Source organism: Tachysurus vachellii, chromosome 1, assembly GCF_030014155.1.
Source record: "Tachysurus vachellii isolate PV-2020 chromosome 1, HZAU_Pvac_v1, whole genome shotgun sequence".
Lineage (NCBI taxonomy): Eukaryota > Metazoa > Chordata > Actinopteri > Siluriformes > Bagridae > Tachysurus > Tachysurus vachellii.
Genome location: NC_083460.1, coordinates 8200568 through 8344746, shown reverse-complemented (window position 1 = coordinate 8344746; position 144179 = coordinate 8200568). Strand labels below are relative to the sequence as shown.

General features: G+C 38.0%; 5 protein-coding genes and 1 pseudogene across 7 annotated transcripts in view; 5 read left to right on the top strand and 1 right to left on the bottom strand.

Moving 5' to 3' along the window:
• The window catches only part of sema6ba (sema domain, transmembrane domain (TM), and cytoplasmic domain, (semaphorin) 6Ba), a 132845-nt gene extending 106963 nt beyond the window's left edge, over window positions 1–25882 (top strand). Inside the window, exons 11-17 of the mRNA XM_060871121.1 lie at window positions 3231–3362; window positions 5468–5617; window positions 9094–9273; window positions 12194–12334; window positions 14000–14077; window positions 14167–14225; window positions 24993–25882. Coding sequence (XP_060727104.1) covers window positions 3231–3362; window positions 5468–5617; window positions 9094–9273; window positions 12194–12334; window positions 14000–14077; window positions 14167–14225; window positions 24993–25882 — 1630 coding nt within the window. The remainder of the gene's footprint in view (window positions 1–3230; window positions 3363–5467; window positions 5618–9093; window positions 9274–12193; window positions 12335–13999; window positions 14078–14166; window positions 14226–24992) is intronic.
• An 8513-nt stretch (window positions 25883–34395) lies between these two features.
• Window positions 34396–38459, bottom strand: gpr35b (G-protein coupled receptor 35 b). The gene is made up of 2 exons (XM_060871107.1): window positions 38304–38459; window positions 34396–36495 (listed from the first exon to the last, which is right to left on the bottom strand). The coding sequence occupies exon 2, from the start codon at window positions 36490–36492 to the stop codon at window positions 35617–35619; it is 876 nt and encodes a 291-aa protein (XP_060727090.1). The 5' UTR covers window positions 36493–36495; window positions 38304–38459; the 3' UTR covers window positions 34396–35616.
• A 19318-nt stretch (window positions 38460–57777) lies between these two features.
• On the top strand, window positions 57778–84411 carry rorcb (RAR-related orphan receptor C b). The gene is made up of 10 exons (XM_060871096.1): window positions 57778–58094; window positions 71116–71201; window positions 71379–71520; window positions 71953–72399; window positions 74129–74250; window positions 76480–76612; window positions 77340–77447; window positions 77833–77943; window positions 78869–78981; window positions 79666–84411. The coding sequence occupies exons 1-10, from the start codon at window positions 58088–58090 to the stop codon at window positions 79825–79827; spliced, it is 1431 nt and encodes a 476-aa protein (XP_060727079.1). The 5' UTR covers window positions 57778–58087; the 3' UTR covers window positions 79828–84411.
• Window positions 84412–85199: 788 nt separating this feature from the next.
• Window positions 85200–105824, top strand: LOC132846381 (endophilin-A2-like). Its single transcript, XM_060871082.1, has 10 exons — window positions 85200–85390; window positions 92554–92622; window positions 93447–93519; window positions 93920–94063; window positions 94636–94769; window positions 94970–95128; window positions 101101–101204; window positions 101778–101905; window positions 102132–102176; window positions 102663–105824. Exons 1-10 carry the CDS (start codon window positions 85346–85348, stop codon window positions 102854–102856), a joined length of 1095 nt encoding a protein of 364 aa, XP_060727065.1. The 5' UTR covers window positions 85200–85345; the 3' UTR covers window positions 102857–105824.
• A 4764-nt stretch (window positions 105825–110588) lies between these two features.
• Window positions 110589–121550, top strand: stap2a (signal transducing adaptor family member 2a). 3 transcript variants are annotated; one of them, XM_060871057.1, is made up of 11 exons: window positions 110589–110789; window positions 113127–113198; window positions 113498–113617; window positions 114711–114767; window positions 118358–118509; window positions 119274–119405; window positions 119615–119684; window positions 119787–119889; window positions 120099–120191; window positions 120300–120437; window positions 120837–121550. In XM_060871057.1, exons 1-11 carry the CDS (start codon window positions 110688–110690, stop codon window positions 120890–120892), a joined length of 1095 nt encoding a protein of 364 aa, XP_060727040.1. In that variant the 5' UTR covers window positions 110589–110687; the 3' UTR covers window positions 120893–121550. The 3 variants fall into 3 exon arrangements, with proteins under 3 accessions (XP_060727040.1, XP_060727022.1, XP_060727032.1); XM_060871039.1 differs by having other exon boundaries at window positions 120834–121550; XM_060871049.1 differs by having other exon boundaries at window positions 110590–110789; window positions 120303–120437; window positions 120834–121550.
• Window positions 121551–123048: 1498 nt separating this feature from the next.
• Window positions 123049–135838, top strand: LOC132846373 (semaphorin-4E-like; annotated as a pseudogene).
• The last annotated feature ends 8341 nt before the right edge of the window (window positions 135839–144179 follow it).

The following is a 144179-nucleotide window of genomic DNA, read 5'->3' as shown; positions in this document are numbered from 1 at the left end:
TGAATCAAATTGTGTCATTTGATCAATATTTATTTACTTGGGTTATTATTATATTAATAGACATAATATTTCTTATGGAAAATTGGAAATCGTAAAATGTCAAACTTTAAAAGATGTTTGCAAATGCCATGTATGCAAATGAATCATTAGGTATCTATCATTGGTCACTGGTTCATTTCAGTGAATATTTCAGTGGTTGTTTATCTATCTATCTATCTATCTATCTATCTATCTATCTATCTATCTATCTATCTATCTATCTATCTATCTATCTATCTACAGTATCTATAATATTTTAAACATAAACAGAGAGAAAGCAAAGAGAGGAAAAAACCTCAAAGTTCAAATACATTTCTCCAGCCAGATCATTACAAAGTTGTAGTTCATCAAATCCTGACAGTTCATTGGCCAGTTTGGAGCTGCAGCTGATGGTTCCTAACGGCTTATCGGCTGAGCTGGCGTTCTGAAAAACAGCCGTTCTGTACAAAAAGTGCATGTTTGGGAAGATCGAAAAGGAGTAAAGTCAGTAACGATTAACATGAATACACTTTGAACTTGTTTGTCATCTTTGCATGGCCTACATTTCTGCCAGAGTGCAATTTAGTCAATACCTACAAGAGATGCTGTCGGAGGTTTTCAGTGTTACTGCTATTACTGGGGATGTAGTAGCCTAGTGGTTAAGGTGTTGGATTACTAATCGGAAGGTTGTGAGTACAAATGACATGTCCACCAAACTGCCACTGCTGGGCCCCTGAGCAAGGCACTTAACCCTCAATTGCTCAGGTGTAGAAAAAATTTGATAAAAATGTAACTTGCTCTGGATAAAGGTGTATGCTGGAAATGAAAATGCTGTATTTGTTTGCTCTAAGACCTATTTCTGATCACCTTGCTCATCCTCCTTTTTACTTATATTGTGTTCTGAATTGTGTAAGTAACAATTGGTGATTGGTGTAAAGTGGTCTTAGTATTCGGTTTTGCATAATGGCAACATCCTGGGGTCATCAGCTCTGTTCCAAATGATTATCTGTGACGCTTAGTCCTACTCCTGTAGCTTATCCTGCCTTTAACTTTTCTACCTTCCTGATCTTTCTATGAATTATTTCACACTCTTTGAAGAGTTGTTTAAATGACTGCCCTTAGGGGCATTCCCTTGAAATGCTTAATTGTTCTGTGTAATTGTCTGGCTCTTTGTCTTCCTGTTCAGTGAAGTGAACCAGATGAGGTAGGGGAAAAATGCATGAAGAGGTAACTAAGCAAGGCAGATCACAATAAGTGGATCCTGTCATAATACATGCACTTTGACATTCATCAGTTCAGTCTTCATACGCACCGGATGATATCTAATCAGGAGAGTGCGAGTAGGAACCATTGAGTGTGACTGATTTGGAACAGAGCCCTTTGTGAGATTTGGCAGTTGGATTGAGTCCCTGGTCCATCGTTGGCACAGTGACATCCTGCCAGCGGGTCCAGTTTCAGGTGGCAGGCGCCAGGCAGCCATGTCTAGCCCCCTTTTTTTGACATAGCGCAGATCCGGACTAATCCAGCCTAATAATTGATCACATCAGATCATAGCTTCTGACTTTTCACAAAGCAGACAATGTGGTGCATCTCCTGTCATCTTCTCAGTCTCTCACCCTTCTTTTACTTCTTATTTTCCTTCTCGTCTGTCTGTCCGTTCTGATATTTTCCTGTCTGCTACACTCTTCTAGACTGACTCTTGTACTCTTGGCTTGTCATTTACCTGTTTCTGTTCCTCTCTTTCTTTCTAAGGGAGAGTGATGTCTGTCTAGTGCTAGTAAAATATACTTTTACCTGCAGCAGATCGAATATCAGGTCGTCTGTGACATTATTCTAGTGATAGTGGATTTATAGCTTTTTTGTTCAACAGCATACTCTTTGCTTGTAACTCACTGTCCAGGTGCTCAAAATAAGAAACTTGAAAACTGTCATAAGCATATTATATATAATGTATGAACATATTTCCACACATTAACTCTTTTGGAATATACAGGCTTGGAAATGTGATACAAATGAGGTCATGAATTCCCCAGAGCAGATGCTGGCTTTGCTGCAGTGGTGTGTTGAAAGATCTGTTGTGTATGTCTGTCTGTGTGTGTATGTGTTGGCGTGGGGGGGTTAGTTGGTCTGGTCTGGACCACATGGCGAACACCTGGACCCTCAATCAGGTCCCAAGCCTTCCATATATCCCTCAGCTATCAATCTGGAAAACATGTATATCAAGTACTCCACATCTCTGTTCATTTATCATTTATGTAATAAAAAATGATTTAAATATGTACCATTTGTATGGATTTATAGTTAGTATTCCTTAGCAGTGCCAATACAGTTGGCACATATATTTATAAAGTAGCTCCATTATGAATGATTCTTTGTTCCACAGGAAAATGTGTCTGTTTTATTTTATATCATCTTTTCTATGAAGGGTGTCAATAATTCTATAATACGGATATATTATTAATTATTTAATAGGGTTGTAACTAATAAACAGGAAGCACTAAACAGGGAGCACAGAAAGCTTCATAGCACATCTGTTCGAAGCTAAGGATGTACATCATATCGGGACTGCGGGATGCTGATGTAGGATGCAACAAATAAACCCACTGTGAAGCAAAATTAAAATACAATCGGACCCTTACACACTTCCAGTGAGACCAATTATGAAATCGACTGTTGTAGCTGAGTTTGTAGAACTGTTTGTAGAACTGGCAGAACCACATTTTGCACACCAGGATGACATTTCTATCTTTCTACTGTTTAAAAAAAATTACACCATGTACATTTCAGGTTCAAATCCAAGTAGCACTACAGATATGACTATCTGAAACTGTAAACATTATATACATTGAGGCATTGCATTACACTACTACTGTTTATCTAGTCATTACTGGCAGTGATTCAGTTCAGGGTTATTATGTGTATTATGTGTATAATCACTTCATAATGACATAATGTGAATAGTTGCTTATATTATTATATTATAGCGGTGCAAAATGTATTTAGTCCCAAATCCTTTTCAAATGGCTTTTGTAAAGACCTAATAATGACTTATAATGACTTAAGATCTAGTCAGCAAGGTTCAAAAAAACCCAGAAGACTGTTAGAGTATTTTGCCCATGTTTGTTGTGAGCAATTACAGCGGTGCATGTAGGGTGTCGATCAGATCACTCAGCACATCCTGACCACAGCTGCTTCTGTTTGCTGTTTCCCAGCATCCCTGGCTCAGCGGTGTGCGCGTTCGACATGCAGCAGCTGGCACGTGTGTTTGAAGGGAGGTTCAAGGAACAGAAGACTCCAGAATCAATCTGGACTCCTGTTCCGGAGGAGCTGGTGCCCAAGCCCAGGTAACACGACAGAGCCTTTTCTCTTAATACGCAATGTCTTCTGTTTTAACACACAACCTACATCAGTGGTATAGCACAGAATGAAGAGCATGCAAGACCAATAGGTGAATGCATTTTTAAAGCACATATAACATAGTGGAATTTGGTGAAATATGTAGGGAAGGAAACAAGACAAAACATGCTGTCATAAAAAATAATTCCCTTAAGGGTGTGATGTGGCACGGGGTGCAAGCTGAGGTAATATAACAGCATGGTCTGGAGTGGGTTATTCTGCTTATACCACACTGATTTGACAACAATTATTTTAAATTACATTTATCAAATGAATATGTCTGAGTCTTTCTCTGTCTTACACACTAAATTACTTTGTTAAAAATGTTATTTACTATTAGTCAGAGGCATGTGGAGCTACCACTGTACATGTGTACATGTACATGTGTATGTGGAGTTACTACAAAAACAAATAACATCAGATCTAGAGCATTAATATAAACCTATGTTCATATTATTAGTGCACACCTTCTGACTAAACGGATTCAAACATATTGACATGCTGTGGTATAATAGACAATACCATGCAGCGATAAAACAGTATGGAAAATGCATTGTTTTATAGCTTTACAGCCTGATATTACTATTAGGGATGTTTATTAATACAGACTTGTAAATCAGTTTATTGTTAACTTTTAGTCATTTATCAGAAGAATGTAGAAATAAAGTTTCACTAGATTTAAGGAGTTTCTGATGCTTAGGCTTGCCAAGGTCAGACCTTTGAAGAAATACAAAGAAAACCTCCTTGTTTATGGTACAGTTAATAGTTAAACCCTAGCACAGCATTTATTAAGGATATTTTTTCATTCTGATTTAAGCATATTCCTAAATTCAATTAAACTTTCCTAAATGAACTTAGGAGTACAAAATCTAATATAAAACATAAAAATTTGGTTCAGTGAGAGTTTTCTAGCCATGTGTCCTAATTGGCTACTAGCAAGCAAAGCTAACTTACCAATTATATACAGAAAAAAAAACTATAAATAGGTTACAAAAAAATCCACAAAAGTAAAAGAAAGTTGTATGAGTATTTTGAAAAACCTCTGCGAGAATCAGTGCTTCCTCAGTATTGGGTCTAAAACATTTATGAACCTCTTCTTTAAAGATCAGTGCAGCTAGTATAGTTGTGCATCTGGATGAAGATGCAAATTTTGTCTTTGAGATCATCACAGTTAAACTCAAAAACTTTGCATCTCACTGAAAGAAACCAGTGAAAGCAGTGAAACTACCCTGTTTGGGCCTATTGGCTCGGACGTAACATCAGGCAATTTTTGTGTGCTTGGTGTTTCACTTAGTATAATTATAAGGACACATTTTGCACTCTAGACAAAGATGTATAAATATTCTTTCTCTCTTAACACACAGTTCACATCAGTGATACAGAAATTGGAGAGCACTCAGGGTCTAAGTGATCAAAGTCGTCTCTAAATGCTCACAGCACAAGCAATTTTGGTGAAACAGTCAGCAGTCTAGAGCAGGTCATGCACTAAATATGTTGGCAAATCAGGCCATTAGTCCAATTACTCCTTTACCATTTGGGTTTCTGCTTCATTTCCAGATGACCAGATACAATAATATAATATTCCACTGAATTGTTTTCTGAATCTGTTTTGAGTGTAATTGCATGCTTTCACATGACAAAGATCTGTAGCAGGAATATTCTGTTCAAATCATACAGCACGGGGTAATTCTTTACTTATACAGTATATAGATATTTAAACTAACATGAGGATCATTCTGGTCCAACTTACCTTCTTAAATGCAAGTAAATCAATACCCTTAAACTGAGAATATGCTTCAGAGGCTGAAACTAAAAAAAAAATAAACTATGGCAATGTTAAATGTTTTGTCAGACAATTTGCTAAACTGCTTTGTTTGGCTGAATGAAATATTTGTTGGGTCAACATACTACAAGTTGGGTCCACAAGTTAATACATATGATTATCTGTAGTGTAGATTAAATGCTTAATTCTGTTATTCTGTTGTCCTCAAACAAGTAGGTCTTTCTGTATTCAAAATTGTGTAAAAATCCTTCCTTGTGTTTGATTGTGTAGGCCTGGGGGTTGTGCTGGTCAGGGCTCCAGGTTCAGCTCCTCTACCGCTTTCCCTGATGAAGTTTTAAACTTCATTAAGACCCATCCACTTATGGATGAAGCCGTCCCTCTGCTGGGACACAGACCCTGGATAGTTAAAACTATGGTCAGGTAAGTGACTGCTTTTCATGGAAAATAGCCACCAAGTTTTCAGAATTTTTGCTCATATCCATATTCATGTCTTCTGATTTGGGGAAAATGCTAATATGAAGGGTAGGAATTAGAGTCAAGGACAGTTGGGTGAAGGAAAATAAACCACACTCACCAACAGTTTTGTTTCGTCTCTATGTTTGTATGTTAGAGCTTGAAAATGGTAATATGAAGGTCACATATAAAATGCCTCTCTTGAGGTAAAGTATGGTTAGAGATTCAAAACTGTGGGCAGCTGGCCTGGTCTTACTCATGCAGGCATGATGAAACCCTTCATGCATATAGCCTGACTAACAATGTAAGAGTGTAGATGAAATTGTAAATCAGTGCTGGAAAATGCTGCCAAGTGCAATTTGACAGCTATTTGCCTCTGGACTCTGAGTGCCGTGGAAAGTAGAAGAGAAAGTCTTTTTTTTTCTTTCTTTCTTTCAAAAAAAAAAAGAAAAGTACTTCATTTAGCCAAGTCAACTGAATTTTGATTGAAATGTTCTCAGGGGTGGAAATGTTATAATGCCTTTCATGAATAACAATGTTGTCCTTATTTGGCATTATAATGCATGATTTTGATGTGTATAAAAATGATTGTGACCTTAAAATTATAGCAAAACCCACTTCGTTTACTGTGCTCCACCATCAATGTATGAGTTTCAACCTGTTCATCTTTTGCTTTAGAGAAACAGCATCGATGGCTATTTTGTGCATTTCGGAAAACATTAGTTTTAAAAAATTATTTGTTTATCCACATCAAAATCCAGCTGTTCAGACTTTTAGATTTAAATGAATTAACCATAACATTAAGACCACTGACAGGTGAAGTGAATAACATTGATTATCTCGTTACAATAGAACCTATTATGCTCTCATTGAAAATAAATTGTCCCCAGTTGTTTTGACACCTGTATGTGTGAACACCCCTTTAAATCCTCCATATCACAAATTCCATGGAATAGCCCCATGGTTAAAATTGAATTATGCTAATTTGTTTCTTGTGATAATATAGCTAAGGGCTACTTTTAGTAGTCCCTTGTTATTAAATGTGTTCATGGTACCATGTGACACATTTTCCTTATCACGTTAAAAGGTTATTGTTGATACTCGTTCCATCTGGCTGCCTCGATGAAATATTCATGTTCATACTGTTTAGAGTCATTACCAGAAATTGCACCGTTGGTGTTGTTTTATTGTATGTTGTTTTACCATTTTTCTTCTTTGTGTACACACATTATCTGTGAACAGTGTCTCAGTGTTTCAAATGATCTCAAAATTACACATATTCGCAAATCCACATAAATTACAAGCAGAGTGAAACATTGGCTCCATGAACATTAGCACTCTCCTCAAAATGAAATATTCACATTGTAATAACACATTTAGCATCTAAATTTTAACAACACTTGTTTTTTACACTGCATAGATTAATTGAAAGCACTGCTGTCACAGTGTGTACAGTATAGTGTATATGCATTAACTATAGACATGCAATTAATCATTTATTAATATGTTTATTTACTTTTACAGAATTACATTATACAGATGGGGAAATGGGAGATATATAAGTATGGCTGTAAAAAAAATATGAATGAATGAATGAATGAATGAATGAATGAATGAATGGAAATTAATCATGAAATAGGTCCATGAATAAAGCTAGAAACATTGTAAGAACTTTTGTCTCAATTGTATTCAGAGAGGAAACATCACATGCAATGTTCTCTAATAGTGTTGGGAAAATCTGTATCGCTTAAGTTGTGGTTGATTATATGATGGCAGCAAATGTAACTGGGATTTCATTAGAGACTGAGAGTTGTCTTTAATGTAAAAGGGCACTTATTTCATTCCCTCTCCTCTCTCTCTATATCTAACACAAGCTCTGTTCTATTTTCTTCCTTCCCGTCTGTTTCCTCCATCAAGTCTCCACTGTACAGCAGGGTTTCATCACTGTTTTCATTTCCATTTTCACATCATATTGTCTATAGAAAATGACATTTTGGATTCATTTGTCTCACTCAGTAGAGGAAGACACATGTAGAGAAATGGAAGGAGAGTTTATCCTGAAATTTATGTTTGACCCTAAGTTCAGACTAACAAGCAACAGGTCACATGTGTTTGTGTGTAGCGATTACTACTGTTGTTGGTTTTGGATGCGAATTGCCTTATTTTTTATTTTGTTTTGTTTTGTTTTTCTATTGTTTTGTTTTATTTTTCTACACTATTATTAGCTGTATACTATATAAACTCACCTAAATAACTCATTTACCTGTAAATTAGTTGCCACATGCTAAGATACACACTAATTCATTTGCACCAACATTTACTACAAGGTTGTACATGACAGATTGAATATGAAACCATAAAGATGAAACTATATAGGGTATAGGTTTTTCTTTCTTTTTCCTGCAATTTAAACAGTCAATTGGCTCTATCTGCAAATAGGAACTAAAATTTGAAAATTGAGTCGCTTTTTCACTCGTTGTTGATGCTAAAAACATAGCTCTGTATCTTACCTACACTTGGGAAATGAATGGCCTCTTGTTGTTTCGTTGTTCATTGGTGTGAACATCGGGTAGATACATGTTTTCAAATGCAACTTGCACTTCTGGGGTGTCAAAAGTGCCAAAATGGGTAAGAATTTGTTAGCAAAGTGATGGAAGCAAAAACTCTACCACAGGCAGAGAAATGTATAAGAAATTACTTTGGAAGAACTGTAGGAATGGCTTATAGAATAGACAGGTGAACTTTAGTTATAAATAAAAGTGTACCCCTATAAATACAACAGCATGTGAGCCATTGTGAGAATTTATAAGGGCAATGCTGTAATTTGTCTATATTTATTGATAAAACGAGTCAGGTAAATAAAACTCAACTATGGGCTATTGATCAGAATGCCTTGATTTCAAATCCCACCACTGTTACGATGCAAACAATTACTGTACAATGCTTTATATATATATATATATATATATATATATATATATATATATATATATATATATATATATATATATATATATATATTTATATATTTATATATATATATTTATAAAGCATTGTACAGTAATTGTTTGCAATTGTAGATGTATATATGTGTGTGTATGTATATATATAAAAGACAGTTTTCTGTAATGTCAGTGAGACTGATATAACTTTCACATACATCACAGTTTGTTTTCATTTTTTGGGGTGAAATTAAAGCAATTTGCTTAAAACTCCAAGCTAGTGTACTTGTACAGTTTTCTAGCTTGGCTGTCCTTGTCATCATTTGTAATTTTCTTTCAGCACATAATGTTGTGTCATAACCATTGTTCTTATTTAAGTTTTTAGTTCACACTTTGAGCAAAAATAAAAATCAATTATGTAACTGTCTGTTTGCCTACATTGTATGTCGTTATTACATAAATCCTATTTATGCTTTATTTAACCATTCGTCTTCATCCCAGGTACCAGCTGAACACCATGGTGGTGGACACAGAGGCAGGACCACATAGGAACCGCACTGTAGTGTTCCTCGGGTCCACCAGGGGCACTGTTCTGAAATTTCTCATTACACCTGGTAGAGACAACCCTTATTCCAGCACCAATATCTTTCTGGAGGAATTAGAGGGATATAATCCTGAGAGGTAACAAAAAATGTCATTGTGAAAGTTTGCGCCAAGAAGAAATGTATCATGTATTTTGGTGTTACAGTTAATTCCTGATACTGATACAGTGTGATACCGACTTCTTATCTGTAGACATTTAAATGAATATTACTGTGTTTGCTTTGGGTAGGTGTTTGTGGAGGTTTATATGTAGGTAGGGTATTAATATAGATGTTCTTATGGATCAGTGTTTATACTGTATTGTATTGTATGTAGTGAATTAAGACTACACATTCGGTTGGTGATTCTGTTTCCAATCAGTCCGATTATTAATATTTCGAATCAGTTTGGGATGCAACTGAATACATTACAGTCCATTATTGAGAATGAATTCCTTTACAGATACGGTTACACGTACAGATATGAAAAGAAGTTCTACTCTTGTTAATATCATCTGACAGTGGTTTGTTCTACCATCCTGGTATAAATACAGCCTTACAGAGCTCCAGTTCATATTTCTATACAAACTGACCTGACACTCACTTAAGAAATGTGCTTTAATTTAAAGAGCCACTTTTTCATATAACCCATTCAGACCACACACAGAATACGGGACAGAATATATCTGGCTTTTGACGTTGTTATTAGGATGAAAATCTTCCTGGGAAATCACAAGGGTTATAATGCACTGAAGCTAAAAGGTCGCCATTTTGACAAGCACCATGACTGTGTGCCTGTTTTGTATTAGATTTAAGTAATGTGTCTAGTGAACTTTTCTATGCTGGAACGTAATAAACCCGAAAAATGTATATTTCTATGATTTGCATAAGACAAGTTTAAAGAGATGGAATCGTTACACCTCGTTGTGTAGGATTTACATTTAATTAAAAAGTCACTTTTAGTGTACACAACATCCAGATACAGATACAGATCTTTGGGGCACAAATCAGATGTAGTTACATGTACAGCTTCATACCTTGTGTTTAGACATGTTGTGTTTTGTTATGTCTACGGTGTGATAAATGTTTTGGGGAGGTTTATATAGGTATGATTATATGATCTGTTCAGTAATTGGTTGTTTTCATAGACACCACTGTGGAACAAAACCACAAAAGGCTTTTCAAATATAATTGTAGCTACAAAGTCCATTTTCTAATGTGTTCACAGTGACTGAATGTGTCTGTAATTCTCATGGACCTTATTGTTATTAGTGTTTGTTATCAGACATTATGAATATCATTTGTCGTTCAACTGTTTGTAACCAATATTTGTGTACTAGCACATTGTGCTTAGCTGTCGCTCTGTTCTTCCTCTTATCATGTAACTCAATGCACTACACTTAGCATGAGGAACTGTATTAGGATATTTGCATCATTTGTTTTATTTGTTTAATAGTTTTAGACACAATATGTGGAAATTTATCTACAAATGATGTATAACACACTGATACCAAGCGATAGACTCATTGTGGAGCGAAATGTAGTACTTCAAAAGCTCTTCACAGTCAATTTAGTCACAAATGAAGAGCAGACCAAATAAAAACGTCAGCCAAAACAAAAGAGGTAACACATTCAAAGAGCTTTCACAGGTGTGTGTATGTGTGTATGTGTGTGTGCGTGTGTGTGCGTGAGCATGTGATAGACGAAAACATAGCTGCTGTTTGAAGATGAAAGGCTGTACCTGTTTCTCCATATCACCTTCAGAGAAATAAATAGGCTTGCAAACATCCCAGTATTTACCCTTCTGCAACAACTGGTGTAAATATTAACTGATTCTTACAGGTTACAATGTAAACAGGTTACATATCACAATGTTAACAATGTTAACGTACCACAAATTATTCGTCTTAAGCTATTTTACTTAATTTGTAAAATGTACAACCACACAAGAAATAACCATTTGTGTTTAGTATAAATGTTAACTTTTAGTTGTGTACTCTGCTTTGTGTGTTTGTGAATGCTATAGGTGTTTGGGGTAGGTTTTATAATGAGGTTAATGAATATTTTATAGGTGTTTGGTTTGTGTACCGGTGTATGAATGATTTGATTATGCATTTATGAGTATTAATAGGTGTTTGGCTTGGTCGCTGGTTTGAAAATCTTTCTGTAGGTCTTCAGGAGTGTAAATAAATTCAGTGTTCAACATATTTTGCAGTATTTTAATTGTAAAATATATTCCACAGGACACCTCAGTATAGATTTATAGTATGAAAAAAAATCCCACTCGTCAAATATTAGATTCATGGTTTATTCTAAAGGTGATAATGATAGTGTGGCTATTTATTAAAGCGTCTTTCTTCTATTAACTAGAAGAAAATGTATGTTAAACCTGGTGTTAAACACAAATTTCAGCAATAATAAATACGGGCATAAGGTAGTATTTTTACCATATTTTGTCTGATCCTGGGCTTACATTCTGTGTGGAGTTTTGCTGGTAGGCGGACTGGCTGGGCTAAATTTCCCATAGGTGTTAATAAGTGTGTGCGCACATGTGTGTGAATGGGGTATGGAGATTGACTGCTATCCCATGAGGGCTTAACTCTCCCACTTTGTGCCCAGTGTTCCTGGAATATAATCTAGGCCCACCACAGCTCTGACAGGAAAAGCCCTTAATGCAGATGAATGAATAAGTGTTTAGGAATATATGTGTGTGTGTGTGTGTGTATATATATAATATATATATATATATATATATATATATATATATATATATATATATATATATATATATATACATATAAATATGTAATATTATATGTGTATATATATGTGTGTATATATATGTGTGTATATATATATATATATATATATATATATATATATAAAATTTTAATCAGAGTTGGTGACTGTATTAAGTTTTAGAGTTCATAAGCACTTTTGTAAAATAGTTAGTTCATGTGTGATTATGTTTTTAAGTACATCTTTTTTATCAGTGTTAACTGTTTCTGTGGTGTGTTCAGGTGCGGCGATGATTCTGTCCAGGCACGCCAGCCGTTGTCTCTCACTCTGGACAGACAGAGTCATTCTCTTTTGTTAGCTTTCCACTCATGTGTGGTAAGGCTGCCTGTAGCTCGCTGCCAACTGCATTCCCGCTGTATGAAGTGAGTATGCACACACAAACACACTGCCTTTTTCTTCTCTTTCTCTCTATCACACACAGACACACACACGCCCTCACCTTTCATTTTTAATGTTCCAATTTTTCAATGTTCCACTGTTCCACCAAAATAGCTTTTGCTTTATCAGCGTCTGTTATCCTAGATCTGACCCCCATCACACTCGCGCACACACACACACAGATACACACACACACTTTTTCTGGCATGTCCCTGCATGCTAGCTTTGGCACAGGCCTGAACTAGTGTATTTGATCCACATTATTAATAAGTTCCATGCTGGTTAATCGCCTTTTAGCCCCTGTCTCACTGGTATTTTTGCACAGCATGTTAAGAAATTCCAAATCCCATCACAATTCTTTATGTTGTAATTAAATACACAGACACATCTGCACACACAAACATGTATTGTATCTAGCGCTATATTTAGATGTGGCTGTAATTCACCTTGCGGTAAAGCATTGACCTGTAGTGTGTGTTTGTGTGTGTGGGCATGGCATGTTTTGACCTTGTGGGGACATTTGGCTGGTCCCCACAAAACAAACACTACAGTTTTTGTAATTAAGCTCTTATGTTAAAAAAAATAAAAAAAATTCTAAAAATTGCATTAATGATTAGGTCGATAGAACCTACCCACAAGAGATGTATGGTATATAAAAATATTTTCTGAAAAAATGTTCATATCTTACGTGTGCTTCTGAGTTTGTGTAAATTTACACATAAAACTAACTAATGCAAACTTCTACTTAACTGGCTTCAAACCATATAATTTTCACTTTTCTAGACACTCAGAGCAACTTGCACAGCAACATACAGGAGGTTTTGGAATTGTTATCAAAAACATCCTCATCCTAGTTCACTAGGAAAGAATTAAAGAATATGAAATATAGTCAAACAAAAATTCTGTCAGCTGTAACTAAATAAATTATGGCATAAAAAGAGATGAAGAGCTGCTGTTTGCGCATAGCCATAAACCTTAAACAAATGTCTCAACTAAAGTAAGATTTAGCACATGTCAGGATGAAAGCTGGTAACATAATCTAAGCAACACTTTTAGCATGTCAGCCATGACACTTAAAACTACTTTAAAATAGCAGTTTACCTGTGTGATGTGCTTGGTGTGCATGATCACTTGCGTACTGCATAGGTTTTTTTTCTCCTTTATTGTCATGGCCTCGCTTCATTTAGACCTGATTCATTTTGTCTTTATATTTCGATGCTGTTATAAATAGTTGCTAGCTATTTATTGTCATAGAAGTGAGTGAAAAAAATTTCACTTATTTCTGCCTTTCTGTCTTATCTTTCATTGTAGTATTCGTTTGGTCTCCCAGGTGTTTTTTATGGAGCTTTGTGGGCTTCACTACAAGTAAATGAGCTGTGTCAGGAACAAAACTTGTACTTTATGGGTACTTACGCATAAAGATCTTACACAAACATTTCTGCACAATCTTTGCTGAAAGATTGATCTATGAGGCCCATGGCTAGTAAGACGAGTGTGTGTGTGTGTGCCAGTTCTCACATTTCTCAGTGACATTTGTCTGTGTCGCATTCAGTTTTTATAATGTCATGTTTGCAAATGATTTCTTATGCATTAGAATAGAGTTTATACAGGAGTTGTGTGTCTGTGTGTCTGTGCATGTGTGTGTGTAGAAACTGTATCTCATCTAGAGATCCTTACTGTGGCTGGACCAGAGGAAGCACTTGTTCTCTCCTCAGACCTGGTACCAGGTGAGATTCATCATATCATATCACAAGTTGTCATCATGATTTCAGTCCTTGTTTAATATCTGTTTTTCTTTCTATCTGTTTTTATATAGACTCCCATTTGTGCAGGATGTTGAGTATGGGAACACCACACATCTTGGAGACTGTGAGGGTGAGTTGTTTCAGCTTATCATAGTATTACACATGGCTGCATGATTCTGACAGTAGTTTAAACCAAAGATGTGCTTGTTGTGCATGTTCAAATAATTTGTTTTTGTAGTAACAACTCGTTTGTTGTGGTAACAACTCATCAATTTGTTTCTGTAATAACAACCCACAGCGGAGGCTAAGCGTAATAAACACAATGTCATTTAATGACGTTAAGACACGGAATTGTGGTGCTTTCTGTAAGGAGATGGTTGTTTAACGTCTATGGAAGGAGTCTTCAGTGTCAGTGTTCTATAACAGTCTGCCACAGGAGAGTCTTTAGGATCTTCTTTTTCTTGCTAACATGACAAGCTGTTTTTTTAATGCATCTTATTATCTTCAAGAAAGAGAAAAAAGGAAGCCTGTTAAGGGACCTCTTTATAGCTGTTGTGAAAACGGGAGCTAACTTGTTTACTTTTCTCACAGACTCACAGACTTTCTCACGACATTAACTGTAACTACAAAATGGATAAAATGTATTATGTGTCACCTTTGAAAATATATGAGATATATAAAAATGAGTTGCACTCAACACGCTACCACGTCATTGATTATTTTTCTCTAATTGCATCATGCTTTCAACATTTAACTCTGCCACCAAACTAGCAGAACATACTGTATGTAGGTCATATGATTTTCCATCATATGCAAACAAACACACAAACCCCTGTTCATCCTGTACACCCTTTTGTTAGATGAAGCTGCTCTGCACAAGCTTTTTTTTAACCACTGACAGCAGTCTGCAGCAAGATGGATTAACCACTCTCAGGGGAAGAGAAAGAAACTGAGAGAGAGTTTAAACAGAGAGAGACAGAAAGTGACAGATTCAAAGTGTATGAGAGTGAATGTTAAGCTACAGAGTAAAAGTTTAGGAACATTTATGTGACGCATCACAGAAAGAAAAGCTTGAAGTAGTTTTAATTGAGTTCAGTAAACAATCAGGCTGCTAAAATGAATTTTACTTTTTGAATTAAAATGTAATATAATGCAACGTTATATAAGCTTAAAAGTTCAAATTCAAATGTTTTAAATCTAATTTTTACTCGTTTCTACAAATCTCGACAGATATCAAATGAAATGTTCTACTGTTCATCACATCTATTATTATGCTATACAGTATGCATTGAGCTTATATAAGCTAGTAAGTGTGTGTTTTGCATCGAAATCCAGTATAATTTAGTTAAAGATGCTGGATTTTATGGTGATGGCGGGAAATGTAAAATCCAGTTTAATATCAACAAAGACAAACATCACCGCATGGAAGAAAAATAGGAAAATTGAATCAAAAATTATGATATTGCCTCTGAACAATCTTCTTTGCTTATGAAAATGACAATTGTCTACATTATGATCGTAGACATAACAAGGATATTACACGATTTTGGTGGGGTAGCAACAGAAAACGGGAGCACTGCCAACAGCAAAGGCAGAATACTGCAAAGCCCAGCAGATTGTTCTTATATAAGTTTTCTTCTCAACTTTTGCTGTCATGGCATAGTGATGGATTAAACCAGCTGCTCTTTTAGAAGGCATGCATGCTCGATGGCTCGTATTCAAAACCCAGTGATCTTTAATTTAAAAAAAAATTAAAAGACTATTGAAGCACATAAAGCAATGATGCCTTAAAGGAATCAAACATCCCAGTTTACTGTAACCCTCTATGATCAGCCCGCAGCCACCCCAGATCTGCACATTTTAGTTAACAGAGGAGCTATTGAACATAAGTTCTGAGTAAACAAATAGGTTTTCAAACTTTTTTAAAGGTTTTTAAGATTTATTTTAATAGGATTTTTTAGTTGTGTTGTCCTGTACTTGTTCTGGTTTGTGGTTCTTTGTGTTTTGGATTATCCCTGCCACTGTTGTTTGCTGACTTCATGTCCTCTGCTTGTTTCCTATTCTAATTTTGAATTATATTTTGGATTAATCTGCCTGCCCTGTAACATGATTAAATCCGTCTCTACTTGACTCCTGAGGCTGTGTTGTAAAGTTGTTCTAGCTGTGGGAGAAGGGAGAGTGTAGAAAACTGGAAATCGCTCTATTTATATAACCATTGCTGTGGTTTTAATTATTTTAGGGACTAATAAAGTACCTGCACGTTTTAATTAAAGCAGGGTGTAGTGTGTCCAAACTGAGGGTGATAAAAATAATAATTTTCCAAAATATTAGCAATGCTTGGTGTGCTCAGTGGTTTATGGTTAGCACATTTGCCTCACACTTCACACCACTGTCCAGTGTATACAAAGTCCACATGTTTTCCCCATGCCCTAAGGGTTTCCTCCAGGTACTCTGGTTTACTTCATTAGTCTAAATAAATGCATTGTAGACTGATTGACATCTCTAAATTGTCTGTAGCGTGAGTATGAGTGTGCAGTTGTGCACTGTTATTTGGCAACCCATCCCGGATGTCCCCTGCGTTGTGTCGTGAGTCCCCTGGGATAGGCTCCAGGTTTCCCATGATACTGTGTAGGATATGCAGTTCTGAAAATGGGTGGATGAATAAATTAAGAATGTGTTATAGCTAGAACATATGAATGGTGTTGCCATGGCAATATTTACATACTTCTGATTAATGTTTAATGTGGTAATGTGGTAATGTGGGGATGTGGTAGCTCAGTGGTTAAGGTGTTGGGCTACTGATCGGAAGGTCATGGGTTCAAACCCCAGGTCCACCAAGCTGCCACTGCTGGGCCCCTGAGCAAGGCCCTTATCCCTCAGTTGTTCAGTTGTAAGTCACTCTGGATAAGAGTCTGCTAAATGCCGTAAATGTAATGTAAATGTTTACTTCCTGCAACAAAAGATGGACCAAAAATTCTTCAATGACAATTTAAATAAAGCATAAATGGATTGCAGCATACAGTAATAACATTCAGAACTGGTTCATTTAAACTCACTATCGTTAGTGGTATATCTGAACACATGAGAGAAGTAAGGATGATTTATATATTATTTAGAATGAACAGATTTAATTTAAAGAAAGGGCATCTTGCTGAGAATAGAGTTATGTGAATCAGGAGTGGAAACTTTTTATTGTAGGCTAAAGAGAGTAGTCAGATATGAGCAAGCAGAATAACAGTTTCAGAGCTACATTTAACACATCATGCTGACAGTGCTGGCACTTCTACCTTCTACTGACTTCTGGTTTAGAGTTTAAATTTGAATATAGATTAATATTTAGAGCACTACTGTTTTGTTACACATTAATATGCACCACAGACATTGTCTTCAGTCTTCAGTAAGGAAGAAACAGAATGCATATAAAGCCTAAATTCCCATTCAAATGTGCTTTCTCAAAGCTTCTCTCTGTCAGACCTTGTACGGGTTCCAAAAGTGTGAATTCCAAATCCGTCCCAGCTTTCCGAATTGTCTCAGCATTCCGAGATGAGTTCTCAAAGTGGAACAGAACAGCAGCAGGGTTTCCTATCCAGAGCTTTGAGGGCACTTGAGCAGAAGGGCGTAACTGGTTATCATGGTAGTCCTGCCGAGGTGATTATAGAGCTGAGGAAATCTTCTCAGCAGTTGGAGCAACTCCTGTGAAGAAAAAGAGACAGAATATCAAAGAAATGTTTCTACTTTATTCTTGGAGAAAAAAAAATAGAATAAAATAAAATAGAAGCTTCTTTTACAGTATTGTTTCAAGTTGGTGTTTTAAGTTGAAATAAATGCAGAAAAAGTGCCTACAGGAAAGGGAATTGGTTAGAAAACATGAACAAGCCATATTTGCTACTGTGGTTTTAATTATTCCAGGGACTAATAAAAAACCTACATCTTCTGATGTAGTGGATCATGAAAAATCAAACTTTTCGCAGATCATGTGGGTGAGAAGGTTTTTTTCTGCTAGTGTTTATTTGCAAATTTCTTTGGTAGATGGAATTTTCCAACATATTAGCAATGCATTATAGTTGCAAAACATTTATGTTGTTGCCATGGCAACAATGACATGCTGTTGACATGACGTTTAGTTGCTGCATCAAGAGAAAATATCAAATACATTAGAAAGTAACGTTAAAAACAAACATATCATAGAATTCACATAGAAATACATTTTTTTCTGAATGGGAGTCACAAAAGCGTTAAAGAATACAATTATGAACAACCATCAACCACTGTTGAAGAGATTATTTGAAGTGCTCATGTCGTTATTTACCACTAGGACATGTTGTGTGGATTTAGTGATTTTGAAGCCATAAATATAGGACATGAAACATAAGAATGAAGCAAAAACAAATATCAACTGTATGCAAGTCTCACATTTGATGCCCAGTTTGCAGATTTAGTGTTTAATACAAACAGTGTCAAAAGAAATGAAAAGTTAATGGAGCAGGTTATTAAGGCCATACACTATAGTTCCATTATAACTATTCTATAATGGTTGCTGTCTTAGACAAAACCATAAATGTGGATTAACTGGGAGTGTTTGTGTTTTTTAATCAGTTGTGTTGCCTTTATATACAAAAGGGAGAGTGATAAACAAGGAGCAGTCTCTGTGCTTATGAGCTCCCTTCTTTAGAAGTACTTATTTAGATCTCTTATTTCAAATTGATTTTAAAATCTGGCTATTGGTTTTTAAAGCTCTTAAAAGCAGAGCAGATTCATATAGCTCTCAGTGCCAGACAGCTTATGTTCCAAATCAAGTTTTACGTTCATAAATGCTGGCTTTCTGAATATCCCAAAGTTAAACAAAGCAGAAAAATTCTTTATTTATTTTACTACTTGCAGCATTTTACACCACTGCAAAAAAAATGACATCTTAGCCAACGGTAATATCTTGAAACCAGTCAAACGTATCTAGTATTTCTTAAGATTATAAAGTATAAGATTATAATATAAACCTATTAAGCCTATTTCTATACATATTTTATTTATTTATTAAAGCTTTACACTTTCTTGTTCTATTGGCAGATTAATTTGCTAATTTGCATTCATTTCTAGCAAATGATCTACCAAAAGAATAGGAAAATGCAAAACGTATAATTTGTGAAAAATAAATAAATAAAAATGAAATAAAATATGCTAAAAGTTTTATGATAATAAAAATAGTAGCTACATTTGTCTAGATTTAAGATATTACCACTAGCTGTCACTTCTTGCGGTTTTTGCATTCTTTCGCAGTTTGATTTCTTAATTATTCAAACACTAGTTTATTATAGTTTGTTACATTATTCTCAAATCTGCTTGATCAGTAGGTGTTGATAAATTGCTGGGGACAGTTTTCTGATAGTAGTTTGAGCTGCAAGGTTTATATTAATGTGTGATTTTAATACATTATCATTTCTGTAACTTATGCAGGAACCTGTATGACAGATGCTCCATATAAACAGATTAAAAATGTGTGTAATTGTTGATACGCTGTAAATTTCTGCGAGGTGATGGTTATTTGGAATGAGTCACAGACGGTTATTGATTAGCATGTTAGCGTGTCGTTACCCTCAGGATTCCGGGTTTCCTCCTGATACTCTGGTTTTCTCCCCCAGTCTAATGACGTGTAGCTGATCAGTAAATTTTCTCTAGTGGAAGGAGTTAGCGCTTTATAAATGGTAAAAAGTTTCTTATAAAGTTTCCAAAATAGTCTTAAGGATAGAATCCTTTACAGTTTATCAGTAACACAACAATGCCTTATTAACCTCATGACAGAGAAAATAAAGGCTGATGGTAAAGGCAGAAAAGTTTGTAACTTATAAGTGATAACAGAAGCTTGTTTCATGGACTTTCCACGACCTTGGGCCTCATTTGTCAAAATGGATGACAGCAGAATTTACACGAGGATGGTGGTATTCATGAAAAAAAAAGACATTCGTCTCCTACAAGTGTCAGGGATCAGCCCGGGCTTTTGACCATGTGCTATTGTTGTTGTTGTTGTCACGTGTCTGCCCCACCTTCGTTCACTCCTCCCTGTCTCCACACCTAATTGTGTGTCATTGTTATATGTATTTAAGTGAGCCGCGTTGCCGATTGCAGCGCGGAATCATTGGTTACGTTTAGTCAAGGTTAGGTCTCGTCATTTGTATTGGTTTAGTTCTCGTCTTTTTCTGTGTTGTCTTTATTATTTATTAAACCACATTCATTTGAAGCTATCCTGTGTACGGGTCTGTCTCCTTCCTTCCCTGGATGTGACAACAAGAGAGTTTGTGTAAATTTACATATGTGCAGACACACTCAAATGACAGTCTTTATATTGTTTAAATAACAGGAGTTACTGTTACATATGGACCAGACTGTTCATTTAAGCAGATTCGTTATATCAATATCACACATTAATGTAATGACCTTTTACAAAATGTGTTGTTTGAAATGAATAATTTAAAATAAGCAATTAAAAAGACATTTAATAATAATTCTAGCTATTCAGTTATGACCAAACACACTTTGCTACACTTTGCACAGAGTTAGCATGTGGAAGCTGACTCGCTGCAGTGGCTGAGCTGCATTATTGGAATATGTAGTACTCAGAGTACTCTGTGCCCTTTCACCATATAGTCTTCATTTGTTTCTATCATCTCTCTCAGAGCTTTTATGGGGTTTTGTGGGTTTCACTAAATGCTGATCATATGTGGAAGAAATGCAACAAAACGTTTGGAATTCTGCCAGGAATTTATACTTTGGCAAAGTAAAGACTATAAGATGATTCCCATTAAAAAATAACTATAAATGAACTCAAACGTATGACATAACCTTCTAATATTAAATGAAATACAATGTTTCCATCAAACAAATTACTGGTGTTTTTATTGGAAAATGTTTTATGCTACCAATTTTATTCAGTTTATTTCATTTTTCACTGATTGCAAATGTAAATAAATAGAGTATGTTTGATTAGGAAAGAAATAAGCTGTTCATTGTGAACACACACCAAGTCTGGGATTTGAAAAGCAAACCAATAAAGTACAAGTTAACAACATTAAACGTTTAACACAAGATATTGATTGCTGGCTAACTGTAGCATTGAACAAATTCATTTCATTTTCTTTCCTTGCATTTTTTTTCTTTCTAAACTTCTTAATTTTATCAGACAGCTGTACCTTAGACAGGAATAGAAATAATAGACCAATATTGCACTAAAATAATATTAGATCTAAAACTTCATTGCTCATAAAGTGAAAGAAGTTGGGGAAAAAATTATTTTTAAAAATCTAATACATTTTCTCCAGAAGTCATTTTCATTTTAAAAGTAGAAAATATAATTTGTACAGCATGTGTTATTACTTTAAGAGGGCCTAGTGTTGTTAAGGCCTAAAGCGATTGTGTCTGCATAATGGTAGGAGCGTATCTGTTAAAACTGAGAAGCGTTTTGTACTTCATAATAAATCTTGACACTGTCAATGAAAAGGACAAGCAACAAACAATATCTTACATGAAAATGAAAGATTTATCTTAAACACCTTCTAGCAAGTGAAAAATAACCCATTTTTCACGGGAGTCCAAACGTAAGCAAAGCTGGAGGCGTACAAATGCACATCATCCTTGCTTCCGTCCTGGAGTCTCCGACAGCTAAAGAAATGTTGCGGCCTAAAAATGGTCACCTCTCTGTCTTCACAGCCTGATTTATGAGGACGATGTGGAGTCTGTACTGCCATTAAAGCGTCATAATGTAGAAGATACAGTGGAGTCTCAGTCCGTAGAGCTTTCCTTATGGCCTCCGCACATCAAAGAGCACCCTCACTTCAAAGAGACGCCGTGTCCGTGACCTCGAACGTGGGCTGAGGACCGAGATGTAATTCTCTCGAGTGTGGTTCTTGATGCTGTCTGATGTTGAAAAAGTAGGGGGGTTAGACTTTAAGAACAGATGCAGCAACAGAGTTTTCAGTTTCCACTACTGACTGTGTTATCAAAAGCAAAGGTGTCTTTACAGCTTTCAAACTTCTTTACCTCTTTTGTTCGTTTTGTCACAGGGTGAAAAAAAAACAACTCTTTGAGGTTCTTGAAAACGCGTGTCCTTTCATCCTTAGATAACCAAGTGACGTCCTACAGAGAGCGGCGTTAAAAGCGAATTCTGAGCTAAAAAAAACTGAGCTAGAGAGAGAGGTGTAGAAGGAAAGATTGACAATAGGAACAGCTGAGTGAGTTTTATGTAATACCCTGTTGTCTCTTAGTGTGCTTCAGATGCTCCCTAAAGAGCTATATTGTGAAGTGAGGACTCTGACTGAGGTGAAGAGGAAGGTGATGATGGTTGAAGGTACTTGAGAGTGGTGAGAGACAGCAACAAAGAGACAGGCGTGTGAAGAGATAATATACACCCTGAATCATACAAAGATATCTCACTACTGTTGAATGAAAGTGTTTATTTGTGGCCGACTGGAGTTAATTTAGAGTTCATTCAACAGCGGGAATGTTTCTTTGCACCATTTTACATGCCTGCTATTGTTCATATACGCATCTTTCCTCCATCCTATCCATTTTGTAGACTGCACTGTGTGGGTGTCAGTGTGAACTTTCATTGAACTAACTTTGTGACAATTTTCTCTCACACAGTGGCTATATTTCATATATTCCTCACAAAATACCATTTCTTGAAGGTTTATTGGTATTACGTGTTCTCTGAATCGATAGCAGGTGAATACTGCGGCAGGGCAGAAGTCAAAAGCCATCGGCAGACGGGATGTGTGATAATGGGATTCAGAATAAAAACTCGCCTTCTATAGCTTCTCATTTCTAAGGCCGTCAGCCCAGAGAACCCACACACACGCACACGCACTTGAGGTATAGCAGAAGCAGGGCTGAGCAATGGGAGGAGAAGAGATAAGAGATAGGGGGATTGAGAAAATGGTGGCGAAAATCAAGGACATCCCACAGGACGACAGAGAGGAGAGATTACAGGAAATGCCAGAGCGAGAGAGAGAGTAAGGGAGGGCAAGGACAGAGGAAATGAAAAAGAATCTGGAATCTATAAACATAATTTTAAAGCTACCATATTATATTTCAGGGTATTGCCGCAGTATTGTAAACATATGCGCAAGTGCCAATCTTTTCTATTCGTTTTCAAATATTTCGGAGAAAGATGAGGGCTGTTTTCTTCAGCACACAAGAATGGAAAGAATTCTGAGTATTTAGCTGCAGACCATTTAACAATTTAAGATCCAACACGTATTTTCCAAAGCTCTAATCCACACAGTAACGCATTCTCCCCTCGACTGCACTGACATGTTCTTGTCTCTATATGGCTGATCACTTGAATAGAAATTTCAAGTCACTTGATGGATGGAGTTTGCATTGCCGGCTGTCTTAATAAAGCGGTGTGATTGCTAAGTCAATAGTTCTCATGGTTGATTGCTTTTTAATTGGTAATCTTCTAAAGGTTAAGTAAGTCGGCATTTTGCTGAAGCTCCACTAATGCTGGCATTTTCATAAAATCCGCAAAACTCACACTTACCTCTCTCTAAACTTTATGAAAATAATGCTTACGGATACTGCCGTATTTTTCCAGATTCTAGTTTCTAAGGAACGGTGTTATTGTTATGTAACATATTGATACAGGTCGGATCAGAGTTTTCAGAGAAAAGATGTTTACACTGTTCTAACAAATTGATGAGTTTGAATTTCTTGTTCTCTTTAACCTTCATGTTCTTTTATCCTTAGCAGTGAATTTGCAGCTATTCTCTTGAATTAATAGTACAACAATTCAGGTTCAAGATTTATAATGTAGCTCAGATTAAAGTTCTCAGCTGACAGGAACAGAATCTGATGTAGTTTTCCTCTTTTGTAACACCCAGTATGCTCAAGATTAGGTTAGATGTGTGTATTGAGACGCTTTTCTGCTAACTGCAGTTGTAATTTGAGTTAGTTCTGCTTTTAGGGCTTATTTGAGTTACTGTTTCCTTCCTGTTTGATTACGCCAGTCTGGTTATTCTTCTCACCTCTCAAGATGTTTCTGCTTCAGAACTGTTTTTTTTCACACTCTATAGACTGTTGTGTGCGAACATCCGAAGAGATCAAGCATTTTCGGAAATACTCACATCAAACCAACAACCGTGTCACCGATAGCTTCATGATTTTATGCATTGCACTGCTAGCATGTGTTTGTCTGACCGCACATGTACATGAATAAATAGATTATAAATGTTTCTAATAAATTATGTATATTACTTATGTACACTTTGATTTAAACTTTGTTTCTGTTTACATGCAAAGATTTAGAACTAAATAGGAAGAATTTAAATTGATTTTTATATTTAATGCAGATTGATCTTATTATATATATAATCTAAATATATAAATACAATCTAAATGTAACTGAAAATTATGCATGTGAGCCAAATTTGGTGTTCACATTACTATAACAAAAGAAGAACAAGTCATGAACGACCAGTTTAAATGTCAGTGTCAGAAAAATAACAAAGAATTTGCAGATTACTGCCAGAATTCTGCCAGTACTGCCAGTATTCCCAGAAGTGATTACTTCAATATTACCTCCCTCAAATATTGCAAAATAAATTGTTATAACATCCCGTAAACTTTGTTCTCTCACAAGATAATGTGCATGGCAATTATTCTTCTATTTAACGGATTATTAAACAGATTATCCACCTTTGTTTAATCGATTCCAGTCTAGTAATCTATTCCAATTTTGATGTATAATGATGTTATTTATCAGTTGAATTATTCACAGAATTGTCATGTTGCATTTAAAAGTGGGTAATGTCCATGAAAACACAGAAAAACGGATGTATTCATGCGTTATGCTGGTCTTAGAAAAAAAAAAAAGAAAAAAGTTTAATGCAGTTGTTTCCTGTTTCTACAGGTCTGCTGCATGAGAGTTTCACAGATGAGCCTGAGAGCCTGGTGACTCTGAACCTGCTGGTAGTGGCAGCTGTTTCAGCGTTCTCCACTGGGGCGGCACTCTCAGGCTTGGCAGTGTGTTGGATTATGAGCCAGAAGCACCGTCATTGCTCTAGAAGCGAATCCTCGTCATCGGGCACCCAGCGGAAAAGCGAAAAAGAGCGCAGCATGCTGGGGCCAAGCACCAGTGGCTCTGTGCTGAGCGTGACAGATCGACCTCGTCCTCAAGGGGAAACACTCTTTGTTATGCCCAACGGCTGGACGAAGGCAGGGGATCTGGACCCGGGATTGCTGCCTACACCTGAGCAGACTCCACTGCAGCAGAAACGCCCAGCACCATCTCTCCGCCTCTCTGACTCAGGCTCCGGCTGGGACCAGAGCCAGACCTTCCTGAATTCGGTAGCTACCCAGTGTCCTCCGCCACCACCCTCAGCCATCTTCCTCAGCTCTAAGCTTCTAAGCGACAGGCGGCACGATGATGTCATCGAGCGCCAGCGCTATGTTTCTCTCTCCAAGTACCGTGAGCATGGAACACGCCCGGGTACACTGCTGCGCAAATCAGCGGGCGACTACAACTATCCAATGACGCCTCAAGACTCCCCGGATAGGAGGCGCGTGGTGTCTGCGCCCAGCACGCAGATGGAGTACACCGGCGAGGCTTTGCGCTGGACCCATGAGAATTACGTCTTCCATGCCGTCCCGGCCCCAGGACACCGCTACGCTGCAGGCACAGGCCATCCGCCTAGCCTTGCACGCACTGTCCTGCACGGCTCTCGTGGCCTCATGGACCTGGCGGATTTCAGCCACCTGCTGGGCAAGGGAGGCAACGAGCGTGCTCCTTCAGGCCAGTGAGGAAAACGGAAAAGATCTGTGAAAAAGAAGGAAGTGGTGAAGGAGAAAATGTGCAGAGCATTAAAGCTTCAGAGCTACTGCAGTGCCAGCAGGATCTGGCCAACATCATTCTGTTTTTCTCCATTTTTCTTGCCATCTCTCTTGCCCTTCTGTTTCCAAGCTTCTTTCCGATATTGTCTGGATTTCACTGTCATGCTATGATCAATCACTGGAAATTGAAATGGCCTCCACTCTGCCTCATAGCTGAAGGTTCTGCAGAAGACTACAAGCTAACACGCACAAACACACACGAACACACACACACTTTCTCAGTCCACCCTCGCAGTCTTAGTGTGTGCCTTAACACACACCGCAGGTCCTTCATCAGAAGCAAGAGTACAGCAACAAACTGCAGCATTTGTGACTGCAGCAGCACTAATGACGTCCATATCTATTCCCCGGCACTCTCTCTCTTTCTCTCTAACTCACACACTCTCTCTCTCTCTCTCTCTCTCTCTCTCTCTCTCTCTCTCTCTCTCTCGCTCATCATTTAGAGAATGTGCTGGCGTGTTCTCGTTCACTGGGGATTTCTGAGCTGCTGGTTGTAATAAAACATTTTCAGCAAGGGTCGACAGAGACAGCGCGGAGGCATCGATTCCCACTGCAGTCTAGCCGTGGCGTATACCTCAGCCTATCCCATTTTCTTTGTTTTTTATAAATTACTTTTTGTTTTACAGTGTTGAGCTCACTTAAGTAGCATCGTCACTCCTGACCTACGAAGCAGTGCCACATGTCAGCAGTATTCACGCTGGCAGGACATATACAATAAGACAGGAACGGTACATCTCCTTGACTGCACATGCTTGTTGTCAGAGCGGAAAAATAAGGGAGGCAGGATGAGCACGTTTCATCCACTAACTCAGATTTTCTGTGAGCAATGCTACGGAGGGACAGAGAGTGAAAGAGAGAAAGAGAGCAAGGGATACAGAGCCAGATGACACAAAGAGAGTGGTAAAAAAATGGAATCAATTCTTCTCAAGCAGAGGAAAGAATGAAGTTAACGAGGTGTTTGAACTCCTAAATGTTTTACGTTTGTTTGTTTGTTTGTTTGTTTGTTTTTGTGTGTGTGTATGTGTGTGTGTGTGTACAGTTGTACAGTGAATTACCTGCTCTGAACTGGAGACAGACACGGAAAGAAAAAGCAGTTTTGTGACCTTCGCCTGAATTTGAAATGGACGCTATATAGATAACATAAACCTATTCGCTGTGCAGAGTTTAGCTGAGTAGCTGAGAAACGCAAAATTAAACTTTCTTCAACTCCTTGAGGGAAAACAGGGACAAATACACAACGGAGCTGAGAGAAATTGTGCCAAATGAGGAGCATTTTTTGGATTACCGTCATGAGACATCATTAAATATTGAGTGTTGCAGAGACTCTTCAGCCTGTACTGTATTATAACTCATTACGTTGGTTGCTTTGTTCTGTGTTGGTCGCATTAATAGCATTTCTGTTCCTCATAAGAAGTCACCTGTTTTAAAGAAAACGTCAGAATCGACTTTTCGGATTCGTAGATTCAGTCGCATTTGTATGTTTCATCTCATACATTGTATGTAGAAAGAAGACAGTGAGGCATTGCATGTTAGACAAGAACACAGAGATAAAGAAATATTAAAGGGATAATCCAAAATCCATCTACATTTGAACTTAATATATACATAATGCATACGTGAACGTACCACAAACAGGAAAAAAAAAAGTCTAAGGGTAGTTATCAATGTAGCTCATATTACACACAGAAGTGCCTCAGTCTCAGCCTGATGGTACACAAATACCACAAAAACCAAAATGAGTTTGAGAAGGTTGGGAAAAAAAAACGATATGTATGATTTTCTCTCACGTCTATCTTTCTGTAACACCTTTCCAGTTCAAGCTCAAGTTCTTGTGCTGAATTTGCATAAAGTACGTAGGTGCGTATTTTAAACCGCTATCAGCTATAACAGAGTTCAACAACTGCCATTACACTCTTATTATAAGTCAGCTTGGAGTACACAGATTTGAGAGTGGATTTTCCAGGAAATGATTTCTCTTTCTTATCTGTGGTAATTGCACATATGTGAAAAACATATGCAGTAGATTGAGATTAAAATGGTTGGTAATTTATATATATATACATAATTCCTGGACTACATTCACACAGAAGAGTGAGAGATTTCAGAACATATGGGTGATCTGCATGATCTGAATAATGTATGTGTAATCCACATATGTTCTCTGGAAAAGTTCAAGGAATACACACACACACACTCACACACACACACACACACCTGCATTTTTAGTGTCCTGCTTCTCGGGAGAAGATTCACTCTGGTTAGTTCCGCTCTTTAAAGGTTAATTCTTTAAAGATGTGTGAGATTGGAGCCATATGGTTAAGGTTAAAGAGAGGCCGACCACACACTCAGAGACACACACACTTACAGACACAAAAATATAAACTGTCATGTGCTACACCTGTGAAAGTACACTCTCTGAAAATATAATGTATGCTCACACACACACAAAGCAAATTTATGAAGGATTGCTGGCTTGCAGCTTGTCCACACATGCGCGCGCGCACACACACACACACACACACACACAGAGCATGACCAAGGCAGATTAAGGGAGCACATTATAAATTCAACTGGAATAAGTTTCATGTGTGTGTGATTGCCCCAAGCCACAACAGCAAACCTTTAAAGAAGCTGGGCGTAAAATACAGGAAATAGAAGCTAGAGGCACGTCCATGACCCTTCAGTCAAAGGTCAGCAGTCCATGAATTCGTAGTTATGTTCATTATGCTGCATTTGCACAGTTGCTTCACGTGCGTTCATGAAATAGTCACAGAGCGCAACACATAGCGGCTACAGTACAGATGTGAGAATATACAGCTGTTCAGTATTCACAATGACTTTATCTAAAATAACTATGTGGTGACCAGGTAATGAAATCGCATGGGGAAAAGATTTTATGTTATATTCATTATATAATTCAATTTATAAACTGGAATCTCTTTTTATGGAAAAAAAAAATTAGATAACATATACATATATATAAACTGCTGATATCTCAAAATGATCCTTTTAAAGGTGCAGTATGTCATTTTCAAAAGTTTAATCGTTTAATATCAAAGACGGTCAAGAAAAAAACTGTGATTCACAAAAACTGCCATAAAATTGATCTGGCTAGATTTTTTTTTTTTTTACATTTTTTACGACTGTTTGAATTTTTTTCAACCTCCAAAAATTACAAACTGCTCCTTTAATAATTCAGTTTTCAAATATTCTACTTTGCAGTTACTTGCAAGACATTAATGAAAGTATTTAACCCTGTTTCAGAATGAAAAATGAGTACTGAGAAATACCAAAAAGCATGATGCTCCACTGGGTTGTATAATTTCTCACACCAGATATAAGCAGATATTACTGTGCCATTGCAATGCAAATGCAAAACAGTTTATAAAGAAAAAAAACATTTTCCGCTTTTTATTTAATGAGGTCTAAACATAATCTTAGATTCTTGAAGTGCCAAAATGGAACTTTGTATTTCGACAGGATGCTGTTTGTATCAAAAGGCATCAATGTTCTCATTAATGTAGTGTTTAGTTCTGATTTTTTTTTTTTTGTTCGCAAGTGTTTTGGAGTCTGTTTTCTGTCCTCATGTAACCAGTGTGTTTTACTTCCTTTCGCGTAGCCTGCCTGCTACATTGAAGGTAGAAGTGCTGTTGTATGGTAAATCTGTTCAGCCAGGCTTTTACCACAACTGCCATATCGTTACCTCGACTCGAGGCACTGTACTTCAGTCCGGGAAGGCACAGCAATGAACCCTGATCCTAAATCAATAACACTACTGTATATATAAGCACAAGAGCGTTTTATTTTTGGGATTCAAAATGATGGCTATTTGACTCAATCGTGCGACAGAGGGATTTTTTCTTTAAGCATCGTCTAAAGCATTCGATTCGAACAGAGGAACCTTAAACTACATTTTCCTGAAAAGAAGAAAACAATTTCATTCTTTTTTTTTTCCTGATGCTCAGAATTGAGTGACATTTCAGACTGAAAAGGGACAAAAGAAATGGTCCGAACGTTGACACGAAGAATTGTACATAGATGAAATAGTGACATTTGAAACAACACTTGATCTTGTTTTCTCATCCATGTGTACAGAAAATACGTGTATGCAAGTGTACGAGGCAAAATTTTTTTTTTTGTATAAAAAAAAAATCTCCTGTGTATACACTTCTCTCAATTATACACACATACATAGACACACATACACACACTACTCAAAATGTTGGCGTGCACAGACTTATTTTGATCTGTAAATCGACATGGATATTTTATCATTCTAATAAACACAACGGATTGTTCATTTTTTTGTGTCCCATGAAAATCTTTCCCCCTTTTTTTTTTAACACTTTAGAACGATAGAATCTAAAAACTCTGAATATATGTGCATCAGGATGACACTGAGTGGTGAACGGAGACCACTACAGGACAAGAGTGTGCATCTCTGTTGCTATGGAGATCTCCGTCACCATAGCAGCGTGGCTGAGATTGTTAAAGAATAGAAAGATAGAAAGTGGTGCTGTTTTGAAAGAGCGTCACATCTGAGTTAATTAGATCGGCGTTACTCATGCAACACATAATCAACGCAAACAAAGGTTGACTTGTCCGACCTGGTGTTCTGTGGTCTGCACTTAAACTTTCTCTTCTATCGCTGTTTCTTTTAGTAGATTTAGCCTTTGTTTGAACAAAAAAAAAAGGGAAAAGGACATCAAAATCAGAAGTTTGAGTCATGGTTATAAGTTTCTATTATCCCATTCAACACACACACACACACACACACACACACACTCTTTTTCACTAGACAAAGCATAACTCTATCATAAGCTCATTCTTTCATCTCTCATTAACCAGAGAAAGAAAAATCAGTCATGTTTTATGAGATATTATTTTTTCCATTGTCCAAATTCTGATAGCATCATATTTTACAAACCAGACCTCATTAGTGAGTACATTAGGAAAAGGACATTTGGCCATTATTAGCACATTTTCAGTTATTTCCATAGTGAAAAAAAGTTTATTCTCAAATTTATTCTGAGTGAAATGAAAGCTGAGATGGGTTTGGTTTGATTTTTATCCTTTGTCATATAAACACAATGAATCTGCTGTCTGCACATTCCGTGTTCATTAGCAAGCTTGATATAACCAAAGACTAGGACAACAATTTAGCATTGATATCATGCTTCAGCTGATTCAGTTGTACTTTCCATTTACGGCATTTAGCAGACGTCCTTATCCAGAGCAACTTACATTTATCTAATTTATACAGCTGAGCAGCTGAGGATTAAGGGCCTTGCTCAGGGGCCCAGGACTGGCAGCTTGGTGGTGCTGGGATTTTAATGCACAACCTTCCAATCAGTAGTCCAACATCTTAACAAAGGCTTTATGATTACCAAATATACATGTACTGCTCTTCAGTACATGTACATCTACTGAGGGGATCAGGGTTGCTGGGAATCCTATGGATTGGACACACATTCACAATGGACACACATTCACACGCTCATTCACACCTAGGGCCAATTTACACCTAGTCGCCAATCACCTAACACCATGCTTTTAGGCCGGGGAGAAAAAAATGGAGACCTGAAAGCCACCTACATGGAAAACAACAAGGACATGACGGATTAGTCGTTTTAGTTGTTTACATTCTAAGAACATTTCTAACAACAGCACCAGCTTGACAAGCTCAATGTCTGTATTGACAGCTGGTATTTGGTCAGACTAAGCTGGAGTTTTTCGCCTGGAAACCTGAGCTCAGGATTAATTGGAGAGCTGTGAGGTAGCAAACAAGGAATGTCTTATGTCAGATGGAAGAATTTACATCTAGAAAGAAAGATAATTGTAATATATAATTCAGCTGTTAGCTATATATTTTTGTTTGAGTGCTTATATTTACAATAAACTCACAAGAAATTTGAAACTTCTATTGTTTCACTTCCACATCCTAGTTTGAAACAGTTACGACATTCGAGTTTAACAGACAGCGTTTACATTTACATTTACAGCATTTAGCAGACACCCTTATCCAGAGTGACTTACAACTGAGCAACTGAGGGTTAAGGGCCTTGCTCAGGGGCCCAGCAGTGGCAGCTTGGTGGACCTGGGGTTTGAACTCATGACCTTCCGATCAGAAGCCCAACACCTTAACCTTAACCACTGAGCTACCACATCCCCCAACAGCCCAACACCTTAACCACTGAGCTACCACATCCATCAACAGCCACGCTCCTCCGAAGAAGCTCCTCTGAAGAAGATGAAAGGGACGAAGGGACACTCAATTCACACAAAGAGTTAACACAGACTTCCTAAATCTCCCTGAGATTATATTAGAGAGAAACCTTTAGAGGAACCAAATTCAGAAGGCAACATATCCTCATTTGTATGATATATAGACAAAATGGTATATTTTGTTGAAGTAACTGTTCACTGATGGAGAACAATCTATACAATCTAAACAAACTATAGCTGGATTGCAGTCCTGTAGCCTTGAGCCAGTCATAGCCAAAGTGATCGTATCGTCTGCAGTCCAAAAGCATATTTATGTTTCAAACTGGTGCTATCCACATTAACCTCATGTATCTTGTGGATGTCATTGTAAACCGTCCTAAGCATCAGTGAGTGGCCTCCAAGTGATGAGAAATCCAAGAAGAAGATGATGAAGAAGAAGAAGAAGAAGAAGAAGAAGAAGAAGGGCATCAGGATGCATCACTTCCAGTCCAGATCACTTCCTATCAGCTTGAACCAGCCCGTCACAACCAAAGTTATGACACAGTTGACAATTTCCCCATTCTGATGAGCTGTGAATAGTAACTGAAGCTCCTGACCTGTATCTTCAGGACTTTATCTATTACAGTTTTGCAACACGATTGACTGACTGCATAACTGCATAAATTTAGAAACTATTTGTGCAAGTTCTCCTATTAAAGTAAGTCAGTAAGTGTATACAGTACATTCAAACATAAATAAACAATTTTAAATGCATTTTCTGTGTTTGCTGAGTGTGCATTAAGTGCAAGTGCTGTAGTTAATTATGTATTAGCTTCACAGAGTGTTTAAAAATGTTGGTTTTGTGCAAGTATGACATTTCTGCTGACCACAACAACATTAAGACCATTAGGAGACTAAAACGAGTGCAGTTATTCCTTATAGTAATAAGTTAAACTAAGTACATTTATTTATTTGTTTATTTATTTATTTATTTTTGAACCAAGAAGCAATTGTATGCCTTCCTCCGGACAGCTAATTGCCAGTCATCACAAATACCTGCAGAATTGTAACCATTCAAATGACCACAAGAGGGCAGACTTTTATTAAATATTATTAATTTATTTTATTGCCATTCTTTTATTTGTATTTTTGTATTTTATTTCTATATATTGTTTCATTAATTATAGGATATTATTTAGAATATTATATAATGATAGGTTATTACATATTCAAAATAAATTTCAGTTGAACTGAAAAGAAAAATAAACCATTTTTTAACAGTATATATATTCATTCATTCATTCATTCATTTTCTACCGCTTATCCGAACTACCTTGGGTCACGGGGAGCCTGTGCCTATCTCAGGCGTCATCGGGCATCAAGGCAGGATACACCCTGGATGGAGTGCCAACCCATCGCAGGGCACACACACACTCATTCACTCACGCACGCACTCACACACTACGGACAATTTTCCAGAGATGCCAATCAACCTACCATGCATGTCTTTGGACCGGGGGAGGAAACCGGAGTACCCGGAGGAAACCCCTGAGGCATGGGGAGAACATGCAAACTCCACACACACAAGGTGGAGGCGGGAATCGAACCCCAACCCTGGAGGTGTGAGGCGAACGTGCTAACCACTAAGCCACCGTGCCCCCTCAGTATATATATATATATATATATATATATATATATATATATATAATCTTAATAATCTAATGAACCCCAATGCTAATATTAAAATAATAAAATCAATATCACCATCTTCAGAGTCATATCATTAGTCACTTTATGGTATTCATATGCTGTATTTTTTATATTTTATTTATTGTAATATATTCTTTTTAATTTCAATTTGAATCAGTTACATTTTTTTATGAAATGTTTTTTTTTCTTTTTTTTATGTACAGAAATTTCCATTTTATAATTTTACTTTTAAATTCTATTTTTATTTTGACCCTATTTTTAACATGAACAGTCATGATAGCATTTCACTGTATGTCTTATTTTGTATTATTTTGCATATTGTGTTTAACAAAGATTAATTAATATTTAATTAATAGATTAATATAATAGATTAATAAAGTTTGAATGTAAACATTGTGATGTAATCTCCATAGTTCTGCATTCGTCAGATGTTACAAGTGACAGTGAGGCAACCAAAGAAACAGCTTTTTTTTAAAGACAGTACAACACATAGGTTTGGTTATTACATCTATAATAAAACAGTTTTCATCTGGTATATGGTAAGAAATTCATGTAACAATATATAATCTGTGCATGAAGGTTTAAATGGCTGGGCTGCTACATTCCCCCATTTAATGACATGCCCCAATTTAAAGAAACAAAAGCAATGGTTTCTTCCCCTTTTTAATTCTCCACCTTAGAGAATATTTTGATATACAGTTGCAGAGGATTTTTGAAAAAATATTGCGATCTTCACCTGTTAATAATCATATGGTTCCATGCAAATTTGACGTTTCAAATGCGGTACACATTTCACATGTGTTTTTATTTTTACACAAGATGGAGGTCATGCCTTCTTAATAAGTGCATGTTGTTTCTTTTTTCAGATGTGATTTTTCTCACATGAATGATTCATTTTTATGTCTGCTGACATGTAAGCTGTTCACATGTACATAATGCTTTAGGGCATAACACATATCTCACATAAGCACAACAAATAATTTACAATCAAATATGAAATGTACTCTATGTGATTATTACGGCCACCATAGATTATAGAGATAAAACAAACTCTTATCTATCCAATGTGCTTTATTTAAAAAAATTAAAAAAAAGAAAAAAGAAAGAAGGAAGAAAACACTAGATATTCATCTTTTTACATCGGCTTTGCTTTACAGTAAATGTGAGATTAAAGATTAACATCTGCATTTTGTCTTTTTTCTATTTCGTTTCCTGTTTTCTGCTAAAAAAAAAAAAAAAAAAAAAAAAAAACATTTTTGTGGGTGTTAAAATGTTTATTTTAATCATCACACGTTTAGATTACTACAGTAAGATTCTTTAATCAGTCTTGAATTCTATTAAAAGTTCAGCATATCTTGGGCCTATGCTCCAACAGATACACCAATAACCCAGTTTAGACTCTAATACAAGCTTTTACACTGATATCAATCCTCTAGTATCGCACTTCTGTCTCACATTTTGGTTTAATCGGTTTAAAATTTACATTTTCTGACAAAAGATTTGTCTTTCTTCTTTCCATTCATCTTTATCTACTGGTCTAGTCTTTTTATTATTATTAATTTATTTTAGTGACAGTATTAGAAAGGTGTTATATTATTATTATTAGCCATCTGTTTGTCCATTTTCTGCCTCACTTAATTTACTGAAGGTCACAGAGAGCCCATGCCCCCTTCTTTGTCTTCTTTTTCTTCTTCTTCTTATTATTATTAACCAGATAGATTTAAATGCTATCAATTGTCTCTGAAAACTTTTTTCAACAAAAAGTAATATCCGATAGAATCCAGACAGCAATTCGTTGTTGCTAACCACTCAGAGACATGATAAAAAACACGAATGGTGTCTTCCTTAAAAAGGTACCTCAGCAAATAACCAGCATGGACCGGGGTGAAGCACACAATAAAAACGATCATGTTGGCTGTGATTATGGCAATGATGTTTTTCCTTTTGTCAATAATTTCCTCCTGTGCGTGCCGCCGGATGTCTTTTAATGACTTTAGCACGGCCCTGATTGCTTGTGACGAACAAGTCATGATGATGATCATTGGTAGAAGATACCCAAGAATCTCCAAAACCAACAGGAATTTAATGCTCAACTTCTCTTTATCTTTGCGATCATAGCATGTTTGTAGCTTTTCTGGCTTCATATTTGGACTGAAAGTTATGCAGAGGATTATGACTAAGAGCCAGTTGAGAACACACGTCAGAACTGCTATCTTCTTTCTCCTGACCGCTGAGGTTCCACCAGATTTGTTCCGAATTGGGAACCTGACGGCTAAGTAACGATGGACGCTGATGGTTGTGATAGTAAAGATGCTAGCGTACATGTTGGTGTAATGCACACATATCAGGAAGGAACAGAATTTAGTCAGATTCATGGGGCACAATGTCTCGACTATGCGGAAAGGCAGAAAAAGAGTCAGTAAGAAGTCTGCGAGCAGCAGGTTGAGCATGTAGATGTGAGTGTCCGTCCACTGGGGGGTGCGTTTGAAACACCACAAGGCTGAAGAATTCAGGACAAGGCCTAAAATGAACACAAGAGTGTAGGCCACACGGTTCAGAATAATAAAGCTGTCATTCTTGTGCGTCGAACTGCAGTTAAACTCCATCACCTGAGACAAAGCAACCGCAAGAGACAAATAAAATCAGTCAGCTAAGTAAGCATCATATGGGACCATGCAACTGACAAAATAGAATAAACAGCAAAAGAATTTTAACTCCATTTTTAATGAATAAGGAATAGTTTTTTTAAAACAAAAAGGAAATGATTATAATTATTAAAAATTCTAAAATACATTGTTCTGACGTTTAAAGAAAAGGCTTAATGGAAAGGAAAACGGTTAAAGGAAAAACGGTTTCATCTTATTTATTTTTATTTGACCTTTTGAGGTTTGCCACATAGCTGACCAGGCGTTCTCTGATATTGTTATCGCTGAAAATTGTCCACTTTTTTTTCAGTCAGCTATTTCCCTCTCGCTACCTTATGCGCTTCCATGATGTTTAGCGTCTTGCTGTCTGACAGCCTGCTCCACCGTTTGCTCTAATTTTACATCCTGGTTTTTACACGACATGAGGCATGTAAAATCCTTCATGTCCAGCACATTCCAGATTGCTTTTCCAACAGACGTTGTATGATTTTGACATGCATTTTTTCAAAATGTGGGCAACTGAGGGATCCATACACAACTTTTACAGCATTTGGCAGATGCCCTTATCCAGAGCAACTTACATTGAATCTCATTTTTTAATATATCTGAGGTTTGAAGGCCTTGCTCAGAGGCAGTATGAAACACACACCCTTCTGAGCAGTAGTCCAACACTTTAACCGCTAAGCTACAGTATCACTTCCCCCAAGTGCAAAGCCTATATAACCTTTTGAACAGGATCATTTGTGTAAATTCAGTAATTATGTTTAATGTTAAAAATGTTCATTCATTAATAAAGGAAAAATTTGTTCATTATTATTTTTTGCAAATTTCTGTGGTATAAGACGGGTAAAACATTCAGTTGATTATTTTCCTTTACCAGCACCTAATGGCTACATGCAATGGTTTATTCCTCAGTAATTAAGCCTCAGCTAATTTGGGGTCTAGGCAAATCTAATCATTCTTGCCAGTCCTTTGTATAACCTACATTTAAATTGCAGTTTAGCGCTTCATGTGTTTTAGCATGTTTCCACAGCTCATTAGTTAAAGATTAGGCTCTTCAGCGGTCGAATAGGATATGTTGCAAAGATCTTGCTCACATGAAATGAACTGCAACCCGGGTGCAACTTCATTTACTACTGTTAAAGAGGCAAATACATGCAAACATGGTGTTATGATAACATGCAGCATTACAGTGTGCATATTGTCCTTTATATGTTTCATTGCCTGCTCAAACACTTTAGATTTACACTGCTGCACTCATTCCAGGTGGATGAATTAGAAATAAACACTCATTATAACGTTCCCTCACTTCAGACTGCCACGGTTGATACACTCACTAATGATTTGATGGCGTATGGCAGAAGCATTGCACATTCTTGTCACACATTATTAAACAAATTGTTCAGGCTTATTAGACAACAATATGTCAGGTAGAAGATCAGACTAAACTCTCCACAACAGACCTGTCTTGGACCATGGATCATTCTTGTATTATAATAAGTGTAAAATAGACTGACAGAGTTAGTATCAAATTAGAAGATATCTGAAGCGGTGTAATAAACTAAGAGCTATTTCGTCCCTAAGCATGACTTCCTGAATGAACACTTAAAAAAAAAAAAAAAAAAAAAGAATAGCAACTGAAATAAACAAAAAATAAGAAAAAAGAAAAAACAAACAAACTATCATTCTGCTATTCTATCATTTTTGGAATTATGCTTTTTCTTTCTATAGCATTTTTACTTAAAAAAACAAACAAACAATGGTTCACTTACCGTTATGCAAACTTTCTCTCTTTCGCACAAATTAGAACTACAGTAAAGTTTTGAAACAGTCCACAGACTCAAAATGGAGTCATTGTGTAAATAGATATGAAAGAAACAGACATAGATATTGTTCCATGTATAGCCGATGAAGTGGTAACCTTTCCGTTAGTGTGGTTAAATGTATGTGGTCACAAATTGTGGCAGGCTCATGTCACGTAATAGGCACAAATGTGCATGCACACACTTCCTCTTTATCACTGACAAATGTTCCACAGGTCTGTATCAGTAAGAACTTTTGTATTCAATCTAGGCAAATGTGTTTTTATATATATATATATATATACACATTGGGAATTTGTTATAATACACATTTGTCATGATCAAATGTAGCTTACATTCTGATTCCTTAAATATATAGTTCTACCCAATTTTCTTTTAATGTCTCCAATGAGTAGAAAGGATTTTAAAAAGATTCATAGAACAGGCCACACATGAGACCTACAACTGATAAATCTGATACTTATTGCTTTCTGCAGCATCTTATCTTATGAACTGAAGACATATTTGTGTTGAGACAGCTGGGTAGTAACAACCAAAATATTAAGTCCAGGGCTGTCAAGTGTCACACATTGTCTTTTGTCACGCTCTCCCGCCACACATCGTATTTCTCACACAGAACAAGTCTGGTCTCAATTGCATGAATCCCCTAGGAGGAGTATTTAAAAGTTTACCGCATGCAGCTGTCAAAAAATCCACCTTTGTGACTGACACACTTCCTGGTGCCTGTTGGTGGCGCTATGTCCGAGATTCACAATAGGCACATCGATGCGATCGGAATCCTTGGCCGAACATACACACCGCGTGTCATCCCAATAAGACATTTTTTGCTTTAGATATTAGACATTTCCTGTTTCTCTGAATTCGCCATAACTTAGTCGCCTCGCCATGGCAGCACCGTTCGAGATATCAAAAATCCCTTCGCAATTTAGCAAGTGCAATGTCTCGGCATCATGTTCACAACGTTTGATGTCAATCGCATGAATTCCCTAGGAGGAGTATTTAAAAGTTCACCGCATGCACTTATAAAACAATCCAAAATGGCCGACTTCCTGTTGGGCGGAGCTCATAGTTTAGAGCGCGAAAGTTGTTCGGGTCGCTGAGATCTATATGCGTACCAACTCTCGTACATGTGCGTACATAATTGCCCGATCTGTGCACCAATGTTTGTTTTTGCATTAGGGGGGCGCTACAGAGCCCCCCTGCCACGCCTGTATTCCAACATTTGTCCAATCCTAGTGTCGCGCGACTCTGAAGTGTGTGCCAAATTTCAAGAGTTTTCGAGCATGTTAAGGGACCCCAATTGGCCAATGTGTGGGAAAAAAATAAATAAATTAAATAAATAAATAAATAAATAAATATTACTCCCGAGCAAAAACAATAGGGCTTCGCACCATTCGGTGCTCAGGCCCTAATAAATAAATAAATAAATAAATAAATACGAGCAAAAACAATAGGGCTTCGCACCTTTCGGTGCTCGGGCCCTAATAAAGGAGTCCAAAAAGGCAACAAACACTTACAGTACAATAAACAACACCAGTCATAATCTCTCTCTTTCTCTCTCTTTCTCTCTCTCTCTCTCTCTCTCTCTCTCTCTCTCTCCCACACACACACGCACCACATCATCTCCCCCCATTTTTTTTTCCTCCCCGGGGGGGTTTGAGATATCACGCTTGCCTGTCTTCAAAACTTGAGAGCCTTGTATTAAATTGATCTAGCTATAATCAAAATGGTAAGTAAAATCAAGTCAAGAAGCTTTTATTGTCATTTCAACCAGATATTGCTGATGCAGTACATAGTGGAATGAAACAACGTTTCTCTAGGACCATGGTATTACATAAAACAACACAGAGCTACATAAAACACAGAGCTAAGGACTAAAGGCTAAGTTGTCCTAGTGACACAAAGTGCATAATGTGCAACCTAGTGCAAACCGTTCAAAACAAGACAATGCAGACCGACAATATAATACATAAAATGGAGCTGATCAGTGTGCAGACTGTATTTAGCATTGTGCAAGTTAGAGGATTTGTAGACAAGCTAACTACAGCCACAACAGTGAGATGTACTAGCTATAATTAAAAAAGGAAGATGAACTAGCTATAATCAAAAGACAAGCTAGCTATAAGACAAGCTAGCTACTACTAAAAGTGCCTTCAACAGTCATTAGAGCTAGCAGCAACCAACAGAGTAACACAAGCTAGCTATAAAACAAGCTAGGTGCAAACAAATTAGTAAAATAAACTAGCTGTAATTAAAACAGCAAGACATGCTAGCTATAAGACAAGCTATATAATGTATAAAAAGGAACCAGAAGTGGGTTTGTATTTTATTTATTTATTTATTTTTGCTTTAAGCAGTAGAACAAATGTAAATATTTAAGTGGATTATTTTGGCGTTGGTGGTTGTACAAAACTATTACAAAACTCTTGGTACCACATGTAGTTTACTAGATGTAGTGTTTGTTAACGAAAGCAATTAATTTCAACATAAATGGTTAGAAGTTATTTCTCTGCTCAAACTGACAGTAAGAAGGTGCAAGGCTCCCTCTGTTGGTGGGAGTATTTTTTTGCTGTCATGTCGCCCTTTTTCACATTGCTAAACTCCATTCTCGGACTTGAGAAGCAAAGGACAAAAAAATTTACAAGGCTGGGACTGAAAATCACTAAAGCACACAAAGCATTCAGTGATAAAACAGAAAAGCCAAGAGGGGAGTGCAGACACTGTTCTAGTCTTTGGAAAGAACAGAATTTTATGTGCATTTGAAAACATTTGTTTTTGTTGGGTAATGTTTGTATCACAATAGTAACACATCCATTTATTCTGACTTTTACAGAAAAAAAATCCTTCTTTCTACGATGTCCCAGATTTTTGCTGTTACATGTCACAATAACCTTTTCCCCGTAACAACTAATTGCTCATTCTTCCTCAAAATTGCTTCTATTCCATCTTACATATGTCTAGGGAAAATCAAGAGAAGCGTACAGCATGGACAAAAGGTCACAGCATGTGGCCTTGGTAAATAAAGAAATCTTGGGTGCTGGTCTTTGCAATGTACCGAACTGCACATGTCCCTTTTGTGGGTCACTGTGACACAGAGAATGAAAAACAGTGATGCTGAATGAACAGCAGGCATTCTCAGGACATGACAGAGTTCTGCTTTGGATAAAGAGCAATTTCATAAGTGTGTCAGTATGTCAGTAGCTGAGGCCATAATTGAGAAAATTGGCTTACTCTGTTTGTTCTGTTAATGAGTCGCTAACGAATATCAGGAGCGTTAGAACGATGAATGCTCTGAGTGTTTCAAATGAATCTTCTTAGCTCTTTGGAATTAAATTAGCTCCATTAGGACCATTTAAACAAATTGTATTTTGATCAATAAAAAACTGGACCTGCACAGTATTTCTAATGACACTAATAGTGTAATAGTACTTTTAATAGGTTTGACTTGGTTTTGTATAGCGGTTAAAATTCTGGGGTTTACAGTTGGACTGCAATGTACTGTAGTACATGTATCTATCTGGAAAATGTATGATGTATGACGTATGAATCTGGAAAAGAGTACAGGAACATTGGTGACTAACTTTTTCTTAGACTAACTCTTCAAGTTAGCATTTGCAGCTAAAATACGATGCTAAAAAAAATGATACAAATAATATCAATAGCAATTTAATTAAGCTTAATTGTCATTGTTTTACATAAAGCCATACAGTAGTCTAGGGAGAGGTTTGATTCAATCTGGTCCCTGTTCTGTGGAAGAAGATAAATGTAAATTTTTATATCTGGATATCTGGTAAGATGCATATTTGGAATTTTGTTATGCTGACTTATGTTTACCTACATCATGCATCATGCAAAAATTTTAGTCACTGAGCTAAATGATTCAGTGATAATAATCTCTTGTTATGGGACATCCCTGTAGGGATTTTTCAAATAAATATCTGACTATATTCGATAATGCAGTCATTTAATATTTCCTGCATTTTCTGCACCATTCTGCACATATACACAAAGATCATTCTCATAATGGGATGTTATTATCACTGAATCATTTAGCTCAGTGACTAAGACCTAGCATGATGCATGACGTAGATAAACATAAGCCAGCATATCAAAATGCCAAATATGCATCTTACCAGATATATATATAAAATGTGTGTGTGTGTGTGTGTGTGTGTGTGTACAGAATATATATGTGAATATATATATAGATGAATATATAGACATTGATAAATTGCAGATCTGAGGGAGTGTGAAGGGGAAATTTTACTCGGTTAGTGAGTTGTAGAGTTCAGTAAGGAGGCCGCTGTGCGGTAAAAGCTGTTCCTTAGCCTGCTGGTCTTTGACCGTAGGCACTTGAACATCTAATAAGAACAGTGTGTAATTTGTGTTGTAGTCTGTTTGGTGTTGTAATCTAATTTGAGCAAGTTTGTAATTTTTCAGCCATTCAGATTGTGGCATGTTGTTATGTACCAAATTGTGACTCTTTTTATTACAGCTCTCTTTTTGTCTCTCTATATTATTTTAATTAACTACATTGCTGTTGAGAGAAAAGAATGGTACATGTTTTATTGGTGTTCTATCTCTTCCTAGTATTAAATATACCCAGTGAAACAGTGAGAGTGACTGTGCAATATAAACAGAGAATAATTAGTCTGGATTGGCAATACCATACACAGCGTGAATTCATGCTGACTTCTCAGTGACGCCCAGGGAGCTGGTGAGAACGGGAGAGACGAGTTATTCAAAACACAGCAAAAGATCTTCCAAGAACAAGGAACATAGTGCAGTATATATTTGATATAGGCTTAACAGAGAAAGGCATTGTTAGGCTGGATAGGCATAAAATAAGTAGCTTGGTAACCATGGTGATGGAGGGACTAGTGAGCTTGTGTTTGTAACAAAAAGGGATGCATAGAGAAAAGGACAGATGAGGATGTTAAAGAGAAAGTGGGAGAGCGGTCACTGAATGAGAGGAGTGAATAAGGTGAGAGTAGTAGACAGAAAAAGAAAGGAATTGTGATGAGAAAAAAAGAAACAGGCATAAGGACAGGCAGAAAGAGACAGAAAGGGGAGGAAGGGAGCATGAGTGGGAATGAGAGAGTGGATGACCTATGGTGAGGAGTATAAGAGGAGGAGGGAGGGATGACAGCAGAAGTAGGCCACAAGGCCAAATAGAGAGCAGTGCAGTCCCTGTAGGGGAGTGGAAGAGAAATAGGAAGAGATGCTTGACATGTGAAAAATTATGATTTTCCAGTATCTATCTATCTATCTATCTATCTATCTATCTATCTATCTATCTATCTATCTATCTATCTATCTATCTATCTATCTATCTATCTATCTATCTATCTATCTATCTATGCTTATATCTCAATGTACATAGGTCAATCTGACATGGCATCTGACGCTGACTCATCTGAGCCACTGCATGCACACACACACATACATACACTTGCATGTGTGCTCCTTCGTTTCCATGGCAGCGCCACCTTGAAATTATTGTCCATCCCTTTCACATGGTCCTGTGAGCATCTGTTATACAGTTCATCCTAAAACCATTTAAAGTGAAACTACCAGCTTACCAAATTACCTAATTTTCTTAGTTGTGCCATATTGTGCTCTTTTTGTTGTCTTTTTTCAAATATGATATATGGATATATAAAATAATTAAGTAATAATATCAGGAAGTATATATAATTAAATAGTATCAAATTTTTCTTTCTTTTTGTCTATTTTTCCCTTCCATTGGTGCAATTCCAGCACAATCTGGCCCCTGATCTGGGAAAAAATAGAAATCTGGAGATCTGGACATGATGGGTACTTGGCCTTTTGTTATGCAGGCTTATGTTGACCTATGGCGTGCATCATGTCCTGAGACTTAGTCACTGAGCTAAATGATTCAGCAATGGGAGAGCTTTACACAAGAAGGGGAAAACGGGCCTAGAAAATATAGAAAAATCTTGTCAAAATAAGAACACTGTTGTTCATTCAGTCAGGACATTATATGTAGGAAGGTGTGGTACTAGGAAGTCCATCAGTGGAAATCCCTTGTAGTCAAGTCAAGTCAAGTCAAGAAGCTTTTATTGTCATTTCACCCATATATAGCTGTTGCAGTACACAGTGAAATGAGACAACATTTCTCCAGGATCAAGGTGCTACATAAAATAAAGACAGTGTCAGGTCTCTGCCTGGACTTTGGCCATGTGCCTTTTGTTTATGTTTCATGTTCACATGTCTGCCCCGCCCTTGTCTTTTCCGCCCCGCCTCTGCACACCTGTCCCTCATGTTTATTGATTATTTGTATTATTTAGTTGAGCCGTGTTGCATTGTGCAGCGCAGAATCCTCTTGTCTTTATGTCTGGTTTTGTCTGTGTCCTGTTTCGTGGTTTTTTAAGTTATTAAACCCCGTTTTTGTTAAGCTGTCCTGCATTTGGGTCCGTTTTTACCCCCGCGTCGCTGACAGAAGGATTCCGCTAGACCAGGACCCAGCAGGACAGCTGAAGCTTAGACCGGCCGCTCGGGAGCATTTTTTTTTTTTCCCTGGACTTTGCGGGTTTTGGTGACATCGGTCCGCATTTTTCCGGTGGGGGACGCTGCTCCGCTTCCGGCTTTTCCGCGGAGGACGCCGCCCCACTTCCTGTCCGCGGGGGGTGTTGCAGGCCCATGTTTTACCCCCTGGATTTTTTTTTTTCTGTTCTGTGGTGGGTTTTGTTTTTTCTCCGCCCTCTCTCCCCCCCTTTCCTGGTTCTGAGTGGTGGGTTTGACCGTGGTGCGTCGGGGGTTGTGCTCGGCCCTCCTGTTCGGCTGTGGACGTCGCTCGGCCCTCCTGTTCGGCTGTGGACGTCGCTCGGCCACTCTGGCTGCGCCGCCGTGTGCCTTGCTCCCCCCACCTGCCTCGCCATGTGCCTTGCTCCCCCCACCTGCCTCGCCGTGTGCCTTGCTCCCCCCACCTGCCTCGCCGTGTGCCTTGCTCCCCCCACCTGCCTCGCCGTGTGCCTTGCTCCCCCCACCTGCCTCGCCGTGTGCCTTGCTCCCCCCACCTGCCTCGCCGTGTGCCTTGCTCCCCCCACCTGCCTCGCTGTGTGCCTTGCTCCCCCCACCTGCCTCGCTGTGTGCCTTGCTCCCCCCTCCTGGACCCGTCAGGACTGTCAGGAAGGTTTGGCGCGTCGGGAGCTGCGCCTTGAGGGGGGGGTTCTGTCAGGTCTCTGCCTGGACTTTGGCCATGTGCCTTTTGTTTATGTTTCATGTTCACGTGTCTGCCCCGCCCTTGTCTTTTCTGCCCCGCCTCTGCACACCTGTCCCTCATGTTTATTGATTATTTGTATTATTTAGTTGAGCCGCGTTGCATTGTGCAGCGCGGAATCCTCTTGTCTTTATGTCTGGTTTCGTGTTTTTTTTTAAGTTATTAAACCCCGTTTTTGTTAAGCTGTCCTGCATTTGGGTCCGTTTTTACCCCCGCGTCGCTGACAGACAGGGCTAAGGACTTAGTAAGTAGTCCTAGCCACATAAAGTGCAACTGTGCAACCTGGTGCAGACAGTGCAGGACAAAACATACAAGACAGTGCAGGACAATACAAACAAGACAGACAAGACAGTGCAGGACAATACAAACAAGACAGTGCAGGACAAAAGGCAGTGCAGACAAAAGGTTACAAGACCATACACAAAATACAAAAAAGACAATACACAAAAGACAGTAAACAAAAAACAGCGCCGACCGACCAGTGTAAATACTGTATGTAAATAATGTAAGTTCAGACAATATTGCGTGCAGTAATATTAGAATGAACAGAGTTTCTTAGCAGCAGGTCCCTGAGATAGTGTATAAGATTGTGCAAAACAGCAACAACTGAAATGTTGTACAGTATATGCAAAATGACTGAAATGTTAGACAGTGTGTGCAAAGAGCAAAAAAGTAAAAATGTGTGCAAAACAGCATGTAAACAGTTTGTAAACAGTAAGCATGTAAACAGTTAGATGAATGTAAGCAGCATGTAAACAAGTTGATAGACGTATATTAGAAGTGTGTGTATGTGGTGTAGGTCTGTGCAGTCCATACAGATGATGTGTGTGTATGTTGTGCTCAGTACAGTATGTTGTATTCTTGTTACAGTATATGAAAAATCCACTCCAATTATTTCCTGTTAGAAATGGTTTCATGTAGAAGCTTAGAAGCAGTTACAGTGCTTTTAATTACTATCCAAAGAAGCCTTGCCCTCTGCCAAGTAGAGTTTTCTGTAAAAAAAAAAAAACTGTTCAGCTTCTGGTTTCAACATCACAGTCAATTATATTATTATATAGTTAGATACAGTCAAGAATACATTTACAGTAAAATCTGTGCCTTACATAGCTTTTAGATTCAACTGAATTCTTAATTATATGGACGCAAACATGACATCAAATGTCAGCAGACATAACTGTGGACAATCCGGCTTTACATTTTATTGCCTAGTAGCAAACAGTGAAGATATCAAAAGTCTTTAGTCTTTGCAGCATGATATGAGTCTATTCATATTATATTATAACATGAACAGACAAGAATCTGGTGTCTTAGACATAAAGCTTTGTTTTCTAGAATGCTTTTAAATATAGCAAAGAGTTATAAAGTGCTTATTATTCCTTATTATTATATTACCAGATCCAGATATCCTTTAGGAAATTAAAGGGCTTAAGAGTAGAGGGGTGAGTGAAGGCTCGTCTTATTACACCCAGCTGTCTTTGGTGAAAAAAATTTCCACAGTGTTCACCTCATGTTGCTGTAATAATCATAATACACCAGATGACATTTGCCAATCAAAACACTTGCACTTTTGCACTCTTTTTTTTTCCTTTTTTTTTTTAATTGAAGAATATTATGTCTTAGAGAAAATAAATGTGCCATGTAGCTTTCTAAACTAAACCAGGATAAATTATGTTCGGTTCATGCTTTGTTCTGTCCACTACACCATAAAAATCATAATCAAGTGCTATTACAGAGTGTGCCAAAAAATTGATGATATTTACCTGGGTGTGGATAAGATAAAGATGGTGTAATGATTATTATCCATCTTTGCATTTTTTGTACCGCTGGACTTGATCATTATCATATGATACAAAAGCTAATTTGACTAACATTGGAACTACCCACTAATACATCTCTGACACACTTCGTAATCCATATCATCTTTTTATTTATTTTTTTTATGTATGTTTGATTCAATTTCAATTGAATTCATTTCATTATTTGTATAGTGCTTTTAACAATGGGCATGGTCTCAATGCAGATTTACAGAACATAAAATGTGCAAAATATGTCAGTTTATTTGCATTTATCTGTAATGAGCAAGCCTGAGGTGAAAAACTCCCTTAGATTGTATGAGGAAGAAACCTTGAGAGGAACTACAGTAGACTCAAAAGGGAACCCATCCTCATTTGGGTAACACTGGAAAGTGTGAAATTTGGAATTGAGTTTGGAATAAATATGAGCTCATTTACTCATCCAATAAGGATTATCAGGTTGTCACCTAAATAAAATGTTTGTTTTAACCTAGACTTTCTAAAAGATCTGGCATTCATTCATTAGCAGGGTAAGAAGTACTGGTAAAACATCCTACATACAAGCCTGCACTAGTTTGGCAGGAATAAAACTGCCCAAAATATGCTCCAAATCCACAGGGGAAGTTTGTAAGAATGCAAAAAGCTGTAGTCATTTGACTCAGTTTTGAATTTGGGATTTGGAAGCAGAAGAAGAGGCATGTCAGAATTAGAGATGATAAGGAAGAGTCTGGAGAGAGAGTTATGTTGGAACACAGCTTTTTCCTGCTCTCCTGAAACACTGACCCGGTTGTGTGGTCCTTTGTGGTCACATCAGATTACCAGGCCCAAGTGAGCTCAGCTTAGAGGGCTTTCAAAAGAGGGAAAATGAGAGGGATTAATGGAGAGGGGGAGGAGTGTGTGATAGGCAGGAGTGTGACTCAGACATAATCCCTGTGGATAGCTGAAATTCTGAGAAACTGTGTGAGAGAGAGAGAGAGAGAGAGAGAGAGAGAGAGAGAGAGAGAGAGAGAGAGAGAGAAAGCAGTCACATTAAGAACCATTCATGTAATCACTACAAATATAACACATTACAAATCTGTATATGTGAAGCACACTTGAACTGTAATTATAAAACATTCAGTAGCACACACACTGAAATTAGAGATGCTTGCCCTTATAGCAATGAGTCATATTTGGTTTGTATGATTTGACTAAAGGAAGGGAAGAGGATACACCTTTTATCACTTTATTTACATGAAAACAGGTCAGTAACCTCCTGGCTTATATTTCACTCACAATAAGCCCGGCTGTGTCTTTGTTTTCTCATAGTGGTTACGGTATTGTGTTTGTTCTTCTTTTTCACATTGTGGCTGAATGGTGGTAAACAGATAGAGTCATCCTCAGAGTGATATATACATATACACATGTCGTTATCTGGTACTCATCACTGTTACTTCATATCATATTATTTTAGATTATATTGTATATGAAAGTGCAGCAGGTATGATTTATTGTAAACGTACAGATCCATGTACAGTTAAAACACTGGTCAAACCTCAGATGTAAGATCTTGGCAAGGGTCAAAGACAGTTACTAGTTGTCAAACAAATAGGGATATTTGAGAAGTGGGATCAGTAAAGGAATATTATGGGGGTTAAACCCAGGAAAGGCAATCAGGATAAATATGGTGTACATTGCTGTACTAGCAAAAAGCAATGTGATTAAGTAGTCCAGGAACAGGAAGTGAACTGGATGTGAACAGATGAAATAGACAATGACCTCTTTTGGTAGTGGAGCTTGGGGGCAATGTGAGGATGATGATGATGATGATGATGATGATGTAACAGAATTTTGTATCAGTGGTGGCTCAAATGGTTAAGGCTTTGGGTTATTGAGACAAAGATCAGAGTTCAAGTTGCCACTGCTGGGCCCCTGTGCAAGGCCCTTAACCCCCTCTGCTTCAGAGGCACTGTATTATGGCTGTCCCTGCACTCTGACCCCAACTACAAAAGTGCTGTATAGTACTGTATGGCACAGTGTATTTCACTGTGCAGTAATGTATATGTGACAATAATGAAGGCTTCTACTTAAGAAAAGGTTTTGCTTACTAGGAATAAATGTTAGCAGAAAGTCCTGGCACCTATGGGGTTGGGGGTATGATTCCCACCTCCACCCTGTATGTGTGCAAAGTTATGTTCTCCCCATGCTTTGGGTTTTTATCAGGATACTGTGGTTTCCTTCCCAACACACTGAAGGCTGATTGGTGTCTCTAAATCGACTGTAGTGTGTATGTGATTGTACCCTGTGATGGGCTTGGAAACCTGTCCAGGATGTCCCTCACCTTGTCCTCTGAGTCCCCAGAGAACCTGCATTTTCTGAAAACCTTCTTGTGAAGTGAAAGGAGAAGTTTATAATGTTTAGAGCTCTCTGCATCTGGTGAAATGTAAGCCATTAAATAGTTCTCTCTAACCAAACCCATTCCTTCTTCCCATGGGCGTTGTCTGAATTTGGAACAGATAGATACACTGTGGGTGGAAAATGTGGACTCTTCCATGAAAGCTTGTGTTTTGTTTTGATGTTTATGTACTTGTTTATGAATGTGTATGTTTAGTAACAGTGTGCTAAATATTAAAATCATAATTTGTCTACGTTGGTTGAAATAAAAATAAATTCAATATAAACTTATATTTAATATTGGTGTTATTTTTCTGTTGATGGTGACCATGATGACATGACATTATATGTTATAACTGAGGGCTCACTGTGACTTTGCTAAAATTTAGGGAGTTTAGTCTGAAATAGAGCATGCGGAAGCAAAATAATTTGCGTTTGGGTTTTAGACGATGAAACGTCATGCGTAGCATGAGTGGCAGGGGAACACTGTGGGACAGTAAAGTACACAAAAATATAGTGATTCACGTGCATTTGTAATGATGTAAGATGAATGTAAATGCAAGTTAGTCTTAAACCAGACCAGCTGGTAAAATAGCGCTCAGATTCGACCCACCCACCTTAGATTAAGAACCAGAGGAAGTGTTTACTTTGGCTTTTTCCAGTCAGAGTTCAGAAATCATGAGTTACATGCTTTAGTAGAGTGCAGCGTTAGATTGCCTTCTAAGGAAAAATGTGTGAAGTGATCGGGAAGAGTCCATTTACAGGCTAGGAAAAATGACTAGACTACTAGATTTGTAATAACTTTTTGTTGCTATAAATAAGTTAAAGAAACTTTGATTGTGACATGAATAGCATGAATTTTGAATCTAGAATCATCATTACTCAGTCCTCTGTGTTCTTCTGTTTCTTCTGACCTATTTTATGTTCTTTCTGGAAACATTATCTTTTTCTCAATTTCTGTTTGTAAAGATCTCTTTTTTTGTCATGGTTCATATAGACTTGTGCATACAGAGAGGCTTTATGGACAGCAAAAATATAATGTTGTATAGGGAAAGTGTATATTTCAGTGGGTGTGACCTTGGAGAACAGTTTAAAAGGCTGAATTATTCCAGCACAAAAAGCTGCAATACAGTGATTGAACAAGGATGAGGTCATGACAGACCCAGGGTTGGAAGGTCACAGATATAGAGTACAAAAGAAGCGAGTTGTGCAATATCACTTAAATGTGAAATGATTCAAAATTCTATCAACTTACAATACGTGCATTGCTTCTAAAGTATCTTCTCTACGGTTAAATTAAAATCAGGTTAGATTTACTATGTTAAAAATATAGATTCCATACTTTGTATGTTCATCTTCATTTTTGATAATGGACCAAATCCTCCTTGGCTTTGAGGACACCAGTGTTGTACAGATTTCAGAAAGAGATATATTGCCATTCTTCAGAGACTACAGATGTTTGGGGGTTTTTTTCAGCTGCCCATTGTTGGAGGGTTTTTTTACTCTACCGTCCTCTTTTAAAAACACCCTGAGGGTGTTCTATTAGATTCAAGTCAGGTGATATATTTGAACAGGTCGTAATTTTTGGTGACAGCTCTAGATAGTGCAAAGGACATCGGGTGCATAACGTTATTTCAAGGAAAAAACCTGGCTAGAGCAAACATATTCTTTAGAAACTCTTACATAGAAGTGTGTTTTGGATTGTTATCATGGAAGAATATTGCTTTTTTGGCAAGCTTCTGGAGACTGGAAGTCATTTTGTCTGGCAGTATTTTGGCACATCTGCAGGCATACATCTCTCTACAAATGTATATCATGCTCTCACCACCGTGCTTCACTCTCGGGTCAATAGTTTCACTATGATATTCCAAACGAGGTTCATGCCAAACATGCTGACCTGCTCTGAGCCGAAATTTATCTTAGTCTCGTCTGATCAAAGAATGTGCTGAAAAGCAAGCAAGGGTTTTGACATCTGTGACATCGCCCCGCATCTGTCCGGTGGGGGGCGTCGCTTCGCATCCGGTTTCCGTGGAGGACGCCGCCCCACTTCCTGTCCGCGGGGGGTGTTGCAGGCCCGTGTTTTGCCCCCTGGATTTTTTTTTCTGTTCTGTGGGGGATTTTGTTTTTTCCCTGCCCTCCCTCCCCTTTTCCTGGTTCTGAGAGGTGGGTCTGGCCGTGGTGCGTCGGGGGCTGTGCTCGGCCCTCCTGTTCGGCTGTGGACGTCGCGCGGCCCTCCTGTTCGGCTGTGGACGTCGCGCGGCCCTCCTGTTCGGCTGTGGACGTCGCGCGGCCCTCCTGTTCGGCTGTGGACGTCGCGCGGCCCTCCTGTTCGGCTGTGGACGTCGCGCGGCCCTCCTGTTCGGCTGTGGACGTCGCTCGGCCACTCTGGCTGCGCCGCCGTGTGCCTTGCTCCCCCCACCTGCCTCGCCGTGTGCCTTGCTCCCCCCACCTGCCTCGCCGTGTGCCTTGCTCCCCCCACCTGCCTCGCCGTGTGCCTTGCTCCCCCCACCTGCCTCGCCGTGTGCCTTGCTCCCCCCACCTGCCTCGCCGTGTGCCTTGCTCCCCCCACCTGCCTCGCCGTGTGCCTTGCTCCCCCCACCTGCCTCGCCGTGTGCCTTGCTCCCCGCACCTGCCTCGCCGTGTGCCTTGCTCCCCCCGCCTGCCTCGCCGTGTGCCTTGCTCCCCCCGCCTGCCTCGCCGTGTGCCTTGCTCCCCCCGCCTGCCTCGCCGTGTGCCTTGCTCCCCCCTCCTGGACCCGTCGGGACTGTCAGGACGGTTTGGCGCGTCGGGAGCCGCGCCTTGAGGGGGGGGTTCTGTCAGGACTCTGCCTGGACTTTGGCCATGTGCCTTTTGTTTATGTTTTCATGTTCACGTGTCTGCCCCGCCCTTGTCTTTTCTGCCCCGCCTCTGCACTCCTGTCCCTCATGTTAATTGATTATCTGTATTATTTAAGTGAGCCGCGTTGCCTCGTGCAAAGGGGTTCATTGTCACAGATACTCCGGTTCGTATTGATAACCCCTGTGCCGAGTCTATTTTTCCTCTTTTCAACCTTCCTGTATCATTTTCTATCTTTGTGAAGTCTCACAATCAGATTATTTCATTTCACTAGCAATCCTTTTCCATTATGGAGCCATGATGCATACATACAAAAAGATATGGGTCCAAAACAGAGAAGATTTTGGTATTTACAGGTCATTTAATCAACAAGTTCATGTAATTAGGCTAATAGGAAATCACAGTTACACAATTTTGTTTCATTAATCACAGATTTGTGTTTCAACTTGTGGCAGTGATCACAGATGCATTCCTTTTACTGAAGAGTAGAGTTTCTACTTTGCAATCTACAGTATTTGCTCTTCATTGTTTAAAAGGAAGTACTCTACTTGCCAAATTACTCATAATACAGTTATTGAAAGGTTATACAATTTTGAATCATTTGACATTTACACAGTTGCACTGCGTAGTTGTTTACTCACATCAAGGTGGAAGTAAGAAAATAAATGGGAGTAAGAACAGAGAGAAAAGACATTTTTACAGATAAGAAGCATTTGAGCCAAGAGAAGATAATGGATGAGCAATACTCACTGACAGAGCTATCAGTACAGAAATGCACATGTAACTATATACAATAAGCATATACAATGTAAAAGGAAGTAAGGATAGAAAAAGGAAGAAATTAGATCCTCATTAATACCATCATGTTTTATGCACTTGGCTTGTTCTCTGATTAGCTCCCATGGTGAATGTTTTCATGCATCTTAGCTATGAAATGGTATAGATAAATTCACTCAATTCCCCGGGAACACATCATATACACAACAACGATTCAGTGTCTTACTGTTTACTGAAGTATCAGATGTTTCACAAATGCCGCCTCTGCCCAGCATCAGCGAAACTTCAGCTTACACACAGCTGACATCAATTAACTGAATTAAAATAGAGGATCAACTTAATCCATACAGCAACAGGTGCTTTCTGATTAGTTAATTATTCCGAGAAGAGTAATGCATATAGAATTACTTAAGACTAAGAGGTGCTCATATTGCTGTATGAAGGATAAAAGGACAGTCAGAGAAAATGGTGCAGTGATAGTGATGTAAATCACAAGAGTTTATGTAGGAAAAAATAGAAATGAAATTTCATTAAAAAAAAAAAATTTTTTTTAAACATGCAACACATGCAATGCCTAATAAAAGAATAAATTAAACATAATAAAATTATACTTTTATATATATATATATATATATATATATATATATATATATATATATATATATATATATATATATATATAATAAGGATATTAAAAGCACGCAGTTGCATAATTCTTAATACACTTTAAAAGAAAGAACCAAAGAAGGAAGGCAGGAAGGAAAGAAGGAAGGATGGAAAAACAGTATATTTCAGTAGGAATATGTTTAAAACCTGTTTTAAACAAGAGAGGTTTGACTTATAGCCTAAAGAAAATTTGAATAGTTATAGTTTCTTGCTTTTTATTCTTTTTCCTTTTTAACTGTTAATAATCTAGGACTAGAATCTGTTCCTGAGTCAGTGGTTAGTTTTGCGAGGCTCTTCTAAACATTACAGCCCAAGTCCAGTCAATGAACGAAAGCTTGGCCATCCAATCAGTGTGTGATAGAAAAGAGAGAGAGGGAGGAAAGATTCATACTTCCTCTGCTGCTCTACTAACCTACTTACTGTAATCTCTTCTCTGTTTCATAACAGGGAATGGCAGGGAATTGCATCACCTGGCCTTCCTATATGCCAACTGCCTCATTGCTCAGGCAATCAGGATAAATCCTAGCCTTAAAACCCAAGCTGACTTTTACTGAAAAAAAAGACAATTTATCAGTTAACGTTGTGAGAAACATGTTCTCACATGTTAAAACTACAAAAAATGAGAGTCTTGGGTAAAATCATGAATATTAATTGAGCAGCTTGCAAAACTGACATGTGATAGGCTGACTCACTATGGAGTGTTTTTCACTTTCAGTGTTTTTCAAGCTTATTCAGCCACTAAAGGACCTTCTCCTTTGCTTTGAGTGTACGTGTCGATAGCCGGAAGGAAAAAACAACCTGCTTTAGAGACTTGAAGAGGTACTCTTGTAGTGTTTTAACATTCTGACAAGTGTACTTCATGCCAATCTTCAGGATCCAGTGACAATTTCCCAAGATTGCAGACTATTACAGGTAATGTGGAATATGAGCTTGTGGATATAAAAGAGAGCTGTAAGTAGTCAAATGTCAAATGTAAAATAAACCTTATTTTATACCTTAGTTCTGAACTATTTTATGTTACATATACTGTTATTTCATCCATTACCTTTAGTGCTTGTTCTGCAGAGGGTCTTGGGGAACCTGGAGCCTATTCCAAGGGACTATCCTACTATGAGGAAATTACGGGGCACAATCTCTCTCACACACACTGTACAATTTAAAGAAAGCAATCTGCCTACAACACATGCCTTTGGACTGGGGGAGGAAACCAGAGTACCCAGAGGAAAGCCCTGATGCACAAGGAGCACATGCAATTTTGCACAACCCCCAATTGTACTGCTAACAGCAAGATAATGATGTTACCAACACACAAAAAACATATATATGCATAATTTATTTAATCATTCCTTAATCTTCAATAAATGCTTAAATCCAGGTTTGCAGTGAATCCAGGAATGCTGGAAGTGAGAGGATGAATGCACACATTAACACTATTCTACAATTCTACAATAACGTGTTGAGAAAATCTACACAGACAGTACCACAAGGTCAGGATGGAAACCTGGATTCCTGCTGTGCTGAATCACTGGACCACTGTGCTTGTAATAAGAAAAGGCTGAAACTATGGAACTGGGAGTTGTTTAGCAGGAGAGCAGGACACATGAACAGTGAGGAGCAGGAAAGATGCATGAATGAAGATTGTGCTCAGCATGAGGCTGTGTGTTACACTTCGCACAGACTGGCATTAGCACCTTACTGGTTTAAGCCGGCTTTTCCTGGTCAAGACTGGTACTATGTTGGTCAGTGCTGTTGTATTCAGCAAGGGATTGAAATACAATAAAAATATACATTTGCAGATGTTTAGATTTCTAAACTGCAAGTGACTGACTGTTTTACACAGCTCATTGTGGTGAATAAATCAGATCATTTGAAATCACAGCCTGTCATTCTATTTCTGTATCTAGACAGAATTTATAAAACCCTGTCATTATAGTAAAGTGGGGGATTATATTAATTTTGATTGACTGATGAAGTCAAGGGTGGCGCAGTGTCACAGTTGCAGATCACAGCACCGGGGATCTAATACCTGCATGAAGACGTGATGAGACGTGATGTACCATTATTACCATTTTTATACCCTATAGGGGAAATAAAAGTTGAAGTAACAGGAGTAACATCACAGATAATCTATATATTACAATAGTCTAAAATAAAAATTAGTATTAGATAAAAAACATTCACTGCGATGGGTTGGCACTCCGTCCAGGGTGTACTCCGAACTATCCTCGGGTCACAGGGAGCCTGTGCCTATCTCAGGCATCATCGGGCATTAAGGCAGGATACACCCTGGACGGAGTGCCAACCCATCACAGGGCGCACACACACTCTCATTCACTCACATACTACGGACAATTTTCCAGAGATGCCAATCAACCTACCATGCATGTCTTTGGACCGGGGGAGGAGACCGGAGTACCCGGAGGAAACCCCTGAGGCACGGGGAGAACATGCAAACTCCACACACAAGGTGGAGGCGGGAATTGAACCCCCAACCCTGGAGGTGTGAGGCAAACGTGCTAACCACTAAGCCACCGTGCCCCCCACCCCGATAAAAACCATATAAAATAAAAATAGTAGAAACAACAAATATTGTTCGTGTTGTATGTTCGTGTGTGTGTGTGTGTGTGTGTGTGTGTGTTTGTGTGTGTGTTGTGCCCCACAATGGTCTGCTGCTAACAAACCAACATACTTTGCAAATTTTCTGCCTACCTCAGATTATATGTTACTGTTCACTTTATTACCTGAACACTTTGTTTTATTTGACACTTTCGGTCATCTTCCACATGACACTGTAGGCATCTGTCTTATGTACTGATCAATTGTTCTTAGAGGTCAATAATCTAGAAAGTATGCTGTCTATCTATCTATCTATCTATCTATCTATCTATCTATCTATCTATCTATCTGTATGCACCGCCTACTGGTTATGGATCCGCATTCAGCTTGACCAAAAAGAAAACATAATGCAAATAAATGAATAATCACAGTTGTGCCACATACTCATACTCAGCTAAATGAATGCCATGGCATATGGCACAAGCCTACATGTGTTGTTTTACACGTTCTTGCACCAACGTCTACATCCAAAAGCCACAAACACACACACACATTTCCCTCCCACAAACCTCCCTTATGTTTCTGAAAGCCCAAACCCCATGCATATTTCGTTCTTGACCTCGACCCTCATGAACTCTTCGCTGTTTTCCTCCTTGCACCGTGGTTAGTTCCGATTGTTGATCCTTCATCATAATCGCATGCGTGCGCAAATACATGCGACATGACGCAGTTTTCGCTGCATAAATCAGCACAAGCCTGAGAGGTGACAAGCGTTGCCTTTCTTGCTTTGCTGGGACAGAAGCGTTTCAAGCCGATAAAGCTGTTTTCGAAGTTGCATTTCTTGTCAACTGTAATTAATTCATTTGGAATTCTAAACGTCGCAGGGTTGAAAACACGAACATCAACCCATTCGTTGCAGAGCGCAATGTGAAACGTTTAAGGCGAATAACACGCAGTGTTTATCTTCTTCTTCTTTTATTTATTTTTTTTAAATCATCATTTTTGAAGTAACATCATATATCATCACTGTATTTGATGTGCGCACGAAAGCGCGCGCGCTGACTCGGCGGTTCCACCTTAAGAAAGAACAGAGATGCGCGTCCCCGTGAGGACTGATTCCAGATCATGTGCGAGTCCACGCGTCCGAAAAGTAGGTTAGCAGGCTGGATCGAGAGGGAGGGAGGCACACACTCATCGCTCACTATCAACACCAGTTCTGACCACGCACAAACGTGTTATCGACGTGGTTTGGTTACTTCTTTTAAAGGAAATAGGCCGGTTTAAACGCGCTTGTGTGGATTTGTTTTGCTTTTGTTTTCTTCTCCCGATGATGCGCTCCATCGAAGCTGAAACATTATATTGGGTTCTTCTAATAAGCTTATTTAAGATAAATACGTAGATCTCCAACTTGTTTCCTTTAGAGCATCTTGTGGACTTCCAACAAAAAATAAAAAAAAATAAATAATAATAATAATAAAAAAAATCTAAAAATGAGAGGTAAGCTTGTTTAATCTTTTTTTTTTTCCTTTTTCTAAATGTGTTAAAAAGGCTACGGGTTGACTATATGACTCGCATATGTGCTTTAGGTATTTGGTCTAAAGGTAAACATGAAATGATTCGGATTGTTTGTTTATGTCATATGCGCGTTTCCTCACGTGCGGTGCGCAAGTTTGCAACGCCGGCTTTTTAAACTGCGTAGTAATGGCTACCAAGCTGATCATCGCTTATTGATTCTAACCCACTGGAAGTTTTATTCACGTATTTCTGCATCTGTTGCTCTTTCTGTCTTCCATTAGGCGTGGGTGACTTTTATATCAGTAAGGTTAGGCGGAATTTTGGATCTACACTAAGCAGAACATCTAAACCTACACGTTCCTTTGACACTTCAGGAAAAAAAGGATGAATGGTGTTTTAGTTCAATTCCATGCTTGGATTTTAACTTGCTTCTACATCAACAGTGGATTTATCTTCCTTCATCACAGTGCAACACCTATCTATATACTGTATATATCTATCTATTTGTATGTATAGTTGCAACATTTTTGGTTGTGTTTTTTGTGTGGTGGCAATGTGGTGATTGCTTGTGTGTGTGTGTGTTGTTGTTGTTGTTGTTGTTTGGGCTTCAGCATGGCCGGCTGCGTGAGCAGGAAAGAGCCGGCTGTTCCACTGACCCACTTACGTCAGTACGCATTACACGGCCATGAAAAGGGGAGGGGCTGAACAGACAGGGGGCGGAGTTTAACCCAGAGTCGTGCAGAGCCACGTGGTTTGTTTGCGTAACTACAACGGCCTTAACTTTGCACGTTTTTAACACGTTGCGTGTTTCTTTCTATGTAGGATCTTCACAAGGAGCAAATACAATTTACTTTAAACTATATTTACTTTTAAAAGGATACGTTTATTTTGATGCACTTTATTGCAATTTTGAAAAATATTATTATGGTCTATTTCTGACCTGTTTGGGCAAATATGGGAAAGCATTTCAAAAAGGATAGAGTAAATGAATCATTTAATGTACTGATTTTTGTACTAATTGCTAAGCTGTTATGTGTTAATATACCGTGTTCCTTATCCGTCAAGTCTTATGTCAAACAGACACAGAATAGAAATCACGTACCTCAATGAGGTGTAACATGCTTTATTAGCCGCTCATTATCTGCACAGTGAGAGACCCAGTGAGGATTCTTTTGGGTGAACACAGGGAGAAATCTAAATACATTTGTTAGCAAAAATGGCATTTTGGTACTTTTCCTATAACAGCCCCAAAGTGTGTTATTCCATTTATACAACAGCTATTTCCCATCACTAAAGAATTTCACCCAGTGTGCTTTCTAGCTACATGTTAGGTTTGGATTATTTATGCAATAAGTAGCCATTTCCATTCATCCCCGTGACTCGAATTGTTTGATTCTGTTCACTAAAAACATTTACTGATTTGGTCAGGGATGGTTCCCGGAAAGTTACTTCATTACCTTGTTTGCCTTTTTAGATATTATGATTTAAATTGTTTCATTCATGCTTACAATTTAGTATTATGATTAATTGAAATGGGCATGTTCATATAATAAAAGGAATGTTTGGTGAGTTTATTTTTATGAAAGATATTTTAGTCAGTGAAGACTAGTTTGGCCACGAATGAGGATACAAATGTAATTTGAAAAAATTATATATGTGCGATCAATGCTACAATTATTAAGAAAATTGCCAGCAGACATCTTTACACATTCACGTTTAGCTACAGGATTAATGAATCTAGGAATAACACAATAACAGCATATAAGGATTCTTTTAGTGCTGCAAGCTTTTCAGACGAAATGTCAACTCTCGGTCTCTTCTTGTTGAAAGGGTGTCAAATCAAACAGAACACATGCATATACCACTAAGTCACCAGATCCTTATTCGTTCACCTAGTTCATTCTTTTCATAGTGAACTGAAAGAATTAGTTCACCGAGTATCAGTAGATCTACCACGATCGTTCAGACTCAAAGTAAAAGGCTTATCCATTCAAAACGTCCAGCCAGTGAAATGTTCTTTCACATCTCATGCTTTAACAAAGTGTTTAAAGAGCAAAAAATAATGCCAAAGCAATCACAAAAAAAAAAATTAAGTCAGTACATGGAACTGGACAAGAATGTTTCGAACACTGCTTCGTTCATTTATGTAACATCATTAGTTTCTGTTACCACTTATAATCTTTATAACATTTGAAACTTTATACAGGTCTAAACAGTAATTTCATCACCAGTCTCTTTCTTCCTCTTTTTTTGAAGTGTCATATTCCAAAAAAACACCACAGCTTGTCATGTTACAAGAAATTAATAATCATGGCAATACATTTCTGACTTTTACAAATTGCACACACCGGAGTCAAATTGCAGACTCCTTCCTTATTATAAGTTACATAAACTTCTCTCTTGACAGAAAGTTTCCCCATGATAATATGACAGCTCTGCTCTTACAGTAAAATAATCCACAACTTAACTGTTGCCACAAAGTAGGAAGCAAACAATTACAATTTAATGCGATAACATTACAATTTCCCTTTACTGGATCTAAGGGGATCGAAACCTATACCAGCATGACGGTGCCCTTGTGCAGAAAACTAAGATCTCTGGTGGCTCAATGTGTAAATCCCCATAGTCTTGTTTCAGAATCTAGTGAAAAAGCACAGTGGGGTTGTAAATGGCAACCAATACTGTTTTCTAAAATAGGTGTAGTATTGTTTTTTTAATCAAACAGGTCACGTAGGTCATGTCTTATATAATGAGATTCTTATATTATTATTATTATTATGATTATCATCAATGTGCTCTATCATTTGAAATAATAATGTCTTAAATATTTTTAGGTGTGGTGGGTAATTTACATAACATTCCAGTTGAGCTGCAGTGTTACACAACAGGTAGTGTTATAAATATGTCTACAACCTGTCATCAGTTGCTGAATATATTTTAGCCGTTTGTTGTTTTTTTTTTTTGTCATGCCTTATCTGAATGTTTGACTGATAAAAAACTAAAGGCTTTTTTTTTTACTATAGACATAAGACAACCAGGGAAAATAAGAGCTAGTTAAGTGTTTTAGGAAGCGGTAGGTCTTCAAATGTCATTTGATGATACCCAGTGACTCAGCAGTTCGGACATCTATGGGAAGTTTATTCCACCTTCTTGGTGCCAGAGCAGAAAAAAGTCTAATTCTTACCATGAGAAATGGTGGGATCAGTCGAGCAGTGCTAGTGTATGCAAACACACAAACACAGTCCTCTTTAAAAGTTTTGGAAAGGCAAGGCCATTTACAATGAAGGCGCTGAGGTTTGAGAGAGATCTTCACAGATCTCGCAATATTTCTGCCATCTCCTGCTGTTGTGTTTCTTTAGCTGATCTGCACAGTGTCTGGTTGTTACCAGTTGTGACCAATGGTTTGTTTTCAATTTCCAAAACTTTCAAAGCTTCAAAATGGCCTTCTGTTTTGTGCATAGACAGCTCTCTGATTTTTATGTCTGTTGGTCCTTTTTAACAATCAATGGAGTCTTCACAGGTGAAATCCAGATGTAAACAAAGAGTAGACATCCAGACCTCCTAATTCATTAAACAGTTAGTAGAGAGAAAGATCCCTGACAGACTGCTGTCCATACTGGACAACACCCATTACCCTCTGCACAGCATATTCACCAGGCAGAGGACTGAAAGACTGAGGTACTGTTTTGACCCCCTGGCCATTAGACTGTACATCATCTCTCAAGTATGGCAGGGTGGAAATGTACAAATAGAGGAGTGACTTAGCATCTTAGTTTTTCATCTGACTTGCTTCTTCTGGACATTTTATTACTCAGTGCTGTGCCATATAGACAGTGTCGACATTTTAAGGGTCGACATTTTAATCTCTACAGTCTTGAGTAAAATGTCTCTTGCGTTTAGTTTAACTGCTGAGAATTAGTTTGGGTTGAAGGGGATACTGTATTGGGAAAATCTGTTTTTCTGTATGTTGCTTCTGGATGGTTGAATTTTCCCAAGAATCAATAAAGTATGTATCTATCTAGTATAACAGGGCATACCTGGGTAACGAAAAGCATGTGAGTCACATGTTCCAATACTTTCGACCACTTGAATAATTGGTGGATTTAGACAAGCGCTCCAGTGTTCTAAGTTGTTTAACATTTCTAGATGTAACAAGAAATGAAAGCTGTCTCAAATTTAAATATATATAAGGTACAACAAAAAAATTATAAATTGAATAAAAAATGAATCAGCCTTGCCGCTTCGATACTTTCAGATGGAACTGTACACACGCACATATGGTGTGTATATATATACTACATTTATTTTTGTACGCCTCATCATCGTAATGCAACGATCGCAGTTGTTGAACACATTTAAGCTTAGGAGAACAGATTCAGGCAATTATCGCACAAACTGGTTTTGACAGTGCTGCAGTTATGGAAACAGATTTTCACTGTAGTAATAACCGAACAGACAGAACTAGACATGTTGGAAAATTAGGCTTTGAAAGATGAGAATGATTACATGAAAGTTTAAACTACCTCTTCTTATTTTCTGGAACGGAAACTTCCAGCATGCTTATACAGATAATGAAGGACTATTGTTATGTATTTATTCACTTTTACAACATATGCAAACATTAATTAATGTAGTTACTTCCTGAATATGATCTACAGAGTCGTCAGTTTGATAATGAACTTTAAGCTTAAAGTATATTCCATAAAATATTTTTAAGTCTGAGGCATGAAATGAAATTCTGAGCAATCTCATAGTCCCTGATAACAGCATATTGATAGTTCGTTTAGTATGGAGTATGTATAGAGTTCATAAAGCAGTTACATTTCTTTTTATTTTTTATTTACACCATTGTTGTGGTGTTTTCGCTGGTTGTTAAGTCAGGGAATATATATTTAATTATGCTGTGTTATGACGTAAACAAGCATGGTAATAATGTCTATCTGCTCTGGGATCAATGCTTTGGGAACAAATGTCTATAGACACTGCACTGATCATTAATATGTGTCTTTTGCGATACTAAAGGTTTAGGTCACGATTTATATGCAAAGGAAAACTCAAGATGTCGCTAAAATAAGTCATAGCTATAGACACATCACAAGCCACACTGCTCCATTTTGAATTTTTCTGGGATTCTGCATTGGCAAGTCACATCATTGCTGAACACTTCTGGACCAGTGTACTCTCATTTTCAAAATGGAAAGCACCAAGTCCCTCACAAACAACAAAAAAGCCATATTTGTGAGATAGTTCACAATTGCAGTGGTGAAAAATGAGCCACACACATCTTCATCTTCAGCTCACGTCTTCACAGTTATTACTATGCAGCTGGGCAGCTGTTCCTGATTCTAACTAGAAGACCAAAAGACAGTTACGCAAGCCTTTGCTCTTTTTACATATAGTACAGAAGCATTTCTGTAAAAAAATGTAGATTTTGGCATACAGCTAAATGGGATATCCATCCACCCACCTGCCCATTTTCTGTATAACATCCCACACAGGGTTACAGGGAACCTGGAGCTTAATTCCTGTTGCTTACATTCTAATGCGATATAAAGAAATATATAGTCTGTAATAATTGTGTATTTACACATACAGTACACAGACAAATGCAATGTAACTCGCGATGAAAGTTTAATTGCGTTTTAGCTCATGTAGATACACAAGCCTAGATTGAAAGGTGCAGCATAACTATCTGTTTGAATATAATTACATTTACATGAAATAAGGATGTAGTAGCTCAGTGGTCTTGGACTACAGATCAGAAGGGTGTGAGTTTGAATCCCAGGTCTACCAAGCTGCCATTGTATAAAATGAAACAAAATATAAGTCACTCTAAACGTCTGCTAAATGCCCCAAATGAAGGTTTTCCGGTAAACTTTTGTTCCTGGTTGTAATTACATGCTCATTACACAGTTGTGTAATTGTATGCGTGTGGATATTCCAGTTTAAAACAAGTAAGCATTTTATTGGGTTATCATGTGACAACTGAAATAAGGTATGGGAATTATGAATTGCAGTTTTTTACATTATTGCAAGAAATTACAAGCTTGTATTAAAAAAACAAGAAAAACACAAACCTCTGTCTGTTATCAAGCACTAACATTTAAAGACTCCTTTTAACAAAAATCGCAAAGAAATGTTCTCATGTTTCTAAAATATTTTTAATTAAACATTTAAAAAAGAAATCTGTTTATGTGACCAACCACCATACAGGTCTCCTGTTAGTATAAAAATGAGAATGTATTTGAACAAAGACACCAAGGGTTAGATAACCCAAACCCTAACCCTAACACTAACCCTAGCTACTTTTATAGAAAATGAATTTGTACTTTCTGGCCAATGAGATTGAAGAAATTAGCAACGGTTAGGAGTTGATTTTGTTGCTTTATAGTAACCATATGCGAGTAGGAATAACACTGCATCAGAAAATCATTGGGGTGATGCAAACAGTAAATGAAGCACCAGTGATTATTCCCATCGAGAGTTGTTAACGAGGCTGATTGTACATCAAGGTCCTTAGTCTCATTTCTCTTTCTATTTTTCTTCTTTTTGTTCTGTATCACCCAGTCCTAAAGCCTGAGGAAAGCGCACAATGTCACAGATTATCCAGCCCTCTGGGATTGAGCTGTGATGCTTGAAGTGTCTGATTGTAGATCAGACAGTAGTGATGTCCCTGAAGAATTCGGTTTATCCGAAGCTCTAGTGTTTGATTAAGGAGTTCATTTTAAGAAGTCAAACTGTTTTAAGGACTGCTTGTGTAGATACTGTCACATATGAAGAGCTGGTACAAAAGGAAGTGGCATATCTTTGCACTGAGTTGCATGATAATTAGTTAGGTTGGGGACCGTCTCAGCCTCAGATGTCACGTCCATGTATTGTACGTCTGGTGCATGTGATACCAAAAACTGGAAACACTTCAGTTTCGAATCGTCAACTGATGGGTTGGAGTCTGCAGGATTTCGCATTTTTTTTACAGCCTGCCCAGAAACAAAGTCGCCGTGAAGCTTGTGACCGTGTAGACTTTTTAACTCGCAAAGCTTTCTTCAAAGAATGTACTATGGTTGCACTCTGGTCTGTTTTTGTAGTGACTTTTTAGTATTTTACACCCCTAAACATGATGCTCAACAAAGCGAACTGTGATTGGTTGCTTTACATGTCAGTCAGACACCCTCTTGGGTGGTCTATGGCCAATAAACGCTGCCATGGTATGCAGACATTCTACCATCAGTCTGTAGGTCTGGCTACATGAGACAAGGTTTGGAGAGAGCCACAAGGACATGAAAATAACAAGTGCAATGAATATATACACTTTCCAGCCTTTAGATTTAGGATTGTTTACTGGTGGCACAAGTGGTTAAGGCTTTAAGTTGTTGATCGAAAGGTTGGGGTTTAAGCCCCAGCATTGCCAAGCAGCCATCTTAAGGCCCTTAACCCTTCCTGCTCCAGGGGTGCTGTATCATACAGTAGCTGCCCCTGGGCTCTGACCCCAAACTTCCTCATTTGGAATATGTGAAGAAAAGGATTCCACTGTGCTGTAATGTATATGTGGCGACAATAAAGGCTTCAATGCCAGATAAGGTTTCCATCAAACATTTAAATCATTACAACAAAAATGGCAGACTTTGTAGATCTACTAGATCACAACCAGCCTGGACAATGAGACTGAGATATACACCTAGTTCTTCATTTCCTCTTCCTGTTTGGTTTCATTACTGGTTGACAGACTATAAAAACCACTCACACCCACACAATATGAAATCCTGCCTCTGGATCCAAGTCGCCTTATGATCATGTTTCTGCCTCACCTGTTTTGATTCAGCTTTTCCTACCTCTGTCCGCATTGGATTTTCTTCTGCATTACGGTCACGATCTTTAAACAGTGTCAGGGGTTTGGATGGTGAATAATAAACGACTGCACACAAATTTTAATAGAATCCTTTAGACATTTATTGATATGCCCATTACATTGTGCTGCCTTTTATATGATCCTCTCAGTAGTACTTGTATTATGTAATAGTCTGTGATGCAGTTCTAACCTTTACAGCTGTGTAATTGCTGTGGAGTAGGATGTTAGAAATCATCATGTTCTCTGTTCTTTTATGCTTTTTGTACACTATATGGTCTTGACTGTTCACCATCTTAGACAGTGAGTCAGGATTTTTAAATTTTTTTTCTTGCTTGTTGGTAAAACATGGAGTACATGAAAATGAAGAATAACTTGTAATTAGTTTTAATCTAGGGGGCACGGTGGCTTAGTGGTTAGTGGTTAGCATGTTCGCCTCACACCTCCAGGGTTGGGGGTTCGATTCCCGCCTCCGCCTTGTGTGTGTGGAGTTTGCATTTTCTCCAAGTGCCTTGGGGGTTTCCTCCGGGTACTCCGGTTTCCCCCCCGGTCCAAAGACGTGCATGGTAGGTTGATTGGCATCTCTGGAAAATTGTCCGTAGTGTGTGATTGCGTGAGTGAATGAGAGTGTGTGTGTGCCCTGCGATGGGTTGGCACTCCATCCAGGGTGTATCCTGCCTTGATGCCTGATGACGCCTGAGATAGGCACAGGCTCCCCGTGACCCGAGGTAGTTCGGATAAGCGGTAGAAAATGAGTGAGTGAGTGAGTTTTAATCTAACTCGGTTAATTTCTTAATTTCCTTTGCGAAAGTTATCATTAAACTTTTGATGCTGTGCCGTGAGCCGGAAGAACTTTAGCCAAAGTATAGTTGACCAAAATATTTTACAGGTAAGCTAGCAAACATCTGGATTTTTTAATACATATATGAAGACTAAATTTGTGCCATCTTCTCTGGACTGTTGCTACAAATTTGGAAGCACACAATGATCTGGAGTTACAATTTCACTTCCATTCACTAGAACTAATTTCAACTTATTTGTTTAGTGCTTTTAACAATTGACATTATCTCAGTGCAGATGTACAATATAGAAAGTTTAAAATTAAATTAATATTTTTCTGTAACATTTATCCTTAATGAGCAAGCCTGAGCGACGTTGGCACAGAAAACCTTCTTGAGATGATCTGATGAAGAAACCTTGAGAGGAATCAGACTCAGAAGGGACCCCATCCTCATTTAGGTGACACTAACAGAAACTAATGTAAATTTAAATAATGTCCTTTCTACAACTGATGAAGACCCGAACACGAAGCTGACCGACACAATGGCAGTTCACAGACGGTGTGATTGTCTGTGCAAGTGGTTCTAACCAAGGGACCTAGTCACAAAATGCATGCATGACAAAGCCCCCGTGTACAAAATGAGGGCCTTGAATACATGTTTTATCGAGGCTCGTGTGAACCTCACCCTCCCAGAATGCTCCATATTACTGCCTGTCCTCACTAATGCTCTTATGGCTGAATTAGCAAATCCCCGCAGCCATGCTCCAAAGTCTAATGTAAAGCCTTTCCAGAAAAATGGAGCTTATCGTAACAGCAGAGGAGGGGCGACTAAATTTGTACCGGGATGTTCAGCGAGCATATATGAGTGTGATGATTAGGTGTGTGCAAACTCGAGATCATTATAGTGTACAGTAAGTGTACTTTTCCTCTGTTATATGTCTTGAATATCTTCCAGGGGTTTTACTATTAGTTTTACTCAGAATACAAAGACTGATTTGGAATGAGGATTTATAGTTAGTTGTGGAGGTTAAAGAAATTTCAGTGCATTGCATGTAGCACAAAACAGTACATAGAAAGTCACAGATAAAAAAAAAGCTATATAATAATTTACAGCATTTAGCAGACACCCTTATCCAGAGCGATAACATTATCTCATTTTTATACAACTGAGCATTAAGGGCCTTGCTCAGGGGCCCAACAGTGGCAGCTTGGTGGCAACCTGGGATCAAACTCACAACCTTCCGATTGGTAGCCCAACACCTTAACCACTAGGCTACCACATTAATAATAATCTTACTGTAAAACTTGAGAATCACCTTTGACCCCTTATCCATAATCTGCTTATCCTTTTTTTTCCCCCAATTTTTTTTTTTTTTTGCATTGCATGAGGCAATGTTAACCGTTAGCTTGATATGTTAGCTTACATATACTGTATATTCAAGCTCCAGGCAGGTCAGAGGCAACCATTATAACCTGAAATGGTTTAAAAAAAAAAATCCAGTTGATTAGTTTCCTCTGATATATATATCTGAAATATTTTATTCATTTGGCTGCAGTGGTTGTGGCTATTATTTAATTCTTATTTTTTATTTTTTTGGTTGTTGCGATGATGACGTGTGTTTCGAATGTTTTAGAACAGGTCCGAGTTGTCAGATAGGTTCCACCTTAAGAGCCGAAATAGGAGCAGCCTATTCAAATGAAGTGCACTAGTCTGTCTCCTGCTTTTTGAGTGAGAAAGTGTGTCAGTAGGACATCAAGCACACACGGGCTGACAGCCAAGTGCTGCTGAGTAACGCTCTGTCCGGCCAATCGCTGATGAGGCTGCGTACGCCTATACCAGTGAGCACTAGAGAGAGAAACGAGCGGGGCGGGACACATCGAGTATGTCTGGACCCAGCACCTCTGAGTGAATCTGTAGACTGTATAGACTAATTACACCAGGGTGGAGAAAATGACCCTTTGTTTGTGGATATATAGTTGTTACAGTCTGGAAAGTTTTGCAATGATGTGGACAGGTTTAAAGGTGTGATGGAGATGAAAAACAATCAAGGCAATCTGCCCACAGATGGCGGTTATATAACTCAAAACATCAGAGCGGGAGGGGCCGAGGCTCTCAGGGCTTTACCGATTTTCCGCTTCGTGCCCCGGAATACAATGTCGTGGTCATTTGCCTTCAGCTGTCTGATGTGTCTGAGGCAAGAATAGAAAATGGAAGACAAACAGTTCTCTAGAGCTTACGTCAAGATTATTAAGCTTTATGATGTCCCTATTTTCGTAATCTATAAAATGGGCCTATACCTAGAAAAAGCCACAAAGCCTTATTGTTTGTTGTAAACACCACACTCGTTCATTCCAAGGGCTCAAAACGAGCTTGTATAGATTTTTTCTTTCTGGTGCATTAAAAACCAAAAAAAAAGCCAAGATTCAAAAATATACGTTAACCTTTTATACAGCTTCAGTGTTTTCCTTTAAATTCCAGGAAGCAATGTTTGTGTGATTATTCTGTGACTGAGTGATTCTTATTCTAAACCAACTCTAGTTAGCGGTTCCAGGAAGCATGATAAAAATCTGTGGCATAAATTAAGTCCCATTAGTAAAGATAAGAGGAGTGAAGTGAACCGAAGGAGGAGGTGAGTGTGTTTTTCACACGTTTAAGCAGATTACATTACAGCAGATTTCCCACTTTCTTCTCAGAGTCAAATTTTATTTATTTATATACAGTGTACATGTTGCAATTATTTATTTCATATTTGTACTAAGGATTTGCATATCATATAATCGGTCATTCTTGCATTATGTTCATTCTCTGTTCTATGTCTATGTTCTTCTCTGTTCTGTAAAGTTAATTCCTCTTTTATTATTTGATATTTTACTGTTTTTTTTAAATTCTTTTTGTACAAATCTATTTCTGTTCTCTATTTGTTCCATTTCAACATTTCTATTTCCAGTTGGATTTCTATTTTTATTATTAGATTTATATTGTTTGCTGCAATATACAGCGTCTAATTGGTTTCAAATGTAACACGTGATTAAATTTAGATGTACAGTACACTACCGTTCAAAAGTTTGGCATCATTTGGAAATGTCCTTGTTTTTCTGTTTGGAATCGTTTTGCATTGTTGTATGAAGGGACCAGTTCACAGCATGGTAACGTACAATGCCGTTCGAAAATTTGGAATCGCTTGGACATTTCGGATTTCTAAAGAAAAACACATAAAATGGGTTTGAAATTTTAAAGAAAGATCTACATTGTCACAAAGAGGCTCATTATCAGCAACCATCATTATGTTTGCTAATCCAAGTTGCTAATTTGTTATAATAAAAACAGCTGAAAAATGCTGTACTAATTAATGGAGCAAGAAAAGTGGCATTCTTTATGTTAGATTAGTATCTGGAGTATCAGGATACTAATGTGGGTTTGTTTACAGGCTCAACAAGGCTGGAAATAAAGAACTTTTTCTTTTCATAGTAAAATATCATGTTACCTTGCTGTAAACTACTCCCTTAATAGAACAATGCAAAATTATACGAACCAGAAAAACAAGGACAAAAAACAAAAACAAAAGTTTTTTAGCTTTCCGTGTGTGCTTAGAATGTCACCCAGAGCCAGATAACGAAAAGGTAGATGAAAGTGTGTGTTTGGTTCCTCATTTGTAGACAGCAGTTCCTACATTTGTGCTGGTTATTTAATGTTTATTACACACACATATGCACACACAGATAACCAGCACTAATGATATAGCAGCCGTATAAACAGAGGCTACTCGATAGGGACAAAAGTCTAGTTTTGGACGTTTTGAAGAATTGTATCAAGAGAGAAAATACGGTTTCTTATTACTTCTTAAACCCATTATATTCATTTCTTTTTCCATTTCTTTTTCTCCCACTCTTTTCTGTGCTCATGTGTAATTGGTTAGGGCTCTTTGATCAAATGCGCTAGTGTAAATGCCCATCTGTTCATCGCAGCGGTTTAAACATGCTACTTTATAAGTATGCCATCACAAAAGCAGCCGTGTTAATGAGCTGCTGTTCACCATCTAACCTTCGCCGCTTCATTCTGCGTTTTCCTGTATTTTACTCCCAAGTACTATTCATCATTCGATTCCTGTCAGAAAAGTGCGACTGACGATGGCATGGTGTTTTGTCTAAAAGGTTTTTGTCACTTCACATTTTTCTTATTTTTTGCTCTTTCACCGGTTTCATTCTGCTGGCGAAACGCCCATCTGCACACCTAGTGTGGGTTTAGAGAGCATTAAGAAGAAACCATTATTTTGTACCATTCAGAGACATCAACAGATTTTCTATAGCCCCTATTATTTGTGTGTGGCTTCCTGTCAGACTCTAATCTTGTTCTGTGTCTATTTATTATATTTCCGCAGCTCAAATAGAGGTGATTCCGTGTAAGATCTGTGGGGATAAGTCTTCTGGGATCCATTATGGTGTCATCACCTGTGAAGGCTGCAAGGTAGAAATTGTTGCTATCTTATTTTGCACTTCCTTTGAGACGTTTCAATTTACAGCCCACAGAACAGCATCTTATATAAGACCAGATATATTATAAAGCACTGAAGCTAGGGCACATTCTAGGTTTTCTTAGGAAAGCGCTTCAAGCAAACATGGGTGTGTGTGTGTCATTTTACAGGGATTTTTTCGCCGCAGCCAGCAGAACAATGCCATGTACTCATGCTCTCGGCAGAGGAACTGCCTGATCGACCGCACGAACCGCAACCGCTGCCAGCACTGTCGTCTCCAGAAGTGCCTGGCACTAGGCATGAGCCGAGATGGTGAGATATCAACCTCATCTTTCTGCTATATGGATACATTTCCGTTAAATAAAAATTCTATGCTAGCCACAAACTGGCAGCTGTAAATCATTAGGAAGTTCATTCTTCTGACACATCAAGCTCAATTAAAGTTGAATGTTTTTTTTTTCTTTCCTTTTAATTGTCTAACATCTGTCTGTGTGATAAAGGAGCTCAGAAAAGACCACTGTGTTGTTGCTGACTGATTAGTAATCTGAATGTCCATGATGGTACCAAACAAGGATTTCACACTTACTTTGTCTTAATTTAATTAGAAATTTAATTCTTTTTACATATTTCTGGGAGAATAACTAAATTCCTAAATAACTAAAAATAACTCACTAAATATTATCATTTAGAATTCAAAAAAAAAAAAGATTTGAAACTTTTCAATTCTTCTATGTCCTCATACAGCAGTGAAGTTTGGGCGCATGTCTAAAAAGCAGCGCGACAGCCTGTACGCAGAGGTGCAGCGGCACCAGCAGCTGGCGCAGGAGCCCGAGGAGGCGGCTGAGGACAGCGGATGCAGCCGCTCATACGGCAGCATGGGTTCCAACACCACCCTCAGCAATCTAGACGACATCACCACGCTTCCCGACGGCCTGCTCTTTGACCTGCCGCTCACACCAGGCGAGGCAGCTGAATACTGCACCCTGGAGCTGCTTGAAAGCGGGGCCAGTAGTGGAACAAGCAGTGCAGTGAGCAGCAGCTCATCCAATCAGAGCTCTCCAGAGCCTAGCATTCTGGATATTGTGGAAGCAGGCTGTGTAAAGCACGAATACCAGCTGCTGCCTGAGCCCAGCCTGCTCACACACACCCTGCTGGGGGCGCTATCCGATGACTGCTCTCTACTCGACATAGGTGAGTGTTCGGCTCTATAGAGAGGCTCAGTGCTCCTGCAAAGAAACTAACAAATACTATACCGATACTGAACAATTTCCTAGTTTGTTTAGTTTGTGGTGCAATCTGCACCTCGTTATAATTGATCAGTCACAAACATTCAATACCTTTGCATTCACACTGAAAATACGTGATCCACTAAAGGGTTCCAAGAACTACATTTCTATATCCGTTCCAGCAGTGGAAACATCATTACATTTCACATTGCTAGACACAAAAATTCTCTTGCTTCTTTGTCAGTACCACAGTTATGTTAAGGACATACAACTTCATCATTAATTCTTAATCATTAATCATTAATATTGTGTTGGTATTGATTGATGTCATGGGACCAGATTACTAATTGAAGTCTAATGGCAATTCTGATCTTTGACCCTTTGTTCTTACACAGTATCTACTCAAAGCAAGAGTCTGATATTTTGTTCTAATCAAAATACTTCACACTAAAATTTATTTTTGAAGTATATTTTAAATGCACATCAAAAATTCTACTTGATACCAATGAATACGACACTATTTACCCATTGGTCCATTAAATATTTTGTTCGAAGATCGCTATTGATCGTTATTTATCTGGACAAATGATTTATATTTTTTATAGATAAAATTTTCAGAAACTTTTGGAGTCAGGTCAAAACTATCCCTGGTACTGTTGATCATTAAGAGTATAAAAGTATACAAATATCGCCATGATTAAAATAAAAAGAATGATCAAATAGCTTAGAGCTAGCACACACATTATGATGGCATGTCCTCGATTTAGTAGCTCATGGCTTCATTCATGCACATGAGTAAGTGTCAGAGCACAAGAGCTATAAATAAAATTGTAGAACATATTTACAAAACAATATACAAAATATTAGAACATGCTCCATTAAGTGCTATTTCATTAGCTACAGTATATAAGCTTATAGATTAAAGGCTTATAAACCGCCATCTTAGATGACCATTTCTGTATGAATTTAGAAAGTAGAGTAATTTGCAGAATCTGAATGCCGCCGTAATAGGAAGGTGTGTACCCAAATTTAATTACATTTAACTTTCGTGCTTAAACCAATAACTTTAAATATTGTACCTGTTTATAGTCTGGATTTTTTAGATTGCTTTAAAGTAAAACAACTACATTAACCCATTTACCAAATTTTTAAGTTCTCAGGGTGTCCAAATTCCCAAGACAGTCATGAAAAATGATGGTATTGTTATTTCTATAAAAGAATAACAGGGTTAAACCATCGTTACTAGCCTGCTACTCTTAGCTAGCTAGCTAAAGTATATTGTAGTATTGTGGTCTGTTGATCCCTGTTGTGAACTAATCCCTGTACTGAGTTCTCTAGTTTGTGGATAGTCTTATAACGCTAGCTAAAACGCACACCAGAGGAAGAATTGATAAGGCACACATTCTCATACTCTTGTCTGATATCTGATTACGAAATAATAAAGTTCAAAAGTAATGTGTGCGCCATCGGAATACCTTATTCCCATATTAGGAAATACATAAAATTTCTTATCCGTTGAGTAAAAAAAAAAACTTGTTTCTAAATCTTCACATTTAGTAGAGCTCACGAAAATCTGAGACGTTCTCATAATGTTACCCATAAGAGCCTCTGTTTTAATAATACTCTGTTCTTTAAAATAGTCATGGTTTATATCATAAGCTGTTAACATATGATGCATCACTCTTTGTGTCCAGAGCGGGTAAATCAGAATGTGGTGAAATCACATTTAGAGACGTGTCAGTACAGCACAGAGGAGCTGAAACGACTCACTTGGAACGTATATACGCCCGAGGAGACCCAGTCCTTCCAGCTAAAGGTAAACACAAACCATCATCAGCTTGTTTCACGTAGCAATAATTCTGATGACTTTTGTCTGTTGAATAGATAAAAAAAGCAAGTGGAAAAATGAGGCCGAGCAAGATCATAATATTGTGTCCTTATTTAAGCACTTTTTTTTGGCCTTTGACTCAAAATTGAGTACTATAGAACCAGATTATAATCCCTATATTAGCTAGGTCTTGACCACGAGCAGGGTATTGTATACTTGTAATCAGTGTTGTAATGTAACGAAGTAAAAATACTTCGTTACTGTACTTAAGTAAAAAGTTCACGTATCTGTACTTTACTTCGCTATTTAAATTTATGTCAACTTTCACTTTTACTCCACTACATTTCCTAGATAAAATGTATACTTTTACTCCGTTATATTTCAAATAAGCATCTTCGTTACTCGTTACTACAAAATAAAATCATAAGAAATGTGTGTGACTGCAATAAGGGAGGTTTGGCAAATCACTGCTCCTAGATTGCATTACGCACGTCCGCACGAATCACTGCACGTCCGCACGCTCTATGGAGAAGCACAGACACGCGCAGAGTGCACGCGCAGTCAGAGCTGGAGGCATTTATCTATAATGGTGGCAACCAAAAGCAACCACTATTCTTATTACCAGAGTTGATAGCACAAACAAAATAGTAATGCAATATCAATACTAAATAAAAATAACATTTATTGATTTGGTCTTTGTCTTGTGAATATTTATTTTATTAATGACTGCATTCATTGGACACACTGTTTGTAGAGAATGCACACATACATGATCTGATTCAAGACTGGCATCATTACATCATGCATAAAATTTTGGTGTCCACTTTTGCCATTTAATAATACCATAACTTTTGGCTTACTATGTAGTCATATAATATATAATATAAAACTCTTCTTGTTTTAAATTCTCACTGAGGGCTAAAACCCCCTAAAGATGAAACCCTAGAACCGCCCCTGCTCTTATGCCTACTGAAAATCACTGAAATATTACTTTTTAATTTTACTTCAAATACGTAAGTACAGTAAATATCAGAAAATTACTTTTGATACTTAAGTACAGTAAATATCAGATACTTTAAGACTTTTACTTGAGTAATATTCTAAAAGGTGACTTTCACTTCTACCAAAGTCTTTTTCTAGTACGATACTTGTACTTGTACTCAAGTATTGCTTTCTAATACTTTATACAACACTGCTTGTAATGCTATGCAAGTAAAACCTTGAGATTTGCTCTCTGATAATATCTGTTTTTTATGTTTTATATTATCAGTATTATAAATGAGGTCCTGATCAAAATCAGGCTGGATGGATAGACGGATGAATGAATACAATATTGTTTATGTCACTAGATATTTTAACTTTTTAGAAGCCTTTATTGACAAAAAAGTTCCTATTGACAAATCGAGACACTTTTGACTGTCCTGCACTCAACAGCTCTCACCAGATGAGTTGCACTTGTCTCTTTTCCCAACAATCAATTACTTCTCACAATTTTTTCTAGCGATAACTGATCACTATAGTTCCCAATGATCAATTCCTGATCACCATTATTCCCAACATCCAATCCCTGATCACCATTAATCAATCACTGAATAATGGTGATAAGTTAATGGTCATTAGAATGAATGTTGATCAGTCACTGATCAGCATTATTGCTAATGACCAATCATTGAGCACCATTATTCCCAATGACCAATCACTGACCATCACTGATCACCATTAATCCTAGCATTCACCGATCACTTTTATTTCCAATGGAAGATTTTGCTAATAAATATATAGGTAGTTAGTGGTGCCATGACCAGAGATGACCAAAAATTCTCCTTCTTAATTCTGCGTGATTTGATTGGCCAGTTCTGTCATGAAGCGGCTTCTAGCAACTGTACACGTATTAGCTATTATCCCCTAACAGCACTGGCAAAAATACAGGGATAGATGAAAAGCTTGAATGGATGTTATGAATAGATATGAATATATGACTGTGCAGACTGGAATAGAGAGATAAGTCTGTACACTAAAGCTTCATACTTATTAATTAGGCTTTGATTGACCCTTCCTTTGATCCTGATCACCAGACATGCATTACACACATCACTGGCTCAGCATTGACAAAAGGATTAATTTCCTGACGTATTCACGTTTGATCTTTGGAGCGTATGTTCAGGATCTAACGCAGTATCGATGCTCTGATTAACACATCGATCATGTCATGTGCAGTCTGCCGAGTGGATGTGGCAGCAGTGTGCCATGCACATCACCAACGCCATCCAGTACGTGGTGGAGTTTGCCAAGCGCATCAGCGGCTTCATGGACCTCTGCCAGAACGACCAAATTATCCTCCTTAAAGCAGGTTAGTGCTACAGAACACGGCACACTGATCCCCACTGGACTTACATTGCATACGTTTACAGATTTCAGATTCCGCACTGTCTAGTTCAATCTAGTTCGAAATTTAAACAAACGTACATACAATATGCGCTTATAGAAAATGATTCAACAACAGGATGTTGAAAGCATGTCACAGTGTGACTCCTTTTTATACCACAGCACTTCAGCATCAGCCAACAATTATTTATTTATTAAACAGTGAGCACTTTTTATCCATTTATAGTTGCATTTAATTAATTTAATTGAATTTAATTTATTGCTTACATTAGAGGAGCAGCGCTAGTTACGTTATCTCTGCAATAAGAAGTCCATGAAAGAGTGTTCTGTATGTGTTTTAATGTTTACAACCTTTAAAAAAGATTTGTTTGCTAACATTTTCTCCCCTCTGTTCTTTTTGTCTCCAATTTTCTTTTTCTCTATACACAACATATAATTCGAAATAACATCCCAATTCTGTTTTATATAATTGATTACACTTTAATGTAATCTCCAAATATTTCTCCCATTCTTTCTATCTGTAAATTTAACATACCTTAATTATGTTAACATTTAAATTCCCCCTGTCTGGAGAAAAACTTTTTTTTTTCATTTGCATGCTCTTTCTTTTGGCATTGTGGAGCATGTGTCTTTCTTTTCCCTCTTTCCTCCTCTCTATCTTTGGCTCTCTGTCTCTGTGCCGACGCTTCCAGGCTGCTTAGAGGTTCTGCTGATCCGTATGTGCCGTGCGTACAACTCCACCAACAACACAATGTTTTTCGACGGCAAGTTTGCCAGCCCTCAGCTTTTTAAAGCACTAGGTAAGTGTCTGCATTTCTGGGGAATCACAAGAGCTTTTACTTGGTCTTGCATTCGTTCATTTGAACTTCGGTATCTCAGTGATAATGACTGATAGAATGTTAACGGTGTTAAAGCAATACTCCGGCATTTTTCAAGCAAAAAACAAATTGTCACAGAAATGCAGTTCAGTTACATGGATCCGATGTGAACTACACACATTAAGTAAGCAAGTGTACAGATAAGGCAGATTGAGGTTAGGTTGAAAAATGCTGAATGAGGGATATAAATGTTATTCTTTGATTTGAAGCCAATCTGATGTTGATGATAGCCTCAAGAATGGTACAGTTTTACATATTTTCTGTGCAAGGTGGCCTGGTTATTAAGATATTCTGTGCGTGTCTGTAGGTTGTGATGATCTGGTGAATGCCATATTTGAGTTCGCCAAGAGTCTGTGTCGTCTGCAGCTGAGTGATGAAGAGATGGCCCTGTTCAGCGCCGCCATCTTGCTTTCCCCTGGTAAGCTGCTGTTACTGTTTGTGTTGGCATTGAGTTTGGATACTATAAGATAAGATAAAAATCTAAGTCTTTCTGGATAAGGGCGTCTGCTAAATACCAAATATGGGCGGTAATTGGATATGACTTCACCAGCCAAGGTTTTTTCTTTTTTGTAAATCAACACCGCAAACCAGCTTCTATTTTAATATTTCGTTTTTATTTTATATTCCTTTAATTTTGTGTCATATAAAAAAGGGTGGTAGGATGCCACAATTTGTAGGGCTTCTTCTTCTGTCCTTGAAAAGAGGTCTTTTGTTCACACATCTTCACATAATACAAATTTGCAGAGAAATGCGAAACTTTTTGTAGCGTGACTGTGCCTTTAGGGATGTAACAGAATAGATTATGTAAACAGATAACGTTAAAATATCATATTATATAAACAGATCACCTTAAAGATAAAAGCCACTCATGGGACAAACAAACACAATTTACCACTCTGGATATTTACAGCATCCTGGTAAGGACTATGATAATATAAGTTTGTTCATATTTTGGGAAATAAAATTCTATAGAATTACAGCTACTTTACGTTTACATAATTGTACAGCATTTGTACAGCATCTCAAGATATTTATGAACCCAATTAGGAACTTGGGAACAGCTTATTACTTTTCTCCATATGCTTACAGGGTTTCATATAGTGCTAGGCTGCATGTAATTAAAAAAATAATAAATAATAAAAATAAAATTCTGGTTTGTGCCACTCCCACAACGGGTTTAAATCCAAATACGTGTACAGGTTACTGTATCTTATCATGTTATAATATATTAATATATATTAATTAAAAAACCTAAAAAGCAAATACTTCTACACAATCTTTCCTTGCACACGTCTCTCACTCCCTGTCGTCTTCCTCCTCTTTTCTTTCTCTCTCTCTCTCAGATCGCCTGTGGTTAACAGAGAGTCAGCAGGTGCAAAAGCTGCAGGAGAAGGTTTATTTGGCCCTGCAGCACAGTCTGCACATGGGAGGAGGCGGGCAGGAGAAACTAGACAAGGTGAGAGAAATCAAAAATGAGTATAGTATGTATATCTGTATGTAAATCCCTATTGATCCTTATTAGGCATGATTAAAAAAAAATATTTTTAATATTTTTAAGCAGCTATTTCTGTAAGGAAACTCAATTAAATGAAGTTTATTCTTAATTATCTTCTTGTATTGCATTTTTTTTGGTGAAGCTTTTAGTTTGTAGGTTGATTTATAATTCACTGTGGTGAATATTTAGCATTTGTTTACAAGTGATTAAAACAACGTGACGCTGCTGTCTCTGATTAATGTGCTAGGAATGTTACGTAACCTATTTGCTAAGCAGGTTATAATTAAGAAAGTTCTAGAATTTCTAGGATGTACCTATGAGAAAGGAAGGGCCTGTATAACTTGTATAGCTTGTCTTTGACCACTATAAATGAATCAGGAACGGTGATAAAATGTGTAAACATCGCAGATATCCTGGTTACTTTTCCCAGAATCCTGGGAATTCCTGGATCTGATTTAAGAACTTTATTTAAAGTTAATACAAAGAGAAACACCATGTACCTCTATTGAACGATTTCTTACTAGCGCCCCCTTCTGGATCTAACACCCATGGCACCGTGTGCTTGACACTGAACACAGAACTACTGGATTCACATAATGACGGTTTTTTACCTAACTTCTCCTCTTTCGATCTCTCGGCCCATAGATGGCGTCCAAGCTGCCGCAGATGAAGTCCATCTGCAACCTCCACATCGACAAGCTGGAGTTTTTCCGGCTGGTTCACCCCGAAACGGCCTACAGCTTCCCTCCTCTCTACAGGGAAGTGTTTGGCAGCGAGATCAACTTCCCTGACTCTACCGACAGTTAGAGGCGAGGAAAGAGACCAGGGTGTGGAAGATGTTGCAGAAGAGGAAGAAAAGGTGCAGAGAGAGGATGTGTGAAAGAGAGGAGGTCAAAGAGGGAGGGATCTGAAGAATAGTGGAGGCCTGAGGTGTGAAAACTTTTTAGTGTGGAAAAAGCTGTAAAAGCCTCTTAGCAGCCCAGACAATCAGGCATGATTTTTTTTTTTTGTATTTTCCGTTTTGTTTTTTGTTCCTTTTTTGTGTTACACTTGTGTACAAAGAAACCACAAATTAGTACAGGGGCCAACACAACAACACAACACTTCACTTCTCTCTGCACCACATGACTAACACATCTTACACTCCTTTTAGCACTTTCATGTTATTTAGGAATATCTAGTAAAGCAGAGGTTCATTATCCCGTCCTCAGGGATCCTCTGCTGGTACAGAGTTTTGTTCTGGTCCTTTCCTCAATGCACTTCTACCAGAACATTCAGGTGCGTTAACATGTGAGAATTAACACCCCTTTACGATGAACTCTGTGGGCGAATTAACAAATGAATGTATGTCCCTGAAACAGCACTTGCCGTGCGACCGAATGTACATACTGTACTGGACTTTGGTTGGCGGAAATGCTTTACGAAACCCACGTCGGTTTCCACGTGACAATCGAGAAACTTCTTTGCCCATATCTTTGGTAGTACAACAGGACCGACCTCCATATGCTGGTAGGGCTGGGCGGTATGATGATATGATCTATTGATATTGATAGCATGGAGATGTATGTGAAGATACACTTACTAAATTCCATACTGAAGACAAAAAGCATAACTATATTACTGTGTAAAATTTTTATTTTTTTGTGTGTGTTAAATTGTACATCATAAAGTCATGTCATACTGTAATGCTAGGACTTGGGGATCGTATACATTAAGACGATACATTACGAGCCTCTCGGTTCGATACGTTTGCGTTTTCAAAGTTAGCAGACAATTCGTCCTGAAATAACACTTGCATGTATATAAATATCATCACTACATTTTATAGACTGCTTATCCTACAGAGTCTGGAGGCACAAGGTCCAATGACCTATGACAGAACACTATCACACACACACATTTACACACTACAGATGATTTAGAGGTGCAAGTCAGCCTAAAACAGGTGTCTATGGACTAAGGGAAGAAACCAGAAACCCCCAGGAAACCCTCTCAGGAAACCCCAGGGGTCTCACACAAGGACATGAACCCCCATTCAAAAGGGTGAGGCGAACATGTTAACCACAAAGCCACCATACCCTTATTTAATAAACATTCAGCCAGTTAGAAATCTCTGATTCAACCTGAGCTAAAGAAATCTCCAGCATAATTAAAGAATTCATAAACGGAAGTGGAGAAGCAGGATTCAGAGTGCTAATGTAGCTAATGTAGCTAACAGCAGAATGGGACAGGCCCCATTAGTAACTCAAACCAGAAGTGGCTGCATTCATTAATGCACAGCTTTCGTTTTTCTTATTTGCTGTTACAATTCTGATAACGAAATCGCACAAACGCTGTTATTCCTTCGTTTCAATTATTGTACTTTTACAACGTCGAATGTTTTACCTAATGGAAAAAGAGAACACTAACGCACATATGCACACACAAAAATGCCTCGCATCATGACATCTCCGTTTTGTGACATAATCCCTGGCTAGAACTTCAGACATCTCATGATATCTCTTGTCTTTTTATGACAATTTGATAAATATATATATAATTTTTTTTTTAATTTATCGCCCAACCCTATAAGCCGGTGTAGTTTATAACGTGCAATAAAAACCTGTCACAAAGTATTACGTCGGACAAATGAAGCTTAGTCCGAGCTCACACTTCCTCAGGCACGAGTGTTCTGACAGTATTCTGTGCTGCTCTTAAGTAACTCTTGTTTTTCTTATTTAAAAACTGCAATGAGAAACCTCAGTCCCAGCACATATGTCCTTGTAAAAAGAAAGTGTAAGAATTGTGTTTCTTTTCCTTTTCTTTTTCATGTATAGATGTTTTAAATGAGGATTCATATAAATAGATATGTATATGAAGAAAGAAAGAGGCAGGCCTTTAAAGAAATGATGAGGCCTGGACTTCCTCTTTGGTGAGGAAGTAGAGAATGCACACTGGGAACTTTCCCTGAATCATGTTACAGCTGTAATCGGATGTTCCACCTTATTCGGAGTAGTTTGGGTTCTGGGTGTTATGGACTGCTCTACGATACTTGACACAAAAGACTCTTATTACGAGTATGACGTAATACGTATGTATGACGTTCCAGAAGGTCCGATTTGATATTTTTGTTTGTTTGTTTGTTTGTTTTTGTTTTGTTTTTTTTTTGGACCCACTGATAAAGAAGAAGGATGTACAGGAACCTGGACGACATTCAAGAACACTTCTGTCACGGCTGATGGTTGAATGAGCATCTAAATGAATGACTTTATGCTGTTGGAAATGTTCAGAAAGCTGATGCGTAGACTATCACTTCAAATGAAAAGATGACTGTCAGTATGTCACACACACATACCGTCAGGATGTGATGGTACAGGTGTGTTCGCTGTATTATTTTGTAAATCGTGGCTACTTTTTACCCATGTCGTTGTCCACTTCCTGTTTCTCCACACCTCTTCTTCCTGCTCATACACTTAAGCATGCTGAAAGGAAAGCACAGTTAGAAGAGGAAGAGCTTTAGTGTAGGCTTTCCCATCGAACACTCAGAGAACACTACAATTATTCTCCGACATGCAGCAGATGTTTTTCAAATATTGTTACGTGCACAATTGGAAGCACAACGTCCCTACGGAAACGCAAGGTGTAAGAAGTAAAGGTGGAGTCGTTTCTGATCCAGTGTGGGTGAAGTCGCTAGGGCTTTTTGCACTCAGAAATATTGATTGGAGATCTTGAGTAAACAGAATACTGGGTTGTTTTGTGTCACCTTGCACACTGTTCATCCTTTAACAATTAATTAAACAATGTATCATAGCTATACATAATCTGATGTTTCACACTACATTCCTACAAATCGGATTAAATGTTCTTATTTGCATATTTACAACATCAGTAATCATGATTGGATAAATGCAGCATGTCTTCTCTTGTGCTTTTGCATCAGTGATGGAAAAAATGCTGACATTTGAAGGCAGATCTTTAAGATTTGGGACTAAAATAAAAAAATAAAAAATAAAAATAAAAAACTATTCCGCTGTTCTGCATTTCGACAAACACTGTTTGTTTTTGTATTTTATGGGTATCCAGCTTAAAGTACATTTTCACTCATTTCCTCAAACACTCAGTTATTTCTGACTGCCAAACTTTTCTGTCCATAACTATATAAATAAAACTCTCCTCTTCACTCCAATTGACTCCCACACCATAAGACTTTTTTCCTTCTGCAACTTTTTTTCCTTCTGCAACTAGTGTTTACACAACACATTTCTGTAACAGTACAAAGCACATGATATGATGTTGCTAAACATCAAGCTGTAACCTTTTACTGTCACATCATTTCACACTGTACAATGCAAAAGTCATGCTAAACCTGCTTTGGCTTTAAAAACAAGGTTTAGAAGGATGACAACCCAGGATTAAATTCAGTGAAAACTGTTTGATGTTCTGTGTTATACAGCAATGTTAGGGATCAGGATCAGAACCAGCTCCACCTCCTAGACTTTTAATTCTGCAGCGGAGACTTTCTCAAATTCTGAGCAGCCCAAAGCACTCGAAACGTTATTACCTACTGAGAAATGAATCGTCAATTGAGCGTCATTAGCACTAACAGGAGGGTTTGCACAGTGTGGATAGCTTTAAGCTACGTCGCAAGATATCTTGACGTATCATTATTTTGGATTTCGGTGCATGCTGTGTCATCATTTTTGAGGGTACATTTACATCCCAAGCAGAATAATCTCACTGGGTGCTTAGTTTACTCTGATTATCGGTTGTACAAGGAAAAAATCTTGTTTTCCATCCACTTGTTACAAAAACACGCATCTATAAATCACTCAGGGAGCTAGCTGGTCTCTGTTTCCACCAGTCTCCTAGCTTTGCCAACCAGACACAGAAGACACACACACACGCACATATATACACACAGATATAAAGGCACCCCAATTTTTTGCACCGAACAAGAGACCCGTATCCTCAATCACTGTGTCCTTTAGCTAGATATATTATACGGGATATATTTTTGTGAATGTCAAGCACAAAGTGTCAAAGACCTTTCCTCTTTCTTCTGATGTTAAACTGGAAGACTTTTACGTCCGAATTATATTATGTATAGACTATTAACTAGTTTTAAAAATGATTACAGATTTAAAAAAAAAAAGAATCTTATTCATTGATGTATGTTGTTTTTACTTGCGCTTGTTTCGTTGGACTGTTAGCTGTTTTATCCATTTATAATTGTGTCTCCATCAAACCGGTCTTGTTTGTTTTATGTGGTTTTAACACAATAGAAATACCTTAAAAATTCATTTAACATCTGTTGGGTGTTGGATAAAAATCTTATACCAGTTCATCTCATTGTAACACCATGTAAAAAAAGATGTGCTTTAAAGAATGTAATAAAGTGGTTTTTTTCTACTATTAAAGACTTGTTTTAGTCTCCAAAAACAAATTCTAATGAAATATACATTAGACACTGGACAAAAAAAACAACACAATTGTTCAGTTCTGTGCAAAAGTCTTAAGCTGTTTGTTTGTTTATTTGTTTATTGTATCATTTATGACCTGTAATAATGAGTCAGTGCAAAAACATTTTCCCAAATATTACATTTCTAACATAAAATCATATGTAGCAGATTCTCTAAGATTCTGAATAAAATGTATCAGCTTATTTCTTTATAAGATTATATGACAGGTTTGTGTACATAAAAGTGTACGTTTGTGAAGCAACAGAAGGAACTGGACGTGACTAGAAAGTGGGCGTGGTCTCTACGTGGCCTTCTAGAACCCTTCCGGAAGTTTGTTTTGTTACCTGTATGTGGGGGGAAGGGGGATAAAAACTTTGTTACCTTGGTTCCGCCCCGGTTGCTTACTATTACATATTGTGCCCTACGTTATTGAACGTTGAACGTCATTATCTCTTTTAGAGGATGTGGGAACCGGCATTTAAAGTTTAGTATGAGTAAGATCCAAATGGTCAAGGATTCTTGGAAATTGTATGACATTTGGCAAACTAGCAAAATTTTACTCGAACGGGAAGTGCAGCAGCCCACGTATCAACAAGAAATCCCGCCTTCTGCTCTGTGATTGGCTAATTTGTTTATTCCGTCAGCTCGGCAGTGTGTAATAGCTGACTTTGCTTGTCAATATGATGTATTAGCCAATCTTATTTTAGGGGAGGAGCTCTCGGAATACGGATAGGGAAAAAAAAAAAAAGAATAGCACAGTGTAGTGTCTCTGAAGGCGGTGGTGCAGGAAGAAGTATTGCTTGAGTTTTACGTGTTTGTAACAAGCAAACAGAGACGAACGAATTTCACATTTTCCCTGATTTATAGATTGACAAGCCGACGCAAAGATGTCTGTCGCTGGCCTGAAGAAACAGTTTTATAAAGCGAGTCAGGTGAGGAAACTTCCCAACTTTTTCCTCTTCAGCCCAGTCTGGATTATATTGGTTGTAATTAAACTCTTGTTTTTTTTTTTAAAAAATGTAAGACACAATTAAAGATGCAGCATTTGTGGTTCACCGTGTAGAATAAACTTGTGAAAAACGTTTGTTATTCCGCGTGTCATTTTGGTTTAAGTTCGAGTTCGGTTTATTTTGCTAAATCTGTGTAGCCTCAGGCTATTCATGAGGATCCGAGCTGGAACTGCAGCTTTTAGGCACCAGCTGGAAATCCAGCTTAATCTGTCCAGATGCTAAACACACTGTATGTGTGGTCACACATGGCTTCTGATCACACTGGTGTATTAAATTAAATCTACAACATCAAAGATTAGTTGTTTTTAGGAGAATCACACAATAGAAACACTAATTAGTTAATCATGAACTGATCAGTGACGAGTAATGAAAATAACTTTAGGTTAAAAGTGACTAACTGGTCCAGTGTAGGTGTTTATTTGTCCTGAAATGTTCACCCTGAAACACATTAAGTGATTGTTACTATAAATAAAGTGCTTAGAAAACTTTAAGGATAATTTGTTGGCCGGTGTTGTATTTCTGTTGTTCCTGTGAGAAGGCTAGCTGTTGTGTACCTTGATGATGTAACAGGGAGACACAATGGAGTTCAATACAAGAGTTTAACATGGCATTCAAACATAACATGGTAATATCATAAGATCTTGTTTACTCATCCGCCATATTCCAGTGATGCTCGGTGTCAATAATGAGAGATTGTAGAGATCAAGTGATCAGGTCAGCAAACACTGGACTCACAGCTCCAGAATGCGGTTCTACCGCATGGCTCAGATGCAGTGACTCACCTAGTTAACAATCACAGTCACAGCTTGATGCTGTTGAGTTTAAAACAGAGAAAACAGATAAGAAGGTGAGAGAGATGGATAGAGGAAATCACTAAAGCGCTGCCGCATCACTGGGTTTGTGTAAAACTGAAGCAAAAATCACATTCACTTCAGTACGGCAGGTTGTTTATGTTAACGACTATGTACAGTGAACTGAAACATCACGAAACTTTGAGGAAACAAAACTTAGAATTCAATACAAAATGCATCTTGGGTGTCGTTTGACATTTTATTCATGCTCAAATTTTCCATTTGGTCTAAACATATATTAAGCAATAATTAGTGGAGATATTCTAGAAATTAGTGTCATATTTCTATACAAGTGTAGCCTGGATGTTGCCAGCTGTTGGTGGTCTTTTAGTTGGACTGGATTTCTCCTATTTTGCTCTTTTCTGATTTTGCTTTGAATTCAGTTCTCAGTCTGTACTGGTCAATCTATCCTGGTTACAGATTATTTTAGCTCCAGCGGCGTCATTCAAGTCTGTTTTCAGGAACAAGGGCATTACAGCCAACTAGTATTTTTCTTACAACCCCAAATTATTGCTTCTTTCATCCTATGAATGAGCTCTGAGTTCTTAAAACAAACTACATGTACAATGGCTCAAATGATCTGCCTGTGCCTTTCTTCATGTCTGTCTTGATGTCTGTCATGTAGGCAGGACATGTTAAATCCACTGACAAGTGAATAGCATTGATCATCTTGTTAAAGGGGAATCTGTGCATTATGCAGTGTGAGGTAGATAGTCACTTCTTGAAGCTGAAAGGATCTAACTCTGGGACAAGGGTCAAAATGTCTTGTGTGTCATTTCCACTATGCACAGTGAGGGATTGCTGCCAAAAATGCTTTAAGAAAAGAGAGCCGATGAACCAGTGACGGGATCATGGGCACCCAAGGCTCATTGATGAGAGAGATTGTAGGGAGAGAATGCCAGGCTGTTTGGTTTGATCCCATTGAAGAGCTACTGTAGCACTTATTCTAAAAAAAAATTGGTACATTCTGGCTACGATAGAAAGGTGTCAGAACATTGCAGAGCAGATCATATGTCATTTTGTCACCCACATACAATAAACACCAGAACTGGACATGAGAGACAGGAGTTTGCTGTAATGGCAATTTATACTTTGAAAACTGCATTATAAAAATCTTCACTATATAGTCTGATTATTAAACTAGTTCAAATGGACTAGAAAATTTAACCTGTTAGTGATCCTGTGTCTCATATTGATACCTTTTAACGTGTTGTGTTCAGAGGTAGATGATGTTACTTGCTTAAATTGTTTTAAGAAAGAAGAAAATCTCAAAAGTCAAATACAAACTGTGAACCTGAGAGAAAGAGGAGGAAAGAGAGAGTGATAATCACTTCTTATTTTTATTTTACATCCACCTGAGTCTTCATGTGCTCAGAAAGACTGAGCTGGGTGTTTTTCCCAACCCTCTCTGAGGAACTGTGGTGCGATGCGTTGCATTTTATGAATGAAGCCGTTAAAGATGAAGATAACCCATGCCTTTTGCACTAACTGGAAACATTGGTAACTTTTTCTACGATTTTTCAACATGCAGGACTGATTGAGTTTATCTGTTCTTCACTGTGCAAGGTTTTTTTTCTCTGCTACGCTTTTTTAAGTCTGGAGTGTTTGATGTCTACAACTTTAGAGTCCCTGTCCATCATATGTATCTAATCTCCACAAAGGTTATGTTGGTTTTATCTGTTAAAACATTTACACTGCTTACTTCCTAGTGCACACACTGCTACAGAATGCAGAACTATCAGCTCAGAGAACAGAAGGATTTTACATGACTCTGACATGCACTAGAACATGGCAGGATGTGCTGTTATAGGAACTTAACCAGTGGTGTGGTGGTCTAATGTCCTGATGGGGTTTACACAGCAGATCACCACAGCAGATCACCACAGCAGATAACCACAGAGCTTTTACTGTCTCACTGATAAAAGAACATGGTCCAGAGCAGAATCCTGTGATAATTTTGTAAATTTTTTTGTTCATCGTGTTTGTTTTTTAATTTTTTTTTCTGAAATCCTCAGCGTTTATGGTAGAACCTCTTTAACGGACGTCCATAGTGGTGTAAAACGATCCGAATCTTTTCGGTCGTGAACAATGGGACGTTTCTGATGAGGCTCCTACTCTGATACAGTCAGAGCTTCTGTGGAATAGCCTGTTAATCAGCTAATAAATCAGACCAGAGTCCTAAAGTCTGCTGTGAGTTTGCGTGACTTGGCAAATCACGTTGTAGCCGACACCCAGCTGCGTAATTACACCTGACGCACTATACACGTGGCGATTGAAGAGTTTTGTGTTGTTTTGTTTGTTTTTACAAAGCAGTGCATTTGTTGCCCATTGCTGCTTTCATTTACAATAGTTCAACATTTCATGCTTCAAACTGCCTCGACTCTCTCTCTTTCTTTCTCTTTGTTTACTCACTCTTACTTCCTTCTCTCTCGGTCTCTCTGACTCTTGTCAGATGAATCATCATGATGAGTCTTGATTTTATTATTTTTTTTTTTTAGGCAGGTTTGACAGAGCCTCAGTCACGTCACTCAGGAGTTCAGGCGTGAACGAGGTTAAACATTTAACCAGAGTGTGACGTTAATTTTACAGCTAAATGTTATAGCGTTGTTATAATGTTTTTATACAAAGCATGTTAACGTATGCAGCTTATATGCCTCACCCAGTAGCCAGCTCTGTAATCTAAAAAATGTGAAATACACAAGGAAACAGAGCCTGGTAGTATATTAAATGTCATGAACTGTGCTATTTATTTATGTTAATGTTTTTGAGAGATGATTTATTCCCTCAAACAAGGCAGTGTACTGTGTTCTAGCATGAGGGATTAATGGTTAGCACGGCTGCCTCGTCGCTTTAAGGTCGATACCTACCGAATTTGATAAGGTACGGCCGATGTTACAGTGTGTAGTATGTAGTAGGATACAATCCAGCCATGTTGGTGAAACCGGTTACTCTCAGAACTGTTACTTGCTTGTTGTTCAGCATGTAAGGGAGAGGGTGAGCTGGTTGTCTACATTTAGGGAAAAAAGATTAGAAATGATCGCCAAAGCTGATGGAATATCGGAGCATCTTACAAGCAGTGCAGTTGTTACTTCAGCCATTTTTCTACTTTATTAAGTAAAGACAGGATAACTAATGCTTTAAACCCAAGACCTGGTGCTGGTGAGCTTTGCACAGACCATCAGCTGATCAGGTAAAGCTGGACTGAGCTTTCTAAAATGTTTTCAGTCAATGGCTGGTTTTAAGTGCACAGATTTATGCAGGATTTCAGTAAACATGTTGGCCTTATTCAGTGAAGCATAACAAGAAGCAAACATGGTGACGTGTGCAGGGAGTATGCGCATTGCTGACAGGAGGAACGACACAGCTGCCCGTGTTCATACTGAAGGCTATATGCGATCAGCCACAGTTTAGTCACAGACCAAACAAACTCAGACAAGTGAAGCTGGAGAAGTTGTGACTTTCATAGCCTACAACAGAAAAAATGCAAACTGAAGCTCTTCCTGTCACTAATCCCCTCCCCTCAGCTGTGCTAAACAATACACTTCACCGGTTAGAGGAAATGATCTAGTTTTTTTTCTACAACACTGTTACATGATGTCATTACTGCAAACATATCCTAAATCATGTAATATTGGTTATTAACCGGTCAATAACCAATGTGCATAAACTCCCACAATGCATTGTTTAAGTAGTTGTTTTGCCAGTAAGCAGTTTCTCAAGCACATTTCTAGAAGCACATTTCCCTCCAGATGTTCAAACTTTTTCTCCCATAAGCATTTTAAGTTAAACTGGTTTCTGGACACTAAATGTTTGAGACCTCCTACCCTAAAGTGTGCATTATACTCTGGTCAGGAGTCTTTATGAATCAGAAGCGAGAGTGTTTATTCAGATTCAGAATTGTTTAATCAGAATCTGATTTGAAATTAGATTGGGAAGTGTTGGATTGGGAGTGTTTATTTGGAACGTTAGACAGTTGAATTTGGAGTGTTGAATCAGAATCAGGAGTGTTGATTTGGAACACTAGACAGTTGAATCAGGAGTGTTGAATCTGATTCTGAATCAGATTCGGAAGTGTCGAATCTGAATCGGGAGTGTTGATTTGGAATGGTAGACAATTGAATCGAAAGTGTTGAATCGGGATATTTTTGGATAAATTTGGCTTTAAATTAGAAGGTCAGCTGGGAGTGTTGTCTCTGGTGCATTGCGTGTGACTGAATTGGGTGTGTCAAACCTGACTAAACATTCTCTGTTGCTGCTTCTTTTGAAGGCCTGGATTTTGCACTCTCACAGTTTACGTATGAATTATAGAATACCTGCTGAGCTGTTCTTTGACTTCGACTATCAGAGAAGCACTCCACAAAAGACGTCTCCTTCTGAATTAAACACGTGTGTGTGTATGTGTGACAGTGCAGAGCTCAATACAGTGTATTACTGACACATCATTCAGTCAGTGTGTAAACAGTGTACTGGGTACCTGAGGATAAAATCTTGTGCTGTCAAAACGGATAGTAACAATGCCTTTCAAAACCCATGATCATTTAGATATTATAGTTCGTTATTCATTACAGTATTTCTGTGGGGAGATGAGAAGGATGAAAGCTGCAGTGCAAGTGTTTGAGGTCAACAAATATCCTGATGTACATAACGGTAGATGATCGAACATGAATAACAGCACTGAAAGGTCACCATTGATTCTACTGCATGTGGGGACTATTGATTAAAACCTACTTGTAAACAATGTTCTTAGAACGAATGGTTAATCGACTGGAGTACGTTACACTGTAGGCAGCGATCGCAAAAGTGACACACACTATTTGCCAACAAAGGAACTATTTGCTCATCTCTGTAAGATACACCGAGAGCATTGTGTGTTCTTGTAGCAAATGTGAGATGAACCCTTTAGTCAGAGGGAAGGAAATATGAACGATCCTCTAGCTTGATTATCAAGCACTGGGGATTCGTACATAAGGACAATGTCAAGCGGTTAAGGCTCTGGCCCTCGCTGTTCCAGGGATGCTCGTGACCGACCCAGAACCCTGACCCCATACTCCAAAGTTGGCATATGCGAAGAAAGAATTTCACTGTGCAGTAATGTATATGTGACAAATAATGGGTTCTGTTCTGATGGAGGCCCACTGGGACAGGAATCACGCTGCCACCAGGTTTCTGTATGTATGTTTTGAATACACAGGAATTTGCAGGGTTTGTAGGGTTTTTTTTTCCTTGTTAGAAATGCCAAAATCTTGTTCTATAGCACATCAGGGTTTCCCGCAGCACTTTGCAGTTTGGGTGGCCCGCCTAAGCTGGGAAACCCTACCGCCTTAACTAGGTTGTCCAAAAAAAAAAAAATTTCGCTGCACAAAAGGCCGTCAAGTGCATCTCGGAGAATAGTGCGGACGCGCTTCACACCGTGAGCGGGCACGCGCGCCACACGGCCGAAATGAGAGAAAGACGTGGTCTGTCACTGTCTGGAGGATAACTAGCCAGTGGATAAAACGCGTGTCCGTGAGAACTGTAAGTGGACTTATGTTTTGGGTTTATTTATGCCTGTTATTGTATTAGTCTATAGTTCTTGCAAATTTAAAGTAAGTTAGCTGGTGATTTTGTTATTTGAGTTCTTCACCTGCTAGCTAGGTTGCACGTGCCTGTTTTTAATAATTGTTAAACGTAGTACAGAGTCTGTGGCCTATCTCACAAAGAAGCCCCGCCCCCCGGCCCTATCACACACTATAAATCATTTACCCTGACGATGTCATTTACCACGATCTTTCTTAAGTGACGTTTTCACTGTAGAATGCGGTTCAGGATTGTTTTTCGCAGTGCTGTGGAAGTGATTTTTGGAAAAGAAACTGAATGTTTCCTGTGTTTTGCCCTGGCGCACAAGTCCCTTCATGTTCGATTGAGTATTCATGCATTCCAGAGGATCCTGGAAAGAGCGTGAGTGCAGAATAAAAGTGTCTGCTTCATGTTGTATAGTGTAATAAACAGCATCAGTGTAAACATTTATTTCTTTTTATTTAATTAAAGAAAAGGTAACGAAGGTAGGCTGTTGAGATAACTTATATAGATTAATTCCTTGGTCCAGATTCTAGCTCTCTTTCCTTCAGCCTTTCTTTCTGTCTTTGCTTTTCATTCTTGCAGTGTCTCCCTACAGTCATTTCTTGCAGTGTCTCCCTATCTCTGTACAAAAAATGCAATATATTCAAGTATTTTCGTATTTGTGTTTGCTTCCAGATGGTGAGTGAGAAAGTAGGAGGAGCAGAAGGAACAAAGCTGGATGAAGACTTTAAGGACCTGGAGAGGGTGAGGGGCAAATCAGGAGATAGAGCTCTGTACAGCTGGCATTATAAATCCTTGAAGCTGTTATTTTTATGTGCCTTTCCAACCCCCCCAAAAATATAATCGGAACCTGCTGGATATATAAATTCATTGTTTCATACAGAAACCGCAAAGCAGCATTTTATGAAATACTTTTTTTAGTTGCACTTTCTAAACAAGCACGATGCATAGGTGTCGTATCCGAATTGATCTTTGCCACAACTTTGTAGTAATAAATATTGTAAGTAATGATGCGCTTTCAGAGCAAAAGGTTTGACCAATCCCACTTAGTCCTAACGAAAGAATCGACTAATCCCTCTTACTCCTCTCACTGTCTCATGCCTTAAACTCGACCAGACCAGACCAGACCAATCCCTTTCAATTCTGCAGATCCATTTTCAAATCGACAATCCGTTTTAGTCCTACAGAAAGTTTGATCAATTCCACCTTCGATGTGTCTCATCTATTTCTGATTTCTTCATTTGCTAAGTGAAGCTTCTTCCAAACACTCCTCCATAAAGCTTGACCAATCCCACCCACTAGTGCAGACATAATGACTAATCCTGCCAGCTCTTGCAGAAAATGTAATATCCTACGTACTCCCACAGACACCAGTCCCTTCCACTCCTGCAGAAAGATCATTTCCAGCTTCCACTAGAAGGTTTGACACATCTGACCACTTGCTTCCACCATATCCCAGTCCCAATCCTCACCTTTAACTAGAATTCCTATCCCTTGTTGCCTTGTAGGTAAACTTACTGTCACCAATTTATAACCCTTCCCGTTTCCCTACCCTGTGTGTTTTACAGAAGGCTGATATCACCAGTAAGGCCATAGTGGAAGTGTTATCCAGGACATCCGAGTATCTGCAGCCCAACCCAGGTAACTAGCACACTAAAAAAATAAACCTTGTTCAATCTGGACTTCCTTTAGCTTCATGCACTACTAAATATATTCTTGCAGTTACGGCAGGTTATTTCAAACTTTGGGCTGAAAGTAAAGGCTTAGATGTGTAAAATTAGACTAAAGAAAAAGGTTATGATAAGAACAAAAGAGTTAAACAATTCATATGATCTAAAGTGTGTGCAACTAAGCTTGCATAAGATTCCATCTCTCTGGAACTGTTGGAATTTCCCAGCATAAAACATTTAAACATGCTGGGGATTTCTTTTAGATAGCTGCAAACCATTCCTGTTGATTAGTCTGTGTGTGTCTAGATATTCATTGAAAGTTGCACTAAAGTTTGATCTGATTGTATCTCTGTTCTGTGTTTTGTTGTCAGCGTCTCGGGCCAAACTGTCCATGTTGAATACTGTGTCCAAGATTCGAGGGCAGGTGAAGAGTCCCGGGTATCCACAGGCAGAGGGAGTTTTGGGAGAGAGCATGGTCAGATACGGCCGTGAGATGGGGGAGGACACCAACTTCGGTGTGTGTGTGTGTGTGTGTGTGTGTGTGTGTGTGTGGGGGGATTACTCGCAGGAATGTGATTATGGGCTTGTGCTGGAAGATTGTATATATATTGTGAATAAAGGAAATTAGCTTGCAAAAAAAGTAAGTGATTAAGAAAAAGTGAAGAAATGGGAATGATGAAATCATTAAGGAGAACATTTCATATATGATACCCAGCTTATGACCTATACAACACTTCATAGCCTAACTTTTCCTCAGATAAAATATTGATAGTTTATTGCTCTTCATTTTCTTGACTTATAAACTAATAAACAAAAAGAACCAAGTGTTTAGATTCACATGTTTGACCTCATCAAGAAATCCAGACTGACGGTATATTACAGATAGATTGGAAACACCCCCAAATCTTTTGCAGGCCTTCATTTGCATAGTGGAACTTGATTGGCTCTTGTATCGTCTGAAGCAATAACACTTGACTGTCACACCTTCAGCATGTTCTAACTCGGATGTTCTGATAAGATTTTTTTTCCGCTTTGAGACTTAGGACACAATCTTAAGACACCTGTATATAATTATGGATGTCTGTAGGTGGTGCTCTTGTTGACATGGGGGAGGCTATGAAAAGGCTGGCTGAAGTAAAGGATTCCTTGGATATCGACGTGAAGCAGAACTTCATCGACCCTTTCCAGACCATCGTAGACAAGGATCTCAAGGACATCCAGGTAGGACCTTAAGCGCACGAGAGGATTCAGTTTCTCTGTACTAGGTATGATGCTACTTATAACTGTGTTTATTTTCATCATATGATAAGAGGAATGAGTCAATCCATTTTCTCTTTTACTTTCGGTCGTTCTGATTTGTCTGTCTCCCTTCCTGCCTCTCTCTTTTTTTTTTTTTTTTCCTTTGTCTCTCAACTGACCAGCACCAGCTGAAGAAGGTGGAGGGCCGGAGGCTCGATTATGACTACAAGAAGAAACGGCAGGGAAAGATTCCAGATGAGGAGCTGCGCGCTGCTTTGGAAAAATTCCATGAGTCCAAAGAGGTGGCAGAGATCAGCATGCACAATCTTTTAGAAACTGACGTGAGTAAAATCCAGAGCTAAAAATGTGATTCCGAGACCTTCCTGAACATGTGATCGTCGTGTTCAAAGCAGTAACATAGATTCAGTTGAATGACTCACTATGTAATGACTCTCAAGGGATTCAAGAGAATACCAGGGGACATTGTCTTTCGCAGCCAATTACCCAGCAGTCCTCACCATCTGCCTTCCATTAGCATATGTTTCAGACACTGAAGGGAATTTGGGTAGACATACTCCACTCTTAAAATATGGTTATTTTTTCATGTGCTATATAATCAGCAGGTTCGAGCGAGAGTATTAGGTGCAAGTTCAATTCAGCTGCATCATTAGAATCCCCATGTGGAATCTCTCAAATGACACAGTGACTAATCATTAAAAGATGATGCAGTGAGTGAAAATGTAACTGAATATTAAAATAGATTATATACTGACCAGGCCAAAAACATTAGAGCAAGATTGAAACTAGAGATGAGCCTGATTGTGTCAGCGTTCTGTGATAGGCTAGTCACAGCGCCCCTTCCCTACAGTGATTGGCTAGTCACAGTGCCCCTCCCCTACAGTGATAGGCTAGTCACAGCACCCCTCCCCTACACACATACAGATGTATTGTGTTGCTGTGTCTCGCTCTGCTCACTCACAGTCACACACAGAACAGCTCTCTGTCTCTCCCTCAGTCACTCGGGTTCGCGGGTCTTTTCCGTTAACGTTTAGGGTTTCTTCAGCTTTTTACTTCGGGTTGTAACGTTAATAATACGTACTTACTAACCAGTAGAGTTCTGGTAAACGTGGGTTCGTTCAGACGTGGTGCTTGCTTGGTAGAATGCGTCTCTGCCTGTCGGAGATTTTTTTTCTTTTTTAAACCTTCAGCTGTCTCTAACCAGTAACCAGACACTGAGTGTCTGACACGTTTTTGCTGTTTTTCATAAAAACATAAAGGTAGTAAGCTAGTGTTATAAATATTACAAATTAATTATTAAGCTACACACACACACACACACACCTGGTGTGGAAATAAAAAAGAACCAAAAAAATAAACAAAATCACACTGATCATAAAAAAATGAAAAGTTAAAAAAGAAAGTTGTTGTTCATTACATTTTACTTCATAATTGCACTGCATTGTTTTGTTTTCATTGTTGCAAAACTTGTTCTGTAATATAGTTCGTTTGCTATCGTGATCAAAACCATTGATCTGAAGCTCAATCCTGATGCTGTCCTGTAAATATTTTTCTAATCAGCAATAAATATAACAATTTCTGATCAGCCCATATCAATTGCATGCTTAAAATAACATACCGGTTAAAGCCCCGCCCATTTCGAAACAACTTCCTGGGTTAGGCCCCACCCACTCCGAGTACAGATACAGATAATTTATATGGTTAACAGATACAGATAATGCTGTACTCACTCATCCCTAATTGAAACAAACAAATATGGCGGCAAAACCATACAGCTACGGCAAAAAACAAAAATAAAACCCTAGAAATGCCAAAAACGCTACAACGGAACCAAAATGAGAGACAGCAAAAAAAAAAAAACACACACAAATCAAATACAGAACTGCTCTATACCAAAACCATACAGCAAAGCCAAGCTTACAAAACGCCGAAAAAAAAATCACAACACAAACTGCTATAGTAAAAACACACAACAGACCCAAACCAACATTCTGCAGCAAAAAGCAGAGCAACAAACAAAAACACCCCGTCGTGTTCTAATAAATCAGGCAAGGCAGCTATGCATCTGCTTTTTCAATTGTACCTTATGGTTTGTTACTTAATTGTTATTAACTCTTTTTAGTATGTAGAAAATGACTAAATGAAATGGGAACACAGCCTAAAATGTGCATGTCTTCATCACAGTACTATATACGTAAGTACATGTATTACAGTGTAGAAGGAATAGCTGTTAGCAGCAGGGAATCGATCTAATCCCTGTTCTGTATAACACAACAGCCAGGACCTGTGTCTGGTGCTGTTTAATACAGTTATTAAACAGTGACTCGGATACAGGTACAGAGTCTAAAGGCAACATCCGAAGCATGAAGTGCTTTTATAAACATCTCTCAATGTAATGTCTGTGCGAGACACAAAAGCCTAAATGTTAACTGCTAGCAGAACTTTCTCAAAATCTGTGAGGACGTCTATTGCATGTGATTTTAAAAAAAAAATATTTACAGGCAAAAAATATTGCCAGAGTCTCCCTTTGAGGATATAAACCAGATGGGCAGGAACTTATTCACAGTATGAGTGTTACACAATACAGGGATAGTGAAAGTGTAAAAAAAAAAAGATTGTAAATGATGAATGAAAATGTAAAGTTTTGTTGACTAACTTAAACAACTAAACATTGTTTTGAATTATTTCTAAAGATTCAAACAACTTGCTAGATGACACTTATTGGTAAATATTGCTTTGGGAATTCCATAGAGACCGTAACAGGAAAAAAAAATCTTTGAAAAAAAACATCTGTGTTTTTGTCTGAGTGTCTCAAATACAGGCTACACACAAAAATCATTCTTCCTTCTCCCCAAAATTCAATTTCACACACAGTGTCAGATCAGGTGTATCTGTGCTCTTGTCTGAGCTACAACCTTCATCCATAGTGTTAGATGAGCTGTATATCTGAACTTTTGACTGTGATTACGTGTCATTACATGCTTCACGTTCTCTCGACACAGACGTGTCAATAGCAGCAGCAAAATGTGCTTTCCGTCTATACAGCTATACAGCAACCCCCCCACCCCCTTCTCAGCAGCTGATGATCTGCCATCTGACCTTCAGAACAAAAGCCTTGTTTTGGATGTGATCATTTCAGCACTAATGCAGCTTTGAAATGGCAAATAAGCCGTTTTCCTGTAGGATTCGCGTGCCACGTGTGCATGTGTCGTAATTGACCAGGACATTTAGGGCAGAAGCCTCTTACAGTATGGGACATATGGGCATGTAAACCACGGGCATTGTGTCTAATTCATGTTCGATTTACAAGCAACTTGTTTCCATGCTTATTTGGTGTACACTTCTTATTCATCCTTATTAATGCTTATTTTTTTTTGTCCTATGCAGGTCATGTGAAGTGCATTCTGATTAGAGAACGCTAGAATAATATCACAGCCCGTTAATAGCAGGCTTTGATAAAATGCCAGCATGTATAATTGAATACTTCTGGCATTTCTGCACTATTGTTCTAGTTAAACTACTCCTTAAGAGCCCTTTAAGGGGAACCAAATTCATTCGCATTTGTTTGTGTGCTCTAAATGAAATGCTTGTTCAGCAGGGAGAAGTGTTTTTCTCTCTCTCTCTCTCTCTCTCTCTCTCTCTCTCTCTCTCTCTCTCTCTCTTTCTCTTTCTCTCACTCACACACACACACACACACACATCATTCGCTCTTCTCGTATGCATGCAAATCAGGCTGCTTCCGCATTACATTAAAATAGAAATGAATGCCAAATAATGTGATCAACACTTATGCTGCTTTCACGTGCACAGAATTCTCATAAATGTCTTTCCTACTAGGAGGTTGCACATAAATGACCACTCAAGTCGTAATTACGATTAGGAAACTCAGGATTATTTTGATGCTCAGGTTCCTGAGATGGTCAGCATCCTAAAGTTTCTACCTGGCAGAGGAGAATACAGGTCTTATTAGTAATGCTATACGTTTTTACACCATGAAAAGTGTGTTATGACGAAATAAACTGAAATCAACTGAACTAAGTTGACACTTTTTTATTTTTTTAGGCAAATCATGATTGTTACTTGCTACACAGCTGGGTAAAGGTGACGAGTGTTCACATCTGTCACATCTGCAACTGAAGTAAAAGTTCAACGGGTCGGGCACCAGACAAGATTTAAAGCTTTAAGGATTTGTATTGGGGAGGCAAAATATCTGTCCACTGCAGTAGCACTCGCCATGTTTTGGCCTTGGTAACCATGGTTACCAAGTAGATCCCATATAAATCTTTTTTAATTGATGTAATATTTTATTTATATTATTATTATTAGTGGTAGTAATATTAATAAAATTATTATTACTCTTGCTTGTTACTGAACCTTTTTGCCATCTTCTGGCTAATAGTCATTATAACGTGTACAGAAATATTAATTAAGGCGTTTTTTATTTAATGTAACTTATCTATCTGCAGATCATAACATCTTTCTCTGCAAATAGAAAATCTGAACCGGAACGGGACGGGTTGAGTCAATCACGTGATTTGTTGTCCGTTTCTGTGAATGGATGGCAGTTGCACTGTAGTTTGTTCGAAGCGATCCATTTCCAGTGTGTAGTCAGGTCTCTGCTTGAGTTTTCACAGCCTAGAACAAGAGAGCGACGAGTGCTGCATGCTGTTCTGTACTGAGATGAGGGGAAACTGCCGAGCTTAGATAGAAGTGTTTTAATCAAAAAGGGCTCTGTCTGACTCCGTCCTACTTCTGTTCGCTTTGTGCTGGAGCACTAGATTAGCTGCTCAGTCGAGCACAGCCTTATTTGCATTGGAAACCTGTTAGTGCACAAAGAGAGCAACAGTGACAACTATACATAGATATTCAGTATGAAGGAATAGTGGGGTGGAGAGTATAGGTGTGGTTCCTTTTAATCACTGTGTGTGTCTCTCTGTGTGTGTCTCTCTCTGTCTGTCTGTGTGTGTCTCTCTGTCTGTCTGTGTGTGCCTGTCTGTCTGTCTGTGTGTGCCTGTCTGTCTGTCTGTGTGTGCCTGTCTGTCTGTCTGTGTGTGCCTGTCTGTCTGTCTGTCTGTGTGTCTCTCTGTCTGTCTGTCTGTGTGTCTCTCTGTCTGTCTGTCTGTGTGTCTCTCTGTCTGTCTGTGTGTGCCTGTGTGCCTGTCTGTGTGTACCTGTCTGTGTGTGCCTGTCTCTGTCTGTCTGTGTGTGCCTGTCTCTGTCTGTCTGTGTGTGCCTGTCTCTGTCTGTCTGTGTGTGCCTGTCTCTGTCTGTCTGTGTCTCTCTGTCTGTCTGTGTGTGCCTGTCTGTGTGTGCCTGTGTGTGCCTATCTGTCTGTCTGTGTGTGTCTGTCTGTGTGTGTCTGTCTGTGTGTGTCTGTCTGTGTGTGTCTGTCTGTGTGTGCCTGTCTGTGTGTGCCTGTCTGTGTGTGCCTGTCTGTGTGTGCCTGTCTGTGTGTGCCTGTCTGTGTGTGCCTGTCTGTGTGTGCCTGTCTGTGTGTGCCTGTCTGTGTGTGCCTGTCTGTGTGTGCCTGTCTGTGTGTGCCTGTCTGTGTGTGCCTGTCTGTGTGTGCCTGTCTGTGTGTGCCTGTCTGTGTGTGCCTGTCTGTGTGTGCCTGTCTGTGTGTGCCTGTCTGTGTGTGCCTGTCTGTGTGTGCCTGTCTGTGTGTGCCTGTCTGTGTGTGCCTGTCTGTGTGTGCCTGTCTGTGTGTGCCTGCCTGTGTGTGCCTGCCTGTGTGTGCCTGCCTGTGTGTGCCTGCCTGTGTGTGCCTGCCTGTGTGTGCCTGCCTGTGTGTGCCTGCCTGTGTGTGCCTGCCTGTGTGTGCCTGCCTGTGTGTGCCTGCCTGTGTGTGCCTGCCTGTGTGTGCCTGCCTGTGTGTGCCTGCCTGTGTGTGCCTGCCTGTGTGTGCCTGCCTGTGTGTGCCTGCCTGTGTGTGCCTGCCTGTGTGTGCCTGCCTGTGTGTGCCTGCCTGTGTGTGCCTGCCTGTGTGTGCCTGCCTGTGTGTGCCTGCCTGTGTGTGCCTGCCTGTGTGTGCCTGCCTGTGTGTGCCTGCCTGTGTGTGCCTGCCTGTGTGTGCCTGCCTGTGTGTGCCTGCCTGTGTGTGCCTGCCTGTGTGTGCCTGCCTGTGTGTGCCTGCCTGTGTGTGCCTGCCTGTGTGTGCCTGTCTGTGTGTGCCTGTCTGTGTGTGCCTGTCTGTGTGTGCCTGTCTGTGTGTGCCTGTCTGTGTGTGCCTGTCTGTGTGTGCCTGTCTGTGTGTGCCTGTCTGTGTGTGCCTGTGTGTGTGTGTGTGTGTGTGTAGGTGGAACAGGTGAGCCAGCTCTCTGCTCTGGTGGAGTCTCAGCTGCAGTATCACAAGCAGGCGGTTCAGGTTCTAGAAGAACTGTCAGAGACAATGAGAGACAGGTAGGAATCTGTCACTCTTTCACTCCTTTACTGTTTTCTCCTTCTCTCTACTGCTTTCTTGCCTTCTTTCTTAATGTTTTTTCCTTCCATACCATTTTTCCCTTCTTACTTGCTTGTTTGCATTTATTCTTACTTTCATTTTTTATTTTCTTCTTTGTATATTTTTCTTGTTTTTTGCTTGGCTTTTTTTTTTTTTTTTGCTTTTTTTTCTTGCTTAGTTCTGTTTGTTCTTTCTTATTTGTTTTTTTCTCACATTTTCTTCCTGTCTTTATTTATTGCATGCGTTCATTGTTTTTCTTTTTCTTGCTTACCTTCTTGCTCGCTTTGTTTTCTTTATTGTTGCTTTTTTCTTTCTGGTCTTTTCTTGTTTTCTTGTTTTTGTCATCATTTCTTTTTATTTCTTTTTTTTTTTTTTTCCTGCTTCAAACTAGCCCAACAATGAAAGTAAAATAAGAAACTTAGGCCAGAAAGCAAGCCAGATTGATTTTTCACATTTTTGGTTTTATTTCTAGCTTGCTTTCTTTCTGACTTCCCCCCTTTCTTTCTTCCCTGGTTCATGTGTGTGTCTCTCAGATTGAACAATGCCCAGGCTCATCCACATCAGAAGCGAATGCCCAGGCCGATGCCCAGCATTGACTCAGACCCAGAGTCTTCTAACGGAGGCTTCAGTCCAACGTCTCACCCTCAGAGCTTTAATGCAGGTGAGTTTCACCTCCTCACATCCTGCCTGTGTTCTCCATCTTTTATTTGCTATATTACCCTCTCTACCACAGTGCTGTCCAGTTCTCTGATCAGAAACTGTGTTTCTGCAACATGACAATTTGCATTTTTATCTTATTAACTTGGAGAGAACACAATCTGGTTAAAGAACGACTGTTTCTACTGTTTTTGTGTGCACTGATCTTTCTGTGTTCTTTATTTGTGCAGCACCTGCTTTACCCACCCGAACCTCTGTACGCCAGAAACGACAATGTGAGTCTGTCCTACACTGCGTACCAGAGTCTAACTTACTTACACACACACACACACACGCTACTTATAGTCAAACCTAGACACACCTCCTACTGTACTAACTCATACACACATACTGTACACTCACACCTTCATACACACACTCACACACATGCACCACCTAGTGTACAGTCAGAAATGTACAGCACTCTCTTTATACTGTAATTGCAGAAAACAAACAACAATGCAGAAAAGTTTTCTTTGCTCTGTCCATCTCTCTCTCTCCTTATTAACCTCTAATTATTTTGCTGTCTGTCTGTCTCTCTCTCTCTCTCTCTCTCTCTCTCTCTCTCTGTTTCTCTCTCTCTCTCTCCCACACACTCTCTCTCTCTCTCTCTCTCGCTCTCTCTCTCTCTATCTCTCTCGCTCTCTCTCTCGCTCTCTCACTCTTGTTCACTCTCTCTCATTCTCTCTCTCTCTGTCTCGTTCACACTCTCTCCCTCATAGCAATGGACCAGCCTTGTTGTAAAGCACTGTATGACTTCGAGCCAGAGAACGACGGAGAGCTGCCTTTCCGCGAGGGCGACATCATCACACTGACCAGCCAGATCGATGAGAACTGGTACGAGGGCACGGTGCATGGCCAGGCCGGCTACTTCCCCTGCAACTATGTGGAGGTGGTGGTACCTCTCAATCGTTAAAACATGCTGACTGGAGAAATGAGGGGTGGAGGGGAAGAGAGCGAGAGAGAGGTGATGTGATGGAGAGTTAAAGTAAAGGCTGGAGACTTGGAGCAGTGTATGAATATGAACTACGCCATGAGACACACAATATTCTGTCCTTTCCTGTGCAGTTTTTCTGCACTAAGTCTCTTCAGTCACAATCTTGTTGGAGGTGGGTCTCTAAAACACTATCATATCCAGATTTCCTGTCCTGCCCTCAATTGAGTGACTGAACCAAGAGAAATTATTTCCTTTATTCCCTAATTATAAATATTTTTTCTATAGAAATACGTTAAATATGTCTTTTTTTTTTAAAAAAAAATCATGATGTACATCTGTTGATTCTATCCTTCTTACTATGTAAACAGGCTTGTCTTTGCTTTTTTTTAGTTATTTGGCCCTCGCGTTGTTTCTGCCCTCTAGTGGCGGTACCGCGATACAACACCACAAATCCAATCTGATATCTGATTTCATCTTCTTTTTTTGTACGAGAAAAAAAAAATCGAATTTCGATAGAAGCTAATGACATTTTTGTCAACTAATCCGAATGTCTGACCATACTCAGCCTACTACTCGTGTTTATTTGAGAACAGTATTGCTCACAGCTGCTGTAGTTTGATATTCCAGCACCTGCAACCCCTCACTAATGATGTTTAACCATTTCTCTAGCTGGTTAGGAGAAATGATGAGGAAAGTTTGCTTAGTCTTGATCTATAAATTGGGACTCGATCTCTTGATGTTTGTTTACAGCACACAGCACTTGATTGAAAGACATGCCTGGAATGTTACCCTGAGTGATCGACAATTTGACAAAAAATAATCATTTCTTACATAATCCATCTTTTATTTGCTTCTCTTCTCTCAGATGCTTTTTGTTTATCAAGGCCTTCTCGACTTGATCAAATCTGTATTGCTTTCGTTTTCTTTGTGTAACATTTATTATAAATATTTTTATTATTATTATTAGAAATGATCTGCTACAGAGGTGGACAAATTCATATTAGCTTGCTAAGTCTACCGTGTTTCCTAGTCTCATATTTTGGTGGCCCAGAAACGGAAATGTTGGGTAAAAGTGGTAGCTTGAGCTTGAGTTTTAATAACACAGCTACTGTAGCTAATTAAGTGCTAGCTTATCAGTCGAACACGTATATACGTACATGCTCAAAAAAATCTGGAAGTTATTGGCCAAAGATATAGCTGAGAGATCAACTACCGTCCTGGCTTCGTGCGTAAAATATAGTATTTGTCTAGTGTTACATTATTCTCTCTCTTTGGCTTGTTATATTTCAGCTTTGTACTGCACTTTATTTCTCTCTGATTCATCATTATTTCTCTCTGATTTGTCTGCATCTTTCTGATTTAGATGCGTGTTTGCTAATTAATTTCACGCATTAAAGTCGCTAAAACCAAACCGTTAACTGGAAAGCTCCTTTAAAAACCAATATAGCTACATCAACACAATAAAACTTATATGGCTATTGAGAAAATTAAAAAAAATAAAGCATGATTTTATTTTTTTTTCAGGTTCGAATAGTCCGGATGAAATAAATACTAAATAATTAATAAATAACTAAATAATTAATTAATGTTTACAGCATCATTTTACATCACTCCGCCATAACGTGCCAGCATTTGTACACTGCTACTGTATATAGCAAGTTCCTTAGCGGTGCAACAGAAAAGCGATCAATCTGTTGCACGAATACCTATTATGTTGAGCTAGAGCAATTGTTTGTGCTCTCTGTATGGAAGAGATGTCATTCACAGCAGCTTGAAAAGATGAGATTTGGTGTCACGTGATGGTGTAAGCTGCTGGCATGGAATTAAAAACGGCTACTTTAAGTTGAGTCAAGGTTTTTATCTTCCTCCTTATTTATTGAGATTTTGCTACTGATTTGTCCACCTCTGTAATATATAACTTGTAAGATATGTAACATCTCCATAAAGTAAACCGAGCTACTTTAATATACTCTTTAAAAATTGAACCACACTGTGTACATGTGTACTGTGCGTTATGGTGGACCTCCATATCCTCCCCGGTTATTCCTTCCTGTACCAGTCTTTACACGTACAAAACTTGGACCTAGGTTTTTTGGGTGAGTCCCTGAATCCACAGCAGTGTCAGAAGGTGCACATGGGTTTTGTTTCAGCACTTAAACTCATTTTAAACTTTACTGCTTCATATGTAAAATAAAATTAAAACGAGGCTTGGAACTAAACACAAGCAGACCATGGAATACGGGGTTATATCAACAGTTTTCACTCATCTTCCACCTCTGGGCCATTTTTTTATTATACTCTGACACTACAGAATTTACCTTATGTTTAAATGTCTGTAGGATGTGGGTGTTTTTCCCAATTTTTGAATTAGCTGCTCGTTATCTTTTTATTTTTCAGCTTAATTAAAACCGCACTATTTCTGTAACCAAGACGTTCTACATCCATTTCCTCTCAGAAATCACTCTACCACATGCACAGGTTTGTTATTGAGTGTTTAATCAGCACAGTGAAAAGAGGTGTCTGTCTTTGTAATGAAGCACATCACGGTATCTTGTCTCGGTCTGCTCCGTTTCTGATGGTCTCACACTCCGTATGGTATTTTATATGTATGAGGTATTAAACTGCAAATCCAACTATCATGGGATGATTCTATATTTTTTAATTATTTTTCATATTTGGAATATTAACTATCAGAAAAGAAATGGCTTTATTTTAATACATTGCAAAAACAACTAGACCTAATTGAGGACATTCTGTAATATGTGAGGTGATTTGCTGCTTACATTCACATGTAGCATTAGTGTCTTTTCTTATAAGGGGTCCACTTTCTGATAAAGCCTCAAACATTTGTGCCCGCATCTCTCTTCCGTTAATGTTTGTTTCCTGTTGTTACAGTGAATGACTTAAAAAGGTATATTTTCATCTTAAATAAACAGTAAAATGAAAACATCTGCATTCTCAGTTTGTGAATTGGGAATTAATATTACACATGAGAGGTTATCTGTTCCATTCTGAGCTCAGGCTACTGACAGTGTGGATTTTCCTCTGGATTCTCCTGGTTTCTTCCCACAGTCCAGAAGCATGTCCGTATGAAGTGGACCTGGCTGACAAGTTGCTCTTCTTCCTTTCACCTGATGATGGCAGTAGACTTAACTTATAAGACACACTTGATTACAATTTGATTCATTTTCCTTTGACTACAACTGCAGTTTAATTGAAACAATGATAGTCATATCTTCAGACAAAAATCACAAAGTTAACAGTGTGAGCTGTTATGAGTGTGAGCAAGAATATATTTAATTTGATAATTATTTAATTTCTATTTATAGGAAATATAGAAGGATCTTAAAGATATGCAGCATCTTAAAGTGCTGTGATATAAAACATGCTAAATGTTATATGATTTGTATACATGCCCCTAAATTTAAAGCTATTATTTATTATTAAATTTTAACTAAGTAGACACCGCCGGTCACTCCAGAGGATTGTGGACTGTTTGATCAGTGTTTTAAAGCATTGGACTACTAGTGCTGTGAAATAAAACGTGCTGCATGTGGCGTATTTATTACACCACAGCTCTGAGTTCTCAAGTCTGATTGGTTTAAAGATGTTGATTAATCTAGTGTATGAACTTCTAAAAGGTTTTTCTATAATAGCAGTTTATTATAGGGATTTGTACAGTATAGCAGACATGATCCATATGGCAGTGCTTTTGTAACTGTCCTCTGTGTTTTGAGTTTTTCTGTGACATGACCAGCTAACTTTTTGTTTGAGTGATCGTTTTTACTTTAAAGTGTGAGGGGAAAAAAAAGCAAGTCTGGTGAGTAAATGAATCCATCAGCATATGATAGAATGGAGTAACTCGTAGGGGACACGGTGGCTTAGTGGTTAGCACTTTGCCTCACACCTCCAGGGTTGGGGGTTCGATTCCCGCCTCCACCTTGTGTGTGTGTGGAGTTTGCATGTTCTCCCCGTGCCGCGGGGGTTTCCTCCGGGTACTCCGGTTTTCTCCCCCGGTCCAAAGACATGCATGGTAGGTTGATTGGCATCTCTGGAAAATTGTCCGTAGTGTGTGATTGCGTGGGTGAATAAGAGTGTGTGTGTGCCCTGCGATGGGTTGGCACCCCGTCCAGGGTGTATCCTGCCTTGATGCCCGATGACGCCTGAGATGGTGTCAGGTGAAATACATTTAAAAAGCAAAAAGTTCTTGCACAATTTTTTTTTTCAGTTGTTTGTTTGTGATCGTTTTAATCAACATCATTAAAAAACATGCCTTGAGGGAACAATCTAATCAGAGCCTGCCATATTGACCATCCCGGATATGAGCTGTGAGCAGACTATTGTCTGTGTTTGAGGATCCATGTATTTGCAGATAGATTTTGTCTGCCAGCTTTCACCCAGAGAAGGCGTGTTGTTTTTCCTGGCGCTTGATACAGTTTATGGTGATCAAAAAGGGCCAAAACTAACATACTTTTGTTTTAACTATTATTTTTTGTTTTATTTTTATTTATTTATTTTTTATATGAACAGTTTTGTCATCATATATGTGTATGTATGTATGTATGTATGTATGTATGTATATACATGTGTTTGTGTGTGTGTGTGTATTATTTTATTTTATTTATATATATATATATATATATATACACACACACACACACGGCACTTTATTAGGTACACCTTACTAGTACCGGTGTGGTCTTCTGCTGCTGTAGCCCATTCACCTCAAGGTTTGATGTGTTGTGCGTTCAGAGATGCTCTTCTGCATACCTCGGTTGTAACAAGTGGTTATTTGAGTTACTGTTGCCTTTCTATCAGCTCGAACCAGTCTGGCCATTCTTCTCTGACCTCTAGCATCAACAAGGCATTTGCACCCACAGAACTGTCGCTCACTGGATATTTTCTCTTTTTCGGACCATTCTCTGTAAACCCTAGAGATGGTTGTGCATGAAAATCCCAGTAGATCAGCAATTTCTGAAATACTCAGACCAGCCCATCTGGCACCAACAACCATGCCACGTTCAAAGTCACTTAAATCACCTTTCTTCCCCATTCTGATGCTCGGTTTGAACTGCAGCAGATCGTCTTGACCATGTCTACATGCCTAAATGCATTGAGTTGCTGCCATGTGATTGGCTGATTAGAAATTTGCGTTAACAAGCAGTTGGACAGGTGTAGTGGCCGGTGAGTGTGTGTGTGTGTGTGTGTGTGTGTGTGTGTGTGTGTGTATATACACACACACACACACACACATACATACATACATACATACACACACGTATGTATGTATGTATAATATGGTTATCATGATGCGTCCAGTTGAGCAGTTCTATTTAAGGCTTGTGAACCTTCTGTTTTTACACTGTTGTTTCTCAGTGTGTGATCCTGAGTGAGAGTGGATGTCTTCATTCACTGCCAAAGTTTAATTCCAGTATTTCAGAAAGCACGAAATTAGCTAGATGCTCTTGATACTCCCAGAAATTGTGGCAAAACAATGATGGATGATGGAAACCTAAACCATAAATGAAAGTTTTACGTCTTGCATCTAAAAAGAATATGATATGTGATAATATGATGACATGAAATTGAATTCATTATCCCTACGGTGGTCCTGGTCTGCATGATATAGTGTCTTGGGACAGTCCAATTCTTACAAAGATGCAATCTGTGTGTTCAAGCCATCTCAGGAAGTTTATATTTATGAGCTGGGAAGTTAATGATGACATCAAGTGCGTTCAACTCACTTGGCTCAAACTGAAACTGCAACTAAAATCATTTTTGATGCAAGTAACCATTCAAGTTCTACAAATTTACCATCAGCTACAGATGCTATATTCGTTAAATACCCCATGGTTTCTTACTGACATGCCACCAACTCTTGTAGTTTGGACCTCAAAGAAAATTCAGAGACATGATTGAGTTCAACTTGTAAGTATGATCTTACTGATTTGACTTGAACGCACCGTGTTCTCTTTGTTCTTCTAAGTTCAAACTTTCATAGTAGTCTCTCAAATCAGGTCTTCACATGAAGGCAAAAGTTTTCACTCTCTTAGATTAAAAAAAAACAGCATATAATGAAATATCCTGGAAATGTTTATTATCCTGTACCCGAGCCAGGACCACACTGTCAATAGATGATCAGTGATCTAGCAGACCTCCCGCTTTATTTTGAGATAATTATTTCACTTTTGACATAGATGACTCTTCTTGCTCCTCTTTTAAGTGAGTTGATTTTGGCCAGAATGTGTATATTACATTTCTCAAAGAAGTTTGCTTTGGACTTTGAGGGGAGGTGGACTGCTGAGTGATGAATCTGCTCCAGAGGAATCTGCCCTCTTGACATGAGACATCTGTTTATAATACCACACCCTGGTATAGTGTTTATTTCATGATGTCATGAGCACAGCTCACACACATTGCTTAAATAGCAAGGATTCCCTATTATTTAGATGGAGAACTTAAGAAATCTATAAGATAAGCATTGAAATGTTGACATGAGCTGAAGCCCAGTTCGATGAATAACTACAGGAGAAATTATCGCAGTAGGAAGATAGTGTTCAAAATGTGTCTGCAAAGCTAAGCTTTAAATGTCCTGAAAATACGCCACTGAATCCCAACTTGAAATATTTTAAGTCCATTACATTTTTCACACAGTTATAAACTACTTCAAAGGTAAGCGAAGGTCATCCATCCATTTTCTTTACTGCTTATCCACACAGTGTCTTAGGGAACCTGGAGCCCATTTCAGAGGTCTTGGGGCACATGGTGGTGGTGCAGAATGCCAACCTATTCACACACAACAAATTATTTAGAGATGCCCATCAATGCATGCCTTTGGAGCAGGGAAGGAAACCGAAGTACCCAGAGGAAACCTTTGAAGCACAGGGAGAACATGCAAACTTCACACACAGGACAAATGTGGATATCAAACCTCCAACCCCTGGACACGCCCCCAGTCAGTGAAGCCATCATTATGATTACTCAGCAATTAAACCAGCCTAAGTGTGGGAGCTTGGTTGATTTAAACACATTTAGTAGCTATCTCTGGTGAGAAACATGAGTAATCAGAATCATGCAATTTTGTCATTTTTGTTTGAAGGATTTCAGCCAGGTTGCAATACTTACTTGCAATAATTTTCAAAATGTGTGCACACAACTGACCACAGTCAACCTACACATTACTCATTACTGTCAATAAATGATGATTTATTAAAAAATGTATTAAATAATTTAGTGGTGCAACTGATAGCAAGATTCAAGAGTGAAGCTTTTATTTGTCATGTTCACAGTTATATACTGTATACAATTTGTGTTTCTGGATTATGCAGTTATCATACCACTCTGAGGTGCACTCGGTTAGTAAACTTTCTATAGCTCCAGTTACATGCTTCCCCCAAGAAGAATTAATTTCCCCATTCTGATTATCGATGTTTGCATTATCTGAAGCTTTTGACCAGTATCTGCATGATTGTTTGTATTGGCTGCTGCCACATGATTGACTGATTAGAGCATGTTTCTAATAAAATGGCCATTGATTCTATACTCATTTTTCCCTCATACAACCATAACCAAAACCCACAAGGTGCACCTATCCAGTCTACATCCCCTAGACGTTTTCTCGACTCCACCCACAGTAGGTGGAGTTGGATCAGGTCCGATTCCTCTCTGCTTCTGCGGTGGAGGAGGCTAGAATTTTGGCACGCCTGCTTAGCGACTCAGATTCTGCGTTGATCCTTTTGGCTTTCCATATCAGTGAACTGCGCTTTGTCCCCCGCTGCCGGTCCAGTCACATCCCGTGCTGGCTACGGCCATGGCGGCGGCACCGGTGAAGCAGCGGACCGGGGCAAGCCGAGCTCAGCTCCCCCCATGCTATTATGAGGGATATCTTGAGAAACGAGGAGCTAAAGAGAAGGTAAGCATTGTGAGTGCTGCTTATCATGTCGGGTTAAAGGCGGCTCTTCCAGGCTTGCAGTGAAGACGCGCCCACCGGCTTTATTACATACGTCTCAGCTGTGTATTGTGTGCATATGTGTTTGTGTGTGTGCATACTGTATGTGTTTATGTGTGTGCATATGTGTTTGTGTGTGCATACTGTATGTGTTTATGTGTGTGCATATGTGTTTGTGTGTGTGCATACTGTATGTGTTTGTGTGTGCATATGTGTTTGTGTGCGTGTAGGCAAGGCGAAGCAGATTGACAGGCTCCCTGTTTTGGGGGAAAAGTCCTAATAAACCACCCGTGTGTGTGTGTGTGTGTGGCACAGTGACAGGCTCCCTGATTAAATTGATCTTATGTATAAAAAAAAAAAAAAAAGGATCCTGGGTTTAAAGGATTGTACAGCAAGAAAAAGAACTTATTTTTGTGCCCTGGTTGAATGGAGGCACGAGAAACCGCATATAAGCGGTGCGATTGTCATGATTAACACAGGGGTCTTTTTTTTAACATTGTTATTGTGTGTGGTTGCGGGTTTGGACATTTCTTATTTATTTATTTATTTATTTATTTATTTATTTATTTATTTATTTATTAACTAACATTTTTACCGTGTGTGCATTAAATGTTGCAGTGCATGGACACACCTTATTGCGGCTTACACTTCCACACATTTCAATTATGAACCCAGTGTTAATTAAACGCATCTAATATGCCAATTAATCTTGCACTCCCGCGTTAATTAAGGAACTAAAGCACGCGCACGCTCGCGCACACACCCACCAAGAGCCAAATTGGTTAGACTGGTGTATTATAAGTGTGTCATGTGTTTGTACGACTAGATTCTCCAAAATCAAAACACATAAATGTACATGGATGAATAAATCAATGAATTGTCTAACTAAATCAGGAAAACCCAAAACACATCATAGAATGAAATTGTACTGATTTGGAAGACAGGTTTCATGTTTGTTTTTTATAGATTATGTGGTGTATAAAGTAGTTCATGTGCATGAAGATCTTTTGATTTAAAAAAAAAAACAAAAACCAAAAAAACTGTAAAACCATCTAAAACTTATCAGTAAAATTATAACAGCATTTAAAACAAAACATAACTTTTTCCTGGTTTATGTCTCGCTTATAATTATTAAACTGGAATAATATCATTTCTACTTGCAGTATGAATTTACTGTGACTTCCTAAAACAAGGCCAGATATACTGTGCCAGATATAAGTTTTCGTGTGTGTGACTGCAGTGCCATATTAAATGCAATACGGTCTCTAACAGGAAGGTAAAAAAAGAATATATATATTTAAACTTGTATTAATATCTATTTTAAATCTTATCAATGGTGTTTAATGGGATTTTGGCATATATAATTTTGTAATTCAATCTCACACACACACACACGCAGATTGTTGGTGTATCGCTTCCTGTCTGCTTCATGGTGTGTAGTATAATGTGATTTAGGACTGTGTTAATGTTTAAGGTATCAGCTGGCTCTTAAGTAAAATTAATAGAAAATTCAGGGACAAAGAAAGCTAGACAGATTGGAAAACAAATATCTTGGGGGTTCAGGTGCAGTGGGTGTGTGAAGAGGGTTGTTGGGGGTGGATTTAAATGTATAGATTGGGAATGTGTGTGTGTGTGTGTATGAGAGAGAGAGACAGCTGTGCTCCATGTTGCCCTTGGGGGCTCTAAGCTGCCCCAGAGCTCTGGATTTGGCAAAACAATCCAAAAAGAATTAAGAGGAGTGAATCTGTAAGCTAAGAAATGACAGTACATTGCTTTACCAATTGTGTCATGAGTTATTATTATAATGATGATGATGATGATGATGATAATGATGATAAGCCTTCCAAGTTGTGAAAATACGGATTTACTGTTAAATCTGTTGTTTTTGAAAAAAATAGATTGTATTTGTAGAGTCTGGATTATTATTATTATTATTATTATTATTATTATTATTATTATTCAAAACTGATATTTATGATTGTGTTCAGGATGTATAATCAGTATTTTCTATCAAAGTTTTTCTAAACAACAAATACATGTCATATATTTGGAAAGTGGGAATGGTTACTGTACATGACACAAGAAGATGTTTATGCTCAAGATGTAAGCAGTTCATTAAAATACTCAATAAATTCAGTAAGTTTTCAGCACAGACTCACAGGTAAAACAATCATCGGTTTATTAGTCATGTTATTCAACTCCACCTGTTTAATCGGTAAGAGTCCAAATTAGTCTTTGCCCAAATGCACTTATGAGATATAGAGTATTATTCATACCACAGTTCTTTCTCTTATTATACAGGTGTCCCGGAGACTATGGACATGCTTGTGTGGCAACACTTTATACTTCTTCAACAACGCGAAAGACACACATGTAAGCAGTACAGTAAGTTTGATGAAAAAATATGAGGATTGTTGAGAAAATTGAGATTTTGTCAAGCAATATACATCTGAATGTAATCAATCAATATTATTGTTATTATCAGAAATCATTATCAGTTTTCTTTTCTTTATAGGTTACTGATTTGTTTGTAAATAGGGAGGCACCTTTTCACTCAGAAACTGGGGGGTGCAAAATTTTTGGTTGATATAAGATTAAAAGAGATGTACGGATTTTCCTTTTGGAAATGATTTTCGGGGTGTGTGTGTGTGTTTGTGTCTGTCTCTATACAGTATGTGGAGAAACTGGACCTGAGTGGGTTTGTGTCTCTGATTGATGACTGCAGTCGAGACAGGAATCTGGAAGCAGCTAGAATGAATTTACGCATGAAGGATGGAGAGATCAAGCTAACTGTGAGTTTACATGAAGCCAAATATTTAAAGACTACATTCTAATATATTTGTCTGTACATACTGTGAATTACTTGAAAATATAATGACCCATCCCTGCAATGATTAGTCATAGTTGGTTAAGCTTTTGTGTTTCATTAAAATTGTGAAAGATTTTATTGTGAAATTTGGAAGACTAACGGGTATTAACTGTAAGGCCTCATATTAACCGATGAGCATATTACGTGCAAGTTAAAGCTCCCTTCACACAGTGATTTTATCTAAGCTAGTCTCCAGTAAATATTCCTTCTACTGGTTGCCATAGTGATAGCGTTTATCAGTGCATCAGTATATCTAGCATTCCACATCAGATTCCCTGCTGCTGAAATGAAATCTTCTAAAAAATTCCTATCGCATGAGATGTAGCTGAAGCAGCATGTGCTTTTTACTACAAATCACATGTACAGTACGGTCTTTGTCTTTCCTCCCATTGCTACTTGCTAAATAAAGTTACTCCGTATTTGTATAAAGTTCAAGTTTTGTCAATTTTGTCACATCCAGTAGCAATGTGAGAGACACTTTCCAAAACATATTCACACCGAAAGCTTCATCACAACAACCTCTGGAAAAAGAATTTCATTTAATCCATCCATTATAAACCAACAAGCCCGTGTGGTGTTACTATAGAAACGAAAATGTCTTCGAACAAGTGCATTAATATGTTCAGCAATATAGCTAGACCTGCAGTTATCAGATTTGAGAGTCTATTTGTTATGAATGACCTTAATATGCAATATATTATTCATCCAACAACTTCCTGATGATCTGCTTCCTGGAAAATGTTCTGTGAGATTTGGAATTTGATCTAAAGTTTTTCATGCTATTCACCTCTGTATGCCAAATCCCGGTCAGATGACTGCTTTAGGGTCTGTCTTTGTCTCAAACAAGTCACGTGACCGTCTCATTTTACTGCAACAGACAGTGAGGTGAATGTTGTCTAAATTAATCACGGGGACAGTCACATATTTGCACAGATTTCTGTTCTTCAATTATGGAAAATTCTCAGTGACTAAACAATTAGATGATTTTTCCCTCTCACCGTTTTTTCCTTTTTCAGGCTCCTAACTTGGAGGCACGAGAGCTGTGGAAAGGCTTCCTGTACTCTGTAGTGGATGTGAGTGCAACATTCTAAAACATAAACAACAACAAAAACATCACACAACATTCCAGTGAATTCTGCAGAGCAAAAACTCTGCACTCTAAGATCAGAGGTGATCAGATAAGCATCCGATCTTTATCGTTATTAGTAATTGTTTTAATGTATTAATCAAGAAATGATTCCCCCCCCCCCCCAAGAAATCATATAGAGCATAACATAATTCCATTAATGATAAGATGTTATGTTGTGTGGCAGAAGAGTGTCAGAATTAAAGAATTAAAGGAAAGACAGTAGTGAGGGCAGATCTGCTGTATGGGTTAGAGACTGTAGCAGTGAGGAAAAGACATGAGGCAGAGATGGAGGTAGCAGAGATGAGGATGTTGAGGTTCTCTTTAGGAGTGATGAGGATGGACAGGATTAGGAACGAGTACATCAGAGGGACAGCTCAGGTTGGCTGTTTTGGGGACAAGGTCATAGAGGCTAGATTGAGATGGTTTGGACATGTACAGTACGGAGGAGGGAGATGGTTATATTTGTAGAAGGATGCTGGAGATGGAGCTGCCAGGTAAGAGGTCAAGAGGAAGGACAAAGAGGAAATATATGGGTGTGTTAAATGAGGACATGAAGGTAATTGGTGCGAGAGTAGAGGATGCTGAGGATAGGGTTAGGTGGAAACGGATGATTCGCTGTGGTGACGCCTAACCGGAAAAAGCCAAAAGTAGAAGAAGAAAGAGTTAACTGTTTTTCGTTTGTTTCTTTCTTTCAGAAGCCAAAAAAAATGGAATTTCCTTTTGTTGTTTCCATGTTGTACATGAAATTCTTTGTCTTGTCACACTCCACAGTGGTAGTAGTTGTTTTTGTCTAGCCTACTAGGGCAAAATATTCATTGAAAAGTTCAACCACCCCCCCCCCCCCCCAAAAAAAAAAAAACAAACAAAAATTTTCCATTTTCATAGTAAATATTTATATTAAACCCATTTCTGCTGCCATTTATGCTCGAAGTGCTTGACCCTAAGGATTTATTTATCGGTGTTATTTTCCACTAAGATTCTGTATACGGTTATCCAGCAGAGAGAAAACCAGTTCTCTCACACTGAAAGCCATAGTGTCCTGACTCATTTTAAATCAGACTTGCGATGATAAAACAATGTTTATACTGATCAAAAATCAGTTAATGGTGAAAAAAATTGGTGCAATGCTAATGTACCGGTAAAGGTATGGGGTAAAAGTGGTCCTTTTTAAGTCGTGACTTGCGGTTGCTTTGGGTTATAAATGTGTTTGAACATTAACACATTGATTTGCTCTGTTCTCCAACAGTTAAAAAAAATTCTGGTCATTATTTGATGAGCATAACAATGAGGTACAAAATATGCAAGATTCCTGTGGTGACGATCTACCAGGCATAAATAAATAAATAAACAAACTTCCTGCCTGTTCTAGCCGTTCAGTCTTACTTGGAGTGAAGTCATCTGTGTCGTCAGTTGCGTTCCAGTCAGCTGATTGACTTGTGAAGAACAATCCCGTTTTTGTCCCGGGGAAATTCCACATTTACAGCACAGCCTTGAGGCTTGTTTGATTCTTTAGATATCACACACTGCTCATGTTACCTTTTGAAGCTTGCAGCCTAACATGTCCTTAAAAAAGACATCTAATTCTTCTAGTTCCACTAGCGGCTACACAGACGCCATATTCCTCGGATTGTGTCCACAGTTTCTTCGTGCGTTAGCATGATCCAGGCTAACCTTTGTGCAGATGATGTTCAGGGTGCAACAGCATTTCTGTGAATCGCATGAACTATTTTTCAGTTTACTTACAAATCATCTTGCCTGGTAAAACCTCTTTTTTTTTTTTGACATTTCGTTTTTCCTTTTCTATTAAGGCTAAACTTTCTGACTGTTTGTAATTTGTTGTTTGATTGAAAATAGTCATTTGCAGTGGGATTATGGAGGATAACAAGCAACAGTGACAATCAGTAGAAACTTCTGGTCATACAGCAAACATTCTGTTGCTAAAATCATAAAAAATGCATATTTTACAAATTCTTTTTTACTAGAACAACTAATAAAATGTTCAGTCTAAACAAACAAATGATTTTAAAATTTATTCAGCACGTTGTTGATGTTTATAAGAGTCTAATATTTCTGCTTGAGGTCATCCAACAAACACTTTGGGCTTCTCAGAACGCAGACATGGGTTTGATATCACAATTTATTAAAGGAGTTAACCATTTTGTGTGGAAAAAAGGTAACCATTTTTTATTTATTTTTTATTTATTATCCCTTAGTAGACTAAATATAAAACCAGAAATACTTCCATAACATTGAACATGAACATAAGCACTTTTTTTTGCATCTGGTAAAAAAAAGTGTTCAAATAAAAATGATTAAAGTTAACTTTACACAATATTCCACGAATGGGTGGAATGTATATGTATATTTATGTATATCTATATACATTATTTCTTCATGTTCTCCATATATTTCATATTTTTATATAGCTTTTATATAGTTTTCTTTTATAGTTTATACTTTCTTATTATTTTATTCTCATTTTATTTTTTGCTTTTTTATACTTTTTTTTTATATTCTTTATTCTTATACCGGACAGTTGCATAAAGCATGTCACTGCATATCGTACCCTGTATGTATGTGTATGTGACAAATAAAATTTTATTTGATTTGATTTGAATGCTATTGAAATGAAGGTTAAGAGAAAAGAATCGTTTGTGATTTCTATATTCCTCACAAATGTGGATATCAATACCCTTGAATTAAAGCCAATACAGGGTTCCCACGTGTCCTGGAAATCCTGGAAAATTAATGACCAATGTTCCAGTCCTGGAAAACACATGGAAAATGAAAGAAAATATAAATTGTCCTGGAAAAAATATTGTTGTCCTGGAAAATTATTATTTTTATCTTGATCATTTAAAGAACAGTTTACAACTGGTCGAAACAATTAACGTTAGTAACAGAAAGTGCTCTGTTCAGGAACGTTGAGTTTTGACGGGTTTTTTGTTATGCTGTTTAATCTCGCTGTGACGGATGATGCTGTCTTGTGTTGGCGGTTTCAGGTGCTAGGAACGGTTTAAGTGCTCGAATGTTTTCAGCAAATGGTGACGGGTAACCAGGTTATATTAACCTTGTTGATCTGAATATGATGTGCAAGGGGAATGCACAGCAAACTAAAGCATGACGGCATTGGCCTGAGAAAGGAAAGGGTATTAATATGTGCGGTCTTTTTATTTTATAAATGTTGAAATTTCATTCACATGACAAATTGTCTTTAAAAGTATAGTTAAGTAATAGCCATAAAGTGTACGTTGTTTTTAAGACTTCTGGAGAGAAGAACATATTACTTTAGGCCGTGAAGCTGTGAGCCTTGTCTTTTTTTGCTAAATTTGAAATGTCCTGGAAAATGATCTCTGAAAAAGAGTGGGAACTCTGCAATATTCTTTATTTTGACCTCACTGCCTTTGTTTCAGTTTTAATCCCCAGTTCACAAACGCCAACATTATCAGTGCTGATAAAGGAACGAAGTAAATGAATAAGTGACCGTGTGTGTATTAATATATCAGTAAATGATTTCCTTCATGTGCTCGTCAGCTGGCAGTGCCCACTACTCTCACTCTGCTGCCCGGCCAACTGCAAATGCTGAAGGAAGTGGTGGAGAAAGAGAGACAGAGAAGAAGAGCTCGATCTCTCTCGAGAGCTCCCTCCTCACCCCTGTCTCTCCCTCTGGTAGGAGAGATTCCTGCGTAAGTATTTCTTCATCCAGAGATGCTGGCTCGTTTGTATATTCATGGTTCAAAGAAACAATAAAAGAGTAGCTATAGTAACAGGAACCTTAAAGGTAATTGTAAAATGTGGAACTTTGTACCTGATATTCTCTTAATTGCAGCTTGTAAATTCTCTGTAGAACGTCTTTGTCCTTTAGATTCACTAGATCAATATCAGGAAATAAGAGGAACAAGACAGCTGTTATAAAGAGGAAGCAGACATTGATTTTTGAAACTAGCTTCCACTTTTTCTTCCATTTCAAGGCATGAGATACGAAAAGACGTTCTTTCAGCTAACAGCACAATGCTCCTCATTTCTGATTGGTCAGAAGGTGTTAATTCACCAGACAGTATTTTACAGTACAACTTTGCTGGCAAGGTTATGGTGGTGATTTGAGCAAGAAGGCATTTATTTAATCCTTACGAAATTAGTCCTAGTGTCAGTGCTTCATAACATAACATACAAGTGCAACCTGCCATTGTTTAATAGACCAAAAAAACATAGAAAAAGAAGGAAACACTTTTAAAAGCTATTGGAAAATTCTCAGCTTAAGATGGATGGATGGATGGATGGATGGCAATTTAAGCAAGAACTTGTTTTTATAATTTATATTAAAAAAAAAACGAATATAGAAGAAGAATTAAAGACTTTCAGATGTTAGGGGTGTTTGATGATTTGTTTCATAACCACATGCCTGTTGTGTATTAAGAGTGTGTGTTTGTGTGTGTGTTTTCTTGGGCAGCTGTTTCAGACCTGTCTCACGTACAGAAGCTGAGGTTCTGTTAGAGCGTCACCCAGACTGCGGGAACATGCTGCTAAGACCGGGCAGAGACGGCACGTCACTCGCAGTGACCACACGACAGGATCTCAATGGGTATGCTATTAGAATAAAGGATTAAAACACCCTCATCACTATCTCTCTATACCATACACTGCATTTTTATTTTTACCCCAAGACGTTTCCTCACAGCATCTTTACCACTTCAGGATCTCTCTCATGTTGTTTTATGTTCTGTCTTACTCTCCTTAACTTAATTACCTTAACAGTTACACTCACATTACTGCTTTCTGAACGTTCCACAGCTCGGTGTTCAGACACTATCGGGTTACCCAGAAGCCTCAGGGAGGTTACATCATCGACGTGGAAAACCCGGTATGTGGGAATGAATCCATAGATGATGATGATGATAAAGAATGTGCAGTGTTGAGACAGGAGGGAATGCAGATAAGTCTGTGTGTGTGTGTGTGTGTGTAGATCCCGTGTCCCACCCTTCATGATGTTATTAACGCACTAGTGGAGAAAACAGCTGGGACGCTTCAGCCTTTTCTACTGGAGGAGCCTTATGAAGAGAATATCAGTATGTCTGGCATGCAAACATGCGCGCACACACACACACACACACACAAGTAGCAAACATTAACAAACATGAACATGCAGGAACAGAATCCTGATGAGAACTATGTAAACACGACACATTCAGATCCAGTGAGGAAGTCTTGCCGACGTCCTCGGCTCAGCGCTGGGTTTCTTGTTTTGAAAGCTGAAAATTCCTCGTTATTTTTCCAGCATACATTTCGTCCAACGATGAGAACGGAGAGCGGATGCTACACTGTGCACCAACTGGCACTTTCTCTAGAAGACCCTCACTGCCTCCAAAAGGTAAAATACCACCTCAGGATTTTAACCTCAAAATTAATCTCCAGAATTCATTGATGCCATTTTTCTCTGGGGTGTGTGTGTGTGTGTGTGTGTGCGTTTTGTTTCAAGCAGGGCCAGAGAGATGGACGTTGAGATCTCACTCTAAATCTCCTAGTCCATCTCAAAGATCACTAAGCCCCCCAGGTTCACCATCCAGCCCTATGAGACGTCTGGTGCTCTCTCCCTCGCCCTCACCACTAACACAAAGTGAGTGTGTGCACATAGATCTTTCTTTTATTTTTATGATTTTTTAATTAATAAGACAAAAATCCTAGTTTCAGTGTCAGTGCTGCTTTATATGGATCCCCACTACAAATGTAATAACAATAATTACAATATTTCAGGATTAAAAACGAGGAAGCTTTAAGCATTGCAGGGAAATAAATGTCAAAAACAGAAGCATTAAATTTATCAACAAACATTTGATACTGCCTCTTTTTGGTTATACACAGTTTTTGCCATCTGTAGCAGTGTAACATTCTAGGTTCATTATTTATTGACTGTATTTTTTAACGCCTGTCGGTGTTGTTAAAGTAGTTACAGTGATTAAACCATTGCAATGCTGTCTAAAGAAATTTGAGTCTGACTCAACTAATATTCCAGCAGCTTTCACAGAAGAGCTCAAACAGAAGCTGGAGAAGAGACGCACCAGCCAGGACTGACTTCCTGCTTCTCCTCAGCCAATCAGCAGCATGGCCTCGTCCCCTGACTGTCTGATTCTGCCAGTGCCTTTGTGATGACAGTCAACGCTCCCAGATATTCAGTCTTATTATTTCCATGGTGCATCATTATTCAAGCTGAGCAAAAAGATCTAGTAAACGCTTCTGCCTTGGGAAGGACAGTGTGGTTTGAGCACAGGCACAGATCAGTCTGAGCCAAGAATCAGCATTTCGAAGCTGCAGCTCCACAGTACTAAATACACTGAAGAGCAGCTCCTCTAAACTGCCATGAACGTTCTTGTCATGTTCTCCTGTCATTTTCATTCAAATTTTCATTCAAAGCATTTTGTCAGGGGCTGCAGCAGGTAAGTTCATCTTTAAAGCTTATGCTTGTGTTAGTACAAAATAATAGCAGTGATGAAGTGTCTGATGTGTAAGTTACTGCTCAGAACAGTGTGTTCTGTGTTTCTGTACAATAGTGGGGTGTTTTTTTTGTTTGTTTGGGTTTTTTTTGTGTTCCAGATTGAATACTAGACTGATCATCATTACTAGTTTGTGTAATGATCATTGCATGGTGCTACTGTTTGTACACAGATTTTGTGTGTATCACTGTTAATTTTTCTCCTATTTATTGGAATTAAAGGGACGATTTTTCAATATATTTGATACCCTGTGTGCCTTATACTTTCCTGTCCTGCTAATATATTTATATTGAATGGAATTAAATTTTTTTATTAGGCTAAAATAATTTGTTTTGTAAGTAATACTAAATTTGTAAGTAAATACTCAGTAAGTAAATAAACAGTGGGCTGGTGAAGTTGATGAGTTTTTCATAACTGAACATCCTGAAGAGTTTTATTCCTCTTAAACCACAGCATCTTGTTAATGGTTTGATTTATTAATTAAAGCGCATTATGTCATACTTTTAAGCATTTATCGACACATTCAATATTCAATATCATCAGGTATCATTTAGATGATAAACATATACAGACAACATATACATATTCATTCACTGCCCCATAGTGAGGAGCCTCGGTCATACATTCGGTCGTTTAGTGAGCCGTGACCATAGAAACAATAACGCATTCAAACGAGTGCATTAATATAAATATGAATAAAAATTTACTTGCTTTTTTTTTTTTTACGACTATAACTACTGTCAGAGCTGCTGTTGTAAAATATATATATTTTAATTTTTCATTTATCTTCAGATTTTCTTTTGTTATTGCAAGGATCAAAAGTGTATGTTAAGATTTCCAGATATAATATGATGAGATGTCAAAAGTTTTGCATCTCCTGTTCTGATTGCGATGTAATTATTAAATTAGAGGTCCATCTCTAGATTCTGTCCTTCTTTTTGGATTCATTTAGTTCTAAGATTTATTCCTATTTCATAACTGTCTTTAGCCATTCTTATTTACAGACCTGTTTGAACACTGAATGATGTCATACACTGCCCTCTTCTGGGCAAAATGTTTCATTACAACATTTTCTTTTGCTACTTTCCAAACAGCTTTTACTCTTTCCGGTTTTCTGTGGTGTTCTACAAAATGCACCGAAAATTTTCACACATAAACTAATAAGAAAGATTGAGTACAAACATTTGTATGCTGTTTTTTAATTGTTTGTTTAAAAAAAAAAAAAAAAAAAAGCTCAGCTGACAACCACATTCTATTCGGACCCAGTGTAAGCAACTAACAATACATGTCCTATTGTGTCCAGATCGACTGTTATACAAAGTGGCCACTAGATGGAGCCCGTGAATGTCTATGATAAAGATCACGACGCTAAAATTTTCACAGATTTGATTAAACAATTGCAAATACTTAACAGTATCTCTTAAAAGATACTGATATGATATGAAATCATTGTCAGATGTCAACAGAAATCTATGAACTTAGATTTCTGTTGACATCTGACAATGATTTCATATCAGCATTGATCTTGAATTTTCAGACAGCTTACAGTAAACTCAAGGTTCTGCTGTTCCAATGTCTTGACATGCTTATTTCTTCAAAGATTTGAGCTATGAGGAAATGAGGTGTTTTGAAATTTGTGTGTGACAAGTGAAGGGAGAAATAAGACACCTCTCTGAGCTGTTAAACTCACTTGTACTTGCCAAGACTTGTCACAAGTATGTTGCGTACGATCTGTTCCACCCTTCCTGTAACACAAAAATAAGAACTTCATGCATTTCATAAGGATTTGAATGCACACCTCTAAGCAGGAAGTAAATGTTCACTTTTATATAAGCAGCTAGTGTGTGAAGTGCTGGCTGCTTGTATAAAATATACCTCTTGCTCTTGTTTCTTTCCTTCCTTTCTCCCTCCTACAGTGATTTGTGTGTGTGTGTGTAGCCTGTAATGGCATGTCCTTCTTTCTTAGCACCACAGAAAGAGGAATCTAACTGTAGCTCTTTCACACCTCACAGCATGACTTTAGGAGTTTGACTTCTAAAGCAACAATGGAGTCTACTCCATGAACTCAACTCACACTGACTTGGAGAAGAGACAACAGTTTATCCACACTGCCTTGGAACATTTTGCCTCTCCTTTAAATACTTACAGATTTGCTTGTTTTGCTTAAGGGACAGGAGGAGCATCTGTCAGATCAGGCTGCAAAGAGACTGAGAGTGGCTTACAAAAGGTAAGTCCCTTATCTGAATTGTCAAATTTGTACTGAAATCAAATGGGAAAGATTTGTTGAAAAATTGTATTGATTGCATTATTGTTATTATTGTTATTTTTTAAATGCATCTCCGTTTCAGCTTGAGCCAGACAGAATTGTGCTGAATATCTGTATAATGATATGAAGTGATGTAGCCTTCATATCATTAACCAAAACTGACCATAACATTATAGCAGCAAAGCTGACTGATTAGCATGATTCTCCCACCAACGGTCTTAACAGTTGGCATGCTATGGCAAACATAGCATTTTTGTTTAATTTCTCCACAGAATTTTAAATGCTGTTATTGAAAATATAGACGCTGTTTGAAAATATGTCTGGCAATGTTTTTATTCCCTGTTTGTTTGCTTTAGTTTTAGAAAGACTTACCGGCTGATTGCCTTTTTTTCTCTTTTTTGTGCATTTTAGTATTAACCTGTCAAACCTGACAATGTAGAGTTTGGTCAGGTTTGCAAGCTCTGACCAAAATGATTGCATTTCAGATCAAGTGGAATTCAGAGCAATTACCACCACTCTCCGTAATCTGTTTTCAAATGCAGAGAATATTTATAGTTCTGGAAATTTCAAAAGGGGGCTGATGGGTAAAGGGTAAGGGGCTGATGAGTTGTTCTGTTTTTGCTTAAGATTACCAGGCTGCCATTAAATGGTTTTTTGTTTTGTATTATTGTTTTTTTTTTTTTTTTTGAATGCATGCATGTGGTTTAGGGTACGTGAGCTTGAACTATGCAAAAACATTTTCTGCAATGTGACAGGTTTTGGCCCATCACCTCAGCCTGGGCACAGGCATGTTCAGCTCATCTGTACTTACTGGTCTCCAAGCAGCATTGCTCAATGGCAAAGTTACATTTTAAGTACTAAAGTTTATTTATTAGTCAGTGTCTGTAGACTGAAATGATTCTCTCCATACAGACTTTCTTAACATTCAAATACAGTAGGGTGCACAACGTCTTTTTAGTTCCTCTGTGCACTTTTCTCTTCCGTCATGATGAACACCTGGTTTGAGTAATCAACAGACATAAATTAGCTCTCTCATGTGTCAGGAGACGGGATTAAAAAGTCAAAAAAGGGGCTGATGTTCTTATAAATTAATATATATGTAATATAGGTTTAGGTAGTGAGCTGGCTAGCTACCTTTATGTCTTTATTGAATACATAAAACCTCTTTAGACGCACTATAGATTTTTATCTGAAGGATGTCAAACAAAATTAGTTACTGCAAGATTAATATTTTTTAAATGACAGTACATGCTGTATTACTCGAATTCCACGTCTGTTAGATATTTTTTTAACAAATTTTCCTTGTTTAAGAATGACATGTCATAGGTTTTATCTGTTAATATTTGTTGGAATAACTGAAACAAGTCAAACTTAGCACTTACCTTATAACTATCATTCCTTCACCTTCCTGTTACTAAGTGGGAAAAAAATGCATCTTGTTGTAGACAACAACAAAGCAACAGCTTTACATCTGATCATTAAAAAAAGAAATTGCTAACACTGGGAAATTTTAATATTCCTAAATATTAAATACATATCTTAAACAAAGCACAATTACCAATTCTACTTTATAAAAGAACATGTTTAAATCTGTTTATTATTGTTGGTAGTAGTATTTAATCATATGGAGCGTCTTCCATAAAGGTCACTGTGACTTCTACTATAACGTCTACTACAGACATGATAACATATTTAAACTTGCACGTTTGTACAATTGATAAAATCATCAACAATTGTTTTCCCTGTAGCTGCTGTTATAGATAATAAACAACACCAAGCACATTCAGGCCTGTAACAGCACTGTGTTATAAGTGTAATTAATGCAGAAATTCTGTTATGTTCAAAAAGTTGTCAAATTTTTTAAACTTCACTGCATGAGGTGCACATGCCCTGTGGTGTTATGTGTTGTGGATCGTATATTTGCAAATGGGAAAATAAACTAATGGTAATGGCATTTAATGACATAATGCGTGTGATAAATTTTCAACTTCGCTTGAAAGTCGGCAGTCGATACTGTTATGAGGAAGGATGTGGGTTTTGCTTCAGTTATTCTCAGTGCTGCATCGAATACAGATCTAATCCATGACCTTTAAAATGAGATTCTTATATTATTATCTTATATTCAGTTCTTCATTTGAACAACTGGTATATGATATAAAGTGTTTTTTGTCTTTCATGAATATGTTTTCATAAGTTTTACTCTTTGTTTTACTGTAATGTTAAGACAGGAAACTGTGACTTTTTTCTCTATAATAATGTAGAGTGTGATCTACGCTGTTCTTGATGAAATTATCTTAAAATGAACAATTTTATCAACTGAGTCCAGTGTGAATGACAGATTTTTCTCAATATTTCTACAACAAAATTGGAAGCTTTCAGAAGCCACGTTCCCTCTCTCCCTCTCTCTCTCTCGCTCTCTCTCTCTCTCTCTCTCTCTCTCGCAGGTATTGAGAGACTAAGACTGTAGCAGAGACTTTTTGCTTTAGGACATGCTGTTCTTCCTTGTCCTGTCTTTTTGGGTTCCAGCTGTATTGACTTCGGGCCAGGTTTGGCCATTGAACAGCACACCAAGGAAAACAGTTACTCTGGGTAAGTGAGCTGTTTTTGTTGCTTTTTTTGTTTTGTTTTTTGTATTTTTTTCTTAAATATATATAGTTTGTGACTTGGCTGCACAGCATTGCTGTTTAATGTTACTGTGATAAGCCTTGCAATATATTAAAATCACTTTGATGTGTTGTTGCAGCTGAATGGTTAAAAAGTACTGATTTAATTTCTTACTGCTGTTACAATTGCTCACAGGTTAATATAAAAGATCCCCACAGTATGTAAAATAAATACATACATAAAAAATAATAGAAATAGATCATTTTAGGGCATTGGAACATTGCAGCCTTTATAATATCAATATTGCAAATACAAAAAACACAAAGCATTACTGAGTTACTGAGGTCAAAAGTTACAGTTGTGTTAAGTCTTTCTTCTACTTCACTTCTTTGTACTTTTCTTTATTATGAGCACCAAAGGTCTTATAACTACTCCAACACAGTGGACACTAAAAGCCTATTCTGTTGTTGCTAGGTAACAGAGGTCATGTCTTTCAAGAGGAGGGAGTGTGGAATTACACCACCATGCTCCTGATGGAAGATGAGGGTGTGCTCATCCTGGGAGCTCGAGAGGCCATCTTTGCCCTGGACCTCAACAACATCACACACAAGAAGGCTATGGTCAGGAAAAAGATTTCATTTGAATAATTAATAAATAAATAAATTTCATTTTATTTCTATATATTTGATTGTTTAAATGTTCTTTTTTGTCACTGTGATTATTTGTTTCACAATTTTATTTTTGAATGCATTATTTAAACTTGTACACGGTAAAGTACTTTAATTCAAATTAAATAATTTATTAATAACAAAATAATAATAATAATAATAATAATAATAATAATAATAATTTAGATAATGAATGCTACATAATCACAACAACAATAATAATATATTTTGTAATTATTTTTGTTGTGAATTTTTTCCACCTGCACTGTACTTATTTAATTCGAGATCAGTGAAGAATATATTCTATTTTTTTTGTAGGATAAGTGGGTGGTAACTTCAGAGATGCAGCGCAATTGTGCCGACAAAGGGAAAACACCGGTGAGGGGACTTTTGTGTGTGACCATTCTGTGTCTTTATGTACTCTAGACAACTCATTGGGTTACACTAAAGCTTGGTGCTTGAATGAGGTTGAAGCTTTATCTTGGCTCATGGACAAACCTCCTAACAGTATTGTTCTTGTAGAAACTCCAGTTTGAGTTTAATGATGTTGATGCTGCGTTTAAGAGGAAATTGACTGGACGATGCTGTGACTGAATTCTGGAAAACAGCCAAAAATCAGAAACAAAATATTTTTACAACCAATAATATACTGTTATCACTATTAAATATATAAATATTTACACATATAAAGATATGCACTCACCCCCCCACCCCCCATCCCACGCCTTCGCCGCTTTGTACCGCCAGTCTGACAAGCGGGTCTGTGACCAGCGCCGAAGATAAAGGCCGCAGGACCTGATGGCTGCTTGCCTGTGCTGGATTACCTCCACCCCCCACTCCCCTCCCCTGTTGCAAGTCATGTGTTTATGGCGTACTGTTTATGTGCTTATGTTGCTGAGGTGTTTTTTTCCTGTTCCCACACTGTACTCCCCACCGGAGCATAGTCTGGGGGTTGTTTTTTTTTTCTCCTCCCTTCCCTCATGTTATGCTGTATTTCTTTTCAATCCCCTGTCTTCCTGTCCTGTCCCCCCCTTGTCATATTGTATGTAATGTATGTATGGGCAGGTTGATGGCTAATTTCGCTGGTACCTGTGACCAGTGACAATAAAGGCTACTACTACTACTACTAAATATGTATATTCCGGTTCCAGTTCCGCTTCCGGTTGCGAACCTACTTTATAAAGTTGATTTTGATAATCATGTTTCCTTCTGCTCGCCAAAAAGGCTTTACACGTAAAGAGAAGTGGGATATCTTTCAGTGGAACTGAAATTAATTACTTAAACATGATTTCCTCCTTTGCTCTTTCACTTTGGTAGGAACTAGGCTTTAAAATTCAAGTCTTAAATTTAAAACAGGTATTCTATTATACAAAGCCCTGATCTGCAACTTATCCTATTTGAATCCTCACGTAGCCTATGAAATTATTCCCCATTATTCTTCTGTCTTGTGTTGTTCTGTTAACAGATCTTCTTTTCTGTCTCTTTCTGATTCGCTTCCTAATAATTTCCTTGGACTCTGTATTCCCTGTAATTTTCCTTTCCAGACTGAGTGTCATAACTACATCCGGATCCTTCATAAAATGTCGAACGACACCATGTTCGTTTGTGGTACCAATGCTTTTAATCCAACCTGTGATATTATGGTGAGTAAAAATTCCTCCACATGTTTTACTGTAAAATGTCCTTGCTATGATATTGTAGACATTTGTTAACGTGAGTTTCAGCCTGTGTGCATGTTTTGTTGTATTATATCACACCATGTAGACATTTCATGTAGCTGTGTTCTGTCTTCCAGTCTTATAAAGACGGCAAGCTGACTCTCGAAGGTAAACAACAAGATGGGAAAGGAAAGTGTCCATTTGATCCTTTCCAGAGATGTGCCTCTGAATTTGTCGGTAGGTGCTTCATCTCTCTTAAGGCAAACTGCTCCATGACGTAACAGACCAAAGAGCACAATGTTTAGTTAGTGAGTGATTAAAAGTATTTAGTTCATACATTAGATTCTTTTCAAAGGTTAATTCTTTAGTCACAGCTGCTACTAATGATAACTTTTATGATGTTCTGAATTATTTAAATGAAAGTAACCCAATGAGCCCGTCATTATGCTTTAATAATATAATTCTGATTGTCGTTTAGATGGACAGCTGTACTCTGCTACATCTTCGAATTTCTTTGGCTCAGAACCAATTGTGCTGCGCAACTTAAATGGCACCATAAGAACTGATTACATGACTTCATGGCTTAATGGTAAGAATGTAAATTTTATTACACTAAGTAAGGGACTAAGATGAGTCTTCTGGATTCATATATAATTTAAAACTCAGCTTTACATCTCGTAACTTTCTTTAATTCTTGGATCATGTGATTGAGTAGTTTAGAGTCACTGATTAGTTTTGTTATTTCAGAGCCCAATTTCATTGGCATGAAACATGTGGCTGAGGGAGATGACAACCCAGAGGGGGATGATGACAAGATTTACCTTTTCTTTAATGAAAGAGCTGTGGAGTACGATGCCTACAGTAAGATGGAGGTGTCAAGGGTGGCTCGCGTTTGTAAGGTACTCTTCCTTATAAAAGGATGTTGCTGATATTACAGTACACCATTCTACATTTCTATGTTTTTATTCATCAGGACCTAAATAATGGTTGTGTGGTCCTCACCACTTCTTTGTTCAAACAAAGAATGTCAGGTGATGATAAAATATCTGGGTGTGGAAATATAAGCACATGCTTCCTAATTCTGCATCAGTACTTAACAAACCAGATGTTAATAAAGAAATGCACAAGATTAGCTAATCATCAAGAAAAAAATTATAAATCAAATATTATAAGATTAATCACCCTGCATTTGATGCTTTTATACATGAATAGAAAACCATTTTCCTATTTGCAGTTTATTTATTTATTTATTTATTTATTTTTGCTTAAGTAATAAATGCTTAAAATGAGAGATATCTGCTTATAGAACAATACTTTTACCAAAAAATATTTGGTTGGATGTTAATTAGTAAATAAATATAACTATTGTCACTTGCTAAGATGTCATTTTCTGCAGCATTGTTCTCATACTCTCTGATCTCTCCTTGCTTAGGGGGATGTGGGAGGACAGCGGACATTGCAGAAGAAGTGGACATCATTTCTAAAGACTCACCTGGACTGTCCTGTCCTTCAAACCAGACTACCACTTCTCATACAGGATGTGTTCCTCTTCTGCCCAGACACCTGGACAAACTGTATGTTCTACGGTGTCTTCACTCCTCAGGGGTGAGTAATGTTCAGTTCAACAATGCCAGCAGAATATGTTTAAATAACTGCAGTGAAGAAGGAAAGTTGTGATTTTGAATGTAATCAGGATTGTGGTTGAATACCAGACCAACAATACAGTCAAACCTTAAGGTAGAGGACTTAAACATTACCATTTTTGTTAGATCAGCCTGAGCTCAAAGGCATGTGAAGATCAATATGGTTAGGTCAAATGGGAAACCTAACAGGCTTTAGTTTAACAACTCACTGGTATTTATAGTCAATAATTGTTTGCCATTAACTTCAGAATTAAACATTATGGTATTAGTTTGATTGGCACAGTGGTTTAATGGTTAGCATGCTTGCCTCACACCTCAAATGTTTGATCTTTGTTTCCCTCCGCTGCCCTGTGTAAAGGGAGCTTCCATGTTCTCCCTGTGCTTTTGGGATATCCTTCAGGTACTCTGGTTTTCTCCTGTAGTCTTGTAGGCTGCTGGATAGTATCTCTAAATTTCATAGGGATAGGTTGTAGGGTAAGCGCTATAAATGATGGATGTATTTGCAATGTGTTCCCATTATAAAGCATTTTAAATCTCACTAGCCTTTTATTTCTGATTCAGACATTACATATGTAATAAAGTAATAATGTAATAAAGGATACATAATGTACCCATACACCAAAGAGCACCATACAAACGTACATTTACACACGTATTCACACCTTCGGGCAATTAAGTGCAGCCCATCCAAGTGCTGCATGTTTATGGATGGAAACAGGAACATGGAGAGAACTTATGGAGAAAATCTCCACACAAATGCACAGGATCAACCTGGGGACCCTGGTGGTATGACGTGGCAATGCTGCACCACCTTGCTGTCTTTATATTGAATATACTATTTAATAATATGCATTATTATAGTATGAGAATTATTATTTAGTACTACACACTCACATGAAAACCTGAATCAAATTTAATCATGGATACAACTGCCTCAGAAACATTTTTTTAAAAAACTTTTTTTTTAAATTATTTATATTATTAATAATTATATTATTACTTTATTTTTATTTTTACTCTGATATGAAATTAATAAATTGTAGGAGGTTACATGATGCTATAAGGTGTACTCAAAAATTACCTATAGTCAAAACCTATAAATCAATGTAAACAAGGAAATGCTTAAAAATATGTTTCTTCCTGTTTTTTCTTCTTACTTGCATATGAGTAAGACTGTGATATCCAGTTAAAAACAAAAAATGTGCAGAAATGTATCACAATTGAAGCATATTCAAACATTAATTAGACATAGTTTTTTTTAACCACCGATTTATGACACTTGTTTCATAGCTGTGATTTTACTGACAGGGAAATGCCGGAGTACTCAGCAGTGTGTGCGTACAGTATACAAGACATCAGGCATGTGTTCTCTAAAGGCCAGTTCAAATCGCTAAACAGTAATACTTTATTTCGAAAATGGGTGACATACAGTGGACCTGTGCCTGACCCTCGTCCCGGAGCTGTGAGTTCAACATTTACCAACATTCTACAACAATCATTGTTATTTGTTAGCTACAGCGATGGAAAAATGAATTAATTAAGTCAGAATAATAGACAGAATTATGAATGGCAAATGAATGCTCAATTTTTATTGGCCATAGTAGTTCCAGATCCAAGGAAACTATGGTCCCAGTTACTACTGATGCTCTGTTATCATTTCCTGACTAATAACTTACGTAGTGATGTGCATAGGTTTTGACGTCTGAATTGGTATATTTTTTCTCAAAAAACGCCACCTACTGTATGCAGTAGTTAATTATTCGCTTTGTGTTGCTCTCTCTCTCTCTGTGTGTGTGTGTGTCTGTGTGTATGTGTGTGTGTAGTGTATTAACAGTAAAACAAGGGAGAAAGGGATTTCAAACTCTTTGGACCTCCCTGATAAAACCCTTCAGTTCATCCGAGACAACCAACTGATGGATCAGGCAGTGAAGCCTTCTGAGCAGCCCCTACTGGTGAAGAAAGGAGCTGTGTTTACTCGTATAGTGGTGGCCAGCACTACTGCCCTGGATGGGAGCAGCCATCAGGTCATGTTTATTGGCACAGGTAGATAAATATTTAGTGTACAGTTTACATCATTATACAGACTTATGCATGTATGTGTTAGTGTTCAATCAACTGTACAATCTTTGTAACAGCAAGCGGTTCAGTGCTGAAAGCAGTCAACTATGACGGAAAGATGGTGATAATAGAGGAGGTGCAGCTCTTTAAGCAGTCCGAGCCAGTAAAGATATTGCGGCTCTCCGTCACCCTTGTAAGCCACAGAGCACATTTACATTTGTAGATTTTTTTTTCTCCCTGGTGCTACACCAAAAGATTATAGGATATATATATATATATTTTTTGATTGCAGTTCCAGAATTGAACCCTAAACTGCTTTGCTGGTTTTGGGCCGGGTTTTGTTTAAAGTGGTTCCATTCCTTATGGCCGATTGATAGATATAGATGTTGACATAGATATTATAGATATTGTCAGGTTGCCTTCTGCCTCACCTTGCCTTAATCATTAACTATTATCATTAGTTGTGACTTTTCTCTAACATTTCCTAATTATTCCTATTCTATATCTGTGGGGATATTTTCCCTAATCTTTCCTCTAGTGATAGGTAAGCTAGTTTATCAGTTATCTCTAAGCTAATTTTGTCAAACATTTTGCAGCTAACTGCTACTGTTGTGGGAGATCTATGTTTCCCAAGAGATTTTTCGAAACAAGTTTGCCCAGTATGATAGCCGCCAGTTTTTCACATCACTCAGACCCATTTTTTCAGTAACCTTTTCAGCTAGCAGCTGTGACTGATCAGCATGGCATGTTAGAAACATTCAAGCCATTTAGTGAAGTTCTACTGATGTTTCGCCAGTTTATTTAAATTCAGTTAGCAAATATTTGTCGTAGCTCTTGAAGTTGAAGCCAAATATGTTGTTTACAAGTTATTAGCTAGGCTGCTAATGCCTCTGTGCTATGGAAAATGTGTAGCTGCTCTTCTTTTTGTATTGTAGTATGTAGTATATGGAGCTGATGGGTTAGTTATTGGCTTTTGTCACAAGATAAAAACTAAAGCAAAATGTGACAGTATCAATACTTGCCATTAGCATTAGTGACATTAATGAAAATCATTCAGACTCATGTATAAGAATCAAGGAAAGGTTTCGTTTTTTTTTTAATTGGAACGTCGTGTTTGACATTACACGATTTAATTGATTTATAAAGGTGAAGAAATAGTTATCTATTTATTTAGGGAGAATGATAAATGCATTTTCATTGAGTGAATTGTTTTTATTCTTTTGATAATTTTACAAAATATTTTAGAAATAAAAATTTCCTACTGCTTTTAACACATTTTAGGGAACATGCAAATCTAACACTTCTTTTTTAGTTCTACTCATTCGCATGAGTAGAACTAAAATAAAATAATACTTAATGACTTTCCCATCATGGCTATCCTACTCATCTGATATATTATTATTCCTACTTGTAATTCAGTTTTAGTTTGATTCTGTTATAGTTTGTCCATCTTTTTAATAACTGCTGTACATATTGTTTCAGGGTCAGCTGTATGCAGGCTCCGAGGAAGCAACGGTGCAGATGCCACTTAGTACATGTGACCATTACGCTTCCTGTATGGACTGTGTGCTGGCCAGAGACCCGTACTGTGGCTGGGACCTCAGCGCTGAACGCTGCATTGCTATAAACAACATTCATCCAGATACACACAGGTACTCAGCAAGGAAGGAAAAATCATGATGTGGTGTGCTGTTGTAGGAAACGGGCAAAAAGACAATAATTATTTAGTAATTATTAATTACTTTTAAGTATTAACTTAAATTATTATTTTTTTTATTAAATTAAAACACATTATAAATCTATTCATCAAAGTACTTTACAGTATTTTTTACTCTTTATTGACCTAGATTATCTGGAGCTAACAGTAGCGTATTAAAATGAACACATTAATATAAATCTGTTGTGCCTTCCAGCTAGATCTACTGTAAGTCCTTGTTAGAAAGATTTTACTTAATCACCTTCTGACCAATCAGAATCAAGAATCAAACATATCTGTGGTCTAAAATATTGAATTGACTGCTCTAGAGACTCTAGACTCTACTCTAGAGAGGGAATGTTAGATATATTGAATTTTCAGTCATGTTCATCTATTTTTTCTCCTGCAGTGAGGTGGTTCAGAGTCTGAGAGATGGAAATGCTACACGTTGTCCTGCAGTCGGTATGTGAACAGGTGGCCTTTTACATCCACTAGTTCAGATAGTACAGTGTTTACTGATAAACGTGTCTTGTATGGGTCAATATACAGCGGAAACGGTTTTGTGAGTCCATTGTGAGTTGTCACTGAAAGTCAATTAGATTCTCAAAGACTGTTGTTTTTGTGTTACAGAAAGTACTATGATCATTAAAACCTTCTATCCTGGTAACGAGGTCAGGTTGCTGTGCCAGCCAGGATCAAACCTGGCCCGAGTGCAGTGGAGCGTAAACAATCACACAATTCAAAACTCCAACAAATACAACATTCATCACAACAACCTGTTGATCCTCAATGCCTCGGACAGCGACGCCGGATTCTACACCTGCACCTCTGTAGAGTCCTCCAATGGTAAAGACTATGTCATCCGAAATGCTACATATGAGCTGAGGCTGGGGGACTTCATGGAGCATCCTTTGGTTCAGCCGCAGATCCAGGACCAGCAGAAATCTCTCTTGGCCCTCAAGATCCTGGTCATTATACCGACACTGATATTATTAGCTCTTGTGGTATGGAACTTCTACAAAGGGCATTTTGCTGTCCAGAGATGCTTGGAAAAAGCTGAGGAAAGTCCACAGAGTGTGTGTCTGTCAGGAGCCACTGCAAATTGTTCAAGAAAGATCAACAGAAATAACAATCAACAGAATAGCTGAATCCCCTGATATGACAAACCAGCATAATGGAGACAAATTGCTCCAATGAAGTTTATTTTTTATTTTGCAGACAAATCCAAAATAATCCAATTTCAAAGCTCACATTACACAATCTAAACTTATTGGAGATTTAAAAACGTTTTATTACACTTTATTATTTCATGTTATTTGTAGACCTCAGTATTGCTTAAAACCCTAAAGCAGTGAAACTGGTTTAAGCACCGTGTATTGTTTGCCAAGTAAAAACAAAGGCCAAAATAGATGTGATGATGTATTGAAGATTGTATATGGACTACTGAAGAGGATTTTATCCATCCATGGGATGGCAGCATAATTCATATTTCCTTCATGAATCTGTATTCTGGAGGAGACATTGAATGAGAATGACCACCAGTTCTGTTCTTTCTTTTTTTATAAAAAAAATTATTTGATTTAATTTGATTATTTATTTGATTATTCAAGCTAGTGTTAAATGGTTTTGTGAAGGTTTCTGTGCACTAGAGCCTGTGCTCGTCTTTCCAGACAGGATCCACAAACGCTTCTATCAAAATCCATGTCAGATAACACCTTAAGCACATCTAGACATCTACACTGAGCTTTTGACATGTGTGCCTTTTTTAAACCTGTAGCTGTTGAAGCCTCCAGATTCAGCACTGTGTTTCCAGGGCAGTAGCTCAATGAAATTCGCAGGACTTTTTTTTACCTCTCTCTCGATGTATTTTTTTAAATTCTAACATTTTGTAAGACTTTTTTACTGTAAAATAAACTGTGAATGTGTTTGTGTAATGTCTTCTGTGTACAGAACCATTATTTTCAGTCTACGTGACTTGTAAGGAAAATCAAATGTTTAAGTTTAAAAAAGATTTGTATTGTTGCAAAATAATAAAAACACAACCATTAAAATCTAATAATTTGAGGAGAGTGAATGCAGTTATATAAAATTGCTTTACTATCATTTTAATTACAGGGTAACCTCATCCACATATCTTTCAAATTACATTTGTTCCCATGAGTAAAGACCTGGTGTAAAGGTTATTGTTTACTCAACAATGAAATGCTTCACTGCAATGTGAAAGCATCTTAAGTAACTTACGTATTCACATAGAAGTTTAAACTTAAGTACAAGATAACTGTTTGTACAGATGTCTTGAGCATCAGCTTCTCATCTCCTGTAGCAATAGCGCTTGAAATGAAACCACAGCTGAAGATTCCCTTGGAGAACTGGCAGCAGAAGCCGTGTCGATGTGAGCACTCCCATTCATGGATGACCATCTTAAACACAATGTCCTCGTAGGGCGGCCTGGCGTGAAAACGCAGAATGCTAATGTCCTTGTTGTCCAGACTCGGCTCAAGGAAGTACTGAGGCATGGAACATTTGTCGATCAGGTCCGGGTAGAAGATGTTTAACTAGTAACCCTGGGCAATTTTGGGGGTGACTTTGGAGGCAATGACAACTACAGCAATGAGGTGACAACAGAGAATGTAACATGACAAACAGCTGACCACTTCATATTTCCATGCTTTCCCAGATTTCCAACTTTCACTTCCCATGAACTCAACTGTGACCTGCAGATGTCTGCGAGCGAGCTGGAGGTGCTGGAGGTCTTCTTCTGCATCAACGACATGTGTGTCGAGTGAGAGTTTGGAGGGCTGCAGGAGCACGGGACTGTAACGACCCAAGTCGTACTCAGCCTGGTTCTGCCTCCATCAGATCCTTGTCCGTCAACACAGACTCCGCTGCTCCACTTTTCTCTCCCTCCTCACCCTCTTCTGCATCTCCTCCTCACCTCCCCCCTTCTCTGCAGAGGCTCTGGAGCTCGGCCCTGCCTCTCATCTCCACTTTCTTCCTCTTTGTCTTTACTTTACTCTGCCTGCATCGGCAGAGAGATATAAAGGGTGACTTTCCTTACCCTATATTTTGACAGTTTTATGACCCCAATAAAACAATAAAATCAAAAACCATAATCGGTAAAACGATAAAATCATAAATTAAAAAGTGGTCAAAGGTCAGACCTTTTATCTGACAGATGTATGTCATGATTTTATTATGTTAGGTTTCGGTTAAAAGTTCATAATAATAAAGTTAATGATTGTATTGATATATTGCTTACCGATAGGATTTATTTGTGTTGACTCCAAGTAGTTAAAGACCCCCCTTTCCCTCCCACCACCCCTCTTTTATATTGGTTAGCCCCATTGTGTCTGCTTCAAGTAGATAGGTGACAAGTAATTAAAACCATGTGTTTGATTCAATAGATCCAGTATTTTTTTTTTTAAAAAAGGGGGTTTATGACCTCAGATGAAACAGTATTGTAAAAAATGCCATGTGTGTTTGTTCAAAGGTGATAGAAGACAAGTAATTAAAACTCATGTTTGATCCGGGGTGATAGGGTTACTCCCTCCCCTCAGACTGGGTGGTAATCAAAACATGATTATGCCACCCCGCATAGTTAGGAGTTAGTTAGGAGCGTCTCTCAAACTGATCGTTAGCCAATGGGAGGGGCTACCTATAACGTCACACAAGCGCACACACCTGTGAGCAAACGCGCATGAGCAAAAACGCGCACACGCCCCCTAAGCAAACACGTGCAAACGCGGCCCTCCAGGGGAATTTCATTCTGACTCTTAGATTTGTGTTTTCAGTTGAGTGTTTTATCACATATTACTAAGATAAAATGTTCTGTTTTTTAGACAACTGTATTGAGATTATTTCCTAGCTGAATTCGATGAAGTAAGAGTAAAACTATACCTTGATTATGAGTGAATCTTTCAAAACCCACCCCCAAGACCCCCACCCCCAAGACCCCCACGAAAATATCAACATTCAAGACGTTCTAGGGAATTCTTACATCTAAGGGATCAAATAATTGAAAACTTGAGCATGTCTACAGTGCGCATCAAAACACTTCTAATAGTGAATATGTTCAAACAAACGGCAAAGACAGACAGATACATAAAATAAAAAAATATATTTCCAATAGGCTAAATGTGAATAGGACAGAAACTTTGAAATTACAATATCATGAACCTGCATGAACCATTTAAAACTCAATTAAATGTGCCATTAACAAGTACTGTCCGGCTCTATTAAACAACCCTCAAGAACAAGAGATGCATTAATAGCAAATAACCTTAATACAAAGGCACACTGTGCAGTTTGTGGTGAAATTAGTGCAAATTAGTACGACAACCTTTTAAGGCATTATTTTCACAGAAGGAAACCACATTGAACTACAGCAAAAATACCAGGCCGTACAGATTTTTCAGACAATTTTCTACATACGCATCAAGTCATTCTTTAGACTCTGTAACTTCGGCGACAGTTTACCATCTTCCAAACCAAGTAGTATTTTTTGAGTGAATTCAGAAGTGTTGGCCAGTCCCACAGGATAGCTGAGGTGTAGTGCATAAGTCAGTCCAAACATTACCAGGAAGGCATCAGTAAGTGGTGGCAGGCTGATCACAATCTTGCTTTCAATGATGACAGAGATTTTCACTGGCTGAAAGTGAACTGTACTTGTGTCATTATCCATGATGACTGTGAGGAGGGTCACTGCAGCATCTAAAAGTTCTGGCTAATCAGATGTGCCATAAATCATTGAAAAAGATGATGCTAATAAAAATAAAAAATAAAAAATAAATAAATAAAAACACTTGGTTACAATACCAATTTAAAATTGAATCCCTTTTTCAATTTAGGATTTTTTTTTTTTTTTTTTTTTTTTGACAAAACCCCTGTTCAATTATATACAGCAGGTTTAGTGCAAAGGTAATGGCATACAGCTAGTCATGTGATTTTACAAACCTGCACATCAACAGACAACAAAGATTTGTGTACAGAATTTGTGTACATATCTGGACATTTTGGTACTATGATTTTCAGAACAGACTACACATGAAGGTGTAAAAAACGGAGGTAAAAAAAGATAAAATGTTTTCAAATCACACAAACTATATGGTTGGAGTCTGAACAGGGGTAAATGAAACAACAAGTTTGTATTAATATGAACTGTTTACATAAATGGTACTGTCAATTATTCAAAAAAAAAAAAAAAATAGAGACTTCCCCACGTAGATACACAGGAAGGGCATGAAGAACAGTGGTATGCTTGGTGTGTATGTCATTAAATTCCTTTAACAATAAAAATAGAACTGTAAATTCTAAAAAGTCCAAACATATATACAAAAATAACTTTAAAGCATCAAACAAATCAACCAAAATCAAACAAAATCCAGAGACAAATTGTAGTGTTTGGGCTCATTAGAAACTTTCCTCTTCCAATACAAAATTCTACCAATAAATGTATAACATGTATTTGAACAGTTTGAACCTGTTCATCTGGGATTTTTTAAGATTTTAACCAAAAACCAAAGGCCTACGTTTTTAAAAAGACATGACAGAAAACAAAACCATATTTATAGATGAATTTGGTAAATCTACTTCCATCCCATTGAGCAGAAAAGAGCCCTATATAAAGTAAAGAACCCAACTACACCGAATGTGGTGTATGTTATCAGCAAACGAATAACAGAAAAAGTGTTACTACACATTACCTCAGACTCCATTTTAAAAGCAGGCCAGAGTTCCATTAGCTCTTTCACTGGTTCACAATGGTCTGTCGTCACAGGGCAAATGTGGTCTGCATCATCTTTCTAATGAGGGGTAGGTTCTTTATAGGTTCTTAGAATTCTTTATGCTTAACACAAAGTTAATTACTATAAAGTTATAAAATCATGACCCTGGAATACAACTAATACTGTTTTCATAGTAATGTGTTTGTTTCATACCATGTGTAGAGATAGATAATTGTATATTAATATTTTATGTTATAACAGTATAAGGCGGGTACTACATCATTGGCGTAGTGTTAGTGGTTCAATATCAAGTACGAATATGGTACAGTAGTAGTTCTGGAGTTATACTGGAGCACTGTTTTATACTTTAGATTCTGAACAGATGTTCTCAGATGTGCAAATATCATTCTGTCAGAACTTGACCACAATATAGTTCTACATCACTTTGCCAACTTAGTAAAAAGTATCTTTTCCATTTTATTTAGTTTTTGTCCGTACCAGTTAATATAGCTTTTATACTAGTAAAGATTGCTTTTGTTGTTTTTAAAAGTCACATGTAGCGTTGGTGTACGTTACAAGCTCATTTATGGAGGTTTGAGATGAACAAATGTCTTGAAAACATGTAAACATGGCTTTTGTAACATGCACTTCACTTTGCATAGTGACATCATTACCACATGGGTTGTTCATTATCATTTTGTAATTATTCCTTATGACACAACTATGAACTGTGAATACACGGATGAACAGTGTTTAGATTAAACCGGTGTAACTGTTGACTATGGAAATTCACTACATAAAAAAGACTTATAATAGCTTGTAGAATATACTTATAATAGCTTGTAGAAAACACATTGAACACTTACCGTGTCACCAATAATCTGATTAATTTAAAATGTTTATTTGATTTTTTTCATTTTAAATATTTTATTATACATTTGGAGAGTTGTATAATAGTTTGCTTGCAGCTCATTTTACCTCAATTTTTCAAAAACTTTTGAAATTCTAATGTTGAAACAACAGAAATAAGTACAATGAAATTATACCCTTAAGGGTCACTTACTTAACATATACTGCTAATACTGCTCAATCTATTTTGTTGGATTATTTTCAATTCTAATTTTTTAGCTTCTGAAGTGGGAGAATTATTCGAAGGCTTCTGTGCCATGTCTAATGTAAAAATGTCAACAATTCTTTATTCAACAAAACACACCACTTCAAGGATTCCTGAGAATTATATTTGCACGTGTTTGGTCAGGGGGGCGTGTGCGCGTTTGCACGTGTGCGCGCATTTGCTCAGGGGGGTGTGTGCGCGTTTTTGCTCATGCGCATTTGCTCAGGGAGGCGTGTGCGCGTGTTTGCTCAGGGGGGCGTGTGCGCGTTTGCGCGTCTTTGCTCAGGGGGCGTATGCGCGTTTTTGGTCATGCGCTTTTGCTCAGGGGGTCGTGTGCGCGCATTTGCTCAGGGGGGCGTGTGCGGGTTTGCTCGTGTGCGCGTGTTTTCTCACGGGGCGTTTGCGCGCGTTTGCCCATGCGCGTTTGCTCATGGGGCGTGTGCGCGTTTGCGCGTGTGCGCGTATTTGCTCAGGGGCCGTGTGCGCGTTTTTGCTCACGCGCATTTTTTTCAGGGGGGCGAGTGCGCGTTTGCTCACGGGTGTGTGCGCTTGTGTGACGTTATAGGTAGCCCCCCCATTGGGAAAAAAAAAAAAATCACCTATCTCATTGGAACAAACACATGGCCTTGTTTTACAATACTGTTTCATCTGAGGTCATAAACCCTCTTTTTAAAAAAAAATACTGGTCTCCTATCTATTGAATCAAACACATGGTTTTAATTACTTGTCACCTATCTACTTGAAGCAGACACAATGGGGCTAACCAATATGAAAGTGGGGTGGTGGGATGGAAAGGGGGGTCTTTAACTACTTGGAGTCAACATAAATAAATCTTATCGGTAAGCTATATATCAATACAATCATTAACTTTATTATTATGAACTTTTAATCGAAACCTAACATAATAAAACCATGGCATACATCTGTCAGATCAAAGGCCTGGCCTTTGACCTATTCCTATCAGTAAACATTATATAATTACAGTCATAAACTTTTTTATTTATGATTTTATCATTTTATGGATTATGGTTTATGGTTTTATTGGGGTCATAAAAAAAAAATAGCATAAGGAAAGTCGCCCTTTATATCTCTCTATCGGCAACTCAGATGCGGCCTGCCAGGGAGAGTAAGAAGAAAAGGTCATGGAAAAAAGGTAATAAAATCAAGTATATCTCACATTAGGATAGATTTTTTACACTTAAAAAAAACAAAAACAAACCAACAAAAAATAAAAACTAACAATCATTGAAATAGAAAATGACCAAATAAATAATATAAATTATTCCATTAATGAATTAAAGGAATTATACTGTATATGTGCATGTTAAATAAACTAAACTAAAAAAATACACATTATATACCTACACAAATAAATAAACAGATAAAGCATAATTCAAATAAAGCATTATGGTTTAAAAGAAATGTGGTTAAAAAAGCATAGAGAATATAAGAGAATATATTGTTTTACTAGAAAAAGAACTTCAGTTATTATAAGATCATTATATATACAGGGCTCTCAAGTTTTGAAGACAGGCAAACGTGACATCTCCAACTCCCCCGCAAACCCATCCCCCCCTCAAAAAAAAAAAAAAGCTAAACTAAATTAAAATAAATAATAATAACAAACAAACAAAAAAAAAAAACGATAATAGGGGAGTTGTAGTGTTAGGTAAGGGTCACTGACCACATTTTAACCAAATACAAAGTATTTGTTTAATTTCCATTCATTAGTGTGTGTGTGTGTGTGTGTGTGTGTGTGTGAGAGAGAGAGAGAGAGAGAGAGATTATGACTGGTGTTGTTTATTGTAAGTGTTTGTTGCCTTTTTGGACTCCTTTATCATTTGTAATGTTGCTCCCATTTAAAACAGTTCAGCTCAAGCCCAGCCATTTTTAGGGTCAGGATTGAGGACAATGTTCCGTCCAGAGACAAGTTGTTTCGTGTTGAGGTTTTGTTCAAACCGACCATCGAAAATACCCTCTCTAATGAATATGTATTTTTTCACTGGTTGTTGCGTTAAATCTTACCCAGATAGTGCTATTTTCTGATTGGCTATTGTGTAGCCTCTTTTTTTGATTGGCTGATAAGTGATATATACAGGGAGTGCAGAATTATTAGGCAAATGAGTATTTTGACCACATCATCCTCTTTATGCATGTTGTCTTACTCCAAGCTGTATAGGCTCGAAAGCCTACAACCAATTAAGCATATTAGGTGATGTGCATCTCTGTAATGAGAAGGGGTGTGGTCTAATGACATCTACACCCTATATCAGGTGTGCATAATTATTAGGCAACTTCCTTTCCTTTGGCAAAATGGGTCAAAAGAAGGACTTGACAGGCTCCGAAAAGTCAAAAATAGTGAGATATCTTGCAGAGGGATGCAGCACTCTTAAAATTGCCAAGCTTCTGAAGCGTGATCATCGAACAATCAAGCGTTTCATTCAAAATAGTCAACAGGGTCGCAAGAAGCGTGTGGAAAAACCAAGGCGCAAAATAACTGCCCATGAACTGAGAAAAGTCAAGCGTGCAGCTGCCAAGATGCCACTTGCCACCAGTTTTGCCATATTTCAGAGCTGCAACATCACTGGAGTGCCCAAAAGCACAAGGTGTGCAATACTCAGAGACATGGCCAAGGTAAGAAAGGCTGAAAAACGACCACCACTGAACAAGACACACAAGCTGAAACGTCAAGACTGGGCCAAGAAATATCTGAAGACTGATTTTTCTAAGGTTTTATGGACTGATGAAATGAGAGTGAGTCTTGATGGGCCAGATGGATGGGCTCGTGGCTGGATCGGTAAAGGGCAGAGAGCTCCAGTCCGACTGAGACGCCAGCAAGGTGGAGGTGGAGTACTGGTTTGGGCTGGTATCATCAAAGATGAGCTTGTGGGGCCTTTTCGGGTTGAGGATGGGGTCAAGCTCAACTCCCAGTCCTACTGCCAGTTTCTGGAAGACACCTTCTTCAAGCAGTGGTACAGGAAGAAGTCTGCATCCTTCAAGAAAAACATGATTTTCATGCAGGACAATGCTCCATCACACGCGTCCAAGTACTCCACAGCGTGGCTGGTAAGAAAGGGTCTAAAAGAAGAAAAACTAATGACATGGCCTCCTTGTTCACCTGATCTGAACCCCATAGAGAACCTGTGGTCCATCATCAAATGTGAGATTTACAAGGAGGGAAAACAGTACACCTCTCTGAAGAGTGTCTGGGAGGCTGTGGTTGCTGCTGCACGCAATGTTGATGGTGAACAGATCAAAACACTGACAGAATCCATGGATGGCAGGCTTTTGAGTGTCCTTGCAAAGAAAGGTGGCTATATTGGTCACTGATTTGTTTTTGTTTTGTTTTTGAATGTCAGAAATGTATATTAGTGAATGTTGAGATGTAATATTGGTTTCACTGGTGAAGATAAATAATTGAAATGGGTATATATTTGT

Excerpts from the sequence above, each read along its gene's own strand:
- gpr35b (XM_060871107.1), bottom strand. The coding sequence starts at position 36,492 with ATGGAGTTTAACTGCAGTTCGACGCACAAGAATGACAGCTTTATTATT.
- rorcb (XM_060871096.1), top strand. Across the intron at positions 72,400-74,128 it reads CTGCTCTCTACTCGACATAG|AGCGGGTAAATCAGAATGTG; the intron begins GTGAGTGTTCGG and ends CTTTGTGTCCAG. Across the intron at positions 78,982-79,665 it reads GGCAGGAGAAACTAGACAAG|ATGGCGTCCAAGCTGCCGCA; the intron begins GTGAGAGAAATC and ends CTCGGCCCATAG.
- LOC132846381 (XM_060871082.1), top strand. The coding sequence starts at position 85,346 with ATGTCTGTCGCTGGCCTGAAGAAACAGTTTTATAAAGCGAGTCAG. Across the intron at positions 85,391-92,553 it reads AGTTTTATAAAGCGAGTCAG|ATGGTGAGTGAGAAAGTAGG; the intron begins GTGAGGAAACTT and ends GTTTGCTTCCAG. Across the intron at positions 95,129-101,100 it reads ACAATCTTTTAGAAACTGAC|GTGGAACAGGTGAGCCAGCT; the intron begins GTGAGTAAAATC and ends GTGTGTGTGTAG.
- stap2a (XM_060871039.1), top strand. The coding sequence starts at position 110,688 with ATGGCGGCGGCACCGGTGAAGCAGCGGACCGGGGCAAGCCGAGCTCAG. Across the intron at positions 118,510-119,273 it reads CTGGTAGGAGAGATTCCTGC|CTGTTTCAGACCTGTCTCAC; the intron begins GTAAGTATTTCT and ends TTTCTTGGGCAG. Across the intron at positions 120,438-120,833 it reads GCCCTCACCACTAACACAAA|CAGCTTTCACAGAAGAGCTC; the intron begins GTGAGTGTGTGC and ends CTAATATTCCAG.